General features: G+C 39.9%; 1 protein-coding gene and 1 long non-coding RNA gene across 2 annotated transcripts; one reads left to right on the plus strand and one right to left on the minus strand.

Annotated features, from left to right (window-relative positions):
* Positions 1–3,340: 3,340 nt before the first annotated feature.
* Positions 3,341–98,132, minus strand: GPRIN3 (GPRIN family member 3). Its single transcript, XM_072117702.1, has 2 exons — positions 97,837–98,132; positions 3,341–9,568 (listed from the first exon to the last, which is right to left on the minus strand). Exon 2 carries the CDS (start codon positions 9,470–9,472, stop codon positions 7,259–7,261), a length of 2,214 nt encoding a protein of 737 aa, XP_071973803.1. The 5' UTR covers positions 9,473–9,568; positions 97,837–98,132; the 3' UTR covers positions 3,341–7,258.
* On the plus strand, positions 12,117–50,780 carry LOC140070797 (uncharacterized). Its single transcript, XR_011848987.1, has 2 exons — positions 12,117–12,226; positions 50,567–50,780. It is a non-coding gene; the product is annotated as an uncharacterized lncRNA (long non-coding RNA).
* Positions 98,133–127,057: the final 28,925 nt, after the last annotated feature.

The raw sequence follows: 127,057 nt of genomic DNA on the forward strand, positions 1-127,057 counted from the left end.
TACAGAGAGACCCTGGAAAGAAGCTACAATGAGAGTATGAATTTGCCCTCTTTCTTTCAACTGTATTGGTGGCAAACCCATGCTACCCTGGGTTTGCATCTAACCCAATATAATCCCTTAATGGACGGGGCTGATACACCAGGGGGTGTATATATGTATTACAGGCAACATTTACTTTATTGAAAAAAATGTGGGGATAGCACCCAGGTTGTGCCCTGTGGCCTCCAACATCCTTAATCCGGTCCAGACTGGACACCCAGCAGTGTTGTTTCTCTGCCATCTCTACTAATATGATTTCTTTATCGCCCCGACAGAACAGTTATACAGAATCCTTTTCTAACTCCGGCATCAACTCTTCCCAAATCAAGAATCTGTTGGAATTACCAATTGAGGAAGAGTCTCTAATAAGTGATGACAAGTAATAAGTGATGGCAACACCAAAATTGTCTTTTAATGTAAAATATAGTAACTATACATGGATACAATACCAATTCTCAATAATTAGACTGTAGAACTGTCCCGAATGCTCCAAAGCAACCAGGGCTCAACCAGCATTACTTTCCTGTGCTTTGCAGGGTCTGTACCCCCGAATTTGACTTCTATCAGATGTAATATAGTAGCTGTTCATCTGTCTAATACTACAGCTATTCAAATTCTACTAATTATGTACAATATATCTGTTTTTTGTTTAACCAAGCTTTTATATATTTTTGTTAGAGATATTTGTTGGTAATATGATAAAACCTTAATGGAGGTGGGAGGATATGGTTGAAAGCAGGTTCTCCTTCTGAACAGGGTATTCGTTTGAAACAGTGCAATTCAAGAAGCATTGTCCACAAAAGACTACTGATAACTTGCTTTCTGCTATGAATATATACTGTATTTGGTTAAAGAGAATCTGACATTCCCACCCAGAATAAATACTTCATTAACCTGTATCCCTAAATTGTTCCTTTCCATAGCTGCAATGTAAAAAAATCAGGTTGTAAACTTATTTGCAATGCACCTGAGTCCAATGACACTAAGTGAGTCCAATGAAGCCCTGCATATTCAGTGTTTATTGCATGGCTCTGCCTCCCTGTTCCTGAATGACAGTACTATTCTGCTGTATGGAATGTTGAGAGAGAGCTCTGTTACATCATTGGGCACTTAGATGCCATCACCCTGGCCACATGACTTTAAGGTTCTCTTACATTTGCAACATCTAACCCATGTATGTATCTGACCACATGAAATCACAGCCTGCTTCTATGGATTTCTACTTCTCCCCATCCTCCATGGACTTCTACACCCATCCTTCACTGAGACATGATGTGCTGAATACTTAGAAGAGGCATGGGACATGAAAGTATTAGATGGCAGGGGCTGGCCAAGAATTGCACGCCTCCTCTGATGCCAGTTAATATAACATAAAATTGATTTATGGGGATGCAAGGGAAACAATTTTTAGCTAAAAGAAGCATGTATGTTATTTAATAGGGCTTTATGGAAACGTGTGTCTCTAACTTTATTTGTGACAGGTTCCCTTTACTATTACTTCTGCTGGGGTTTGAACTATGAACTATGAATGTTTGAAATTTAAACCTTTTGGAAAATGGGTTTCTTTGAAATGTTTAGACACCCCTGACACAGTCTGAGTGCACGCCTTTTTAGATATGCTCACCAATGCATTGCTTCAGCTTGAGAGATGTTTACTTAGTGATACACATGACCGGCTTTTTAATCACATGACTTGTGAACACCAACCTTCATCCACTCCTCCATTGTGAGCATTAGACTATTTAAAGTAGTGAGGAGTCTTTGCTTGCTAGGTATGAGTAACTAAATCTTATTTCTCCTATTGCTCCCTTTTTTGTCTTTTTTTTTTGTCCATGTCTTCCATTTAAGTGTATTTTTAACAGTTTTTTTCTATGTACATGAAGTGTTGGATTCTATACCAAGTTTTTGTCATACAAATGTATTGGTCTATTATATTAGGAAAAACTTGTGTTACATAATTGCCGAATCTGTTTTTGTTTTTCTTAAGTGTTGTTCCATTTGTTTGAAAAGATGAGCTTAGTGTGATAATTGGACAAAAGTAGCACACATTTTCTTTCCACAAACAATCAGACATATTTATACCTAGACCTGTAGACTATGACAAGGGGGTTTAAAAATATATACCTAGTCTGTACAGATGGACCTGATAGTGCAGTTCACTAACAATCCCGTGGTATCCAGGGACTAGCAGAACATGCATGACATTTCTAGATGTAGCAAGAAATAGGGGTCTATCACTCTTGGGTTGGTGTTTGTAATTGGTGCGGGGTAACTTTTTGTAATATTTGGTATCAACTTCCTTCATTTGTATTATTCTTGGGAATCTGGACAAACTACTGATAAGTTCCCTTTTAGAATTGTATGAATGTTAATTGCTAAACTTCCATTTAAAGGAAAACTAACAGTTATTTAGACTGGTATGAAGCTTTCAAGCTGCTGGGTAAGTTCCAGTGTGACTACAGTAATATTAAGTTGAAAGGTAAAAAATTTGATTTTAACTTAAAATAAAGCACAAGGGCTTCCGGATACCCTAGTGACTTCTCCTCCGCCTCTCACCCTCCCTCTGCAGCAGCATAGAGCTAATACTTTCTTCAACTGTGATATTTCCCAGAGACAGAGGTAGGGGGAAAGCCATAGGATCAGGGGAGCCTTTTAACTTTACGCAGTGCTCCTAATAAACTTACTACTGTATTCACATAAATGGGAGCTACCCATCAGCATGAACACTTCATACCAGTCAAAAAGACCGGTAGATTTCCTTATACAAGAGGCAAAATCAGAGCTTTTGATGAGAAACATAGCTATTCTGTAGCTGTTCATCCCTGTGCTCTTCTTACATACTTTAGTTAAAATAGTACATGTTTCGCTCCTAGAACAGGCAGAGAAGACAGCAAAAGACAACTGTAATAGTCACACAAAACATGTAAAATATGTGCAACATTACTTACGTGATATAGGATTGGCGGCACAGTGGAAAAAGGGTTCAACCCCGTGGGTGCAAAGCTACAGCAGGTCCGATCCTAGACCGCTATGTACAGCATGCAACAAAGGAAGTAGCAGCACTCCGTTCCAGTTCAAGGAAATTTATTCACCAAGTGAGGGTATAGCGACGTTTCAGCTAAATCATTGTAGCCATTTTTCAGCACTGCTTGAAAATGGCTACAATGAGTTAGCTGAAACGTCGCTATACCCTCACTTGGTGAATAAATTTCCTTGAACTGGAACGGAGTGCTGCTACTTCCTTTGTTGCATGCAACATTACTTACGATGTTCAAACAAATTTCACATATGAATGATTCAATTCATGGTTTAAATTATGTTTATTACAGAGCTGTGACACAAGTGCATTTACTTATTTCAGATAAATTTTCATATATGTAACATACTACTATAATAAAAATCAAAATTGTTTATAACATTTCCAATATATTTTAGTTTATGTTGATGGTTTAGCTCTGAAAAGTGTGCCAGAAAATATTTCTTCATTCAAATAGAAAATGTCTTTTTTCCTTTGTACACATAAGAGGACATTCTTCATTTTTTGCTAACATCTGTATTTATAACATTACAATACATACAAGTTATATGGATTTCAATGTAACTGATGACAACTATTCAAATAGCTTTATGTAACATGTTTACATTGACATCAACATTAACCAACCTTATATTTCTATATCACATATTAGAAACACTGAATGTGGCCTAAATAGATGGGACAAAAATGGAATCAAATTCTATTATTACACCTTTGAAACATTTGCAAAAAAGAGTGAAATTTTTTTTGGGGGGGCTACAGTTATTGAAATACTCTAATTACACAAACTCACAGATTGTTTCAAACACAAACCTCTTCAGTGTTAGCATACATTAACTCTATTACAATGAAATCAATCATTTTACATTTCATCATGTAAGGGAAATGCACATTTTGTGAAATATGTTGCAAATTAAGTCAATGCATGTATATTTACATTGAATAGTTTTTATATTGCTTTTAAAGGAAGCATAGTTAAAATAGGAACACAAAAACTGCATGTATTCAGAAAATAAATATACTCTCTATTCTATTTTATTTACTTCTGGGCAATATGCACAATTGTACCCAGCATGCATTTGGGTCACACAGCACCGCAGTGTTAAGCATGGCCTAGGATTAGCATGGATTGATAATTTGTTCATTCTGATTAATCCTTCTATACTCCTGAAGAGAAAATCCTTTAAAACTGTAGTTCTGCGTGTGCTGGATTCAGAAGGTTTTAAAACTAAAGAGAGAGGGAGAGAGATCATCTAGATGATGTGTGATATTGCTGAATAGTAGCATAATATTTTATATGTACATTGTATTTGCTTTTATACTTTAGTAACTTGTTTGATTAGAGTTCAGTTATCATAATAAAATGAATCTTACAGATTTCCTCCGTGATTACCTCAAGGGTTTCTCTTATACTCTCATTCATCATAAATATAATAAAGAGGTCTTTGAAGTTTAATTTAAAAAGGTACTTAAAAGGAAATTTCAGATAAATAAAAGGGAATGTGTTGCCAAAATTATAAAAATAGAAATATTGTACGTGTAAATTACTGGTTATTTTTAGCATTATCTTTTCTTATTTTGTGAAATATTAAAAATGATAGCATGTAATTATAACTAAAGAAACTATACATCCTCTTTGAATTTTACAGTTGTACTAATCAGGCTATTAAAAGAAAACATATGTAGGGGGGCATGGTGTGGCCCGTGCTGGCCCATTCTTTCAGCAGGTTATACAATTGTACCTGGCTGCGTGACCATCCACTTTATATACGAGACCTGTGGGGCAGGGTTAAGATCTAATGCTTGCGCACATCATTCCAGTGCCCTTCTGGTCCTTAGACAATCTTAAAATTAGGTAAATACAATTTAATATAAACAACACATAAGATAAATGATGCTGCGTCGTTATCCATCAAGTGTTAAAAATTAAATAAATTGAATTACTGTTTCCATTAGGAAAAAATAGGTTAAGTATCTGCCAGGTTCTGCTAATCAAGAGTCATTGCCATAAATTGATCTTCAGCCAGTTTGACCATCTCTACAAAAGCAGAAAATTTGGCAGTTTGTTGGTTTGGAGCATTCAAACACAGAGCCAAGGTTGAAATAAACGATCATTGATTTTATATAGGAAGTTATTACTGTTCATCAATAATGGAAGGATTTATGGAAAACATATTCAAAGGCATTTGATAATCTCACTCAAAGTGGATGCCCAAGCAAATCTACCCCAAGGTCAGGTATTGCTCAAAAATTGCAAAAATTCCATAGGTCCCAGTGTGTGAAATATTCATGACAAAACAATTAAAAAAGGCTGTAAGAGATTCCAGGAGAAAACCTATTCTTTTTAAACAGAATGATGCAGTACAGTTTATATTTGCACAGTTGTATTCCCAATGACCCGCAATAATTTTGGAATTATGTCATTTGGACAGTTAAGAACAAAATAGAAATGTTTTGCCACAATTTTCAGTGCCACATTTTATACAAACAAACCCCTCAAACCCACAGTCAAATAATGTGATAGAGAATTGATGATTTGAGTACCTTGAAGTTATTAAAAGTTATATGTGAGACCATATGGGGCACATTTACTAAGAGCTTTGTGCATGTTTCTCTGCAGGTTCTTTTAAGTGTAAACTGCCTGCACAAGTATTTTAGAAATGTCTGTACCACAAATGTGTTGCACGCTGCTGCACTAAATACCATGCAACAAATTAGGGGGCGTTCCGGAGCTTTGTCAGACTGTGCGCCAGATTTACCATGCAAAGTCTGTCACATGCCCTATGATAAAGGTGCAACCCAAAAAAATTTGGTGAACTCAGTCAGGCCAGTGCAGGGAAGCAACAGATTTATGATTTCTGGTGCAAGTTCTTAATGAATCTGTTGTACCGAGAATTATACAGGCAGAGCACTTTTTGTGCAGTTTCCCACATTCTTAGTAAATGTGCCCCTGTATGTATGTGTTGGAGAACTTTCACAAGGAACAAACTGTTTTCACATACAAAATGGCTGGCAGTTTCATTATGTCCCTAGCCATCCTGTGGTAATGCTCCAAAGGTTTCTTTTGCATCTTTCTAACACCTGTTCTACAGGTCATGTTTGTTCAATGTGGGATGGAATATATATGGAATTATAAGCAATGTCAAAATTATTTAATAATAATATTGCTTAAACCACTTATTCATTATGGGTAACTTTATTGGTTAAATTTAAAGTATGATTATTGTGCTGAATCATCTTAATGATTGTAAAGTATGTTTTGTGACCCAATTCAAGTGTTGTTCCATGACAGTCTTCCATCAGATAATCTGTTTGTTTTAAACAATTTCACAATAATAGCGGGCCATAAAAATGCAGGCATAGTTACTTTGTCATTGGATGTCAGTTTTATGTATTGTTACCTTTATTTAATGTCAATAATACAGAATCATTCACATCCTATTACTATACTAACCATAGAAAGTCTGCTACCTATGTCTGAAAGAAGCACAAAAAATAGCCAGTAACTGGATTCCAAAGACATAAAACAGAATTAATTGTTCTCCCTCCCTATCGGTTATTTATAATATCATCTACTACTTTAAAAAGAGGGACCATGTTAAAGTGTGATGATACAAGCATTCAGCTGGTTATTCTATGTTTTTCTTTTTTATGTTGGGCTGTCTGAAGTACAAAGACCCTGTTTCTGGATAAAAAAATGTGCTATCTTATACTGTAGGTGAAAACGTTATACCAGTATAGTGCAGACATCTGTGTTGATTTATATTGCTATAATATCCTCAATACATCTACCATCACTCACTCTTTAAAAAAAACTTCACAGACGAAAAAGGCCGAAGTGAAAAGGCTTTTCTGGCACTGCATTTAACGGCACACATATTGACAATTCTGGAGCACAGCCTACATCTGCTTGCCTACTGAGATGAAAATACAAATTCAACAAATACAAAACTGTTATCAAATGTTGGTTGTGGAAAGACAACTTGTGAATTTATCCATTAACATCCATGAAAATGACACAAAAAATAAAATGGTATTGCATTACAAAATAGAGTGATGTGGTAATCACCCTAAACCCTGTACAGTAAACAAATAAAAAGTTCCCATAACATTCTTAAGTGCAAAGAAACATATTTGTCTACTAGCTAATGTGGCAATAGATTTTAAAAATGATACAGGAAGTTACTCTAAGACAGTGGAAGGAGGGGGGCGACCGCAGCAGTTTGGTCGTCGAAAATTTTTAAGTATTGACTGGAATACCCTGTGCTGTCTTCTTTTGTGCTTTTTCCCTGAAGAATCCGAACAAATCGATTTACGGTTTTGCTTCAGTTGAGCCCTAATCATTTTTTCATGTTCTCTGATTTGCCTTTGCAAGTGGTTCTGTATAGCAATCCCTAAGGCCTCTGGGTCCATGGAAGCTCCGTAGACTTCCCATGTCATGCCCTGTTCATCCCATACCACATCTTTCACACTTTTTGCTGGTTGCTTTGCCTGACTTTTAGCCTCTGCACTTGAACTTGGACTTGACTTTTTTCCATGTGACTTGGGAGGATCAGAGGTAGGTAAGGTGACCAGAATTGGTTCCTTTTTCTCTTCCCTAGCTTTTCTTAGTCGAGGTGTGAGCTGTGCTGCACTCTGATTTAAGTCTGTTGCTGGTCTGGTTTGAAGACTTAGACTGCTTGACCGTTTGGCATGTTCTCCTTCATCTTGATCCTTTCTAATCAACACTTCCAGTATTTCCTCAACCTGACCTCCTGTAGCACCAATGCTGCTGTTGACTTCAACTTCAACTTGAAGTGGAGTTGGTCTGTCTTCCTTCTTTGGCTTTTTTATATCTGTTGTGATGATAGTTTGGGTGGAACCCTGTTCATTAGTAATTTTAAAGTGAAAAGGTTTCCGATCAGAGCTACCTTCCCCCGGGATGCTAAGACTATCTGTCTGTTCATTGTCTTGACGAATATTATGCAATTGAATATTTTCTATCCCACTCAAATGATGGAGCCTAGCTTTGCTGCCCTGTTCATGAGCTGCCCTGAACTGAGGCTGCTCATTAAACTTGTCCTTTGTTATCTGACATGCTTTGGGTTGATTAGTATTTTCTATGTTGATTTGGTAAACAGGTTTTACATTCATTAATATTGGAGAGGCATTAGCCATTTGCTTCGGTGGCATGGGGTGGTTTTCTCTAAGACACAATCCTTGACCATCTAACTCACTTCTATATAAAACCTGTGAATTTCTTGCTAGCTCAGGTCTTTGAAAGGGAGAACGTATCATATCAGGAGGACTTTTTGTGTGCAGCTGGAGAGGCTGAGGACCCATTGCATCAGGAGGCTGAAAACATACTTTTGGAGCTAAGTGGTTTTGAGACAGCTGTGAATGCAAAGCAAAATTTGCACGGTCAATCTGAGGATTTCCTGGGTTGCCCTGATAGATTATACATACTTGTTCCTGTCTTTCTTTAAGTACGGGAGAGCTGGATTTAAGAAATGCAGCTAATATACTTGGACTGGTGGACACAGATTTATTTTCAACATTTGCTACAGCTTGCACTTCAGCATCTTGCTTAGCCCAGCTCTCGAGCTGTGATGTCATGGTACCCATTTCCCTAAACTTACCAACTAACTGCAGTTCTAGAGCCTCATGATCCCCATTTGTATTCACAGTTTCCTCAGTCCGGCTAAACTGTGAACATTGCACGACTGTAGGTTCATTATTGACATCTTCCATCTTTAATTCATCTTGTATTGGAACTGTGTTCAGACCTATTTCTGCCTGTGTATTATCTGTTAATGTTTCCTGGCTAAGAGATGGAATGTGCCCATTTCTCTCATTATCTAATACTTTGCTGTCCACATTTTTAAAAATTTCAGGTATTTGTGTGCTTGTTCTACTGCTCCCTTCTTGGTTCTCAGTTTCTGTTTGTACCACAGTTAGGGCTTTTGGCAAGTGACTCTCCTCTGTTGCTGGTAAAGTCTCGGTTGGCAAAGTTAAGTGTGAAACAACAGATGATACAACAGTTGGCTGTGACTCCATTGCAATGTCAGAAGTGGCAGCATGTTGACTAGTTTCAATAATGGCTTGAGTCTCTTTGCCTGTTGAATCTAAGGGAAGCAAGGTGTCTGATAATGTACAAGTCCTGATCAATGACAATTCTTTTTTATTTTCTTCTTCATGTTCACATATATTTTCATTACTAGGGCTATCTGTCGATGGTTTACAGTTAAGATCTAAAGAGCATACGCCCGTTATTTGAGCAACATTCCCATTGTTGCTTGATGTAGCACGTTTAAGCTGAAGATTATCCTCCTGGGATATACTCTTAGCAGGACACTCCTCCTCTGTTGATGTAGGTGAAGCCTTGTCAGATCCCGAAGGATCTGTTACAGTCCCCATGGAATTTGATTATGTTGGATGGAATTTTTAGGTGGAACAACAAATTCTATAAGGCAACAATTTAGCAGATCAAAGATGGGGTCTTCTGTTTCAAACCTGTGTGAGGAAAAAAAAAAGAATTAAAAAATGTATAATATAAAATTAAATACACATAAAAACTGTTAAAATTATTAGTGGAACTAGCATTTCCCATCAAGTTATATATCACAGTCACTATAATTCTGTTCTCCCATCCAATCTAACATCTGACATTGACTAAGACAAGAAGCACATTAGGAGGTACAGTTGCCAGGACAACCTTAATAAGACAACCTAATAAGGTAGATCCAGTGGCTGGTTCCTTTAATGTATTATAGCTCCATGCTTTTTTTAATAATACAGTTAATGGTCCAGAACTTTATAAAACTATAATCTAATCTATATGCAAATTTAGTTTAAAGGCTACTGGGGCCTGTAGTAGCTGCACTGTGGAGTGGGAGCTAAGGCTACTCCACTCCACAGTGGCCTCTTTCGATCCCTTCTACTAAGAAGTCATCAGCGTGTAGCTCGTCATAGCTGCACACACTTATCTGCAAAGCCGAAGTTCTGTGCTTGCTCAGTTGCTTTGGATTTGGAGCCAAGGTCGCACAGCTGTCAGTGTGCATGCTCTGCATAGATAATCTGTGAAGCTGGAGCTACTGCACATGCGCCGAATTTTGGCTTTGCAGAGGAATGTGCATAGCTACAACGAGCTTCACTCTGAAGACTTCTTAGTAAGAGGGATCGAAAGAGGCTACTGTTTCGTAGAGTAGCTCCCCTTCACTACTAACAATCTTATTTAACCCCTTCCCGACATTTGATGTAATAGTACTGCATGGCGGGAAGTGCATTCCCGCATTTTGCAGTACTATTATGTCATGTTTCTGGAACCTGAACGGAGCCAGTACTAGAAGCAGCGGGTGACAGCTGTATGTTACAGATGGCAATATATGGGGATTTTCCACCTCATTCATTATTGTGTGCAAATCGTACAAGGGGCCCTCTCCATATACCCGCACCTGACATACTATAACGGCACAAGTAAGGAAGGGGTTAATAAATATATTATTTAATCCTATTGTCTTAATTTAAATTAAAAAAACCACAGAAATTGAGTCAGTATGACACTTATGAAACAATATGTGACACCTAAATGACGACAAAAAAACGTTTAACAAGACTGTAGGTACAATATAAAATCCTGCACAAAGAATATAGAAGAAATGCAATATTTTTTAGTAAAAATCAGTGATCATGTTGTACAGAACTATAATTTTTTTTTTATATACAAATATTAATGGAAGTTATTTTGCATGACAAGATATGATACGAGACTAAATAATTTCAGGTTTCATGGCTTTTGAGGGCATTAGCCTAAAACTTTGTGACCCCCCCCTCATGTCTTTTCAAGGCATTTTACATGTAAGTTTTTCATATTGATTATATACAAATACAAAAAAAATCCTCAGGACGCAGATAGAGTTGATTGCAATGGTGGAAAAGAGAACTGTCTACTTCCAGTTTCACCATGCAGCCTATGCTGCTATATTAAGCAGCTCCGGGGATTACTTGGTGCAAGAGTAGTGTCATTATCCTGCGCCTCTACACCAAGCTGCTGAAGACAGAGTAAAGGAAGAAGCCTGTACTTCTGTTGTTTTATATTATACAGAGTAGGGTCATTATTATCAAGACTGTGTCAGAGTGTGGAGCAGTAATAAGAGTGGGGGCTTTAATAAGACTTGGGCAGAGTGGGTGCAGTATTACATTTTTGGCAGACTGGGGGCATTATTATTAAGACTGGGATCAAGTGGGGACATTTTTAAGACTGGGAGGTTTATTAAGACTGGGAGCATTATAAAGACTAGGGCTGAGTAAGGGCAGTTTAAAGTTTGGGGCAAAGGGGGAGCTTTACTAATACTGGGGCAGAATGGAGGCATTATTAAAAGGCTTGTGGGAATGTAAAAAATATATTGGCCAATATTTGACGCCATATGGCCCCCCCCCAAAAAAATGAATACCTATTAACCCCTTTTGTGTTCATATGATGCATTTTTGCCAAGTTGCATTGAGTTTTTTTGAGTAGCAATGTGTGTTTTGCATTATCAAGACAAGACACCCACTGCTACTTAAAAAACACATTAGTTTCAAAATGCAATGCAAACACGTCATGTTAACACAACCTTTGTGTAAGGAGCTGAAAGAGAAAGGTCATTATTAAGCGTGGTGATCACAAGAAATGGATTTAGAGATCACAAAGTATGCAGGTACCATTATAAAGTGTGGTGACCAAAATGAGGGGCATTATTAGATGTCAGTGCCACAACAAGTGGTATATTATTAAGTGTTTGGATCACATCAGAATAGTATACTGTGTGGGGCTAGAAAAGGGGGCTAATACATAGTGTAAGGATCACAAAAAAGGGTATGTTACAGTGTGAAGGCCAGAATAAGAGTTATTTTACTGCACATTACACAAAAGTGAAATATTTGTGTGGTACTAGTATTTTCAGGGGAGGCTTTCCATATAGCAATGTAACAGTATTGGGAGGGCACAGTATTAGGGGTAGCAGAAGGACAATTGGAAAGTGAAGAACATAAGATATCTGTGTGATAAACTCCACAGGACGATGGATGGCTGGAAGAGGAGACAAGCTGGTCTTGACCTAATGGAGAAGATGAGGGATGTGAACAACTACAATCCAAAGAACCATCACCTGCCATCACTGGATGTTATAGGTATTTCTTGTGTAGCTGTATATGATAAGTATTGTTTATTGCGCAATCATATGTGTATGGGGTATATATAGGGGTCTGGCCGCTACTTAGAATTTGGTACATGTGCAATGGGCTCATGCTCCAGATCTTTTATGATCCTGGTAATGATTTAGGATGAAGTAATGTGATTTTCTTTTTTAATGCATCAATATAAAATCCATAAAGGTTTGGCTACATGTTTCAGGATCATTCCTTTAATCATAGCATAATTTTAATGTAAGGTATTAGCATTTTGTATTGATTACACTTTTACAAACATTTTAACCTGTTACTTAAGAAATAAATGGCTGTCCAGAATTCGATGAGCACTGTTTTTTTCACACAGGCTTGATAAGTTGGTCAACCCTTTTAAAGTGTGTAATAAATATTGACCCTTTTAAAATAATGTTTAAAAAAGCACATTTTTTAAAAGTATTTTTTTCCTCAAATGTCACCATTTATTAATAAAAGTACTATATCCTGCAATTTCAACTTTAAAGACTATGTTTACCAATAGGCTTCTACTAATTCTATTGGAATTTTCTTTGCAACAGTTTAATTTACATCACAAACAAGGAATTACAACACAAGTTAACATCATCATAATTACTTCCACTACTGACAATAGAGAAAGATTATCTAGTCAAAGATTATCTACCACCACCTTGTAGTCAAGAAAACTCTACCAAAGACCTCAATGCTTTGGCTCCATACTATTGCTATCTATGCTCATTAGTCTGCTGTAAGTATATAACTAAATGCTTTTAGAAGAGAAAAGGATAAGATCGGACAAGATTACAGCTACCATGTTAAAAAATGGATAGAAAAAAATACTAAAAATACTTTAGAATATATAAACAGAAATGCTATAGGATCTAACAGTTTACTGGCAAAAACTAAAATCACTAAACACACACACATATACACACACACACACACACACACACACACACATTGCATTTGTAATAACCCATACAATAAAAGGTTATATAATTAAAATATTTCAGAACTCTGGAGTTGCCAGCCAGTGCTATGTAGGTCACCAAATAAGTGAAGAGATGACTTCTGATGCCAGCTGGTTATAACATATTTGGCAATACAATGGCTTAAAGGGAAGCTGTCAACAGCGACTCCCCACCACAAACCACACACAGTGTATTTAGGAGGTCTTTATACATGTTTCACTGATGGCTCTATCCATGAGATTAGAGTCACCATCCTTTTACTTTTATAGATTCCTTCTGACACTGCTAATCTGGCCATCATCAGGACTGAGAGAGTTGGAAAAGATGTTGGCTCTCTGCGAGTTGGTTTGAAGTCACGAAAACCAAGTCTAAACCAAGATTACAATGTGGTATAAAATTGTAAAGCTGCACAGTAGTCAATAGGAACAAGCAAGAGTCCCTAGATGCCGCCACAGTAACCGCTTGGTTCAGCTGTCCATCAAATAGTGTGCACTAATACGTAGATTGTAAAGGTGCTCCTGTCAGGGAATAGCGTGCAGTAATACCTACACCATAAAGGCGCTTCCCCAACAGGTTGGGTACAAAATCAAATGTGCACTGCATAATGCTATTAGTCTTAAGGTGCACCTCACAACTGACAAAATCAAATGTGCACTGCGTAATGCTATTAGTCTTAAGGTGCACCTCACAACTGACACGGGAACAAGTAAGCACAGGCATAGACATTACATCTCATTACAACTGCCAACTGGTTTAATGTAGTGGTGGCTGGTCCCAAGGCTGCTCCTTGCCTCCAGTTAGCTCTTCCTCTTACTCCCCTTCATCTTCTCCTGCTCCATATGCAGTCAGCGCAGCACCCACACCACCACTTTTAGCAAAGCCATGGGGAAATGGCAGCAGGCCATGCTAAAACCACCAGGGAGCTGTGGACTGTGGATTCAGGAGCAGAAAGCTGAGGTGGTGTGCAACATTGTCCGGAACCTTGTAGCATCATTGGGCTAAAGCAGGTTAATGCACGTCCCATGAATTGTGCATATGTTGAACTTAGTGGTGCAAAGGTTCCTGGCCAACTACAAAGAACTGCCAGAACAGCTGCTTCAGATGTGTGGCGTCTGTTCATATTTTCTATGTGCACACCCTATGTGTGCCAATCTGCACTGCAATGGAACTTTGAACTGACAACTGCCTCATATTTCATTTACCAACTTGGTGGAATTCCACTTTACATTTTCTGGAAAGGCTATGTAAGCACCTGCAAGCAAATGTGGAATTCCAGCTTCAAAACATTAGACAAAGTAGTAACCAGCAGCACTTCACCACCAATGACTGGGCCTCCAAGAGGGACATTTTTTCTGTGCTGCAATACTTCAATAGGCCACCAATATAGTCAGAACTGATGTCAGCTTTACCATTCCCATCTTTTGCCTAATTGAAAAAGCTCTTCAGGCCATGACAGAGAATGTAATGGTGGCAGACAAGGCAGAAGTGGAGAAACAGGTGCTTGGCCAGTTCACAAGACTGCAGGGTGAGTTTCTGGAGCAGTGGTCTGCTAATGCAAGGAATAGTTTGAGAGGAAGAGTTGGGTGACACCCAGAGCAGCTCATTACGGGAGAATGGTTGGGGAGATGCAGAGGAGGAGATATCACCCACCAAGGACAGCTTGTCTTTGTCTCTGGACAGCCTGGCTCACATGAGCCACTATATGCTCCAGTGTCTGCGCATGGACACCAAATTTGTCTGAATACTAATTTGTGTTAGGCTAAAATGAGGGAGTGCAAGCACCACTGGCAGAATTCATATACAACATTGATTGTTTAGTGGCAACATAAGGAGGATGAGGAAGATGCCTATGCAGCATAAACAATTTGGGAGGGACAGTGAGCATGGACATGTGGAATGCCATGTTAACTTCTACTCACCCTCCACCAACATTGGATGGGCCACATAGTACCAGGAGGCAGAATGTAACTCACATGGTGGTTGATTATCTTCCCACATGTCATCTGGTACTGAAGGATGGATCCTCCATGTTAAATTTCTGGGTGGTAAAATAGGACACATGAGCTTGCCCTCTATGCCTTGCAGGTGCTGTCCTGTCTTGCGGCCAGTGTGCTTTCAGAATGTGTGTTCAGCACCATTGGTGGTGTCATCACCAACGAGAGAATCCACCTCTCTGCAACCAACATGGAAATCCTACCTTAAGATGAACCAGGCATGGATCCTACACAATTTGATGTTGCCAGTGTTCCACACAGTTAACTTTAACTATAATTTTTTTCATTTGACATTTTTGGAAAATCAACTTTTTTATTTTACTTATTCCTAGAACTTCTGACAATCCGCACCACCACCATTTAAAATGCAATGAGAGCATTTGTTTTTTCCATTTCCACTTAAATCCTTTATGTAAATAACACCCAAAGCACTTTTAACCCTAGTAAAAGGTAGGGTTTGGGGTTTTGCCATGTTATTCCCACCATTTTTCAGCTTTCTAGCAGTTAATACTTCCAATTTACAGTTTTTTTTGGGTGTTAATATCCGGGTCCCTATTGACTTCAATGGGGTTTTTGTGCAAGTCAAAGTTCAGCCCAAAGTCTGGGTTCCAAAATTTGGACAAACCAGTGAAACCCGAATTTCGACGAACCCACTCTGTTAACGAGTGAAAAATGTACAAGGTCTAAGATTAGTTTGAACAGCAGAACTTTGAGAGAAAACAGCCCATGCACCCATTTCAGAAGCACCAACCTCTACAACAAGGGGTTTATTGGGGTTTTACAAGGGTTGAAGCAGAGGAAAAGCAGTCTTTTAGAATTTTTATACCCTGTACAGAAAAAAGCATTATGAAACTGCAAGATTATTGTGCACATATTGTAAAAATTTATGGGAACCCCATTCTTTCTACCTCCAAGGAAACAAGAATTTATAAGTTGTAAGTTTCAGTTTTTTTTCTCTCTTTTATTTTGTAACAGTTTTGCTGTATTGCGTATCATTTTATTTTGTATCTTTTCATCTGATTCCCTTTTTGTTTTAAAGTTTTGTACTTTAATGTTGGTCCCTGTATGCCCTTCGAATCCATAAACTTGCAAAATGTGGTTAGCTTTGTGACTAGAGAGCTGAGCATGCATATCTAGTAGAAGGATAAAATGACTGCTTCAGAGACAAAAGCAGATGTAAATTTGGGCATATAATGGCAGTGGCAGGGTATATTGCATATAGTGTGAGCACTGGTGTTTATGCTCAATATGTGACCTGAATGAAAGGCAAGTGTAAATAAATTAACCCCATGCAGTCTCACCTAAGTCATGTGATTGGACAATCTGTACATAACAGTATGGAGTAGTCACCCAAGCAACTGCCATGACTTCATAATAACCACTTTAAATTAAACGTTAGTCTTAAATTTGCACAATTATGTAATAAGAGTCAAATTATTTGTCAATTGCTTACCTTGTAGGATCATACCCTCTGCTAAATCCAATGTAAAAATCTATCTTTAATAAATTCCAGTGGGTAGTATCTGACGGCAAGCTTTTTTTTACCAGTTAAAAGCAGACGTGAAATATTTAAGCATCTTACATTCTCAAGCACACTATCCTCACAGCAGCTGCCACATGGATGAAACCAGTGGCAGAGAAGGGCTGCGATCCTACATGTGTGTATATGAATACATGTGCTCAAAATATATTTACATATATGTACTGTACTCACATATATAGGTCTATCTATATTTCTATGCGTAAAACTATACAGTAGGTATGGTGTAAAAGGATTTGAAATATACATATATTTACGGTACTTATATACAGTATGTACAGATTTACATTTATCATCCTATAGTTATAATTAGATTACAAATGAAAAAAGCTTAATATTTCTTTTCTAAATTTTATCTACACATATAATAACAGGTTGCTAAGAAAATATAGATATATTAGAGTGTGTGTGTATTTTGCACCATCTGCGAGTACTGTGCAATGTTTGTTTAAGGATAAATTATCATAAGGTAGAAAAGAAGGGGTTTACATTACAATAGACTTCCAGATGGTCATTACATGGAATTAGGGATGCTTCTGATTAGGAATTTAGCCAATACTTGATTCAAATCATCAACATTATTAAAGCTTAACTTGTCTTTTGAGGTACCTCTTATTATTTTCTTTTCACTCAGTAGAAATGCCACTATAACATGACAACTAGAAAAACAAATCCTCATCTATAAAACCTATCCCTGGCAGAATTTTACTAAGTATTTATACCAATATAATTAGAACTACTACATACTGTTTACATGATAGATTTTGCCAACAAATTGGAGGCCACTTTGTCTTCTTCATATCAGAGGAAAAAGAAATGGCATGCTTTTTATTCATGGCAGAATCCAGACAGAAGCCACTAGCCACTTGGAATACAGTACAGGTTGGTGAAACGCTCTTTAATTAAGCACAATAGCAGAGTTTGAACTAGTATTTGATCTGACATGTGAAGAATACTCCGCGAAGGCCTTGCTTAAAATTGTTTAAATAAAGTTTACTTAAAGGGAATATTTCACCACATTTTCACAAATACAGCTAGTGACAGGTTCCCATAGAGCCATATTAATTAACTGACATCCTTCTTTTAGTTAAAAAAGTTTTCCCTTACATCCTCATAAATCAACTTTATTTTATATCCCCAAGGATATAGAGGGGGAGATTTATTATACACCGGAGCTTTTACGGTGGCATATTATATCTCCGGTGATGTCAGCAAAAGCCTTTTATGTATTTGTCCGCCGGGCTGCAAAGTGTATATTTTTACACCAGGTCCACTTTTGGGGTGGAGATGGCGCAAAGGAAGCAAAAATGGCAATTGCTTGTGGTTTGCTGCTAATTGTACATTTTGGAGCTTCTACGCCAGTTTTCTGGCAGCCCAAATAAATGTCTCTCATAGTATATATGTGTTTTGTGTTTCTATGTATCTCAATGCAGTTCATTGATGATATTATATTGTAAGGTCCCTTCTATCTGCTCTTCATTTTAACAAGGCTCAGGCTCCCCCTTCCAGCATGAAACTGCAGAAAAAATAGCGTGGCAGTCGGCGTCTGTTTCTTTACTCTTAATAATGGAAGTTTAATATATACATTTAAGTCAATGGGGAACAAAAGAATAAGGGAAGAACTTGTGTTTTTTAGTTTTCATTACACCTAGATGTGAACTGGGTCTTATACTGAAAAAAAAATAACAAATCCTGTTATTGTTTTTACTTTCTATATAACAAAAAAGTCCTAAAGTTTTCAAATTAGCTCAAAATGACCATAAAAACTTTTCTAATGTGTGACATTTTGATTTATAATCTGTATAATCTACGGCGAACAGGTGACTATAGTGATTTTGTTTATAGTGCTGAGAGGGATTTTCAAAAATTTTATTGGGCAATATTCATTTTTATTTTTAAATATTTAAATATATTTTGTGTGTGTTTTTTTACAATATATATGTCCCTCATAAGGTCATAATATCCCTGGAGGATATTACCAGGGTTTTTTTCCCCTGTAATTGGAGCATCTATAAGAGCCCCAGTTACAGGGAGAAACAACAGGGCCCACAGGGGCTGATGTCTTATCAGAGCTCTGATTGACCCCTGCAGAGACCCCTCGAGACCTGCGCCCACTAACATCTTTGTAAATGGGTGGACGGGTGGATGTTACCTTAGGTCAGTGGGTGGACAGGGATGAGTAAATTGATGGTTAACAGTGCAAAATTACAGTACAATTCACCACTCAAATTGTGCACCATAAAACAACTTGTGCCAAAAATAATAATTTTTAATAATTATTATTAAAGTAAATATATGTAGTCTACTGCACATACATATACACAGAACTAGACAGGTCATGCATGTGCAGCACACCCCAGGAAGCTCCTCTAGGACAGGGGGACCTGGGGAAATGCCCACCTTGCCTGCCCCCAACCATGGCTCTGACTACCAGATACAACAATTGAACTCCACCCAAGATTGGTCCCATGATGCTTTGTACCTTTACAACAGAAGTTGTCCTACAATCTGGGCTACCTATTCAGGATAGGTAGCAACTGGCCTTACTGTATATTAATTAAACATGTAGCAAAATTGCTGGAAGTTAGCCACCGTGGAATCGGCAGCAACTAAGCCACAGAAGAATCCCTGTTGGCTATCCTGCAACAATTTATACTAATCTCATCCACACACTGCATGAAGCAACCAAGAGTGTAAAATGATTTACATTGATAGGTTAGCATCCACAGCATATTAATTTTCAAAGTGGATAATGATCCAGAAATGTGTTTCTTTTTACAGAATGCATTGTGAACTGTAGTATTTAAAGATCTCTAAGTAGGCAGAAGCGATTGTCTTAGACAGACATCCAGCCTAGATTTTACAAAAGCACCCATTTGGTAATCTGGGAAGGTGTCTACAAACGAATACTTATCCATTCCTGTCCAGTCTAAGTCCGTTTTTATAAATAAGATACATTACTAGGTGAATTCATCAGCATGTTGTCTGGTTTCTTGTTCTACTTTTTGAAACTTTTTTCAAGAGGTAGAAAAAGAAAAGATCAAAGCAGCACAGCAATAGGTGACAGCAAATTTATAGATCCTGTTATCAGGGTCATAATAGTAAATCTAATAAAGAAGCAGCACTCCAGTAGTTTCAACATAAAGGATGGATCTTTTCTTCCATAATGACATTTCAGTGGAAAAATATTCTTGAAATGCTTGAAATAGGTACATTCAGTCACTGAAATTCCTCTATGATATAGAAGATCCACCCTTTATTTTTGAACTACTGGAGTGCTGCCTCTTCATTGGTTTTAGAGATAGATAGTAACATATGCACTATAAAGTTAAGTGGGGTAGTAGGGCTGTATGGCACACTGATGGTATATGCTTCAGCTCGAAAAGCAGTGTCATTTCAGATATTTCTGAATTCTAGTATTCCCATGCAATTGTCTTACAAAACAGATCAAGGATCTTTCTTCATGGTATCTTTATAGAAAGGTCAAACAAAGATTTCTGGGTAATTGCCATCTGTTGCCTTCTAAGAAGTATGTGAAACAAAACATCCAAATCTACTTTATCTTAGTCACTCGTTATTATACAAAGGCTAACACAGTCACACAGTAAAGTGATGCTTTCTCAGTGCTTCCATTAGTTAAAGATGTATAATAATATATATTAAGACCAGAGAATTTTATACTGTACATAAATGTGTAAATATTTTGTTCTGCCTTATTACAATATAAAGTCATAAAGTGAATAATAAAGTTCATATGGCTATAAATTACCATCTATCACACTAAAGAGACTAGCTCCACAGAAAGTCCTCATGCCTAATCCAATGTCAGGCAAAGTGTTAAAAATCCATTTGATATTGAACGGGTTGTCTCTGCTTGTTAGAAAGTATAGAAAGTATTCTACTATTGGAACAACCAGAGATAAACTGTAATCTATGTTGAAGCCTGAAATCATGGGCCATATTTATCATATGCTGGGCTTTGAATTTTTTATTTAAAAAATATTTAGAAAATGATGCCCCTAGGGAGTTTGAACCCTTGCAGTTTTGCAGTATATTGTGAAGGATATACTGCTTTGCAGTATATCCCTCGGAGTTTTGCAGTACACTCCCTCTTAAATGGTGTAATTAATTATTCTGATACGCACGCTGTATACTTAAAAGGGCTGGTTGTATACTAAGAGGGCTGGCTGGCCATATACTACTGGGGCTGGCTATATACTACTGGGGGATGGCTCTATACTACTGAGGGCTGGCTTTATAATGGGAGGCTGTGACCAATGCATTTCCCACTCTCGGCTTATACTCGAGTCAATAGGTTTTCCCAGTATTTGGTTGTAAAATTAGGGGTCACGGCTTATACTAGGGTCAGCTTATACTCAAGTATATACAGTACATGGTCTAACATCAAAGCCAAAACATCTACACATTGGTAATTAAAGGTGCTGAATCACTAAATAATTTTTATTTTTGTCTTGGAATAATTAGCAGTTTTAGTGTTTGTGTAACAATAATGGCATTTAAGCTTTCAATGCCAGAATTAGTGTTACAATAAACAGACGTCTAGCGGTTTTGTTGAGCCAATTAATATTGTTATTGCTTTTTAACTACTGAGTAAAATAATCTAGAATCTTTCTATGAAATTGGCAAAAAAGATGAGGGTACAGCCATACTGTATTGTTTAGAAGGACAGAGGACTGTCTCTATATATGTACACAGCCTGGAGAGAGTTAGAGTGTGTGTTGATACACTTTCCTGTATCGGTGTAGGCAGCGGGGTTCGTTGACCTATCAGCTTGATGCTGACTCTTTCGAATAGAAGAAGCAATCACCTCCGACAAGTAAAAAGAGGGTTAGTTTATTTGTATTAAATTACCGCATGTACTTGAGTATAAGGCGACCCGAGTATAAGCCAGGACCCCTAATTTTACCACCAAAAACTTGGAAAACCTATTGACTTGAGTATAAGCCAAGGGTGGGAAATGCGTTGGTGACAGCCCCCCCAGTATATAGCCAGCAAGCCCCCAGTAGTATATTGCCAGCCAGCTCCCAGTAGTATATAGCCAGCCTGCCCCATGTAGTATACAGCCAGCTAGCCCCATGTAGTATACAGCCAACCCAGCCTACCCCCTGAAGTACACAGCCAGCCGAGTCTGCCCCCTGTAGTATACAGCCAGACCAGCCTGCCCCCTGATGTATACAGCCAGCCTAGCCTTCTCCATGTAGTATACAGCCAACCCAGCCTGCCCCCTGTAGTATACAGCCAACCCAGCCTGCCCCCTGTAGTATACAACCAGCCCAGCCAGCCCCCTTCAGTATACAGCCAGCCCACCCAGTACTTAAAAAAAATAAACTTATATATTCACCCTCCGGTGGCCCCAATGCTTAGCACAGCTTCCGATATCCGATGCGCTCCTCTTCTGTCTTCCCCGCGGCTCCTCTTGTTTCTTCAGTCTTTTGTACAGCAGGCACTGACGTGGCCATGTTATCCCCTGGACGGCGCATACTATGACGTCATCAGCGGCCGCATTATAGTATGCGCTGGCCAGGAAGATAACATGGCCGCGTCCCTGCCTGCTGTACAGAAGACGGAAGACAGAAGAGGAGCCACACCGACATCGAGGAGCTGCGCTGAGCATCGGGCCGCCGGAGGGTGAGTATATAAGTTTATTATTTTTATTGACTCATGTATAAGCCGAGGTGAGGTTTTTCAGCACATTTTTTGTGCTGAAAAACTCGGCTTATACACGAGTATATATGGTACATTAATTAGAGTTCTTTCAGGTGGTTATTGAACATATTGTACAGATGATAATGTTATTAATGAAAATTGAATATATTCTCTTCTGTTTTTGTGTATTGTGAACCAAACATACCATCAGAATGCTATAGCTACACTGATGCAGAAACATATCTTGTTTAACCCTTGATCCGAGTGGTTTTGCTCAAAATACATTTATAAAATTCAGGACCTTGGGAAAGGTGGGTTTCATGCAGGCTGCCATTCATAAACAAATTACATGGGGCTTAGTCCAGACAGGACTAATCAACCTGAGCTGGATGACTCATACACAGCAGCTGGGGTATGGTGCAGCAATTGATTACTACTGCCTGTCAGGGACAACACAGTGATTACAGTCTCTGAAGCAGTGCATAATTAAGGTAAGAAGAGAAGCGCCAAGCCAGCCAAAATTTTATAATTGTTTTTTCAGAAAAACTGCTCATTCCAGGGATTAAACAAAATATGTTTCTGCATCAGTGTAGCTACAGCATTCTCAAGGTATGTTTGGTTCGTAATTCATAAAAGCAAATTGTAGATTTCCTTTAAGATTAGTTTTGTGACATTGAGTTTTCTTGCATTCATTTATTAATAGCATTATGGGTTTTTATATCAGAAGTTCATATTCCCGGAATACCCCTTTAAAACATAACTTCTGGACTTGAACCTGCAGACCCTGCTGTGCCAGGCTGAAGCTCTAATAACTGAGGTATGCAGCTTTCTGAATAGAAGTGCTGATCCTTGACCTAGTTCTTGATCTTCCAGTTTCCAGTTTCTGTTACCATGGTTTTGCTCCACCCTTTCCATTATTGAACCTCCTATTTAAATGCAGCCATGCTTATCCTTCCTTGCAAGATTATTTTGCTCCCAGTTTGTAATCTATCTTGTCTCCTAGTCTGCTGTGATTGACATTTTCTGTGCCATGACCATTGGCTTCCTCCTGACTTACCATATTTTTCAGACTATACGACGCTTTTTACTATAGGACGCACCGCAGATTTAGGCTTCCAAAAAAAGGAAAAATATATTTTACACCAATTAAAATATCCCTGTTGGTCGCACTAAAGCAAAGAACACACAGATATACACTCACCGGCCACTTTATTAGGTACACCATGCTAGTAAAGCATTGGACCCCCTTTTGCCTTCAGAACTGCCACAATTCTTCGTGGCATAGATTCAACAAGGTGCTGGAAGCATTCCTCAGAGATTTTGGTCCATATTGACATGAAGGCATCACACAGTTGCCGCAGATTTGTCGGCTGCACATCCATGATGCGAATCTCCCGTTCCACCACATCCCAAAGATGCTCTATTGGATTGAGATCTGGTGACTGTGGAGGCCATTTGAGTACAGTGAACTCATTGTCATGTTCAAGCAACCAGTCTGAGATGATTCCAGCTTTATGACATGGCGCATTATCCTGCTGAAAGTAGCCATCAGATGTTGGGTACATTGTGGTCATAAAGGGATGGAAATGGTCAGCAACAATACTCAGGTAGGCTGTGGCGTTGCAACGATGCTCAATTGGTACCAAGGGGCCAATTGTTGTTGACGCCAAATTCTGACCCTACCATCCGAATGTTGCAGCAGAAATCGAGACTCATCAGACCAGACAACGTTTTTTTCCAATCTTCTACTGTCCAATTTCGATGAGCTTGTGCAAATTGTAGCCTCAGTTTCCTGTTCTTAGCTGAAAGGAGTGGCACCCGGTGTGGTCTTCTGCTGCTGTAGCCCATCTGCCTCAAAGTTCGACGTACTGTGCGTTCACAGATGCTCTTCTGCCTACCTTGGTTGTAACGGGTGGCGATTTGAGTCACTGTTGCCTTTCTATCAGCTCGAAGCAGTCTGTCCATTCTCCTCTGACCTCTGGCATCAACAAGGCATTTCCGCCCACAGAACTGCCGCTCACTGGATGTTTTTTCTTTTTCGGACCATTCTCTGTAAACCCTAGAGATGGTTGTGTGTGAAAATCCCAGTAGATCAGCAGTTTCTGAAATACTCAGACCAGCCCTTCTGGCACCAACAACCATGCCACGTTCAAAGGCACTCAAATCACCTTTCTTCCCCATACTGATGCTCGGTTTGAACTGCAAGAGATTGTCTTGACCATGTCTACATGCCTAAATGCACTGAGTTGCCGCCATGTGATTGGCTGATTAGAAATTAAGTGTTAACGAGCAGTTGGACATGTGTACATAAGTGGCCGGTGAGTGTACATTTGCACACACAGCTCAGCTATACACACAGAACCACACACACAGCTCAGCTACACACACAGAACCACACACACACACCTCAGCTACACACACAGAACCACACACACAGCTTAGCTACACACACAGAACCACACACACACACACAGCTCAGCTACACACACAGAACCACACACACAGCTCAGCTACACACACAGAACCACACACACAGCTCAGCTACACACACAGAACCACACACACACCTCAGCTACACACACAGAACCACACACACAGCTTAGCTACACACACAGAACCACACACACAGCTTAGCTACACACACAGAACCACACACACACACAGCTTAGCTACACACACAGAACCACACACACACACAGCTCAGCTACACACACAGAACCACACACACAGCCAGCTACACACACAGAGCCACACACACACACATCAGCTACACACACAGAACCGCACACATACACCTCAGCTTCACACACAGAACCACAAATACCTCAGCTACACACATACACCTCAGCTATACACACAGAACCACACACACAGAACCACACACACACACTTCCCCCATTCCCCTTGTTCTTACCCTGTCCCAGCTCAGCATGTCAGTATCAGACCAGTGGTGATGTAAGAAGCATGTGATCAGTCACATGATTCTGACATCACCGCAGGTCCTGTACCTGTAGGAAGAGAGCAGTAGGGAGGCTCTCCTCTCTGGGAGATTGGGTGCAGCTCTATATCAGGGCATCACCCGATCTCCCTTACAGCGGTCAGGAGGGTCTGGCAGTGCCGTCACTCCTAACCTTCGGTCTATAAGACGCAGGTTTTAGCAAGGTTTCTTCTTGCTAAAAAGTGCGTCTTATAGTCCAAAAAATACGGTAGATACCTGCTTGCCTTTCAAAACTAATCTTTTGTGCTACAACTAGCGGCTTCCTCCTGAGTATGATTCCTGCCTGTTCCTCTGTACTTCTAAGTCCCTCCTGTGTGCTGACCTTTGACTTCACCGACCACGATTCCTGCCTGCAATTACCCAAGTAATTTGCTACACTTACACTCCAAAACCAGACCCAGATCGTTACACATAAAAAGCTTAAAGTGGTATACTCGGGAATATTAAGGTCTGATGCAAAAACCTATGGAATACACAAATAAGTTTTCCAGGATGATATATTGAAAACATTGCCTCTTTTAGTTACCTTGTAAGGCATCCCCCTTACCATCAAGCATGCATTTAGAGAAGCCTTATAAAATGATGCAGAATATCTATTCCAAAAGGAACATAATCCAAGTTGTTTATCAGTTGGGAATATGTTCATTTTAATAAGGAGAGCACATAAAGCTGGCACCAGTAAATAATGCTTGAATATTTAATATTTGTCTGCAGAGACTTTTATCAAAACTATTTAATGAATACAACGCATATTAAAAGTAACATAACAATATGAAATGTGGTATGTGTAATAATTCATTAAAAAGTGGATGTACCTATTCCTATATATCAAAGCCGAATGGATAATATAAAGTAAAAATTTATAGGTAATATTTCTATATCTCCAACAAATGAAGTAACCTTTATACGCATGTATTAAACTTACAACAACAATGCTTAAAAATATGTATTTAAAGTGTAGTCTTTAGAGTTTTTTATGTCTTACACCAGGACGAGTTTCAGACTTTTTGACTTTTTAATAATAATAAATAATACTCTATACAGCTATTTATTCATTAACCTCCCAATGTTCTTAAATATCTTTTTTTGAGAGGTAATTTATTTCCCCTTATATATATATATATCATAAAAAAACAGCAGCACAGCAGTTGATGGTCTGGGTGCTATCCCAAGGAGTAATCTAAAATCATCTGAAGTACAGCAGTCCCATTTTTTTTTTGCATACCGTATTTTTCGGACAATACTTTGATTTTCTCAGAAATCAAAGGTGCACCTTATAGTCCAGTGCGCCTTATATATAAACCGTACTTACAGACATCAGCTGCCTTGAACTTTGCACAGGTCTGCCACCTGCTGGTCATTCATCCTTATAATCAGGTGCACCTTATAATCCGGTGCGCCTTATATATGAACCTAGACCTTTTAGCAGGCATTTATTCATGGTGCGCCTTATACTCCGGTGCGCCTTATAGTCCGAAAAATACTGTAATCATTACATTCAGAATAAATACATAAAATCTTTATCCGTTATTTATGCAAACTATCGGCAGCGTGGAGTAGCTTCTCTGTGGAGCAGGAGCCAAGGTTACTCCATGTCTCTGTAGCCTGTGTCGATTCCACCCACCAGCTGTGTGCTCACATGCGCAGTAGCTCTGGCTTTTGAGCCGAGACCGTGCCTCTAAGCTTAACAAATATACATTCATCAAGCATAATCAAATAAAAAGCACTAGATTTATTCATATTCCTAAAAGGTGAGGTTCATATTTAACCACTTCTTTAACCACGTCTTTGCATCTTTGTATATTGCAGCAAAGGCTTACCGGTAGCACCGATCGCGGGTGTTTTCACAGCGATGGCTGCCGGCAAAGCTGCCGGCAGCCTCAAAAAGATAGCGGCGCATCCGGTTAAAAGGTGAGGTTTTTATCCAATGTATTCATGCACAGAACAGCCAGGGATGGAACTAAAACAATATAGTATGGTGTGGCCCTACACAGTTAGTAGAGCTTGACTCTAAAGGTTGGTGTTGGTTCCCCAACATTCTCATATCAATGAAGTATCTTATGAATGGTGTCGTGTCTCCTACTATCAGTGCTGTTCTAAAAGCAGGTAAGGGTTAAGTTCTGCAGTGCTGGTGGTTTCCTATCTCTCAGCAAGGCTAGTTTAACTGGCATAAATAGTCTCTAGATTATAAGAGAATTGACAATTAACCAGTTAAGGACCGGGCCCTTTTCTGTTTTTTCATGTCCATTTTTCACTCCCCACCTTCAAAAATCTATGACTTTTTTATTTTTACACGTAAGGAGCTGTGTGACGGCTTGTTTTCTGTGTAACAAATTGCACTTCATAGTGATGGTATTAAATATTCCATGCCATGTACTCGGAAGCGGGAAAAAAATTCCAAATGCAGTGAAAATGGTGAAAAAACGCATTTGCGCCATTTTCTTGTGGGCTTGGATATTACGTCTTTCACTGAGCGCCCCAAATGACATGTCTACTTTATTCTTTGGGTCGGTACGATTAAGGGGATGCCAAATTTGTATAGGTTTTATAATGTTTTCATACATTTACAAAAATTAAAACCTCCTGTACAAAAATTATTTTTTTGATTTTGCCAACTTCTGGCGCTAATAGCTTTTTTATACTTTTGTGTACGTAGCTGTGGGTGGTGTCATTTTTTGCTAAATTTGATAATATTTTCAATTATATCATTTTTAGGACTGTACGACCTTTTGATCACTTTTTATAGATTTTTTTATATTTTTCAAAATGGCAAAAAAGTGCCATTTTCGACTTTGGCCGCTATTTTCTGTTACGGGGTTAAACGCATTGAAAAACCGTTATCATATTTTGATAGATCGGGCATTTTCGGACGCGTCGATACCAAATGTGTTTATGATTTTTACTGTTTATTTATATTTATGTCAGTTCTAGGGAAAGGGGGGTGATTTGAAATTTTAGGTTTTTTTATTATAATTTTTTTTTTTTAACTTTTTTTTATTTTTATTTTTACTATTTTTCAGACTCCCTAGGGTACTTTAACCCTAGGTTTTCTGATCGATCCTATCATATACTGCCATACTACAGTATGGCAGTATATGGGGTTAAAACGAAATAGCCTCGGGTCTTCGGAAGACCCGAGGCTACAATGGAGATGGATCGGCGGCGATCCCAGGTAAGATGGCGGCGCCCATGCGCCGTTATCTTTTTGAGGCTGCCGGCAGCTTTGCCGGCAGCCATCGCTGTGAAAACACCCGCGATCGGTGCTAGGTAGGCCTTTGCTGCAATATGCAGCAAAGACTTACCGGCTATGGAGAGGGCTCAGCCCGTGAGCCCTCTCCATGCAGCGCGACCCGACCGCCGCCGTGAATACACGGCGGGCGGTCGCGAACCGGTTAATTAGTTTTTTTTCTTGGATGGGTGAACACTACTTGACCTGACAACTGTTCGTTGAGTAGGTAGAGACAGTTTGAAAATTATGGCTAACTGTCCCTTCCCCCTCCAGTCGTGATAAAATAAGGAAACAGGATAACAGACATACAAGTAATATATTATTATACAATTATGCACTTGTTTATAAGTAACCACAGAAAATGTTTGAGATTGTACAAGAGCTCTTACTATTTAATTTACTGATAATCTCAAATGATATTCATTTTGAAGCATTTGACCATTGACTGTGAAGTTGTTTCTCAAGGGGAAAAAGGTAAGAAAATAAACAACTTTGTCCGTGGAAAGGATGTGTTCCTAAGAACACTCTTCAAAAAGATTAGATAAAGTTTTCCAAGGCACAGGGTTACCAGGGGACATTTAAAACACACTATAACTCTAAAACTTTTTATTGACATTGGATTTTAATGAAAATCTACCATCAAAATCAAGCATGAAAAACACTTACTCATAGATCCAGGCACTATGATTGTGTTAATCTTCCTATATGTGATATCCATACACTCCCTCCTCAATGTTTACAATAATGCTAATGCCTGGAGGCATTACCAGATCCCTTCAGTGCTGCAGATTCACTGGCTGTTACAATGAGCAGAACATGTCTCTCTCTCTCTTCCATCTACTTGCGGATTCAAGCAGCAGCAGAAGGTGCCGACCTGCTCTGCTTATTGAAACCACCTGTGAAACTACGGTGCTTATGCAATAAAACTGGTGTGTAGTGCTCAGGCCTCATTGAAGGACTGCAAAGGCACAGGGAGCATAAGAGATGGGTCCGTTGTGCCTCATTGGACTCATCTATAGGTAAGTATAAAGGTTTTATGTATAGTGGCCACAGAGGGACTTGGTAAAGGTCGATTTGGGACACTAAACCAAAAGTCCATAAGGACCTTTGGGTGGTTTAGTGTCCCAAATTGCCATGACAGGTCCTCTTTAACCCTTTAACGCTGAAACCACTTTTCACCTTCCGGACACGCCCCATTTTTTCAAATCTGCCATGTGTCACTTTAATTAGTTATAACTTCTCAAAGCTTTTACATATCCAAGTGATTTTGAAATTGTTTTCTCTTTACACTTCATGTTAGTTAAAAAATGTTGGTGGTATGTGTTGTGTTTTTTAATGAGAAAATCATATACCATATATACTCGAGTATAAGCCTAGTTTTTCAGCACAAAAAAATGTGCTGAAAACCAAAACTCGGCTTATACTCGAGTAATAAAATATAGGTTTTACTAGGTTTTTGTGGTAAAATTAGTGGCCTCGGCTTATACTTGGGTCGGCTTATACTCGAGTATATACGGTATTTGGTGAAAATTTTGATTTTTGAAATTCAAAATGTTCTACTTTTTCAACACATAGTCATAACAGCAAAAAAGCTTTATAACTAACATTTACTGAATGTCTACTTTATGTGGATATGGTTTTTTATGCATCCTCTCATTTTTGTAGTAGGTTATGGGGCTTTGAATGTTAGGTGCAATATTTCACATTTTCATAAAAAACGCAAAATCCTGCTATTGAGAGACCTACTCAGGTTTCAAGTACCTTTGAGAGGCCTAAATAAATGTAAAACCCAATTAATTACCCCAATATAGAAACTACACCCCTCAACGAATGTAAAACAACTTTTATGAAGTCTGTCAACCATTTAATTGTTTTACAGGGGTTAAAAAAAAAAAATCGGATGCAATTTGGAAATTACATTTTTTTGGGCTAAATGAATGTGTTTTTCATAAAATTTACACAATCTAAGAGGATAAAATAACAAAACGCTCCACAAAGTTTGATCCCCTATCTTTCCCGAGTATAACAATCCCCCATATGTGGTGGTCACCTGCTGTATGGACACACGCCAGGGCATCGAAGGGAAGCTGCGCCATTCAGAACAGATTATGCATTGTCACTTTTTATTGGCTATATTTTTTTGGCAATTTGGACATACAGTATAAGGGCTTTTTATTTTGCAACATGAGATGTACTTAACAAATACTTCATTTTAGTGGGTCTGTAGCTTATTGATGAGATTTTATTAACTCTTGAATGTACCGAGGAAAAGAAAATCGTCAATTTTGGCTTCCTTTCTTTTTGCATCTTTTGGGGGTTGTACACCGTACACGAAAAATACTATATTATCTTTATTCTATAGATCACTACGATTCCGGTGATATCCAATTTATATAGTTTTTATATATTTTTACAATTTTACTGGAAAAAAACTAATATAAAGAAAATCTCATTTGTTTTCATATCGCCATCTTTTCGGAGATTTAACTTTTGGTTGACAGAGCTTGTTTAGGGCTTATTTTTTACGTCTTCAGTTGTCCTTTCCAGTGGTAACATTTTGGCGCACATAACTTTTTTTTGATGACTTTTTGACACATTTTTGTGTAGGCATTTCATGAAAAATTTAAATTTTTGGCTAGTTTTTGGGTTTTGTTTTTACGGTGTTCAGAAGCCGGTGCCAGAAGCCTGACGTATAAGTACTGCAAAATGTGGGAACGCACCTCCCGCCATGCAGTACTATTACGTCAAATATCGGGAAGGGGTTAAGGGAAATCTAACATCAAAATAAATCATGGATATACCAGGGACACTTATAGATCCAGGCACCATGACTGTGGTAATCTTCTTATATTGGTTATCCATGGCTTCCTTCCTTCTAAAATAAACTTTTAAAATTATGCCAATGAACCGGAAGGCTCTCATAAGTGTTTCCAGAGTTCTTCAGTGCTGCAGTTTCACAGGCTCTTACAATGAGGTGCACATGTCTCCCCCTCCCTCGGCCTGTGTAAGCTAGCATCACTCAGAAGTGCAGGGCATGGGGAGACCTGCTCTGCTCATTGTCGAAAGTGAAGACAACCCTGAGGGCCTCTGGAAACACCGCAAGAGCCCCTGATGCTTAATAGCCCTAACAGCATAATTTTAAATGTTGATTTTAGAATGAAGGAAGCCATGGATTACAAATATAAGAAAATTACCACAGTCATGATGCCTGGATATGTGAGTAAGTGTATCATGATGGATTTTGATAGTAGATTTTCTTTAAATACAACTCTACAACCCAGGGGTTCCCCTTGCAAGAATGCTTATAGTTCTGTATGAACTACTATAACCATAGTAATTGACATTCCTTTCCTCAGCCAATGTGCAAAACATGAAGACAAGGCAGTACAAACTCACAAGGCAAAAACCAAAAGGACTAATGCATTACAAAATCACAAGGCAAATGGATAAACTACATACAAGCATTTATTTATATAGCGCCATCATATTCTGTAGCACTTTACAAATCTTAGGGGACATATACAAATAAAATAATACATTACAGAATACAAACAGTCATATGGACCAATAGAAGTGAGGGCCCTGTTTGCAAGAGCTTAATAACAGGATACACAGCAAGCTTACTAAGTACTAATACTCTAGCTAACAAAGAACCTAGGGAAGGCAGACCTCGTATGTGATGTCAGTCCAGATCCAGGAGGTGATTGAGAAAGAACTCTAAAACCAGACAGAACAGCAAGGGAGGGAAGTTTGTGAAGAGAGACATTGTCAGTAACAGCAAATTAACTATTTAAAAAAGGGCAGAGCTGCAGGAGACAAACAATTAGTCTTTCCCTAATTATAAATAAGCATTTTTTTACATCACAGCCTACCTTGATAGCTACTCCCAGCAGGGATATATGACATGTAACAAGACACAACTTTACACAAGGTGCATTCTGATATAAGACAATGAATGTTGTTCACCCATCCCATTTTCAAATTATATATATTACATGTTACCAGGGGTTGGTGGCTGTATGCGGATGTATTACTGGGGGGTTGGTGGCTGTATGCGGATGTCTTACTGGGGGGTTGGTGGCTGTATGCGGATGTCTTACTGGGGTGTTGGTGGCTGTATGCGGATGTATTACTGGGGTGTTGGTGGCTGTATGCGGATGTATTACTGGGGTGTTGGTGGCTGTATGCGGATGTATTACTGGGGTGTTGGTGGCTGTATGCGGATGTATTATTGGTGGGAGGTCGACTGTATGCGGATGTATTACTGGGGGGTTGGTGGCTGAATGAGGATGTATTAATGGGGGGTTGGCGGCTGTATGCAGATGTATTACTGGGGGGTTGGTGGCTGTATGCAGATGTATTACTGGGGGGTTGGTGGCTGTATGCGGATGTCTTACTGGGGTGTTGGTGGCTGTATGCGGATGTATTACTGGGGTGTTGGTGGCTGTATGCGGATGTATTATTGGTGGGAGGTCGACTGTATGCGGATGTATTACTGGGGGGTTGGTGGCTGAATGAGGATGTATTAATGGGGGGTTGGCGGCTGTATGCAGATGTATTACTGGGAGGTTGGCGGCTGTATGCAGATGTATTACTGGGGGGTTGGCGGCTGTATGCGGATGTATTACTAGGGGGTTGGCGGCTGTATGCGGATGTATTACTGGGGGGTTGGCAGCTGTATGCGGATGTATTACTGGAGGGTTGGCGGCTGTATGCGGATGTATTACTGGGGGGTTGGCGGCTGTATGCGGATGTATTAATGGGGGGTTGGCAGCTGTATGCAGATGCAGTACTGGTCGGAAATTAGATAGTGAGCAGGAGGATATGTATGTATGCTACATTCAGTGGGGTCCTCCACAAGATTTTGTGCCCAGGGGCCCCCACCAACCTTAATCTGGCCCTGGCTCTGTGAGTGAAAGCTATTGGCAGTAAGTGCAGCCGTGACAACTTAAGGCAGTGGCAGCATACAGTGCATGCTGACTGGACTATTCTGCCCCCAACACTGGTTGGCTGAGCTTCCTGCTAGCCAAGCCCTAGCCAATCAGTGTTGGGTCAAAGAAACAACACTCCCCCTGACCACCAAGTGTTCTGTATAGAGCTGAATACAACTTTATTACTTTACTGTTACTTTATTAAATATTATAGCACACTATTTGGGGAAAAAAAACATTTTTTCATATTTTTCCTCCTCTAAAACCTAGGTGCGTCTTATGGTCCAGTGCGTCTTATAGTCTGAAAAATACGGAAAAATACGAAAAATACGGAAAAATACTAAGAAAATCCATTTGTGAAACCTTATTGAAACCATGCCCTCAGAGGCTACTTAATTTCACACGTTTACGTTTATTAACTAATGTCTAAATCTCTACTTTATAATATATTCTCTTTTTTAAATAATTAATATAATTAATAATTTATATAAAAATGCTTATTTCCTATTTTTCTTTCCCTTGTTGCCCTGAAGTGCACAATGTCTAAACCCAGGTCTTAACTTAAAGATAGATAAGCAGATGAGGCTACGGTTTAGCTCTCTTCACACCTAGATAATAGCCAATAATAGCCTGTGGGGCTGCATTCACGTTGCATTTTGAATTTCAATGCAAACACATTGGACAAAATGCATCCCCAAATGCATATGAGTTTTGACCAAAATGCATGTTGGAAAAAAAGTAGTAGGCAGCTACAATCAGCTTACAAAGGTTGTTTCAAGGTTAGAAGGGAGTGACTTCCTGTTTATTGTTTTATTCTTAATACAGAATAATTATTCTAGCTACATCTGTTTAAAACCAAGTGTCCAGTTATTAGAATAGAAAGAATGTTCAGTCTAATGACTTATAACAAAGAAAATACACAGAGACAATGGCTTAGGGTAAAGTCAGAAGACATTAAAAATGACAGTTGCTGTAGGTCAGACATATAAAAACACAGTGTAAACCACTTTAGTAAGTGTTGAAAGTCCGAGTTTAGTCATTGCAGTTAACATCCAAAAAATAAACCTTGCTGAAGCTAAATTAGAATTTTGCTAAATGCTTAGTCTCTCCAGTCATCATGCAGAAGAATTAATTCCACAAACTGGCATGTATCAGTGGAATATAAATGCATGGAAAATAGGTCACACATTGGCACAGCTCTAAGTAGGTTAGATATTGTATTATTCACTGTTTAAAATAATCTAGTAGTATGTTTCCCAAATCATAGCAATGTGGATTAAATCTGTCATGAGTTTGTTACATATTAAAAAGATATTACTTCTTAGGAAATCTCAAGAATTAATAGGAGACTGAAATATATACCTTTATAAAGTATGTAATGAAAAAATAAAAAAAATATTTAAGTTATTACAGTTATTGATCATAAAAGGGTTGACGACTTTACTTAGTGTTTTTGTGTGGGTGGAGCATAATTTAGGTAATTCTAACTGATTATAGAGGATTATACAGTAATACTTGTAAAGACAATGCAGAAATATTAGCATTTACTGCATCATCCAGCATGATCTTGAAGGTTCTGCGTTTGTATAGTATTCAGCTCCAGAAAAAATATAAATCATAATCAATCATACCTTGATTGTAAATGTGGAGCAGTAAGTGCATAGTGTTCAGTAATTTGTGGATAATAAAACCACTCTCATAGTGAACAGGATACAGTAATATATGGATCATAAAAGTGCTTCTCTTATTGAATAGTGTGCACTAATATGTGGATTATAAGTTCTGGATAGAGTCAATACTATGCAGTAATATGTGGCTCATAAAAGCGCTCTTCTCAGTGAATAGAGCACAGTAATAAGTGGGTCATAAAGTGCTCTTCAAAGTGAATAGCATGCAATAGTATAAAGATCATAAAAGTGCTCTTCTCAGTGAAAAGCACTAAGTAATACATGGGTCACAGAAGTGCTTTTTATAGTGAATGGCCTTTACTAATATGTGGATGATAAAAGTGATGTTCAGAATTAATATTGTGCAGTAATATGTGGATCATAAAAGTGTTCTTCTCAGTAAATAGCAGGCTGTAATACATGGATCATAAAAGTGCTCCTCTCAGTGAACAGCATGTAGTAATAAATGGGTCATAAAAGTGCTCTTCATAGTGAATAGCGTGCAGTAATACCTTGAACATAAATGTGCTCTCACAGTTAAGTTTGGTACAGCAGGTCTTTTAAAATGAGGAAAGCAGGAATTAAGGGACAGGACATGCCTGTGGTGGTGCTGCTAGTGGTTATGAAGCTGGTGCTGCAGGGATAGGATGTATTCTATCCCAATAGGCCACACTAAGTTGAAGCACTTGTCAATTACATGGCAGACAGTGCATCAACTTTCATGGGATTATCTTGGTCATGCTCATTCTCAGTGGGCAGTGCAGAACCCTCCATCTCACCCCCTTGAAAGTAAAAAACCTGTTTGAAAGTAGGAACGCAGTCATTCATGCTTCCTGATTCTCTTAGCTGGGATTTCATGGTCCATACACCTGCCCTTGCTCCAGTAGCATAGATTCTAAAGAACTTTTATTGGAGGATAAGGATATAGACAGTGGATCGTTCAAAGAGACCTATGATGATAATGAAACACAACTGCTAATGGCTGTGGCTTTCTGCAATGTGCAGACTAAGAAGAAGGGCAGTGGTAAGGACTCGGTTGTAGAAAAAATGAGTTGTGATGATCAGGTCCAAGACCCTACATGTGTGGATGGCAGTGGTACTTCAGAGGAAAGGTAGTGGCCAGGAAGCCACTGGCAGTCATCCCATATCCACATCATTGACTGCTACCGCCCGTGCTCAAGGTCCCAGAAAACAAAGGGCATCCCATATGGTGTCTGCAACTTGTCATTTGCATGCTATGCTACCGGTCCATAAAGCGTGGCCAAAGCAATCTGAGCACCTCATGTATGACCATGGCACCTGCCAAACAAATAACATTATAATAATAATGAGAGTCTGGAAACAGTTGGCCAGCCTGTTCCTTCCAAGTCACAAGGCCACCTGCCTCCCCCGCAAACTAGCACTACCACCAGAAGCACCACTGTCACCAAACATGTCCACACCAACTAATCAGTTTTCAATCCCACAAATAATGGAGAGAAAGTCGAATTTGGCCCATAACACACTCTGGTCTTTAATAGGAGCATTTCTAAATTGCTGCTCCTATTTAGATTGGTGAATGGCTTTGGCTCACATTCTGCTCCCACCCAGGATTGCCGGACTTCATTCAATGTCCTCAGTTGCCTTCTCCTCTTCTCCTATTCTGCTTCCACCTTGAGACACTCAAGGGTGACACTGGAGCATGGCTGGGAAGATGCAGAGGAAGAGGCAGAGACACCTCAAAATCGAGGACAGCTGGTCCTTGCCTCTGGGCATCCTGGCCCACATGATCAGCTATATGCTCCTGGGCATCCGAGTTGTGCCAAATAGTGTTTTGCAACCCTGTTGGATCCATGCTTGATGCGAGTACAAGCACACTTTGGTGTAAGCACTACTGGCAAAGTTCCTATTCGACATTGACAGCGTACTGGCAGCATAAGCAGGAGCAGGAGGAGAGAGTCACCAAAGGAGAAGGAAGACTACCATGACCACAAAGAGTAATGTCATGTAGGCTTCTGCTCAACCTCCATTACCATCAGTTGGGGTACATAATACCAGGAGGCCGATTATCTGTCCACACATCTCCTGGTAGTGAAGGATGGGTTCTAACTTTTCCGTTTCTAGGTGAAAAAATTCTACACAGGTGGCCAGAACTTGCCCTCTACGTTTTTCCGGTGCTATCCTGTCCTGCAGCTAGTGTGCTGTCAGAATGGGCGTTCAGTGCCGTCAGTGGTGTAATCAACAACAAGTGGATCTGCCTCTCTACAGCCAATGCGGACATCCTAACATTCATTAAAGGGTTATTCCTACGAAGACTTGAGATAACAAAATAACACATTCTCTAAAAAAATGTTATTAACAAAAATACAGCATTTGAGAGATGGTTAAAATTATATCAGTCCTGATGTACACAATTTCATTTGCCCCATGGCCCGACCCTGAATCTTCTGACTTTAGGGTCGGGTAGACATATTGTCCTCCTGTCTGACTCTGCACTGAGCTGCTCTCTGCAATGCCCCCACCCTTGCATCCCAAGATGAGCTAACAGAGACTGCCGGCAAGCCACACATTGTGAGGAGAGTAAATTAATCTACAAGCTACAGGAAGATAAGGGGAGGGGGAGGCAAATAGAAGAGCTATGCTATGGCTGTGATAGCAGAGCTAAGAATGTCATGTGTAATATGCATCTCATGGATCTAATCATCTCTCATCTCTGACCTGTTTCATCTCTCTTTCTATATGTCAGATACTAGTGGATGTTCAGAGGCTAATTGAAAGTGTATTTAAACCTAGACCCTGATAATTTAACTACATTGTCAGCACAAAGCATCTCATAGCACTAGAGGAATCATGAAGTGTCTCCTTAGAAAGTCCCAACCCACACTGTGCCCACACTGCCCAACACTGCAAAGAAAGGGGTTAAAAATAATCTTGAAATTTAAGAATTTAATAATAAAGAGGAAACCCCTTTAAGATTAACAAAGCCCACAACAACTTGGTTTTGCCAGTGCCTGAATAAGACATTCCAAATTCCCGGAACATCAACTTAAAATGCAGCGGTCGCGCCTGTCCACAAAGCGAATAGCCACGTCTCTGCCAGCTGTTACAGTAGACCGAAGTGGATCCGCATTAGTATTTTGGGGTTGACAGAGACAATTAAGGTCTTACTTTTTGCGTGATGAGTTTTCAGTGGTACTATTTTGGCACAGATTACTATTTTTACTATTTACAGTGAATGGAGTTTTTTTCTTTTTTTTTACAGCTTTCACTGAGCGGGTCCAATAATGTTTCTGATTTATTGTACAGGTTATTATGCATGCGGTGATATAAATATGTAAGCTGACACCCGCAGCTTTTGTTACCAGTTCCGTCTGGAAGCTGGTGTCAGAAGAGGACATAATAGTATGGCACCGCAGAGAGAATAACTGGGTCTGAACATCTGAACAGCCAGAGCATCTTTAACCGTGAGAATAAGCATTTGTGGTTTTCCCATTGATTAATTTTAATATTTTTATTAATAACCTTGTAGTGGGTGTACACAGTCAAGTTTCAATATTTGCAGATGATACTAAGCTGTGTAAAGTAATAAATACTGAGGTCGATAGTTTAGCATTACAGAGGGATTTGTGGAAGCTTGAGAAGTGGGCAGAGAAATGGTTGATGAGGTTTAATGTAGATAAATGTAAAGTTATGCACTTGGGCCCGGGAAACAAAAAGTATAATTATGTTCTAAACGGTCAATTACTTAGTAAAACTAGAGCTGAAAAGGACTTGGGGGTATTGGTGGATGGTAAACTTAATTTTAGTGACCAGAGCCAGGAGGCTGCTGCTAGTACAAATAAAATTATGGGATGTATCAAGAGAGGAATAGATTCTCATGATAAAGACATAGTTTTGCCCTTATACAAATCCCTGGTCAGACCACACATGGAATATTGTGTACAGTTTTGGGCAGCAGTGTATAAAAAGGATATAGTAGAGCTGGAACGGGTGCAGAGGAGAGCAACCAGGATTATTAGGGGAATGGGGGGATTAGAATACACTGACAGATTACAAAATGTGGGAATTATGCAGTTTAGAAAAAAGACGAGGGGAGACCTCATTACAATGTACAAATACCTAAACGGACAGTACAAGGATCTCTCCAGTACAAGATCTTTTTATACCTAGGTCTGTGACCAGGACAAGGGGGCATCCTCTACACCTAGAGGAGAGGTGATTCTACCATCACCATAGACAAAGGTTCTTTACTGTACGAGCAGTGAGACTATTGAACTCTCTGCCACAGGAGGTTGTTATGGCGGACTCTATGTACATGTTCAAGAGAGGCCTGGATACCTTTCTGGAGAGAAAAAATATCACGGGTTATGGGGATAAAACATTTATTTAATTCTTAAAGGTTGGACTTGATGGACTTGCGTCTTTTTCCAGCCTTATATACTATGATACTATGAATTTACCTCAGAGAGAAAAATCAGGTCTTAACACACAGAGTGCCTTTAACTGCAATGAGAGTAAGGGTATGTGGTTTTTCCATTGCTTCTTTAATCTTCTATGTAAATAACTGAGTCTGAACACCCAGAGCGGGTAACTCTTGTGCCATGGTTTTTGATAATATATTTTTTATGATTTAGGTTTTTATTTAATATGTTATTATTTCAAGTGCATTCCCTAGCCCATTGGGGGAAGGGCAACTGCCCTGTTATTCCAGACTTTTTTTTAGCCCTCTAGCCCTTTCTATGCCCATCTACAAACATTTTTGTGCGTTAAAATCCGGGTCCTCATTGCAGTGGTGTTTATGTTCAAGTCAAAGTTTGGGCCTAAGTTCAAACCCAAATTAGCACTATGCTCATCTCTATCCAAAGCTTTTTTGAGATATTAGACATCACTAGAGCTATAGTAACATCAGAATTTCATATATTTTGATGAAGTGGAAAATAACAGTCCAAATGAAAAAAGAACATGGATACATTACAAAGCTTTAAAAAAACAACAACAATAACTACATAAAAAGGTTATCAAGGACATATAGTTGCTTCCAGGACACAGCAATATTAACATCAATATCAACAGTCATGGAAATATTTGATGCAAGGCTGTCATGAATTTCCAAAGGTTTATGTGAGCTATAGGATTATATATAATAAGTATAGAATTGTTTGCAGTACAGATAACCTCCTAAATCAAGAGAAAAAAACTCCTAAACCTCCTAAATCAAGAGAAAAAAAAAACATAAAAATGTGTATCTGTAGTCAAGTGTATAAAACACCTGTGCATTATTTCTTAGTTCAAGCGGTATCAAAGTGAATGGGTATGTTTTGGATAGTTTTGCACTGAAGAAGGGGATGACAAAAGGCTGTCTCCTGTTCCATTTCTTGTTTGCTATAGCAATAGTGCCATTGGCTGGTCTTCTTATTATCTTATCCAAACATTATTGGGTTCCCATGCAATGACAGAGAGGAATGTGTTTCTCTCTACGCTGATGACCTTTTAATCTACCTATGGGACATGGCTGGATCCATGCGGGAAGTCATAAATATTATTTGGGCTTTGCTGGCCAGCTGAATTGTTCCTTAATTTTCTAACATTCATACATGTCCTGGAGGCTGGGTATTGGGGGGGGTCCACTGAGCTGCAAACCAACACTGATACTCATGGAATAATTGTGTAAAGCTAAAGGAATACTACCCATCCCAGGTACATCACTTATAGCCATATTTGGCGCAATCCAGCTCTGCCAGAAACATCTGTTTCTCTATGGAAAGCCAAAAGCATTGTCACTCTGGATAGTTTATGTTCTCAAGGGGAATGTACATGTTTTGAACAATTACATCAGCGTCCACATGGTTTTATCAGTACTTGCAGATTCACCATGCTTATAATGCACAAACAAGTTCTACTTCTACTAAAATTGGCTCCTGGGGTGCTTTGAATAGAATACTTACTTTCTCTGGTACATGTGGTTTGATTTTCTTCTTATACAAAATATTGCTTGGTGACTCGGTGAAGGATATACCCCTAAAAGTCATGCTAAGTGGAAACTTGTTATCAGTCGGGTGATAGACGAGCAATGGTCATAGATGTTGGTGTTGATACCAATCCTTTCCCCCATGTGGGGCAGATGGTTGATACTCCTGGATTGCACAGAAAGGCATTTTGTAACACTTAAATCCGGAGTACAAATGATCTATAGAAAGGTAAAAAACTGCCTTACTGATTAGGAGGCTTCTCTAGGAAGCTGGCTCATGGGGTAGGAAGGGTGGTGGGTTCCTTTCAACTGTTTCTTTGTTATTTATACTGTACCCATGTACAGTATATGCTTTAAGTGGCCTGTCAAGTTCTGATATTAATAGCCACAATGTGCATGACTATTTCGTATTTTGTTTTCACAAAAACTTTGTTTAATAACAATTATCGTATTTCAAAAAAATTAACCATGCATGATTGACATATCTATAGAATCTCATGATAATGTCTTGATATTCCCTTGCATATGACCATGACAGGTATGTCAACTCAATCCACATAACTATATATCAATTAGCTTTTATTTGTTTATTTAGATCAGCAATTGACTTCTTACCATGGTGAACAAACAAAAAGGCGTGTCAACTACCTTTATACAGGATCATGTAAAACATAATATCTTTATTACTTTTATTAAAACTTGGCCCAATGTTACGATGGTGAACCCTCATCCACAGGTCCAATAACTACTGCTAGCCCTCTATCCTAAAACAACAGCTGCTTGTTTACAATTTCTTCTTGCTTTGACCAGCTGATGTATGGCACACCATGTGCAAACATTTCATTCCGTGGACACACACAATAAGGGCATTATTTCGTCATGTAGTAAATATTATTTTGTTTTTTTTTTAAATGTCAGATTATAGTTTTGCAGCCCAGATTACCTTTTTGTGGGTTATCATTTTGGAACAAATAATTACATTTTGTCACATAATGGTTTATTTTTACTTCAGTTCTGTTGTTACTCATGCTGTAGTGTTCACACATGGCAGACCATACTAAAAATAATACATTTTTCCCCATAAATGAATAGATAAATAAATACTAGCGGTGCATATATCTCTGCACAGGTATAGTGCAACACACTAGCATTCATAATTATGCAAGTTAAAATAAAAACTTTAAGGGATATTTCCACAAAGACAAGTCTCTTAAATCTACTCAGGATAACAAAATAACACATTCTCTAATTCAATTAACAAAAAATAACGCATTTCACAGATATAATTCCAACCCGTCTCTATCAGTCCTGGTGTACATAATTTCAATTTCTTCTGCCTTAGGGTCTGGGAAGCCATCTTGCTTTTCTGTCAGACGGTGCATGCGCTGAGATAGTCTCTGGTCTCTGACACTACCCCCTACCCCCTGCATTCCAGGACAGAGCTTACGAGCAGACACTCGCTTACTGTCGGCAAACACCTCACATCATGAGGAGAGAAAAGCTGCAAGCTACAGGCAGATATGTTTTTTATCCGGGGGAGGGGGAGGGAGGCACATCAGATCTCATAGTGTGAGAACAGATATGTAGAAGGTCTGACAGAGTGTAATATGCATCTCACGGATCTCATCATCTATCATCTGTCTCATATCTCTCTTTCTATGTGTGAGATAGTAGTACAATGTTCAGAAGGTAAATTAAAGTGTATATAAACCTTGTACCCTGATAATCTAACCACACCGTCAGCTCACAGAACTAGATGGTTCATAATGTGCCTGCTTAGAGAGTCCCTGCACACACCCTGGAATCTTACACTAACCAGTGATAGAAGATTAAACACCAATAAAACTGAGTAACATTGTAAAGTAAGGGGTAAAAAATTATCTTTATTGTGTTAACATCACTAGGGGATTGAGATTTGAGAATTTTGTTTGTTAGAGTCACAGACTTATCACTGGTAGCTCTGAGCACATGAGCAATTCACTGCACAAACGATGATCAGTACAGGCGGTCCCCTACTTAAGAACATCCGACCTACAGATAACTCCTAGTTACAAACGCACCCCTGGTAATTGATAATTTACTGTACTTTTGCCTTAGGCTACAATAAAAAGCTATAACAGTTATCAAAGGTGTCTACAATTAAGCTTACAACCACCCAACATTTTAAAATCCAATTGTCACAGAAACCAAAAAAATTTTGGCTGGGGCCACAATTATTAAATATACAGTTAAGACTTATATACAAATTCAACTTAAGAACAAACCTACAGAACCTATATTGTACGAAACACGGGAACTGCATGTACTTCATTGCACGTAAACCATTTGCCTCTGCAACCAGCTTTACCACAAGGCCTATTTTTTAAAGTCAGGCATGTGTTTATTTAGGTGTCAAACTTTGGAGCACTTTAACATATCATAATGCTTTTTATATATTTTTTTACTACATGTCCCATTTTCAAAATTGCATGAAGAAGTTTATAGACATAGGAGCCTTCTTGCAATTTTGGTTCAAAGCGTAAAATTTTATAAAATATGCATAGAAAAAAATGCTTCCCAAACAAAAAATAATTAGGTTCAAACCTCCCAGATGTAATAGATAAACAAAATTACACATATTAATAGGCTCATTTCCAAAATAGAATAAGGACATAAAGGAGGTAAAGTGGGATAAAAATGAGTGACAGGTTGTCTTTAACACCTCCCACAACCATGACCTTAGGGAACATCATGGTGAGCTTGTGTTTTGCCCATCATGATGTTCCCTAAACATTATGGAGATCGCATGGGCTTAGAAGCAGAGAACTTGCGATCTGTGCAGGAGGTCGGCTGTATGTGACAGCCAAGCCCCTGCACTAAAAGCCGGGGTTGTGATAGTCGCAATCCTGGCAGTTTAACCCTTTAGAAGCCATAGTACCAAACGGATCACCAACCTCTTCACCTGGCGAGCAACCCCTTCCTAGTGCTCCGAGTATGGGGGTGCCAATCGTCTCCACAACAAACTTGGGGTCCAATGAAGGACCCCAGGGCTGCCTTACTCTACTGCCTGCTGGGTATGACCTAGGAGTGCAGGTGTCGGCCTATGCAATTGCATAGGATGCCGGGTATAATACACTGCCATACGTCAGCATGGTGGTCAATCGGTTGCCATGACAGCCTTGGGTCTTCCAAAGATCCGAGGTTGTCTGGTTTAAACCTATTCATTACATTGTGCAATTTGCAAGGTGTAATGAATGAGAAGGAAAATCCCCATTTACTGCCAAACTGTAGTGGTAGGATCAGACAACCTATGGTTAAAGTACCCTTCTGGGGTATCGCCACATCTCAAAATGTTTGATATATTAAAATACTATAAATGTTTTTCACAGTGTTCTACCTGGTAACGGAAAATAGCGCCCAAAATCAAAAATGGCACTTTGTTGCCATTCTGAAAAATATAAGAAATTCAATTAAAAGTGATCAAAAGGCTGTCCAGTCCTCAAAATAAATGCATTAAAAAGTAATCAAAAGTTGCAAAAAATAACACCACCCACAGCTCTGTACTCCCAAGTATGAAAAAGTTATTGGTGCCAGAAAATGACAAAATAAATGTTTTTAAATGTATGGAAATTATTATAAAACCTATACAAATTTGGTATCCCTGTGATCAAACCAACCGAAAGAATAAAGTAGACATGTCATTTGGGGCACACAGTGAAAGCCGTAAAATCCAAGCCCACAAGAAAACGACGCAAATTTGTTTTTCACCAATTTTACTGCATTTGGAATTTTTTTCCCGTTTCCATGAAGTGCAATTTGTTATGCAGAAAAAAGCCATCCCACAGCTCTGTTCATGGAAAAATAAAAAAATTATAGATTTTTGAAGGTGGGGAGTGAAAAATGGAAATACAAAAACAAAAAAGGGCCTGGTCGTTAAGAGGTTAAATTTTAAGACTATTTTTTTCCCCATCCTTTTATTTCAATTTTAATTCTTGTAAGATGCCTAAAGGGTTAACAAGTTTAACAAAGACTGTTTTGAATAGTTTGAGAGGTGTAATTTTAAAAATGGTATGATTTGTGGGGAGTTTTTAATAAATAGAAAACCCTTATGAAGATGAATTGTCCTCTAAAAAAAATAGAATCTGAATTTAATTATATATTTTTTTTAAATCGCTGTTTCTTTTTGTGAGCTTCCTAACGTCCTAATAATTTGTTTATAATAAACTCGGTAATATAAAGTATTCCAAAGTTATAACTGCATATTGTGACACATGCAGATTTGAAATATTGTGCTGTGTCCCAAAGGTAAAAAAGAGCGGTGTCCTTAAAGGGGTATTCTCATCTGGGCATTCACATTCAGTTTGATAAATCTGCCATATATAAACATTTCTTCAATTAGATGTTATTAAAAAAAAATGTTCCTCTGTGAAGATAATTTCTCATAAATGTAGTCATTTTGTCCCTTAGAAACGAGATAGCTTCCTCGGATACGGCCACCTCTGCTGGAGTGATTGCACAAAGAAACAAAAAGATTTTGTATATGAAATGTCCAGGAGTTACTGCATGTCCCTCAGCCGTCCTGTGGTGATGATTGCTGAATCCTGGTGGCCCGGCAGGACTCTATAGCCCAAGTCTTGCCACCGTTGCCAGAGTATGACGTGGTCGTAACCGAGGAAGCCATCTCGTTTCTAAGGGACAGAATGACTACATTTATGAGAAGTTATCTCCACACAGAAACATTTTTTTTAATAACATCCAATTGAAGAAATGTTTATATATGGCAGATTAGTGAAACTGAATGTAAGTGCCCAGACGAGAATACCCCTTTAAGGGGCTTAATAACATTTTCCCAGCTAGGCGTTTCTGTAAATTTTGGGTCACATATTTGCTAGCAAAGTGAATTTTTATACATCCTACCATGTATAAAAAAATAACATGAATATCTCTGGATCCCTGGCACCTATAAGCACATTTTAGATTCCTATGAAAGAGAAGATTCCAGGGATACAAAGTTATAGCTTCTAGAATGGAGAATGGATCTTTAGGAACTGAGGGAGGGCAATTAGTGAGCAGTGAAATCATTCAGATACACGGCAAAAAGCATTTTTTTTAAATCAACCTGCTAAGGATGGAAACCTAAAACTCAGCACATCAATCAGCTTCATTTTGAATGACCTACAATGTAAAACACAAGGATACACCATAAGGAGAAATATTCTTCAACATAGCCAATTCTTTTTCAGGATTGTGGGGGAAGAGACCATTATACCTTCTCATCTGCAATACAACTTACACTTATTAAAGGAAACCTACCACTTGTAGTGGCAGGTTTCCGATGGAAATACCGGGCACCAGCTCAGGGTGAGCTGGTGCCGGAGCTTATTTTAGTTAGTGTTTTAAACCGCGGTATCGCGGTTTAAAACACTTTTTAAACTTTATAGCCGGCGCAGGCAGGTACGCGCTCGGCGCTTACCGTGCGCGCGGCTACATAGGAAGTGAATGAGAGCCGCGTGCACGGTAAGCGCCGAGCGCGTACCTCCCTGCGCCGGCTATAACGTTTAAAAAGTGTTTTAAACCGCGATACCGCGGTTTAAAACACTAACTAAAATAAGCTCCGGCACCAGCTCACCCTGAGCTGGTGCCCGGTATTTCCATCGGAAACCTGCCACTACAAGTGGTAGGTTTCCTTTAAAGACCTAAGTAAAGATAAATAGCACTAATAATAAACACACCATTTGTGTTCTGTTAACATAAACATGTACCTTTAAACCATTCTTCTCTCATTCACGCACAATACATTTTTGTTTTGCATTTACAAAGTTACATAAATTCTTCCCTTTTTAATAGTACTAAAAAAAAGCTCAGTTTAGGTTTGACAGATGATATTTAGCATTAACTGTTGTATAAGATGATAAATCCTGAACCAAGCTTTAAACCTCTTGCAAGGCTTAACATTGCATTATAGATTTAATATTTTGTATATGTGGCATATTTACCTAATCTTTCAATTAATTTATGTCCATAAACAAATAGTTAACATGGACAGTATGACTTCTACAGTTGAAACATTTAAAACCTCAGCAGAATCCATTTTGCTTGAACGAGAGTAGAAAAATAGAGTTAATAGATATTTTGTCATTGATGTGTCATTGGGACCAAAAGCCATTTGGTCATTATATGTCTTTATTAATACCACATAGGCCTTTGGTTCAAGAAAAAGACATCATAAACTAGGTGAATGCATGATTCCACCACACAATGAGGATTATTTTGGGGGGTTAAACGATGGACCCGATTTGAGTGGTCAGGGATTTAGCTTTCTATAACTGACCATTTCCCAGTGTGGCCCTTTAGTCTAGCTTTTACACCTTTATTTGGCCTGAAAATGTATGTGTTCATGGAACTGTTCCATCCAATAAGTGGTCACAGCGGTCACCATATGTACAGTAAATTACAGTACACTACAGTAACTTATTGCTGAATGCCATTGCTCTATCTACCTAGGTCATTGGTACTATCTAATTAGGTCACCTAGCCACTGAACTGGAAAACCCCTTTAAATTGTATTAATTCTTCAAAAAAAAGAACCATGGCTAAAGCGTATATGTCTTTATAACAAAAATGATTGTTTTACTTCCTCAGGTACATGACTAAATATGATAAATTGTGCATAGGCTTAAAGGGAACCTGTCACCACATTTGCACATATACAGCCAGTGATGGGTTCCTATAGAGCCCTATTAACTAATCGACACTCTTCTTTTAGCTAAAAAATGTTTTGCTTACATCTACATAAATCATCTTTTATCTTTATATTACCTGGCATCAGAAGGGGTGTGTCCTGCTCGGCCGACCCCTCTCATCTACTCTTCCCCATGCCTTATACCTCCTTACTATTCAGCAGTTCATGTCAAGTGACCAGGATGACATCATCTCAGGTCCTTAAGCCTCTTAAAAATAGCAAACTGTACCCGTACTATAATGTATGTGACCACATGAAGTCACAGCAGCCTCTATGGACTTCTACTCTCCTGCATCCTCCATGGAGGCTGCTGTGATTTCATGTGATCACATACATTGTGTACAATTTGCTATTGTTAAAGGCTAAAGGACCTGCAATGATGTCCCTCTGGTCACCTGTTGTGAATGCAACACAAGGCACCAGGTAAAAAAAAATTTACACACTATTTCCTAAATGTTGTCGGTACTTGAATATTAGCAGACAGTCCCGAAGCACAATTAGGCAGGGCAGTAATTTGAAGAGACACAGAGCTGTCAGTCAAAATAATGAGGTGTGGTTCACTACCTGGTAGAGGAGAAGAGTCATAGCCAGCAGATATGAGTCAGGAAAGCTAATTTGCATATCAGGACAATGGCTGTAATTAAGGTACAGTAGCTCACTGGTAACTATTTTAAGGTGATATGGGGAGGAATTGTAACTCTTTATCAGCAAGCATTGTTGGTAAGGGTAGTACCATTCTGGTAACAGGTCTTAAATTAGACTAAATTAGAGAAGAGTAACTAAAAATGCTATATATAAATGCTATATATGAATGTTCATATAACTGAACTGTTGTGCTACTGAGCTAATAATAACATCAGCCTGGCCTTAATTTCACATATTTTAGGAAAAACTTATAGCTATCCTAAATGACAGACATGATATACTTGGGGAATTTGGTCTACGTGGTGAGACTACTCACTCTTTCTTTCTCTTGATCTCTTGTATCTCTCACTTTTTATTCTTTCTTTGTTTGTTGTAAGAGTTTTTTGGTTTCTGATCAGGCAAGGCTTGCCTTAAAGAAAATCTACCATCGAAATCAAGCGTGATAGTATGGCTCTGAAGGGTTAACAGAGCCCCTCTGTGCAGTAGCTTTACGGTCTACAGACCACATTGGGGCTCATTTACTAAGGTCCACGGATTTTTGTCAGGTTTCCCAATGATTTCCGTTTTGCGCCGCATTTAACAGGGGAGTTTGGCACACGTGATTGGATTTTGGCGCATTGCTGCTGGCTTTTACGCAGCACAAATCAGGGGGGGGGACGGGCCATCGGACAACCCGACTGATTCGAAATAAGCGCAGGATTTAACATTTTGAATTGTGTCGCAAGACACGCATTTACAAGCATCGGGAAGAAGAAAGTGAACTTCGACGGGGAAGCGACGGATGCAGGAACTCAGGCGCACGAGCTACGTGAATCACGCCGGACTTCATCTTTGTCGGACTGTCTGTATCGGGGATTGTGACAGGACAAGGTGAGTAAATTTGCCCCATTGTCTCTCCTGACCTGTTACCTCTGCACTTCCCCCTCCCACTGCCTGCTGTTATCTCACACAGTGGTAGGGAAGAAGTGCTCTTTTCACCGTGTAAGTTACAGAATGATGGGTTCTTCTGGCTCATATGCAGAATTTTAAAAGGAAGGAGTCCATGGATAACAAATATAGATCCAGTCACAGTGCCTGGATCTATGAGTAAGTGCCCCTAGTTTATAATGCTTGATTTCGATGGTAGATTTCCTTGATTCCTGACCCTTCCTTTAAACTGATGTTCACATTCACATACATTTTATTTTCTTGTTATTTTCTCATTGTTTTCAGCACCCTTTTGTTATGTGTTTCTTATTTCAACAAAAGAACATTACAGTACTGGTAAAAAAAAAATATACAATACAATTCACAGAACACAGATTGTTACCTGCCTGCAGAGCATTCCAAACTTTCATTATTAAGAGCACAGAAATTAGCTTTGCCACAGAGAAAGAAAATCACATTTAGGATGAAAGAACTTAATATATGTTCTGACTAAAAAAGCATTCTCTGATTGTGATCTGAAAGGGATTCTCCAGGATTAAAGTTTTTTTTTTATTAAATATATGGCTGAAAGCCTTGTATAAGAAACTGTGGGTCTTTTAGAGGCCGAAATTGACTTGACATGTTCCCTTTAACACCTTAAGAGAATAGCATAAAATGGTCTTTAGGACCCAGCACTTTTCTTGTTTTTCTATGCTTCACTTCCAACAGAAATAGCATTTTTATTTTTTATCAGGCATATTTTTCCAATGGGTTAATTTACAGATAAAAATAGAATACAGGCGTTCCCTTACTTTAGGTCACCTGGGTTGCAGACGGACCTCTCTGCCCACTGTGACCTTTGGTGAAGCTCTCTGAATGCTTCACCAAAAGCATGCGCAGAACACGCGCATGAAAAACGCAAGTGTGAAAGGGGCCTAACTCTACAAGCTGCAGATAAGATAAGATCGTAATCCAATGGGGGGAGGCTCAAATGTAGCAGAGCTGACAGTGTTTGTTATAGCTCAGATGTAGCAGGCTGAAGTGTCATTGTGTGTTATATGCTCATGGATCTCATCTCTGATCTGTCTAATCTTTCTTTTTCTGTGTTTCAGATACTAGAAGAATGTTTAGAAGCCAAATAAATGTGTAGGTAGTCTCAGCACAATGTCATCACACAGAATCTCACAGCACTAGAGGGATCATAAAGTGTCTCCTTAAAGAGTCCACAACCACACTCTGGAATTTTAAAAGGACCATCACTAAGTTATAGGAGTTAAAACAGCAATAAAACTAAGTAAAATTGTAAATAAAGGGGTTAAAAATGTATGAAGGTAAAAATCTTTATTGTGTGAACATGACTAGTGGATTCAAATTTGAGAATTTTCTTTAATGGGCAAACCCCTTTAACTAAAATGTTCAAATATTATTTCACGGAATACACTGCTACAGTGAAAACTCTTCATGTACAATAATCAAGTGCATTTAGGCATGTAGACATGGTCAAGACAATCTCCTGCAGTTCAAACCGAGCATCAGTATGGGGAAGATTTGAGTGCCTTTGAACGTGGCATGGTTGTTGGTGCCAGAAGGGCCGGTCTGAGTATTTCAGAAACTGCTGATCTACTGGGATTTTCACGCACAACCATCTCTAGGGTTTACAGAATAGAATAGAATGCTTTATTGTCCCCATAGGGGAAATTGACTTTGTCACAACGACAACAGCAACACCTCCATTCATGATCACATATAGATAATAACAGTTATTTTAAAAGAATCAGTAAAAAGTATAAAAAAGAAGAAAAACACCATGGTTACGGATATTAATTACTTGCCCATGTTAACTAATGCAATTGCCCTAGGTATAAAGGAGTTTTTAAAACGATTCGTTCTACATTTCATATGCAGAAACCGATCACTAAATGTACTACGTTGACTCATCAGTGTGTTATGTAATGGGTTTTTCTCATTACATACAATGGACTTAAATTTGGAGAGCATACGTGCACACAAGACTGACTCCCAATCCTCTGTCTTAGTGCCAACAATTGAGTTCACCTTCCTAACCAATTTCTTAAATTTGTTTAAGTCAGTCGTGCGAGCATTATTTCCCCAACATACCACCGCATAAAATAGAACACTTGCAATTACAGACTGGTAAAAGGACATCAACATCCTACGATCCACATCAAAAGACCTAAGAGATCTTAAAAAGTACAGTCTCCCGGATGCCTTTTTATACAATTTCTCTGAATTTATATGCCACAATAACTTATCATCCAGATAGACGCCCAGATACTTGTAGTTGGTGACGCATTCTACTGCGACACCCCTAATCTTCGTAGGCTCACCATCAGTATCACGTTCTTTTCGGAAACTGATTAACATTTCCTTGGTCTTAGATAGATTCAATTCCAAGCCATTTGTGTCACACCACTCCGAGAACACGTCAATGGTCGACCAATATTCAGACAGATCTCCCTTTTATGCACCCTATTATTGCAGTGTCATCCGAATACTTCTGCAAGAAACACTCACTTCTATTTTTTTGAAAGTCTGCAGTGTAGATGGTGAATAGAAACGGGGCAAGAACAGTCCCCTGTGGGGCTCCAATGTTACTCACAACCACATCCGACACCGTGTTTCCAATTTTCACCTTCTGCGGTCTTAATATCAGATAATTAAGGATCCACTGAATTAGGCCAGAACCAACCCCCAGAGAGTGGTCCGAAAAAGAAAAAACATCCAGTGAGCGGTAGTTCTGTGGGCGGAAATGCCTTGTTGATGCCAGAGGTCAGAGGAGAATGGGCAGACTGGTTCGAGCTGATAGAAAGGCAACAGTGACTCAAATTGCCACCCGTTACAACCAAGGTAGGCAGAAGAGCATCTCTGAACGCACAGTACATCGAACTTTGAGGCAGATGGGCTACAGCAGCAGAAGACCACACCGGGTGCCACTCCTTTCAGCTAAGAACCGGAAACTGAGGCTACAATTTGCACCCCGACGCGCGTTTCCCACACTAGGCTTCATCAGGAGGTAATGTGATGTGCTCTCTCTGCATATTTATACTCTGCACAGGAGGTGACGCTCACATAACCCACCCCCCATATTTATATAGACAGGAAAGTATAGCGGGGGGAATTTTGTGTATTCTGCATAGCCCTAATTCCATCTAGGGCTGTTCCTTGTTACTTCCCCTAATTTTCTCCACTATTTGTGATGATTCATGACTTGATTATTGAGATTATCATTGTACTGTATTATAATAAAGTATGGACAATTTTTATGGTAATTAGACCTTTTGTGGTTTATATATCAATTATTCTCATAGCAGTTTAACTCCGCAGTGACCCGGCCTGAAAAGGCTCTAGCATTTTTAGCAGATTTTCGTAAGTGCCAGTTTAAGGGCTATAACTTTATTTTTTGCATGCTACCTTAAATTTTTGCTGTGTTTTTTTCGGAACGCATACAGCTAGTTAAAAAGATAATAAAAGTTTAAACATAATCCTTTTTTTTTTAACTTTCAAATTAACTCAAAATGAACATTATTAACCACTTCCCGCCGCAGCCCTTTTTCGTTTTTGCGTTTTCATTTTTCAATCCCCACATTCAAAAATCTGTAACTTTTTTATTTTTCCATGTACAGAGCTGTGTGATGGCTTATTTTCTGCGTAACAAATTACACTTCAAAATGGTGGTATTTAATATTCCATGTCGTGTACTGGGAAGCGGGAAAAAAATTCCAAATGCAGTGAAATTGGTAAAAAAACGCATTTGTGCCGTATTCTTGTGGGGTTTGATTTTACGGATTTCACTGTGCACCCCAAATGACATGTCTACTTTATTCTTTGGGTTGGTACAATTACAGGGATACCAAATTTGTATAGGTTTTATAATGTTTTCATATATTTAAAAAAATTAAAACCTCTGTACAAATTTTTTTTGGGGGATTTTGCCATCTTCTGGCGCTAATAACTTTTTCATACTTTGGTATATGGAGCTGTGGGTGGTGCCATTTTTTGCGGATTTTGATGACATTTACATTATCATTTTTAGGACTGTACGACCTTTTGATCACTTTTTATAGAATTTTAAATTTTTTTTTTTAATGGCAAAAAAGTGCGACTTTCGACGCGATTTTCCGTTACAGGGTTAAACGCAGTGAAAAACTGTTTTCATATTTTGATAGATCGGGCATTTTTGGACGCGGCAATACCTAATGTGCTTATGATTTTTACTGTTTATTTATATTTATATCAGTTCTAGGGAAAGGGGGGTGATTTGAATTTTTAGGTTTTTTTATTAGAATTTTTTTTTTAACTTATTTTTATTTTTACTATTTTTCAGACTCCCCATGGCAGTATATGGGGATTTTACTACTCATACATTACAATTTGCTGATAGCAACCTGAAGTAGCTTCGGATCTTCGTGAGACCCGAAGCTACCACGGCGACGGATCGCCGCTCCCCGATGACGTCACGATCGCCTCCATCTTTTTGAAGCCGCCGGCGATCAGCAGTAAAAGACCAGCGATCGGTGCCGGCAGGTGTTACCGGTAAGCCTTTGCTGCAATATGCAGCAAAGACTTACCGGCTATGGAGAGGGCTCGGCCCGTGAGCCCTCTCCATGTACCGTGACCCGACATGTGACGTACTTCACATGTCGGGAAGGGGTTAATGAATTCCCTATTTTGTTTTGGTCATTTGGATATAAAATATGTATAGTCTCAGGCAAATGGGGCAACTATGGCAATGCTTTTTGTAGTGTAGCGGGGGAATTTTTAATTATTATATGGGAAAATGTCATTGTAATTTTATGAATTTTTATCAATATTTTGTGTGTGTGTGTTTTTACTTTATATGTCCCCCATGAGGTCATAAAAGACCCCTGGGGGACATTTTCACTTTTTTTTATATTGTAATTTATTTTTTTTCTTTTACAAGTTTTCCCCTGTAACTGAGGCATCAGTAAGAACCGCAGCCACAGGGGAAATTATCACCTGTCACTGGGGAGTCTGATCAGAGCTGTACTGGGTCTATTTAACCCCTTTAGACCCGGCGGTCATGTGACTGCCGAGTCTATGGAGCCGGCGCCATTCCGGCTCTGCTCCTCTGTGCACTGTGGTTAAAATCCAGCTACTGCAGCTACAGAAGAACTTGTAATGTAGATAACACTGACACAAGTACTTCTAAAACTGGTAATGTAAGATAACACTGATGCAAATAGTACTAAGACCAGTACTGTAAGGTAACACTGAAGGAAAAATGTTCTATGACTGTTAGTTTAATACACTGTATGATGCTGAAAATGGCACTAAAACTGCTCCTTTTTGGGATTGCAGTATGATTCTGGAAATGCAAATAGTACTAACACTGCTTCATTAAGATATATCTGTATGTTGCTTGAACTGCAAAGAGAAGTACCACCAGTATTGCTTTATGATGCTGAAAAAGAAAAAGAAAGAGAAAAAAGGAGATACAGAGAAATTTTTTAAAGACGGTGAATGAAAGGTAAATAGAGTGCATCGCTGCAGCACCTTTTGACTATTTTACAGTCAAAGTGTGCTTTATGTGGAGGGCTGTGGCCACCTTGGTCTATTACGCGTGCGTAATATATATACTTTGTGAATGTATCTCGAGAGACGCTCATGTCTATTTGCATAGGTTTTACCTACCTACCATCCATTGCATATCTTAGTACATAACTAAGTATATTTTCTGGTAGTCCTCACATGTAATCGCATTTTCTTAATATCTCATATTCATATAAATAAGCCGGTTACACTTTTCCATTATTTGTAACGTTATGATTTTGAGCACACTTCCATTGTAATCTACCTTTATATGTTTTCTACTTTGTGACTGTGGACACTTAATAGTGTATTCTTGCTGGTAGCAGCCCAGATATTTTGCTTACCTGATGAATATCTGGATCTCTTACATCATATTGGTTGCTGCTTGATGCATAGACTCTTATTATCTACATAGTAATATTATGAATTAAATGTATATTTTTCAAAATATCTATTAATATCTATTTTGTGCTATTGTGCTTCACTTCTTCACTATTTTTTGTACTTAGGAATGGTGCATCTGACGTCGCTTTTGATGCACATACTTCACCACAAAGAGGTTATTAGTCTCCATGTAGCACTTTATAATAGTCTTCAATTTATGTTACTGTCTAATTTTCTACTGACGTGTTTACAAGTGACTACCAACTCTTAAATTACACAGAGTGAGAACTGACATCATGTTACAATTGTATCGCCGGCATTCAGAGTAACCTTAACCAATAACATCGCGTTATGAGCGATGTTTGGCTGATGAACTTTGGCGCATGCGCAGTACACAGCAAGTCCTCTGAACGTGCTCATCCTGAGGCAATCCACCGGAAACTAACCGGGCGCCGTACTTAGCTGCACAGGTAAGATGGATGTCGCGGGTGGGTGAGTCACGCCCCCAACATATGCACATAAAAGCGCCATTGAAACTCCTAGTTTTCACTTCCCCTGATGAAGTCACGCGTGGGGTGGACACGCATGTTCCCTGGTTGCCTGGGTGCCTTGCTCCCCCTCTCACAGCCACGCCGATTTTAGGTTCCCTATATAGGATGGTTATTGGGGTTATTATTCCTTGGCTGTGTTAAGTATACACTGAATTGATTCTCACTTACTATACTGATTTGAGTATCATTGTTTGTATCTTCTTGATACTGTATTGTTCAGATTAGAGATGTTCCATCTTTGTCTCTAATGCTGTGTTTACTTGTGAGCAGACACCCTTCAGATTAGTGCAATCAGGGATAGATGTTGGTGAGCACATTTCACTCACCACACTGAGTTTCTAGTGTAGCTTGCTACACTTTTAAAATGTTTTTACATTTCATGTCTGGTCTTTGTTGTTTTGTATGAATAAAGTAATTTTGATACTCATTTTTGGGTTGTTATGGCACATCTTTTCTTGTGTATTAATCTGTTTGGTCAGTGCCCATATACCCACTGTTGATATATAGCTGTGCGGGACCCACAACTTTTTCGTATTAAAAGGAAAGTTATTTCCGATTTCCACCTGTCCCTCATCACAGCAGTCGTTGCTCTCTACCTAACTGCTATAAAAAGGGCATTTTTCCTGTTTTAATAAGTCCCTAGCTGTCAGACTGACCCTATCAAGAGCAGCCTCTCCCTAGCTCTGTGTCCTATCTGAAAGGGTGCCTGGACATGTAACCCTGCCTCAGGTTACATGTCCAGGCACCATGTTCCACATAGTTTGAGCATGGCTATGGTTGCTAAGGGGCTGCTAAAAACTTTTCCCAGCAGCACTACAGTTTCCCTAGAAATATATGTCTTTTTAAGTGAGACAAACTATTTAAGAAAACTGACTGGCTTTACCATAAGGAGATTTGCTTGGATTGCCCGAGTGTGCTTGTATTTTTGTAAAAGTGAAAGAAGGATTCTAAGAAAAATGGCAGCACACGCTGGCATTTAAACGGTAACGACATGCATTTAAAAAAAAAACATGTGACATGTCTGTGCTACAGATTGCTCAGCTCTTGGCCCCCACCTTTGTGCTCCTGTACAGCTCCTACCTCTCCCACTGATGTTAGCTCACCAGGTTATGAGCTCTGTGGAGGAGCAGGAGGGAGGAGCTGTACAGGAGCACAAAGGTGGGAGCCAAGAGCTGAGCAGTCTGCAGCACAAACAAGTCACGTGTTGTTTTGTGAAATGCATCCAAACCAAACTCCAATCCTGGGACTACACAAAAGTTTCTGCCAGGTAAGTTATAACACACAATTATATTGTAATGCAAATGCTTAGAGAAAGCAGAAAGGCTTACTTGCAATGGAGATGCAATGGGCTTCTTTAACCTGTCTTTATTGAAAATGAGTTCCCTGGTGAAAGGGTCCCTTTAACACACCCAACCAGTGCTGGCACCAATTGCGGGTGTGAACCCTTTACATTCCGCTAGCAAAGCTTGTATATATCATAGTTGCAAAGGTTGCACATATCATGGTTACAAAACCACCATATATAGCATTACTTTAATATGGCAGTATATGGTAAGATCAGACATCCTAAGTTAAAAAAAAAGTTAAAAATGAAGAAATGGCAAAATTAAGAATTTTTTTTTTTAGTACAAAACTTTTTCATTTTTTTGGAACCTAATGAAACATATTACAAATTTGCTTTCCATGTAATTTCACCGACCCAAAGAATAAAGGAGAATTGTCGTTTGGAGTGCTCAGTGAAAGCTGCAAAATCAGGGCCCACAATAAAATGGTGCAAAAGCATTTTTCTGTTAAGTTCACAGCATTTGGAATTTTCTTTCCACTACCCAGCCGCCAATAGGAAGTACAATTTGTTACATATAAAACAATCCTTTATAAAGCTTTGTAAACAGGAAATTTACAAAGTTATGGATTTTTAAAAGAGGGTAGTGAAAATTGGAAACACAAAAACAAAAAATGGTATTGGCGGGAAAGGGTTAAGGAAGATTCTATCCTTAAATTTGTTGGCCTTAATGTTACCAAATAAGTAGAACTGAGTAATAAATTTAAAAAGTACATATAAAATAGAGCACTCATTTCTCACATTGGCTCTGTCCCCCCACCCCCCATAGATGTGCATTACTGTTTGTACTACTGGGACAGCTGAGTATTGTTGCGAATGATCTTTCTAAATTTAATAGTTTTGCTGAAAGTATGTGAACTCTCAAGGGGATGCAGTGGCCTACATTTAGGCAAATCATTTATATCTTGTAAAATATGGCATCATACTATTCCATTCCATTATTCATTGGGTAGTGAGTTCGATCCTCTGAGTAATTTTTATCTGAGCCATTACTTCCTAATGTGAAGAGGGACTGTATAGATGTGGGTTATCAGCAGGGGCTTTTCACCTAGCTTGTTTCACTGCTGCAATGAAGAACATAATCACTGCATCTAGGTCAGGAGAGTGAAACATGGCTATGTCATACTATCTTATGATCCTTCCTCCTATCTGCTGTATTTGATATATAGCTTGAAATTTTCCTAGAATCCATCAGGATTGACGGGATTAAAGAGAATAGACATTTGGAACATGTGTGTGTTTTAAGCTTCAGAAAAATGCTAGCCAGATGGCCTTTCATGTGCAGTGTCAGAAAACAGCATGATACTGTAACAGTCATCACAATAGGTGAAAAAATACTGAAAAAAAGGATTCTTTTACTCTTTACTATTGAAAATAATTATCTATAAAATGTAATCTTTGTAAAGATTGAAATACAATCTAACATGGAATGGAAAGCTAATGGAGAATAAAGTGACATGAAAGCATTTTAACTTCAAATACAGACTTCCATCTCCTTTCCTTGGGAAAAGCAAAAAACGTAGACATTGCTTCTTTGAGCCCTTGCAGTCTATTGCCTTTTCCATTTTTGATTTTTGTTCCCTTTCTTCCAAAAGCCAGGAGCAATGATTGGATCCAAGATGGTGGCAGCAATCAGTTACAATATGGTGGATCCAAGTTTTGCTATACAACCGCCATATGAGTGCCATGGCATCACGTTCCACAGGATATTGGATAACAACCTGAGCTAGGGTCCCATTCTCAATAATTCAATGAGGCTACAGGTTAAGGTAGCCTCCTGTCGCTCCATTCAATAATATGGGAGCATTGAAATTGCTGAATATAGGCACTTTCATGGAAAATATTGGATGTAAATGCTGGAGATAGCCAAGTCCTGTGCATGGCAATTTCCGATGCTAGCATTAAATAGTATGAATGGAATGGCAGGAAACATGCTCATTTAATGAGTGAGTAGTGAGTCTCAAGATTTGTGGGGATGTTCTTCTGATAAGTGGTCCCAGCAAGCAGACCCTTTCCGATGAGATTGTTATCCCCATTCTGTGGATAAATAACAGTAATACTTGGTTTAACAGCATCAACTCAGCACAGTCACTAGATGTGTGTGTGGCCCTCTGAGTGCTCAAACCTCTGAAATGAAGATATTACTTTACATTTGTTGTTGATTATTCAAGATGGTCTACTTGCTTCATAGCAAACATGAAGTTCCAGAGAAACTAACTAGTGAAAGTGTCTTTGGTGTAAAGCAAAATATACAATATGCTGACAACAGCATATTACAGTGGGCGATCCAGGTCCCTAAAGACCGTCCCATGGTATATTTACTGCAGAGGTTTTAGGTGGCTGCAAAGTGATTGGAGAGTTCCCGAAGATTTTTTCTGACCTTTGACTGACAAAGTAAAAATGAAAACTAAAATTACATAAAATCTGAATAAATGAAATAAAAACTATTTTTAAAAACCTACCCTAAAATTCTAGAGGATAAACTAGATAACCTAAAGTAGACATGTGGTACTGTAAAAAGACATTTTTTCAGCAATTATGCATAAAATTTGAAAAGAACTATGAACCATAACATGAAATAATTCATGCATTACTCCTCAAATATAATAATACATAATTAAACTAAATTGACAAGTGCCACAAAAATCGAGTATGTGCCATGTTAAAAATATGTGCCAATAATTGTCTCGAAGAAGCACCTCAGCCTTGTTAAAATAGGAATAGGTGGTTTTTCAGAGCATCATACCAAACAAAGCTGGAAAATAGGAAGCTGTAGGAAAATAGGACCAAACCCATTTTGCGCAAGTGGAGGAAAGGTGTAACATATAGGTTTGATGCAGATTTGTCCACAACATATTGGGGAGAAACAATAATTACAGTTTTTTAGCTACAGATGACTACTTATAAGTAATGGAACAAGAGACCTGAATGAATGTACAAAAGAATATTTGGAAGTAAAGCTTTTGTACTTGTAAGAAGCTCATGAATAGGAAAGAATCCTAGTAAACTGCAGTGAAAACCAAAATGGAAACAGTATCCTTTACCCAGAGACCAATGACATAACAATGACAGTGCTGTATGGATAGATGAGAGCTGTGCATTAGAACCCATTCACATAGACCTACGTCCCCGTAGATGGCTATGGCGCCTGGTGGCGTTACAGTGACCATACACGTGTGGCACGATATCGTACCATGCTCTATCTTTTCCTGTGTTTAGTACTGGGTGCCGTGCTCACCCCTCCTCCTCCCCGGCATGCTGCAGTGTTCTCATTTGGGCTAAAACCGGACAAGCACACATCAGTGTAAAAGTAGCCGTATTAAAATTTGAATTCATCCTGAGTAAGAACAGCAGTCTCAACTATTTATTCTGAAAACCAAGGAAGATGACACTGTAGTGTGAAGTGGGGTTAGGCTCTGAAGCCACTAAGGAAGAAAATATTATAATACTAGCTTGCTTTTCAGTCCGGAAATCCACAAGAACAGAGGTATCCCGGATAAACAATTGTATGACATGATGAGCTTTACATGAGGCATACATCGGCGTCGGGGAGAGGAGGAGTGGATGAGCGATGCTCACCCCCGTCCATCTTCATAGTGATATATGGCCGCATTGCCGTGTTAAGGGAGAAAGATAGGAAAGTCCTATCTTTCTCCCCGCTACGGAACCGTACGGTGACGAATGTGTGCTGCTCCGCACCACTCCCGCACACTGCCGTGAGCCCACTGCAGTGTATGAGGGACATATATACGTCAGTCGTATATACGTCCTCCATACGTTCATGTGAATATAGCCTAAAATGGAATCTACCAGTGGTTTTGACAAGACTGAGCTTAGACAATAGGGTTGATGTATGAATTTAGACAAGTGCAAAGTAGAACTAGAACAGTCTTCTGCTGCGCTAGATTAATCATTGTGTCTGATGCCGGATGATTAATCTGGTGGCGAATCAACCTCCTAATAGTTGGTCTAGTTTGCAGCACCGCAGGTAAATTAATGATTTGGTTGAGCCACCTCAACAAATCATGATTTATAAAAAATAACCAAACAGCAGTGAAAAGAGCAATGCCAGGGCCAAGCACAGTGATGTAACGATGGAATGTTAAATAATTGACTTTTTTTTACTGAGAAACCGGAAAAATGATAGCTGATGCTATGACAAAACCATTGAAAAGACATTTTTTTAAATTTTAAGAACATGATGGGACTAGTAGCTTAAGTAGTTGTTAGTGTAATATATGCTAGTACAGTATAGTTTGTGTAAAATAATGGGTTAATAGAACTGCTAATTCCCTGACATTTAATAATCAGATTTTATTAACTCTTTCTTGGTGGTGGTTACAAAAACCATTAATTCTTGTTAATGGTTTTTAGCACTTTTTTTCGCTGGACCTTCACAGAACCATAAAAATAATGGGGCAGATTTACTTACCCGGTCCATTCGCGATCCAGCGGCTCGTTCTCTGCAGTGGATTCGGGTCCGGCCGGGATTCATGAAGGCAGTTCCTCCGTCGTCCACCAGGTGGCGCTGCTGCGCTGAAGAGCATCGGAACGCACTCAAGTTCACCGGCCTATTCCTAGTGAAGGTAAGTGCAAGCTCCGCGACACTTTTTGTGTTTTAAATGCGGCGTTATTTCCGAATCCGTCGGGTTTTCGTTCGGCCACACCCCCGATTTCCGTCGCGTGCATGCCAGCGCCGATGCGCCACAATCCGATCGCATGCGCCAAAATCCCGGGGCAATTCAGGGGAAATCGGCGCAAATCGGAAATATTCGGGTAACACGTCGGGAAAACGCGTATCGGGCCCTTAGTAAATGACCCCCAATGTGTTATCTTAATTCTATGGGTCATCACGATTACAGTGATACACAATTTGTATGGCTTTTTTATGGTTAACTTGTTTTGCAGAATATAAAACAAATTCTGTGAGAAATTAGCTTGTTTTTGCATCGCCATGTAACAATAGGCAGAACATTTATATTTTTTTGTTTACAGAGCTGTTTTAGAGCTTATTATTTGCGGGACAAGCTGTACTTTTGGTATCATGTTGGGGTAAATTTTACTTTTTGATCACTTTTTATGCGCTTTTTATGAGGTCAGATGTTATGGACTTGTGATGTAGTGTCTTTTTGGTGATTTTCACTTTTTTTTATGTTTTATTTGATTATTGCATGGGATGGGACTTCAGGGGACTTTTATTCTTTTTTAATAATTAATTGTACTTTTTTTTCAAACTTTTTTTTTCTGTGATCATTTGATCAACTGTTTATTGTAATATCCTGCAATACTAATGTACTGCAGCATATTACTTAAACAAGCGGCATTGTTATGTCATTGGTCTCTAAGCTTCTGAGCCCGTGTGATCGCCATAGTGTGATTCTACATCAAGGTGTGGGAACGACCCGCATCCTATGACGTAGAATCACGTCAAGGTGCAGGGAGGGGTTAATCCTAGGTTGTCTGATCCTACCATATACTGCCACACTACAATTTGTACTACACGTTGTAATGAATGGGTTAAATCCAGACAGCCGTGTTACCTGTCATGCTAGCACCAATCGTGGGTGTTACCGGTAAGTGTGTGCTGCAATATGCAGCAAAAACTTACTGGCTATGGAGAGGGCTCAGCCCATGACTGTACCCGACGTGATCTGTACAATTACGGCGTAAGGGGTTAAAAGTACAATGGATATATTAGGATGGGGGCACAGTAAGCATATATACAGCTTCAGATTCTGTATGCATACATGCAAGTATTTACAACATAGTATGGTGGTTATAAATAGGGGTTTAGAATCAAAAGGAGAACCATTATGAGGCACAACAAGACCATATAGAAGAATTCAAATGGACCTTCTGACAGCATCAAGGAGAATAGAAATAGCATTAGGGCAAAACATCCGTGATGGTGCTCAACTTACAGGGCTAGAGTACAAATGTACGAAAAATAGAAGAAAGTGGTGGCACTCACCAAATCAGATGAATAAAAAAAATATCTTTATTATTCCATGTGGCAGTGCGGGGAGGATGCCAAACACAGCAGGCAACGGGCTGTATCGCGCACCTGTCTGCTTTCTTAAGCCTAAATAGGGGTTAGAACTTCTTAGCATCACCCTTTGACAAGTCTTTGACCTAAACATGTGTCGAGCCGGTGCTGGGCAGCGTGCCTCTGCGTTAGCAATACAGGCGGTCCCCTACTTAAGAACACTCGACTTACATACAACCCCTAGTTACAAACGGACCTCTGGGTATTGATAATTTATTGTGCTTTAGTCCTGGGCTACAATAATCAGCTGTAACAGTTATCACAGGTGTCTGTAATGAAGCTTTATTGTTAATCCTGGTTCTTATGACAACCAAACATTTTTAAAATCCAATTGTCACAGAGACCAAAAAAGTTCTGGCTGGGATTACAATGATAAAATATACAGTTCCGACTTACATACAAATTCAACTTAAGAACAAACCTACAGACCCTATCTTGTATGTAACCCGGGGACTGCCTGTACTGTGGTAACTAATATCTTATCTTGTAGCCCTGGTTTGATTTATTGCACATTCACTTTATTGCTTGATTTCTGTATTGGGTATCATTTATTTGTACCTCTGATATACATCTGTAAAATGATGTTCTTTAGCTTCCCAGCACCATTTATCGTGTACTCCATCTCAGTTTTTTATGAATTCACTATGCATGTATGTTTTTAATTAATTCTAATAAAATTTGTGGTTTGTGGCTTGTATTTCTCTCTTGTGCTCTGATTTGGTAAATTCATCTCTAGTTGAGAGACCACTTGATTTTAAATATATAGAGCAGCTTAGCGCTATGAGGTGCAGTGTATAATGTGTATTAAATTTACTATTTATTGGTTCTATCATTTGATATATTTAGCTGATTAAAGTTCAATATGGTCAATTTCTGTTATCGTTGTTGCTGTTGTGTTTTCGGATGAAGTACCATGACCCTGTTTCCATGAAACATTTTTGACCCAAAATCTATTTTTGTAAGGCCTACTGCAGATGCAATAAGTACAATATCGGGCTGCACACAGAAGGCCCGTGGTCGTATGTCATGCGCAGCCTGAGTGTCACTTATTTGTGGTTGGTTCATTCACAAATTACAGTAAAGACTGCCCAAGACGGAAACCCAACAAAATGTATGGCTTGGGCAGTAGGTTAACTAGGACTATGTTAACTAAGCCCATGTATTTGAGCCCATTGAAATACAAGGTGCTAAAAAAAACCTCTTAATATGGATTCCAGAAACAGATGTGACTACACTCCAACACTTATATTGAATGTACTTCATTACACCATAATAAGAATATTAACACTCCAAAACCATGATACATCAAAATTTTGAATTTGTTTCATAGCAGCTGTGATTAGTTTCAGAGTATTTAAAGCTTGTGGATTTACAGATGGCGTTCCAGGTTCCTCAAGCACTTTCTCCACCTGATGCAGGAAACCCTGGAAAGAAGACAGGAATGGTATTTACTGCTTTTGTCTTCTGTTTCTCACACAGAGTGATCGGGAAAATAGAGGCAATGGCAGATACACTGTATCTATGCATTCCAGTGATCACATGACTGAACACATGGTCACTGGGCTGTTGATGCAAAGAGTCTGTCTAAACCAGCACAACCCAAATAACGACAATCGTTACTGTAACTGAAGTTGCAATGGTAAAAAAATGTAAAAATAAAGTTTCCAAAGTCTTGAAGGCAGAAATTACCCTAGCTCTAACGGTTTAAAGTTTAAATAAAGAATTGATGAAGAAGTAGAATGAAATCTTGTCAAATTGGCTTACAAGTAGTGATGTCAGCATTTTGCACCTGACATATTTCCCACTTACCAGACCTGACCATAGTTATTCAGAGGTGCAATTTGCTCAGATGCATACCAACAAAGTAAGTACTAGACCCTCCAATAGTAGTCCCTTTTCTTTAGTTTCTTTATTCGAATCTAACTACCATATATACTCGAGTATAAGGCTAGTTTTTCAGCACAAAAAAAATGCTGAAACCCCAAACTCTGCTTATACTCGAGTAAAAAATATAGGTTTTACCAGGTTTTTGTGATAAAATTAGGGGTCTCGGCTTATACTCGAGTATGGTACTGATCAATCAAGGTGAACGTTGTCTAGTATAACAACATGCTTCAGCACATCTTCTGTGCTAATATACACTCAAATGGATTAAGATACCTGATGAATAATAAATTTGTACCACCATTGTTTTGTTCACACAAATGCTGCAGATTCAGGCCTCGATCACACGGCCGTATGGGGGACGTATATATATGTGGACGTATATACGTCCCCCATAGGCCGTCAATTGGAGCGCAGCATATATTCCTATGGAGAGGGGGGGGGAGGTGAGCAGCTCTCACCTCCTCCTCTCCCCGGTACGGCGGGCACACACGTATCTGAATGTAGCCTCAGTGGGAGAGTCAGTGTATTGGTACATGGAGAAAAAAGGAGATGCTGCTTTTTTACACTCTGTCTGAAGCAGCATGGATAACATGACACAGCAGAACAGTATTGATGTCAATTTATGCAAATCTGTTTCATCCCATTACTACTTCCTGGAAGTAAACCGACATTATGTATGTGTGTGTGTATATATATAAAATATACATAGTGTGTGGTTGGGACTTATCAAGGCCAGGAAATGCGACCCTTCCCTTCTTATGCAACTTCCCCACCTAGTGGATGGGGAGAGGTTTGGAGTGAGCTGTTCCGCACATTAACTATAGCCAAATCGACTTGTAGCAGAGCATCAACCTATTCAAAAAGCTATTCTACGTGACCATTTTCTTCTCATGGATAATTGAGTGCTCCTAGAAATAGCACTGCCTTTCTGGGTGAATTAACTTGGACTTTGTTAATTAAATGGAGTAATAAGTATGTGTTTTAATTAATGTGCCTAGGCTAACTCACAAAAGGAGAGCTAGAGTCAAGAGACAATGAATATTCACTAGATTTAATTGCTAATGTTAACTTATCTGCCTCTATAAAATGAAATCTCCTTTTCCTTGTCACAGATAATACAGTTTATGTGTATTTTTGTTGCAGCCATACTATTATACAAACCCTTTTATTCAGTGAACCATCTGTGTATGTTTGATCTGTAACAGTAGTAGTGCAGAGATATGACAGATCAGACACCCCTGTGGTTCAAAAATATAAAACGATAAATAAAAAAAGTTTTTTTTTTTTCACATCAATATCATAAAAGTAAATAAACAAACATGCTGGTATCACTGCATCCCAGAATTTAGTTGTCTTTTTCTCTCCTACTCTGTACTGTATATATACAGTATATATATATATATATATATATATATATATATATATATATACTACACTGTATATATTTATTAGCTGTACCCCTCAGCATTGCTCTTGTCTCTGTTCTGTCTGTCTCTCTCAGCCTATCTCTGTCTATCTCTATGCCTGCCTGTCTCTCTGTGTCTATCTGTCTCTTTGTCTGTCTCTCTTTGTCTCTATCCATATTACCTCATACATAAGCTGTCTTATACTCATTGCCTTCAGTAACCAATCAAAGTTTAGAGCTTCTATTAATGGTGGTTAATAAGTGTATTTTGGAAAGCACAGGGTGAAAGTTTTGTCTTAAAACCTAGTCTATGAAGTTCCCTGCGGCACAGGGAGAAGCTGTGCAAAATTTGGTGATTGTAAATGTGACGGTGCAGATTCCATTAGTGGACATATACACAAACATGAATGCAAACACTTCTTCCCAACAAAGAACTCCATAACGAAAAATAGTGTCCAAATGACTGAATCAGCACTTTTACGCCATTTCACCACATATAACAATTTGAAGAAAAAGTGATCAAAAGGTTGTACAGTCCCCAATACATAAGCTTGTCCTGCACAAATTACAACTTACACAGGTCAATACTCTGAAGTATAGTAAAATTTTCAGTTGCTTCATAATATGGTGGTATGACAAATTTATGTTTTTCTCTGGATAGGTTTTATTTTTTTATTAAAACATAATAAAGACTTTATAAATGTGATATCTACATGAGCATACTGACCGAAAGAATAAAAAGGTGTACTACATATGGATTTTTTTCCCAGCTTTCCAGTACATAGCATGGAATATTAAATACTGACACTAGCGAGTCCAATTTGTACTGCAGATAATAATCCCTCATAAACCTCTCAAAATTAAAAAAAAAATTGAAAAGTAAAAAATGAAAAAAGGCTTAGGTCATTAAGGAGCTAAAATCACATCAGACTTGTGGCTCTGTGAGATATAAAACCAGAGATACAAACAGTTAAAGACATAGTCTTTCTCTGGTAATGTAGCATTTAAAAGATTATATTCTCATTTTAACCTCTTAGCGTCGCGCACCGTAATAGTACGGCATGAGTCGAGTGCGGGTACATGGAGAGGGCTCAAGGCCTGAGCTCTTTCCATTGCTGGTAAGTCTTTGCTGCATATTGCATATTGCAGCCAAGGGTGTTATCCCCGAAATTGCTTTGCCGGCGGCTTCAAAAAGATGGTGGTGGCCTTGCTTGGTGACGATTGTCGCTCCCCATGACGTCATCGGGGAGTGGAAATAGGTTGTCATGACAGCCTTGGGTCTTCTCGAAGACCGGCGGCTGTCTCGTTTTAACCCATTCATTACAATGTGCAATTTGCACCTTTTAATGAATGCGGTGTGAGATCGTCATATAGTGCCATACTGTAGTATGGCAATATATGGTAGGATCGATCAGACAACCTAGGGTACCTAAAGTACCCTACGGAATGTGAAAAATAGTAAAAATTAAAAAAAAAGTTTAAAAAAAATTATAATAAAAAAAAACATAAAAATTCAAATAACTGATATAAAAATAAATAAACAGACAAATCATAAACACATTAGGTATTGTTGCGTCCGAAAATGCCCGATCAAAATACAATAACAGTTTTTTTTACTGTATTTAATTCTTTAACAGAAAATAGCGTCCAAAGTCAAAAATGCCACTTTTTGCCATTTTGAAAAATATTAAAATTTCAATAAAAAGGGTATATATTTTAGAGGCAATCTTTTCATAGCTAAGCAGGTGAATTTTAGCATAGAATAGGAAATTCTAGTAAGGACATTTCATATCCTACATGCTGGCTACCCCAAGATTGCCATCTGCAAAGTTGTTAGCCTTGCATTATATCTTGGCAATTAGGCTGATGTCAGGAGGCATGTAGCAGGATGGTTTACTAGGACAATGTATTTGGATATTAATATTCTACTTACTTTATAAGTGGGCCAACATGTGCCGCGGTAATGTTATATAGTGATTGATAGGCCTGTGTATATGATGGACCCTTAGAGAGGCAGGGTATTTCATGTTATACCTGTTTAGTTTTGTGTATTTTTTCTTTTTGGATGTGGTTTGGTTTGTATTTATGCTCTGTTTGTTGAGTACCATTAGTAGTATGGTTTGTTAAAATGAGTTGTTGTAAAAGAAATCTGGTAGTGACTGGCATTCTAATTTCACATCAAACTTTTTCATGGCTTTTCTTTTTTTATATACTCCTTTTTCTAACCTTATTACATCATTAAGGCGTTCTTTCAGCTCTTTGATAGTGGGAGGGATTGGCTGTATCCACTTGGCTGCTATTAGCTTCCGGGCATACGAGATATACCTATAATGTCAGTCGTAATAGTCATATCGTCTTCCAATAGCCCCAGCAAGCATACTCGTGGGGATGTTGCCAGACGTATTGAGTATACCTTAAAAATAAGATCCAACACCTGCTGCCAATATTCTCCCAACTTGGAACATTCCCAATACATATGCCTAAGGTGTGCATCCGGCATGTTACACTTCGGACAGTTAGAATCTGGTCTGGCCACAATCTTTGCTAGCAAGACTGGCGTTTTATAAGCTCTGTGTAATAACAGCAAATGTGAGAATCGCTTGCTTTCACTAAGGGAGAGCACTGGTGTTAGGGAAAGGATAGAATCCCATTGATCATCGGAGATTGGTCCAATGTCTCCCTCCCATTTACACCTACTCGGGAATGCAACACCCTTAAGAAATTTGTCCTGCAATGCTCCATAAAAAGGGAAATTAGCCCTTTAGAAGAACCCGGGAAGCAATAGTGTCTCTAATACTCCTAACATCTGTATTTCCATGTTTAGACTCTGTTTTTGGGAGTCGTATGCGTGCCGTAACTGTAGATATCTAAAAAAAGGCAGTGTGTGGTATTTGATAAGTCTCACTAAGAGCATCAAAGCTTCTTAGCTCCCCATCATTTTGAATCTCTTTCAATGTCATTATGCCCTTATTAGACCAGAACTGTGCCCTCCATCTTCAAGAATTCCCCGAACATAGTGTTGTGCCAAATGGGTGTATGGCCTACTAATCCTAGCATATTCTTCCCCCTATTCCACACTTTGTATTGTAGAGCCAATGTGGGGTATAATGGTCTCATTCTTTCCTCTTTTCCTGCCTCGAGAACATGTATGGTTATGTCCCATGGTGAGTCATTTGCAATCATCTTTCCACCTATGCCAAGTCCTTCCCTTGTGCCCCAACCTCGAAAATGCTGTAGCTGTGATGCAATAAAATAGACCCATGGGTTTGGCACTGCTAGACCCCCTGCCTCCTTGCTTCTCTGAAGGGATTCCAGTCTAATTCTGGGGTGGCATTTTTTCCGAATCAGTCCCCTAAATATGGAATCAATCCTATAAAAATACTTTCTGGGAATCCACACCGGCGAATTATGGATGACGTAGATAAGTTTTGGCATCAGAACCATTTTAATAAGATTACATCGTCCTACCTCAGATAATGGTAGCTTACACCAGGTATTTACTTTGACCCGTAAGCGATCCAGTAACGGAAGTAGGTTTTTCTGTATATATTCCTGGAGTCTAGTAGACACCACCACCCCTAGATATTTAAATTCTCTAACTATTTTAAGGGAGAATGTATCTAGATGCTTTTCCGGGTTGAGCCCATCTACCCGGGAGCAGTACTGATTTATCCCAGTTTATTTTGAGACCAGAATATCTCCCATATTCTGTGATAAGTTGAATCACTGGTTCCAAGGAGTTGTATACATCCCCCAAGAATAACAGGAGGTCATCCGCGTATAGAGCAACGCGTTCCTCAATGTTATTACATTTAAAGCCTACTATATTAGGGGCTTCTCTAATCTGACAAGCTAGAGGCTCAATGGCCAGCGCGAAAAGGAGAGGGGATAGAGGGCAGCCTTACCTTGTTCCCTGCTCCAATACAAAACTATCTGATAACTTTCCATTTGCCCTGACACGTGCTCTACGCTCCACATACAAAAGTCGGACCAGTGCAATAAACTTGGGTCCAAAGCCCATTCTATGCAGCACTGTCCATAGGAATTCCCATTTAATTAGCAGACATGCCCACATTTCACTAGGACATGGTAATCCTAGATATTTTAGCACTGTGTGCTATACACAGGGAGAGAGGTGTTAAACTACTGGAGACAACAAGTGGAAGTGGCTAGTGCCATGGCAATAAAAATTAAAGTCCTTTCCTTCCAGTGTGATGTAAGTGTGCAATTCATAGAAAGTAAAGTAGTTCACAGAATAGGCATAGCACTGTATCTGACTGCCTGTCAACCTTACATGACGCTTAAAACAAATATTCTCTCGGTAATACGTCAGGGTATGATTAATATATGAAAAGAAGCACTTGTTCTGCGTTCAAAGTCCAAAGAAAACCTTCCATAGATACAGAAATATGAGAACACAAAGGCAGGATATATAATCAGTAACAAGAAGTAATGGGACAAAGTGCTGTTAATTTAGAATAAAATTGGGATTCAGGAAAAGCATAAATAATGTAAAGATGTTCTATATTAGAAAAATAGAAAATTGGATGTCTATTTTCACTGCCTCATACAGAATTAGCATGATTACAGTTTTCAGATCATTTTGGTGATGACTTGCATAAAAAAACTATTCTGGGAATTTTTTCATTTTTTATGTTTGCAGCATTCACCATGCATAAATCTTATGCCACTTTTATTTTTCAGGTTGTTAAAAGTACAAAAAATATCAATATTTTTAGTAATTTTTCTTTTCCTTTTCCGTTACAAGAAATACTTTTCTTCTTTAATTCTGTTCAAATGTATATGCAAGAATAATAATATGCATTTCAAACAATGCATAACAGTGTACATGTTGCCCCATCAAAGTGGGACAATCATACATCTTACAAAGTTGTCAGAAAAAGAAAGCTACTCAAGAGCTCTGACATTATTGTTCCAAGGTCCATTATCGATCCAAGATTGCTTACATTCAAAACCAGATTACACAAGTGGACATGAAAATACAATGGGGAAGGAAAAAGGAGGGGAAATGGTATGCAAGAATTGTTACTGGCTGACCATAAAAATGGTTTATTTCAGAAAATAACTTTAAAGGTTGAAGATCTGTTGCTTAAAAGGGAACCTGTCACTATGAATTTGCAGTGTCCTCTAAAAAATTGCCTTTCATAGAGCAAAGCATAGGACCCAACCAGTTTGATATACAATACATATTTGTGGAAAAAAAATCCACATAATTTGATACCTTTTCATTAAAATCTCTTCTCTTTCTATGCTCTGGAGTCCTACGGGTAGGTATAAACACTGATAGGCAGCCTGTATGGATTCACAATATATATTGATGTACTGTATATACTTGTGTATAAGCCTAGTTGTTCAGCACAAAAAATGTGCTGAAAAACCTCATCGGCTTATACACGAATCAATAAAAAAAAAAACTTAATTCTCACCTGCTGGCGCCCGGATCCTTAGCGCGGCTCCCGGCGGCTCCTCTTCTCTCTTCTCTATTTCTTCTCTAGCCAGCAGAGTCGTGTCCATGCGATCTGCTGACCGGCATACACTATGATGCGGCGACATGTCGCCGCTGATGACATCAGCAGATTGCATGGACGAGACTCTGTCGGCTATTATAGCAAAGAGAAGAAAGAAGAGGAGCTGCGCCGAGGATCGGGACCCACACTGAGGATCGGGATCGTGCCAAGCATCGGGGATGAGTGAGTATCGCCGGAGGGTGAGTATTAAGTTTATTTCTTTATGTGTGTTGGGCATACAGGGGGCTGGCTGTATGCTACAGGGGGCTGGCTGCATACTACAGGGGGCTGCCTGGCTGCATTCTACAGGGGGCTGCATTCTACAGGGGGCTGCCTGGCTGCATACTGCAGGGGGCTGCCTGGCTGCATACTGCAGGGGGCTGCCTGGCTGCATACTACAGGGGGCTGCCTGGCTGCATACTACAGGGGGCTGCCTGGCTGCATACTACAGGGGGCTGCCTGGCTGAAAACTGCAGGGGGCTGCCTGGCTGCATACTGCAGGGGGCTGCCTGGCTGCATACTGCAGGGGGCTGCCTGGCTGCATACTGCAGGGGGCTGCCTGGCTGCATACTGCAGGGGGCTGCCTGGCTGCATACTGCAGGGGGCTGCCTGGCTGCATACTGCAGGGGGCTGCCAGGCTGCATACTGCAGGGGGCTGCCAGGCTGCATACTGCAGGGGGCTGCCAGGCTGCATACTGCAGGGGGCTGCCTGGCTGCATACTGCAGGGGGCTGCCTGGCTGCATACTGCAGGGGGCTGCCTGGCTGCATACTGCAGGGGGCTGCCTGGCTGCATACTGCAGGGGGCTGCCTGGCTGCATACTGCAGGGGGCTGCCTGGCTGCATACTACAGGGGGCTGCCTGGCTGCATACTACAGGGGGCTGCCTGGCTGCATACTACAGGGGGCTGCCTGGCTGCATACTACAGGGGGCTGCCTGGCTGCATACTACAGGGGGCTGCCTGGCTGCATACTACAGGGGGCTGCCTGGCTGCATACTACAGGGGGCTGCCTGGCTGCATACTGCAGGGGGCTGCCTGGCTGCATACTGCAGGGGGCTGCCTGGCTGCATACTACAGGGGGCTGCCTGGCTGCATACTACAGGGGGCTGCCTGGCTGCATACTACAGGGGGCTGCCTGGCTGCATACTACAGGGGGCTGCCAGGCTGCATACTACAGGGGGCTGACAGGCTGCATACTACAGGGGGCTGACAGGCTGCATACTACAGGGGGCTGACAGGCTGCATACTACAGGGGGCTGACAGGCTGCATACTACAGGGGGCTAACAGGCTGCATACTACAGGGGGCTAACAGGCTGCATACTACAGGGGGCTAACAGGCTGCATACTACAGGGAGCTAACAGGCTGCATACTACAGGGGGCTAACAGGCTGCATACTACAGGGGGCTAACAGGCTGCATACTACAGGGGGCTAACAGGCTGCATACTACAGGGGGCTAACAGGCTGCATACTACAGGGGGCTAACAGGCTGCATACTACAGGGGGCTAACAGGCTGCATACTACAGGGGGCTAACAGGCGGCATACTACAGGGGGCTAACAAGCTGCATACTACAGGGGGCTGACAGGCTGCATACTACAGGGGGCTGACAGGTTGTATACTACAGGTGGCTGACAGGTTGTATACTACAGGGAACTGGCAGGCTGTATACTACAGGGGGCTGGCAGGCTGAATACTACAGGGGGCTGGCAGGCTGAATACTACAGGGGGCTGGCAGGCTGAATACTACAGGGGGCTGGCAGGCTGTATACTACAGGGGGCTGGCAGGCTGTATACTACAGGGGGCTGGCAGGCTGTATACAACATGGGGCTGGCTGGCTGTATACTACATGGGGCTGGCTGGCTCTATACTACATGGGGCTGGCTGGCTCTATACTACATGGGGCTGGCAGGCTGTATACAACATGGGGCTGACTGGTTGTATACTACATGGGGCTGGCTGGCTGTACACTACTCCCTTGGCTTATACCCAATTCAATAGGTTTACCCAGTTTGTGCTTATACTCGAGTATATATGGTAACTTGATCTCAAGTGCTTCTAAGTAATTTTATACAGTGTTTTTTTGAGGTCCCCATGTCTTATCAACTGACCTGTTTTTGTTCCTAGTGTCTTGTCAATTTTAAACATAAACAATAGTTAATTAAAAATAAATAAGCCACTGTCAATTTCATCTTCTAAGGAGAATGGTAGGGGGTCCAACTGACCAGCTGTTTTTATATGATGTTTGTAGATGAGACTGAAATGTATTGATTGGTTTTCCGTTTAAAAGGGGGGCATATATGGCTCCTCACCACTCAGCACTTCATATTAAAGAAAGGGTACCACATTAAAACATGTTTTTGGTGTTGCTCTTGTCGTGTTCTCAGTCCAGATAAATAATGTAAAACATGGCAAACACCAGCTTGTAATCTTCAAATTTTTCTTTGTTTTAATTCAAATGCTTTACAGCAAAATGTCTCCACCATATACTGAAGATCTGTATAAAGTATAGACTAAGTGCAGGCATGGTGGGGCACTATACTGTAGAGACTTTTTGTTATAAAGCTTTGAATTAAAACAAAGAAAATATTAAAGATTACCAACTGGTGTGTGCCATGTGTTTTAATTCTTCATTCAACACTTCATGTTATGGGATTAAGGTGATGTCATCTAAGGTCCTTTACCCTGTAACATTTACAAAGTCTAACCCATGTATGTATCTGATCATATAAAATCACAGCATGCCTCCGTGGACTTCTAATCCTCTCCTTGCCGCCATGCAGGTATGATATGATTTCATGTGATCAAATACATGCATGATGTAGATGTTGCAAATGCTACTGGGTAAAGAACCTTAGATGAGATCACCCTGGTCAAGTGCTAAATCATGTAACAGAACTATTTCTAAAAGTTCCAGCAAGGTACTGTGTGAAATATTTGACACAGCATGTTCTACCTACCCCTAATAATAAGTAAACAGAGCTATATATGTCTGCAGTTGAATACTGGCAAATAGTCCCTAAGTACTAGTTCCATAAAGCAGCATGTCTTAGCAGTGAGACCTGTAAGTAAGGAAAACGGAGGCATGGCAATGTAAATAAAATTTAATATGCAGGACTCCATTAAAGGAAATCAACCACTTATTATGCATGTGTGAGATAAGCTAACTTACTCTTTGGTGTGTTCTTACACATGACAGTGGTACCTTTATTTTTACAGGAAACAAGCTCTTTTCTGCAGAAAAGAATTTTAAAATAGGGCTCAGGTGCTTCACTGTTTTCATAGGACAGAGCGCTGAAGATCACTGCTAGGGAGCTTGGTGCTCTGTTGTTTGCATAATTATGTACACCTTCTGTGTACATAAGCATCTGCTCCTCCCTCCGCTTCCTGAGAGCGGATTGTGTCATTCAGCTGTTAGCAAATTCATTAGCAAAATCATGCAGCTGTAGCAGTAGCACTGACGCTCAGTACTCTGTGGTATGCAAAGCAGTGGAGCGCCCAAGAGCGATTTTAAAACTCTCTTTTCACAGTTTCCAGTATTCTAGTAAAACGAAAAGTACCACTGCTATCTGGAAGAACACACCAAAAAGTAAGTGAGCTTAGAACACACATATATAATATAAGGGGTTAATTTCCTTTATAGCGTAACTGTAAAGTGATTTTACCAAATTATTATATGTGATTCCCCCTTTGAAAACAAACAGAATGATGCCTACTTTGTGATGCTCACGGTTTTCTTTCCAAAGTAATGGCATTTTGTGTTATGAAAGTGTCTGACAAAAATCTTTCTAACTAGAGGTGAAGTGGCGGAGACTAATATCTGTCAGTTTATGCCCTCAGGCTGAGGCCAGCTAGCTTGTCCACAGATCCCATGATGCCTTGTGTTCTCTCTCAAAGTAAGTTGGCATAAATCCATTTAGTTTTCCACAAGTAAATCCACTGAACACTGCGCAGTGCAAATACAGGATGTCGATGACAAGGTGGAGCAAGGGCTGCAGCATAAGGAGAGGAGAGAAACAGAGAAATTTCTGTAGAATCACAGACTGGGATGAAGGGACTGATAAGGAACAGGGGAGATCTTGTACCTCACTATTTTTTGTAGGAGACATCTGTATTCATTGTCTTGGACACATCCAGCCCTGCTACACACTGTCACATGACCTCCTCCTCTGTGAGTAGGGAGCAGCAGCTCCTCCCCTCTCATGAAACCGAATGAGAAACAAAGTATAAACAAAGTAAAGATTCCTAGGGCTTATCAGCACAGGGAGAGGAAGCAGCCATTGCAGCACTGTGGTAATTTAAGTGGAATAGCAAATAAACTACTGAATATAGGCAACAAAGATAATAGGCAAAGTTGTTTTACATCCCAAGAGCTATTGATTTGTGTGGAAAAAACCCTTTACAGTTACTCTTTAATATCATTGGAAAGGAACCATTTAGGTATGATGGAAATGCTTTTTAATCATAGTTCTTTATGAAAAACTTATTTGGGGTTGGTTATTGTAAATGGCAGATTCCCTTTTAACCTTTAGCTAGCTTAACATAATTTTTATAATATTACTACCTAGTTGGACATACAATTACTGTACTCCTTTTCCATAACTAAACTACAACAGCATAACTTATGTCTGTAAACATACCCAGATAAGCTTGATAACAGGTATGGGACTAACACAACAGTCAATATATTGAGTCAGTAAAAACTAGCTCGTAAGTCTCTGTTAATGATTAACTGAATGTTTTTACAACACTTTGTAACTATTTATCCTAAAATCAGGAGCAGAGCAATAGCAGTCCTGACATTGTTGCCATCAGTGCCCACGAAGCAGTTTACATAATACAGTATGAGTGTTTAAATATAAAAATAATCATATATATATATATATATATATATATATAAATATATATATATATATATATACACATACATATATATATACACACACACAAAAAGTAATGTTCAAGTCCGCACAGCTCTGTGGAACCCCTAAGGAGGGGGGGTGCAAGGGCCGCCAAGGTTCTGGCTTGGTCCTTACGCAGATACAAATTGGAAAAAGCGAGCAGAACTTCAAAGGTTGAATTCAAAAGTTGGCGATCTTTATTGGGGCAAGTGGCAACGTTTCGGTGTTGGACACCTTTTTCAAGCTTGGACACCCCATTTTCAAAATTGCACCCCTCAAACTATTAAAAATACTTTTTACAAAGTCTTTTTACCTTTTTGAGAGCTTCAAAGTAGCTTAAACAAAATGGAGGTGGAATTCATGATTTTGTCAGTAATATGTTCATTTAGCCCTAAATTTACATGTTTACAAAAGATATAAGGAGAAAATCCATCTTAAAATGTGCTAAGCAATTTCCCCCGATTATGCACCCCATATGTGGATTTTACAAGTTGTATGGATGCACAGTTAGGGGCAGAAGGGAATGTGGCCCACGTAGCAGCCAGTTGTACCCCACATGGTTGTATTTTTCTAGCTTGTGCCAACAGCTGGTCCTTAACGTGATAGAATGTAAATCTGGCTAGAGTGTCTCTAGGGATCGTGTCAGGCAGGATGTCAGGTTTAGGCACTCTATGAGCGCGGTCAATGCTGAGTTCGTAGTCAGCTAGCTCAGGGATGAGAGCTTTAGTTAGTTGTTGGACGTATGGCTTGAGTTGAGAGGCGAGAACCGATTCCGGGATGCCTCTGATCTTAATATTATTACGTCTGTCTCTGTCCTCATTGTTGATGAGCTTTGCTTGTATTGCTGAAACAGAGTCCTCTAAGGCATTATGGGCATCCACTAGCTCATTGTGTGAGTTTGTAAAAGATGCTAATTTATCTTCAGTATGCGACACTCTTTCTCCTATCTCCACAATAGAAATCTGCATAGGTTTGATAAGAGCAGATAGATCCTTATGTAAGGAGGAGCGGAGAGCTATTAACATGGACATAAGAGTGTGCTCAGATGCTGCTTTGTCTGTAGCTTGGAAAGTGGCAAAAAAATCTGATGAATTTGTAATATCAGAGTCCACCTGGTATTGTGGGGATTGATCCTGCTTCTTCGCCCGCTGCTTACCAGGGCTGTCCGTTGGTGAGCGAGGGTCTCCTGATGACCCCTGCCGAGGAGAGGCTGAAGCTGATGAATTGTCCTCCAGCTGCAGGAGCAATGGCGGCATGCTGTATTCCTCTTCTACTTGCGCTGGAGAGGGTATTGCAGATGCACCGCGGGAGCCCGTCCCTGAGCTCCAACTCTCCAGTACTTAAAATGCGGCAGGTGAGTGAGAATCTGCCGGAGGGGGCAAGCAGGCTTTGCGTTGTGGCAGGGCGTTCTGCTGCGTGCCACTGCCTGATGAGGTGCAGGCCGCGGCGCCATCTTGGTTCCTCGTGGCGCCGCATGATTGTTCCGGGGGAAAGTAGTGCCCGATCTGCATCCCTCCCGGGTCTTTCACTCCCCGTTTTCTCCCGGTAGTGGAGGGGAGTGAGCTGGGCATTTTGCTGGGCATTGTGCCCTCTGGTCGATGGGTGAGTCGCTGTTTGAGCAGTGGTGGAGCAGGAGCGCTCACCTCACGCGGCCATCTTGCTCAGCGGCCAAGCCACGCCCCCCGGTTGTATTTTTCAACAGGACAATGACCCCAAACACACCTCCAGGCTGTGTAAGGGCTATTTGACCAAGAGAGTGATGAGGTGCTACGCCAGGTTATCTGGCCTCCACAGTCAGCAGACCTGAACCCAATCAAGATGGTTTAGGTGAGCTGGACTTCATAGTGGAGGCAAAAGGACCAACAAGTGCTCAGCTCTGGGGACTCATTCAAGACTGTTGGAAGACCATTTCAGGTGACTACCTCTTGAAGCTCATCAAGAGAATGCCAAGAGTGTGCAAAGCAGTTATCGAAGCAAAAAGTGGCTACTTTGAAAAATCTAGAATATAAGACATATTTTCAGTTGTTTCACACTTTTTGTTAAGTATATAATTCCACATGTGTTAATTCATAGTTTTTATGCCTTCAACGTGAATCTACAATTTTTATTTTCATTAAAATACAGAAAATTCTTTAAATGAGGGGTGTCCAAACTTTTGGTCTGTACTGTATATATATACAGGCGGTCCCCTACTTAAGGACACCCGACTTACAGACAACCCATAGTTACAGACGGACCCCTCTGCCCACTGTGACCTCTGGTGAAGCTCTCTGGATGCTTTACTATAGTCCCAGACTGCAATGATCAGCTGTAAGATGCCTGTAATGAAGCTTTATTGATAATTCTTGGTCCAATTACACCAAAAATTTTGAAACTCCAATTGTCACTGGGGCAAAAGAAAAAAAATTGTCTAGAACTTCCATTATAAAATATACAGTTTCGACTTACATACAAATTCAACTTAAGAACAAACCTCCAGACCCTATCTTGTATGTAACCCGGGGACTGCCTGTACATTACTTTTTAGATATTTTTTTTCTAACTCTAGCAAAGTTTTTCCCTAAAACAGACAATTTAATAGGAGCATGTTAGAAATATTCAATAAAGAGAAAACATATTTTTCTTGCAATAAAGCAAATTAGACATGAAAATTATGCTGATGTAAATAGAGCCTAAATTAATCAAGCTTGATAACAGGAACCTCATAAAATAGCAACAGATGCTATTGCCTGATGGAAACAATACAAACTAAATTTTAAGCAATAAATTGTTTTCCCACAAGTGATAGCATCTGCATTTTATATTTCAAATCATCCTTCATCAAGGTCACACGACCGCGCAGATGTTCATTCTCTATATGACATACTGACATGGCATCATCAAGTTGAGCATGCTATACCATATCTATCTTTGATCGAAAATCAGGCAGCTATAATGCATTCACAGTTTAAAACAATACTATGGTAACAAAGCCTATACACACTAAACTGACCTTAGATGACCAGAGAATATAATGATTTGAAATTGGTTTATTGAAATGCAGGTAAAGGCAGTTACATATAAGAAATAAAATGCAAACACTACATGTGCTAAGAGTTTGCATGTTCTTTTCAGTGCAAAGTCAAACAGAAAACTGGCGCAAACACTTTAATAAATGTAAGTCAATGTGTAATCTATTCAGGTTTCCACATAGGAAACCTCGCACCTACGTGATGAGCCGCACACCCTGGCACCGGCCCAATTCACCCCATTGAAAAGTGCAAAGAAGTTTGCGAGGCTCATGGAGCTGCTGAGCAGCAAACTGCAGAGACGCCAGGGTGTACGCCTCACTGCGCAAGCGCAAAGTTTCCTGTGCATTCACCCGATGTAACGAAAGGAGGGATGAGAACATGGAGGAAGTGGGAGGGGAATTAATTGAATAATTACCAGCAGGGGTGAGCAAGGAAGCGTTTTTATTTGAAAAGAGGCATCACCCAGGACATGGACAGGACTTGTTGGCAGGGAGCCAGGTAATCTTATTCTGGGGATATTACACAAACGACAGGGAGCACAGATGCCATTCTAACCATTATGTAATGTACTCTGCATTGCCTATTGGGACCTGTCACCAGAGCAATTCAGCCTTCTGGTGACAGGTTCCCTTTAAGGAAAGGCACACACCTGTATATATAAGACTTCACAGCAGTACATGTAAGAGGACATGAGAATGATGAGGTCTAAGAACTTTCCAAGGAGCTCAGAGACAGAATTGTGTCAAGGCACAAATCTAGCCAAGTTTACAAAAGAATTTCTGCAATACTCAAGTTTCCTATGAGCACAGTGGCTTCCATAATCCTTAAATGAAAAAAGCTTAGGACAACCACAACTCTTCCTAGACCTGGCCGCCCAAATGAACTAAGAAATCATGGGAGAAGAGCCATGATGAGAGAGGTAAAGAAGAACCCCAAGATCTCTGTGGCATAACTCCAGACATTGCTCATCTCCTGCAAAATACAATCCCAACAGTGAAACATGGTGCTGACAGCATCATGCTATTGAGGGTGTTTTTCAGCTGCAGGGACATGACACCATGTTGCAATTAAAGGAAAGATGAATGTGGACAAGTATAAAGATATCCTGAAAAACTCTTCCAGAGTGCCCTGGAACTCAGACTGGGCCAAAGGTTCATCTTCCAACAAGACAATGACCCTAAGCACATAACTAAAACAACAAAGCAAATTAACCACCCCTTCAGACAATACCATAGCTTCTTGGCGTATAATTGTCGCAATTATTTGCACAAACATTGTTTTTGCTGGGTTTTTAGCAAGAAAAAAAACACAACTCTAAAGTCACGCAATGGCGGAAAAAATACACCACAGAGTGTGCAACACCAGATTTATCAACTGAGAATTTTCAAAAGAACGCAAATTTAATCGCAAAACTACACCACATAGGAGGTGGTGTGTGTGGGTCCATTGCTACTACAGGGGGAAGATTTATCTCAAACTTGCACAATTTTAACGTTTTTGCTCAATTTCAATGTTTTTGCTCAATTTTGAAGCTTTTGCTTAATTTTATGTTTGAGGTATCTGTGCAAAAAAAAAAAAAAAAAAAAAAAAAAAATCGCAAAAAGGCATATATGATGTGATATATGATTTAACAGAAAAACAGAAGCTTAAATCATCTGTGAACAAATCTGAATATTAAATCAATGAGTTACTAACCTGTAATACCCTAGGAGCTATCTATATGTTAGAATACCCCTGCAAAAAAATAATACATTGGTTGCAGCTCATTTTTATTTAGTACATCAATGTAATCCCTCATTGGTCAAATTCAGTGCCATTCACACAGTACAGAAATACTGAAGAGGGGTGGGTTACATAGCCAAAATGTCCCGTGTCAAGTCTAAAATGATTATGAATTTGCAGAAGTCTTAATGGAGAGTCTGAAATCTTTGGATTTTTGGAATAATTTTAAAAACTTGAACATTTTGGAAAAATCTTATTGCGACCAGGTTTTCCTATAAGCTCAATTAGTCGCTTATGGATGGTTTACCTAGTGCTGCCACCACTACCTGTTTGGGTCAGACTGTATAAACAGTACCCAAACTGGACTGCATGCACCCCAGGTACCCTTTTCCTATGTTTACCAATATTTTAAATTTGTACATTCACATGTTTCTTTCATATGCTAATTTTGGTTCCAGCTGATTCATTCATTCATTTCTTTCTCATTTTTTATGAAAAATAATACTTGTCCATTAATTTAAATGTAGTAGTCTTATTCCTTAGTTTATAATATTTTGGTCCTTATGTAATCATCCCTGGAGCACAATAGTTGTTTTAAACGGTTATTCTAACACACTTACTCCTCCTCAATTGTGTTCTTAGCCATTGAGTTATTAAGTTTAATATGATTATTATTCATATCATATGGTCTTTCAATTTGCTGTTCTTCAAATACAAGGTTTTTTATCTCTTAGATATATATTTTAGAACTATATAACACACCAAATATTTTGCCATTCATTTAAGACATTTTGCCGACTGTAGACTTTAAGGATTCATATGACGCCTTGGAGTTAGGCTAGATAATTTGGAGAAAATACAGGCCGGTTTTTCCAATATACCACAACCCCTATCAGCTTCTGAGGAAAAAGTAAAGAAGGCTTTAGAGTGCATCTAGAATACTATATGCACTGACCCTAGCATGGGAACACTTATTTGTTGAAATTGGTCAATTGCAATATTGGTGGACAAGCTCACAAGATTTCATATATCGAGTGGAATTTGACAAGAGAGCTACTCTGTCTGTAATTCACAGCATGATTTTGTATGCTATTATACATAGCACTGCCAACTACGAACCATCATGCATGCATAAAAATCCTATTTAAAGTATGAGCATCTACTCTGCTGGCACTACAAGCATGAACAGTTGCACATTTGGGTTGATAAGTTGCTACTAATGATCGAGTTCCACAAGGAAAGTATTGGACTTCAGAAGTACAACAAATTGTGATAACATTTACAGTATTGAAAACCTATGATTTCTAATTTTATCTTGTGGGTACAGGATTACAGTGAGAGAAATTAGGGCCAATATATCCCTTTTCCTATTTGGAATATTCCTGGCCTGTCATTATAGTGTCATTGTACAGGCAATACAAGTTAAATTTGTATGTAAGTCGGAACGATATACTTTATAATTGTAACCTCAGGCAAATTTTTTTGGTCTCTGTGACAATTGGATTTTAAAAATGTTGGATTGTCATCAGAACCAGGACTAACACTACAGTCATGGCCAAAAGTTTTGAGAATGATACAAATGTCAATTTTTACAAAGTCTACTGCATCAGATTTTATAATGGCAATTTGCATATACTCCAGAATGTTATAAAGAGTGATCAGCTTAACAGCAATTAATTGCAAAGTCAATATTTGTATAGAAACACATTGCAACTTCATTGCAGGCCAGCCTTAAAAGGAGTAGCTAACATTGTTTCAGTGATTGCTCCATTAACACAGGTGTGGGTGTTGATGAGGACAGTGCTAGAGATCAATCTGTCATGATTATGTAAGAATCACACCACTGGACACTTTAAAAGGAGGCTGGTGCTTGGCATCATTGCTTCTCTTCTGTTAACCATGGTTATCTCTAAAGAAACACATACAGTCATCATTGCACTACACAAAACTGGCCTAACAGGGAAGAGTATCACAGCTAGAAAGATTGCACCTCAGTCAACAATCTATCGCATCATCAAGGAATTCAAGGAGAGAGGTTCCATTGTTGCCAAAAAGGCTACATGGCACCCAAGAAGGACCAGCAAGCGCCAAGACCATCTCTTAAAGGTGTTTCAGCTTCGGGATCGGGTTACCAGCAGTGCAGAGCTTGCTTAGGAATGGCAGCAGGCAGGTATGAGTGCATATGCATGCACTGTGAGGTGGAGACTCTTGGAGCAAGGCCTCGTGTCAAGGAGGGCAGCAAAGAAGCCACTTCTCTCCAGAAAAAACATCAGGGATAGACTGATATTCTGCAAAAGGTACAGGGAGTGGACTGCTGAGGACTGGGGTAAAGTCATTTTCTCTGATGAATCCCCTTTCCGATTGTTTGGATCATCTGGAAAACCGCTTGTTGGGAGAAGACAGGGTGAGCGATACCACCAGTTTTGTCTCATGCCAACTGTAAAGCATCCTGCAACCATTTATTTGTGGAGTTGCTTCTCAGCTAAGGGAATTGGCTCTTTCACAGTCTTGCCTAAAAACACATCCATGAATAAAGAATGGTACCAGAATGTCCTCCAAGAGCAACTTCTCCCAACTGACCAAGAGCAGTTTGGTGATCAACAATGCCTTTTCTAGCATGATGGAGCACCTTGCCACAAAGCAAAAGTGATAACTAAATGGCTCAGGGAACAAAACATAGAGATTTTGGGTCCATGGCCTGGAAACTCCCCAGATCTTAATCCCATTGAGAACTTGTGGTCAATCATCAAGAGACGGGTGGACAAACAAAAACCAACAAATTGTGACAAAATGCAAGCACTGATTATGCAAAACAGAATGGACTGCTGATTGAGAGCTGCCAGGGAGAATTGCAGAGGTCCTGAAGAAGAAGGGTCAACAATGCAAATATTAACTTGCTGCATTAACTAATTCTAACTGTCAATAAAAGCTTTTTTTACTCATAATATGATTGCACTTGTATTTCTGTATGTGATAAAAACATCTGTCAAACACACATAAAAACCAGAGGGCAACAGATCATGTGAAGATATAATATTTGTGTCATTCTCAAAACTTATGGCAATGACTCTACTTTGATGCGGCTGCTGCTGATGTCATAGTATGCGCCGGCCTGAAGATAACATGGCCACATCTGTTATCGAAGACAGAAGAGGAGCCACGGGGAAGACAGAAGATGAGCCGCGGGGAAGACAGAAGAGGAGCTACAGGGAAGGCAGAAGAGGAGCCGCAGGGAAGGCAGAAGAGGAGCCGCAGGGAAGACAGAAGACAAAGAAGACTTTTTCTCCATAACCTTAGCCTCTACAGGCTTAAACAGCTGTTACAACAGGATCCCGGATATCGCATTCTACCAGGATCCCGTGGTGATCTTTCAGGCTCAGCTTCTGAGCCTGCGCAATCACCATGACGTAACTGTACATCAATGTGCAGGAACTACCTGCATCCTAAGATGCTTTAAAGACTTTTAAAGCAGTTAAATTAAATTTAATTCACCTGGGTTCAAAATGCTCACTGCACTGTACAGTTTCCAAATTGAGGTCACTCTCAGAGTATTTCACTGTACTGGCAAGTCAGAGGTTCTGCAAAAGTGGCATGGCATCAAGAAAGCTATCTGTAATCAACAGGCCTAATAAGGTTTTTCCATTCTGTGTCCTGCTGTCTGCACAATGAATGATTTACATGCACATATATGACATTGAGTGGGTTATCCTGGTTAGACGATTGTCATGTGTGGGTAGAGTACTGCAAGGCTGAGAAAATAGGAAGTGTAATTTGGCTTTGAGTGCAGAATTTTCTCAAACTGATTTTGGACCATGTCACATCTGCAAAACCCCTAAGACTCTGTCCTCCCAGAGAATGACCTGATTTTGTATACTTAACCCCTCAAGGATTTTACTGAGGGGTAAAAGGAGAATTTTAATCTCCAGATGTTGCAATAATTTAATATCAAGATAAAGAGATTATGCAGACTGTGCGGAGCACATTGAGTAACAAAACTTACCCTATTTGACTTCTAGGATGATGGGAGAGATGAAGGAAATTGTAGATCAGCACTGACCACAGGATCTGAGGGGTTAAACAATCCCGATCTGTTCTCATTATGATCTGGACTGTTAAACCAAGAGCGTGGCTAATTAAGGCTTGGCTATTTATAGCCTGCGCCCGCTTAGGTACAGGTTATAGCACAACTCTGGGCAACTCGACGCCAATATATCAGGAGGCCTATATATGGTGGTACGGTCCCTTATGAAGCTGCTGGTATTGCAGGGAAGCACTGTATGTGTGATACCAACTGCTTATGCAGCGCTTCCATGCAACCGCCTTGATAACAGCAGAGGGAGGAGCTAACTAAGGACGCGGTCACACAATACTACCGGCTTGTTCTTCTTCATGCGCACAGAAGCGGTTTACAAGCAGTTGGTATCAAGCTATTGCGTCCTTCATGATTTGGATCTTCTTAATGCGCATGGAAGCGTAATATAAGCCAATGGTAGCGAGTCAGCCAAAAAGTAGAGATTGCGGTGATTTCAGGTAACTAAGGATGGGAAGCAGCTCCATATCCGGAGCCGACAGCGCACAGTGCCCCATCTGAGAAGCTGGTGGCACTGCGCAAGAACAAAACTCCAGCTTCTCAGACGAGTGCTTAAGAGGGATGGATCGAAAGAGGATTGGAAGACTAGTGAAATTGTGTTTTTTACTAATTCTGATTTTGTATTCCTGGGTTTACATGGGCAAACAAATCTATTTCTATCAACACCAGCTCATATCTTAGCTTCTAGAATCCTTATGAATATACCTATGGAATTGAAATATTGGGGTCAACTGTAAGCACATTTCAGGATTTTCAGCTTTGGGGAAGGAAAACACATCATGAATTATCCATCACAAATATACTAATATAAAAGCAGCATTGTAAAGCTCAATGGCCATGAAATACAAACCTCTGCCAGATGATCCTCTAAGGTTTGCCTTTCATTTGACTGATGTTTTATTTTTTTGTGCCTTTGTTTAACTTTCATGTAATAAATTATTTAGTCTTTCTATCTCTCTCTCTCTCTTACTTTCTCACAGTGTACACTCTGTATTGATACTATAAATATATGTATACAAAGAATTTTACACTTTATTAAATGAAACACACAAAATCCAGAGCATCTTCTCCTAAAACAATTTTAGGTTATGGAAGCTGTTCCTGTAAGTCTTGTTTTAATACTGATTTAACCATAAGGAAAAGGTTTGGATATGATTGACACAGATCATTTGTCAGTTTCTAACCCCCCCCCCCCCCCCCAAGCTCCTATAAAGGAAGATTTTTCTCTGAAATCACCAGCCTGGGTGCCAAACGTTTATTTCTCAGATGTTAAATTCCTTTCTAGAGTGAGCTGAAGCTACTAATTGAAATCATACAGGCTTCCAGCAGCTTTTAGCCACTCTGCTGTCAATACCTTATGGTTCCCACTGAACCATATAGATTTCAAGCAACAACCAAAACCTCACAGGATTTTTCTACTGTGTTAATACAAGAACCAGACCTTGATTCTTTTATCTACAGGTTAAAGTAGAATTCAGTCATCTATAAAAAAAAACGCATCTCGAATTGCAATATAAATGACAAATCACAAATGACAGATTGCTAACAAATTACTGTAAACCTGGTATTTAATGCAAATCTACCACATGGATGCAGTGCTAAATCAAGCACACTTACATACTGGCATGTGCCTCCTTAAATGGGATCCGTTATTTATTTTTTTTTTTTTTGCTTCTAATAGCTTCGTTTTTATGAAAAGTGCCTTTTAAAATAATGCAAATAAGCCTCAGGGGCTCCTATGTGTTTCAGAGAACTAGTTGTGGTGGGTGTGGAGGCATGCAGAAATACTGAATGGAGTCATGAATAAATAGCAGTCAACAGAAGGGGCTTCTATGATGTAGCCAGGAGCCACTGAGGCTTACTTAAAGGGAACCTGTCACCAGAGGGCACAGTTTCACTGGTGACAGGCTGCAATAGCCATTGCTTAGTACATTACATAACTGTTAGTTTCAGATCTCTGCTCTTCTCCGTTCTTGAAATATCCCCTGATAAAGCTTACCTGCTCATGTCTCTTTCCAAATCTAACATTTGTTGGTTAATTAGCATAACGCTAGTAAATATTTTATTCCTAACTGCGCGTGTGCACCCTCTCCGCACCTTCCAGCTTGCCAGAGCTCAGGTACGCAAACTCACTACATATTTAACTGCTCTTATGTGCACTTCTCTCCCATCCATCCAGCAGGCAGAATGTCTTATAGACAGAGATCGACTGCCTAAACCGAAATCGGTCCGAGAAAACCTCCCTATAGACGTTATTGCTAGTCTCCATTATTAGCATGTGGAGGAGGCTTTGATGTTTCATTCTAGAAAGTCTAACAATTTACAAGATCAATATGCCATTGCCATTTATGCAGACCTGTCCTAAGCAATGCTGCCAGCAAGGAAAAAGTTCACCCCCACCATGTCTTTCAGAAGCAACAAAATTCCATTTTAATGGGGCTTTACGAATAAGCTTTTAATCCATAGAGATGGAGTTACACATTTGTTTCTGAGGCCTGAAGATGGAGCACCAATGGTTAAATTGTAGGGCTTAAAGATCGAGGATGCATCCAAAAGGAAAAAAAACTCCAGCACATAGATTGGAATCTGTATAAAATAGGAGCTTTATTTCATCCACATAAAAATCCAGACATCACAATCCTAGACACAGCAAAAAAATGACGTGTTTCGTCCATGGCCAAGTCCGGTAGAACGAAACGCGTCGTTTTTTTGCTGTGTCCATGATCGTGATGTCTGCATTTTTATGTGGATGAAATAAAGCTACTATTTTATACGGATTCCCATCGATGTGCTGGAGTTTTTTTCCTTGTGTATGCAGTTGAACCGATGGACTTCAGATTACTTCTCAGTGCACTGGGAAACCAAGAGCTTTGTGGGTGAGCTGGACTCTATGTTTTTTGTTGAAGAGGGAGGATGCTTCACTAAATGCACACACAGGTGTCCACCTGTGATCTGGAAGGACTGACAAGTAGCTTAACTGGTTGCTCCGTAGCCTAAATATTGCTACCAAGATGGACCAAGGAGACTTTCAGGTTAACTTTGATTCCCCAGGATTTGTGCATGTTATTACACTCTTGCAATGATGTTTTTATGTACCACTACCTTTTTCTGCTGTTTTTCTTCATGGTGGAGGAAGAAGGAGCCAAATATCTCAGCCTTCACTACACTGGTTCTTCTTATAACTATGGTTTCTTATAAATATGGTTGTTCTTTGCCACAGGCTAGCTTGTCACCAAATCCATATCATGGAGATATATATATATATATATATATCCATACCATCCTTTAGTATCAACATTACCCTAATGTACATATGACTAATGCCTCAGAAAAAAAGGTGGGGTGCTATTCTAATAGCCTTTAGAGATTGTGTGGGTGTTCAGGTATAGAATATTTTGTGTGATGAGATGGGGAGATATCTTGCTCTGGTATGTACAATAAATTATATTCCATTCATACTAGTTAACTATTATACCCCTAACAAGGTGTAATCTGTTTTCTAAACAAAGTCGTTAAAAAAGATAGGAAAATTCAGAAGGGAATCTTTGCTAGTGTTCGGCGACTTTAGCAAACCCTTCCTTAGACACGACAAGCAGAAGCAGGATATCTTCACCATCACCATCGTCTTGGGAATTCACATTTTATTCACATACACACAAATATTTTACTAGAATAGTTTTATGATTAGCTGACAAATAGTCTCTAATCCACGTAGAAGATGCTAGCATAGAGACAACATCATGATCAGACCACTCTCCCATTTTTACCACCTTGTCATTATCCTATAACCTCCTGTCGGAAAGGTTCTGGAGAAACACTCCATTCATTTATTGTCTTACCACTAACAAGGAAATAATTTCAGTATTTCACTATTTTCCGCTACGGCATTAAACGCTAAATTTTGATAGATCAGACATTTTCGGATGTGGCGATACCTAACATGTTTATGATTTGTACTGTTTATTTATATTTATAAGAGTTCTAGGGAAAGGGGGGTGATTTGAATTTTTAGTTTTTTAATATAATTTCAAATATATATATATATATATATTTTAAAATATTTTTCAGATACCCTATGGTACTTTAACCATAGGTTGTCTGATTGATCCTACCATATACTGCCATAGGGTAGTATGGCAGTATATGGGGATTTATATGACCAACTTGTATGGAGAGGGCTTAGTATACGCGTTTTCAACATTATCCAAGTTTGGCTTCCAGGGTCCAATTAAGAAGGCCATCCAGGCTCTTTACGTAGCGTTCTTGGTGAGAGTTATGGCTAACACAGTAATGTCAGATCCTTTTAGAATCACCAACGGGACCCACTAGTGTCCATTCTCCCCACTTTTTGTGATGGTGATGGGCCCCTGGCTGAAATGGTGCATATTGACCCAGACGTTAGGGGGTTATGACAAGACAGGGGCCAACAACGTGATCCTAGCATTCACATCAGTTGGGACTTCATTGAGAGCAACACAAGCAACATTGAAAGAATTTGGCAGTGTCCTACTACAAGGTGAATGAAAGTAAATCTTCGATCCTAGGCATACATATCCTGTCTCATCTGAGGAGTTAATGGGACAATTTCCATTCCAATGGGTGAGGGAATTTATTCCGTACCTGGGTATACAACTCTGCAGCCCTATTAACAAATTAGCAAGAGTAAATTTCACAATGCTTACTCCAGATCTTCAGAGGAATTTGTATCAAAACAGGAGCTGTCATGGTTGGGGCATAAGCTATTCTATAAAATGTTAATTCTACCTGAGATCCTCTACCTCTTTCACATACTAGTGATACCTATCCCTACAGCTTTTATAATCAAGCAGCAAAGGCAGAATTTAGCGTTCATTTAGAACCATCACAAACTTAGAGTGGTTGCATCTACCCTGTAGTTAGGGATTGGGGGAACCTAGGCGTTCCAAATTTGCATAATTACCATAGAGCCATAATCGCCCAATTTCTTAGAGTGGTGCGGATGGTTATGTGTATGTGCAAGCTGCACAAACTAAACAAGACATCAGTAAGGCCCGACTTCTGTTGTCAAATTTGCTTTCACAGTCAGGAGCAAAATCAAAGTTTGACACTGGTCTCTGCACCATTGTCCAAAAGAACACAGATGTTGCAATAAGCCCATTGGTGAAATGGCTGGAGGAAATAGGGAGCCAAATTTCTGTTAGAGATTGGTATTTCTATTAGTCGAACGCCAACTTCTAACGCCAACAAGTTAGAAGTACACTATAAAATTAGCACCAGATGGTACCTTATTCCTTCAATAATAGTAAGAATTTATCCTGACTCCTTTGATAAATGTTGGAGAAATTGTTCCCAAAGTAGATCTTTATTACACATCTTTTGGAGCAGTCCGAACATCTCCCAATTCCAAAATGAGGTCTTCCACATTTGTTCTCAAATAATCTTTACAGAGTTACTGTAGCTTTGAGTCTTGTAGGTGGGTATACACACAATTCCAACAAAATACAGAAAACTGATAGGTCACATATTTATGACTTATAAACTTCTGATAGCTAGAAAATGGAAGTGCCCCCCCCCCCCACTTTGGGGCTACTAAAAAACATTTGTGCTGAAAATTGCGCTTTTGAGCGATTGATTCCTTTGCGTAAAAATATTCTCTCCTCCTTACATATGTGGAATGCATGGATCATCCTAAACCCAACCCTTTCCCAGATGGTAAAAGTATTATCTGCATAATACCCAAGTACAATGAAGAAGTTCTTTATACATATATATTGTCCTCTAACATGCGTTCATGTCAGCTCAGTCCATGCTAACAACACTGCATAGCAGGCCTGTGTACATTCTTTCTTATGATTTATTTTCTATGTTTGATACTCTTCACAACAGTTATTGATCGGGTTAAGAAGTACTTAACTCTATGTCACCTTTTTCCTACCTATGTTAGCTTGTTCCACTAATTTATGTGTTTCACCACTGTGGGCCGTGATATAGCAATGTGACTAATTATGTAATACTTGACTTATGTTATGAAAATTTTTAATTCAAAAACTTAATACATGAAAAAAGGAGTAAAAAGAAAGAATGGTTCCTGTTTCAGGAGGCACATGCCAGCATGTAAACGTGCTTGGTTTAGAACACTGCATCCATGAGGTAGATTAGGTAGATACTTTTACAATGTCTGGTGGTCACTTTGCATTAGAAACAAAATTACACATATGTGTAATGCTGTTTTGTGCTCTTCCACTGTTAAATAACTAACAGAGAACAGAAAAAAACATGAGATGACTGTCAATCCTCCTCGGTCTGGGGCACCATGCTCCATGATACTGTGCATGAAGTGTCGCACAAATCATATATACATTGGGGAAGGATAAAAACTTCAGGGCAGGATGAATTCTAACAGACACACCATAAGTGAGGGGATGGACACTGTGGGAAAACACTTTTCTGGACCAGGCCACAGCAAGAAGGATTTAAAGGTCCTAATACTGAAAGGTGACTTTAAGGACAACAGAGAAAGGAAAACCTGGGAGTTCAAGCTGATGATGACCTTCCAGTCACAGTCACTCCATATTGCACCTGGGTTTATGGCTAATTACATGGACTCACTTCAATCCCCACAAGAGACTAACTCCAGACCCCTGCCATCCTAGCCCCCCCCCCTGCCCATCACCCTTCTCAGTGTAACATAACCTCCACTTTTATTGCCCCAGCTTATCTTAATTGAGTCTCACCAGACGAGAACAGGCATGGAGCCCCAGACCGAGGAGGATTTTCAGTCATCTCATGTTTTTTTCTGTTCTCTGTTAGTTTTTTAACAGTGGAAGAGCACAAAACAACACATGTACTAGTTATCTTGTTGTAACATCCCTCAAATGTTGTGTTTTTCTCTCAGTGCTTCATTTGTATGCATGCCTGAAGAAGGGGCCTGTGTGCCCTGAAAGCTTGCACCAAATATAATTTTTCTAGTTAGCCAATGAAGGTATCATTCCTTAAGCACTTTTGTAGTTTTTACACAAAAGTATTCACATCAGATTTTTTATTTCTCCTGGCTAACACAGTACGTCAACAATTTTCTCTACATACTCGTCTCGTGAGGTATGGATGATTCAGGAATTCTGACCTAGACCTGGGATCACTGTCTCAAACACACTACCCCGTCGTGGATTAAAATCCTACAGGGCACTCAGGTTCCCACGGCTCATGATTTTCTGAAAAGGTGAATTGACAACAGCACAGCACTGAGGGGAGGAGTCAGTTGAACATGTACCAAAAGAAAACATAGGTTGTGGTTGGGTATTTCAATATGATAATGACTCGAAACACACAGCCACAACATATGGTTCCATAAGAATTTTTTAAGTCTTTCAGTTGTCTAGACAGTCTCTAAACCTCCACCAAATTGAAAATCTTTCGAGGAAGCTGAAACTTAATGTTGCCCAGCAACATCCCCCAAAAACCTGAAAGATCTGGAGAAGACCTGCATGGAGCAGTGGGCCAAAATCCCTACTGAAAGTGTGTTCTAACTTAGTCAAGAACTACAGGAAATGTCTGACTTCTGTATTTGCAAACAAAGGTTTCTGTACCAAATATTAAAGGATATGTACCACCTGGATGAAGGATTGTAAACCGAACACATTGGTATATTGGAGTGTCCCCACTTTGACAGGATCTGCTCTTCTTTTAGCTTCTTATGCTTTAGTTTTTGAGAAAAAAAAGGCTTTAAAATTAGGCAAGTATGCCTGAGGGTCTCCAGGCTCAATTAACATCTATGGAGCCTGAAGCCCCTCAGCCTCATTTGCATAAGTGTAAAAGCCTTTTTCTGTAAAAACAAGGGCATGAGAAATTTAAAGAAGAGCACATCCTGCAAAAGGGGGAACATGCCAATATATCAGTGTGCTTGTTTTACAATCCTTCATCCTGGTGTTAGAAGTCCTTTAAATTCTGTTTTTCTTTTGTGTCAAATACTTATTTAATGCAATAAGATGCAAATTAATTATTTATATGTATTGGTTTTATACTTATGACAAAAATTACAGACTTCTCCTTCTTTGTAGGTGCAAAAATTAGCAAAATCTACAGGTTTTCAAAAACTTTTTTTCTCCTCTGTATATTATGAGAAATACAATACATGACAGAAAAACAGACCTCTGCATAGTCTAGAAGAAGGAATATTTAAATCTAATGTAAAATCAAAAGTGCTTGATGTTATCCTGCATTGGTGCTATCTTTCCTATCAATAAATACACACTAAAAAAATTGCTACTAGATATTTACTAGAGCACACCTACAAATAACATACTAGAGAACAAAGAACTGGGGAACAAATACAATTTAAAATGTTATCCCTACCAAGGAATGCTAGGTATCTTATTTACTCAGCGCTATCCCCGCCAGGCAGGTCAAGCTGTAGTTATGTGGCTCCAGCTATGTGGCTGCCTTTTTGTGCCAGTGTCCAATAATCAAAGTATTTTGCAGAGAAAAAAGTTGTGCAGGGAAATTTTTTATTGTTCAGCAAAATTACCATGGAAATTTTCCCTCTCCAATAGTATCTCTCATGTTTCATATGCATCCCTTCTGTTATTTTCATTGTTCTACTCCTATAGCAGAACAACAATTTTAAATAAGCAGGGGCAGTGTGAACGTAACCTAAGCATCTGACTTGTGCACAGTGTAGATGTACAACAATTGAGGTATTAAAGTGTACAGCAAACATGACTAGCACGTATATTTATGTGAGCAATGTGCTGTAAATATAAAAATAGAGTACTCTGGGTACCATATTTCTAATTTTACTAATTATATCTAGTGACATTTGATGGCTTTTATTTATGCTGCATGAAGGACGATCCGTAGGTCTGAAATACACTTTCAATTAATTTTATATCAATTGTTTTAATTTTCCTCTGATTTAGGTCTGGACTACTGTTCTATAAAATAACTTGTTTGAATATTATTCCCGGTACAAACAGTTTCCATACATTGGAAGAGATTCATTAATGTGTCTCAGACTCCGACAGTGCAGAGCTTGACGCTACTAGTCTTTTGCTGCACCAGATTTATTATTGTGATAATGAATCCGAACGGTCAAGTTCTACTTTTAGACCTGCTTTTAACTGGTCTAATCGGTGTGCTACATTTTAGTGCAACCTCCTTGATTTTTTGGCGCACAGGCTAATTTCCATACAATCACACACCCCTTTCTCTGAAAGCACCCCCTGTTTCTGAGGCTTTCACTTTCTCAGATGAGTCATGAAACTGTCTAAAATCCTTCATAAATGTGTCAGAAGGCATTTTAGACCCTTTTTGCACAAAACGTCACTTTCGGGTGCATGAATTCCACCCATTTTGTAGTAAATGCAACAGTGCTTATGTGATTGTAACAGGTAGGTAATGGCCGAGCTTACTGTATACATCAATACACGTATCCCAACTAGTAAGTAACTCAACACACTTATCTTCTCCATAGTCCTGCAGGGATCTGCAATACTTTGACTGGTATGGAACCAATTATCTTCATGCTTAGGGATAGTCGAATCATAGGGGTGTCAATCAGACACACATCAAGGTTGTCTTAGAAATAAATATAAGGACTGATTTCTTAGTCACTCACAGGAAAGTGATTTCAAGCAATTCAGGTGCTTGATATACATTACACACCTGGAAGAGCTTATTTGTGATAAAGCACTACAATTAAAAATACATTACAGGGCTTCCACCTACAATGTGCAAGTCATCTTGTGGTAGACGAACCTTTAGGGCACTCCAGGTAACAGGTCCCAGGTATATCTTTCACCGAAGGGACATTATATTTCCTTTTTGCTGGCTTTTTACCGGGCTATGTCATTCTCTTTTTTTGCACATTGATTATGTCGGCAGATACATGTGAAATCTCTTTCTCCCTGTCACTTTTTAGCGTTTCAAATAATACATATGTATATAAATATAATTTAATTTCAGACATAAAAACTAGCAGCTATCATTTACTACTCCAATACCTGCCTACCTCCTGTAGGTGGAAGACTGGGAATGACAACTGAGGGAATGCTGAAACCTATTATTGGCCTATGCCATGAGAACAGTGGGGATGTGACATCCTGCAACTATATCAGTAGATAGCATCACTAAGCATGCTACACACCGGATGGAGCCAGAAGGGGAGACATCTCTGTCCAATGCATAATGGCTGTTCGGCTCCCATTCACCTTGCTCCACATTAGACAGCTGTCTGCTTCCGACTCTGTCCAGTGCAAAGCAGCACAAAGTAATGCTGCCATCAGCTGATCTATAGATATAGAAACGCCAGGACTGGAAAATTCCTTTAATTCTCTACTATTTGTAGATGTATTGTTTGTTGATCTGTTTATAAAAATGTAAATACATAATCAAAATAATATTTATCATTATAATGATAACTGTCTAGCATCTTTGATAACAAGTGATGCTGCCTTTGAAGATACAGTCCACTTCCAGTGCAGTTGATATTGCTGTCACTATGTCTGCAACATCACAATAATGTTGTGATTTCATCTGTATATTGCAAAGAGAGGAAGAGTAGACAAATACAACAAATAGTAAATAAACACAATTTATGTAATTGGGTGATTGCTATAGGGTAGCAAGCCTAATAGAGTTTTAAAGCTTTTAACTACTCAACACTTTTACTTTACTGTTGTATTTATGCAATATAATATAATATATTACCATTTGGAACAACACATAAGTAGTGGATTTGTACAGAGCTAAAAGTAACTGACAATTACAGTGAATTGTCACCTCTTTGAGGATCCATGTTCCCTGAGAAGACCACCACTCTAGAAGATCATTTTTTTAATGCAATTTTTGGTGGTTGTCTCAAAAAGGTTTTCCATTACACTCTGTAGATCAAATTCTATATATTGTATCTGTCCACAGTATCTATCACTATTATCTATGTATCTGTGTGGCTCTACTCACAAATTTAAGCCTTCAGTTGTCCAGTTGCAGACTTAATTGATTGTATATCAGTTTATAAGCATAACAAATATCTATCTCATGTGCATAATAACATAGTAGAAAAAAGTCCAGCATAATACTATGTGGCACTTATATCAATAAGAACCTATCACAGCTATTTCTATAAATAGCTGTGATACATAGTGACAAATATATGGCAGTTCGAGGAAGTTGTGCATCAAAAAGACTGTACAAGGTGAAAAAGACAGAAAGAAGTGCACCCTGGGAGTGCATCTGACGCACAACATATTGATAATCAGTAACCTAGCAACACTAACACGTTCATATATGTTCCCTTATGTATTCATATAAATTTTATATTGTATTAGAGGATCTCTGTGAAAAGCAATCCTTCACACTTTATAGGCTGCAGTCAATGAATGCAGAGGATCCTACAGCATCCCACGCTAAACAGATGACAGTTGTATATTCTATCAGTCAATTGTGTCCATAGGGAATTGACCATGCCTGATCAGCATGGGAATATAGACACATTTCTTCCACATGTGTGCCCTAGTTAGTAAGGGCTTAGCCTGTATGTTGTGCAGCACAGATGTTCCATGCAGTCAGATTCTGATTCCAGCATCCATGGACCCTCTATCACTGGCCATTAGCATTCACAGGCACATCCACACTGCAGTCAGACAAAACTGGGCACAACAGCAATGCATTAGCTCTCTCAAGTTGTACATTCCTGGCTTTGCTGCCACTTTCTATTATTAATGGCAGCACTAGCAATAGATGACACAAGGAATGCAACTACATAGTGATGCATCCAGCAAAGGTCATCATCATCCTCCTCTTTATCTCTGCCATGTAATTACACACACTAATATGTGATGCTGCATAATCCCCTGAGTCTTGTCTGGAGAGATCACAACTAGCAATCCCTGGGGAGGTAACAGGCATATCTGCAGCACACAGCTACTAATACAATGCTGGGAACAAAGGCAGCGAGTGCATCTCTTACCTTCACTGCTGCACGGAGAAGAGCCAGCATTGACCTTGCAGGGCAATTCATCATCTGCTGCTACTGTAAATGATAATCCAATAGTAAAGGAAGGGTCACCGGTGGGATCCTGGATGTCACCGGGGGGGCAGCCAGCCACAGGCAATGACAGGAATGGCCACCGCTTGCTCTGTGAGTGTGTTGTGCTTTTCCCAGCGTCTCCCCTCGTCCAGGAGGACGCGCACAGCAGCAGCAGCAGCAGCTCCACAGGGAAGCGGCTCCGGCTGTCACTGCTGCCCCGCCCCCGGTGATGCTGCAGGAGGAGGAGGCTACTACTAGCACCAGGCGAGGTAGGACCTGCACCTGTGACGTCACCATCACACTATTATCAGCATTATTTACATCATTAGTTGCTATAATGCTACTGGGTGCTGCACTGTCCTCTGCTCCAGCACTCATACTGGACTCATGGAGTGAGAGGTGTTACTTATCAGGCTAACACAGGTCTAGGTATAACACAGCTTTTTTTTTGGCTGAATTGATCAAACACATTAGGTGTTATTTATTAAAGGTTTTTTTTATTTTTTTTCCCAGAATTATGACCCACTTTCACTTTTTGCTGACCTCAGCTTTTTTTTGTTGTTGAAAAAGGGTGAGGGGTGTAGCTTATGGCTCTTGCACATGACTATGTGCAGCCCATGTAAATGTGCCATGTGGTGGCATGATCCCACAGGCTGCACACAGAGAAGTGGACGGGAGTCCCTGCATAATATAGAAATATAGTACTAGGATGTTTCCTCTGCTGGCCAAACAGCCGTGCCAGAACTGTAATGGATTATACAGTTCCTACCTGGCGTAGAAATAAGCACAGTCAGCGACTTTTCATGTGTGAGCAGTCACTGCCCAAAGCAGGGACATGAATGCCCAATGCGGGTCCACTCCCCCACCGGCCGCACACTCTTCTCCTCACACCCCTGGAGGTGGCGTAAAGGAGAAAATAATTGTAAGTGCTAGCGATACACTAGCATTTGCGATTATTTCAAAGCTTCCATGTCACTTTTGAGTCCTTTTGAATACCCTCCAAAGAGTGTCCTGGTACAGAGTACAGTATTGAATAACATATACTGGGAACTATATACATTATATAACAGTGCTTCTATGCTCGGTCAAGGCAGGTGGTAATGGAGAAAAACCGAGCAATCAACAACTACAGGGGCAGTCAAAGTATTCTACCAAATCCTATTGCTCAGAATCTAGAGGACCCCAAATGCCTTAATAAATTTCCTATAAAGAACCTCCACTAGAGCAAAATACTGAGATTTCCAATAAATCATAACAAAGTTATTGGAACAATTAAATCTTTATTATTACAACAAATTGCATAAAACTATTCACCAGATACATCTGATTAAAAAAACCTATTAAAAGAGACACATAAAAACAAAACACAAAAAACAAACATAAAAAAATTGACAGTGTGGATATAACTGGAGAGGAAAGTCACTGTTATGTATACTCCAATGCACGCTGGTTTATGTAAAAAATACTGGGTTCCACACTAATATTACCAATAGGATAGTGAATACCACCAATCATACATGATAAATATCATATTGTTAGCACATTCAATGTCTTCTCAACCATGAGACAGAACGCCACGACCAAATCAAGATATTACCCACCAGACGCCATATTCCAGCAGCCAGTTCCATACTCTCCGACATACCAACGTACTTTTTGCATCCTGCTTCATCAGGGGGTGTAATGGTAATGGAGATAAGAAAAAGAAAAGAACAAAAATATTCTATAGTAACCAACATATAATGTCGGGTATAGTGCACCATGTGTGTCATGGACACTTTATAAATACCTGTGCAAGCAGTTTGCACTAAAAAGAACGTGAAAAGTCAGACGAAAAACTGCTACGGCTTTAATAAATGTGAGCCTCTGAGTTTAACATTTTTTTTTTTTGGTAACTAATATTACAGCACTAGCAGTATAGAAAATACCCCATTGCCTAACAACTGCTCAGCATTATTAGAATTCCCTTAGTAGAGTCTGAGCCTTTGGGTCTAGTAAGACCCAAGTATCTCACTGGACCAGTGCTTATAATAAAATGAATTTATGTGTGAATGCCATCTTAATGGACGATTGCAGTTGTATTGTTTATTAGTATAGATTGATCACACATAAAAGAGCATAATCAAACTTTGTGTTATTGTAAACCCGCACTTAAAACATGTCATGTAAAAGCTGAAGATATCTTTGTGTTCCTGCTTTCCTGTTACTTTCATGGTGTACAGTCTGGAATTTTTGTCTGGAATTACAATTATAAAATATACAGTTTCGACTTACATACAAATTCAACTTGAGAACAAACCTATGGTACCTATCTTGTACGTAACTCAGGGACTGCCCGCACTCTACTCCTGGCTGTTTCTGTTCTTCCCCTCCCCTTTCTCAGTGGTAGTAACAGCAGCAAGGAGGAGAAGGTTTTACAGATCAGAGAGGGAAGAGAAAGAAAAGCATCCTTGTTGACTGAAGATCATAAAGTCTGAACTAGATTACAGTGTATACAGAGAAGGCACATACACATGATATTATGCAAAGAATAAGGAAAAGTGTAAACTAACCAGGTAACTAAACAAGAATTAGTACAAATGACATGCTACCTTCCATATACATACCAAAAATATATTTTTCTCATAATTACACCTTTGTCTCAGTTATTAAAACTATTGAAAGGAGAATAGGCAAACATATTTGAGATTTACAGAGACATATAGGATGTCAAGATACCAATACCTTAGCACAGGACTGGGACACACACACAGGGCTGATCACTGAACACAGGAAGTGATGTAATTTCTTGGGACCCAGACTGGGTAATAGAGATGACGACGTGGTTGTAGTGTCCTGAACATTCTGCCACGTGAATGGGAATGGGAGCGAGGAGGAGTCTGCAGGCAGCGTGGGTACATGAATTTTTTTTTTGGTTGCTGTGCTGCACATATAATGGTGGGATGATGGAATACCTATCTAGAGGGGGCATGTTTTGGGACTACCTATCTTCTGGGGGGTGGGGCATGCATTGGACTACCTATCTACAGGAGATATGCACTGGGACTACCTATCTTCTGGGTGGGGGCATGCACTGGACCACCTATCTACAGGGGACATCTACTGGGACTACCTATCTTCTGGGGGGTGGGGCATGCACTGGACTACCTATCTACAGGAGATATGCACTGGGACTACCTATCTTCTGGGTGGGGGCATGCACTGGACCACCTATCTACAAGGAAAATGTACTGGGTCTACCTATCTTCTGAGTGGGGGCATGCACTGGACTACCTATCTGCAGGGAGCAAGTACTGGGACTACTTATCTTCTGGGGGGCATACACTGGATTACATATTTACAAGGGACATATACTGGGACTACCTATCTTCTGGGGAGGGGGCATACACTGGACTACCTATCTACAGGAGATATGCACTGGGACTACCTATCTTCTGGGTGGGGGCATTCACTGGACCACCTATCTACAAGGAAAATGTACTGGATCTACCTATCTTCTGAGTGGGGGGCATGCACTGGACTACCTATCTGCAGGGAGCAAGTACTGGGACTACTTATCTTCTGGGGGGCATACACTGGATTACATATCTACAAGGGACATATACTGGGACTACCTATCTTCTGGGGAGGGGGCATGCACTGGACTACCTATTTACAGGGGACATGTACCGGAATACCTATCTTCTGGGAGGAGGCATACACTGGACTACCTATCTGCAAGGGAAATATACTGGGACTACCTATCTTCTGGGTGGGGGGGGGGGCATGTACTGGACTATCTATCTACAGGGAGCATGCGCTGGGACTACCTATCTTCTGGGGGGGGGCAGGCGCTGGATTACCTACAGTATTTACAGGGAACATGGACTGAATTACCTATCTTCTAGGTGGGGGCATGCACTGGACTACCTATCTACAGGGGACATGTATTGGGACTACCTATCTTCTGGGGGGTGGGGCATGCACTGGACTACCTATCTACAGGAGATATGCACTGGGACTACCTATCTTCTGGGAGGGGGCATACACTGGACTACCTATCTACAAGGGAAATGTACTGGGTCCACATATCTTCTGAGTGGGGTGCATGCACTGGACTACCTATCTGCAGGGAGCAAGTACTGGGACTACTTATCTTCTGGGGTGCATACACTGGATTACATATCTACAAGGGACATATGCTGGGACTACCTATCTTCTGGGGAGGGGGCATGCACTGGACTACCTATTTACAGGGGACATGTACCGGACTACCTATCTTCTGGGAGGGGGCATACACTGGACCACCTATCTGCAAGGGAAATATACTGGGACTACCTATCTTCTGGTTGGGGGGGGGGGCATGCACTGGACTATCTATCTACAGGGAGCATGTACTGGGACTACCTTTTTTTCTGTGGGGCATGCACTGGATTACCTATCTACAAAGGACATGTGCTGGGACTACCTATCTCTTGGGGGGGGGCATGCGCTGGACTACCTACAGTATTTACAGGGAACATGGACTGGATTACCTATCTTCTAGGTGGGGCATGCACTGGACTACCTATCTACAGGGGACATATACTGGGACTACCTATCTTCTGAGGGGGGCAAACACTGCACTACCTATCTACAGGGGACATGTACTGGGACTACCTATTTTTCTGTGGGGCATGCACTGGATTACCTATCTACAAGGGACATGTGCTGGGACTACCTATCTCTTGGGGGGGGGGCAGGCGCTGGATTACCTACAGTATTTACAGGGAACATGGACTGAATTACCTATCTTCTAGGTGGGTGCATGCACTGGACTACCTATCTACAGGGGACATGTATTGGGACTACCTATCTTCTGGGGGGTGGGGCATGCACTGGACTACCTATCTACAGGAGATATGCACTGGGACTACCTATCTTCTGGGAGGGGGCATACACTGGACTACCTATCTACAAGGGAAATGTACTGGGTCTACATATCTTCTGAGTGGGGTGCATGCACTGGACTACCTATCTGCAGGGAGCAAGTACTGGGACTACTTATCTTCTGGGGGGCATACACTGGATTACATATCTACAAGGGACATATACTGGGACTACCTATCTTCTGGGGAGGGGGCATGCACTGGACTACCTATTTACAGGGGACATGTACCGGACTACCTATCTTCTGGGAGGGGGCATACACTGGACCACCTATCTGCAAGGGAAATATACTGGGACTACCTATCTTCTGGTTGGGGGGGGGCATGCACTGGACTATCTATCTACAGGGAGCATGTACTGGGACTACCTTTTTTTCTGTGGGGCATGCACTGGATTACCTATCTACAAAGGACATGTGCTGGGACTACCTATCTCTTGGGGGGGGGGCATGCGCTTGATTACCTACAGTATTTACAGGGAACATGGACTGGATTACCTATCTTCTAGGTGGGGGCATGCACTGGACTACCTATCTACAGGGGACATGTACTGGGACTACCTATCTTCTGAGGGGGGCAAACACTGCACTACCTATCTACAGGGGACATGTACTGGGACTACCGATGTTTCTGGGGGGGGGCATGCACTGGACTACCTAGCTACAGAGGACATGAACCAGGAATACCTATCTTCTGGAAGGGGGAGAGCGCTGGACTACCTATGTACAGGGATCATGTACCGGAACTACCTATCTTCTGGTGGGGGGAGCACTAGACTACCTATCTATTGGGGCAGGTGCTGAGCTATCTAAATACTGGGGGCATGTTATGGACTATGTACACTCACCGGCCACTTTATTTGGTACACCTGTCCAACTGCTCGTTAACACTTAATTTCTAATCAGCCAATCACCTGGCGGCAACTCAGTGCATTTAGGCATGTAGACATGGTCAAGACAAACTCCTGCAGTTCAAACCAAGCATCAGTATGGGGAAGAAAGGTGATATGAGTGCCTTTGAACGTGGCATGGTTGTTGGTGCCAGAAGGGCTGGTCTGAGTATTTCAGAAATTGCTGATCTACTGGGATTTTCACACACAACCATCTCTAGGGTTTACAGGGAATGGTCCGAAAAAGAAAAAACATCCAGTGAGCGGCAGTTCTGTGGGTAGAAATGCCTTGTTGATGCCAGAGGTCAGAGGAGAATGGGCAGACTGGTTGGAGCTGATAGAAACAGTGACTCAAATCGCCACCCGTTACAACCAAGGTAGGCAGAAGAGCATCTCTGAACGCACAGTACGTCGAACTTTGAGGCAGATGGGCTACAGCAGCAGAAGACCACACCGAGTGCCACTCCTTTCAGCTAAGAACAGGAAACTGAGGCTACAATTTGCACAAGCTCATTGAAATTGGACAGTAGAAGATTGGAAAAACGTTGCCTGGTCTGATGAGTCTCGATTTCTGCTGCGACATTCGGATGGTAGGGTCAGAATTTGGCGTCAACAACATGAAAGCATGGATCCATCCTGCCTTGTATCTACAGTTCAGGCTGGTGGTGGTGGTGTCATGTTGTGGGGAATATTTTCTTGGCACTCTTTGGGCCCCTTGGTACCAATTGAGCATCGTTGCAACGCCACAGCCTACCTGAGTATTGTTGCTGACCATGTCCATCCCTTTATGACCACAATGTACCCAACATCTGATGGCTACTTTCAGCAGGATAATGCACCATGTCATAAAGCTGGAATCATCTCAGACTGGTTTCTTGAACATGACAATGAGTTCACTGTACTCAAATGGCCTCCACAGTCACCAGATCTCAATCCAATAGAGCATCTTTGGGATGTGGTGGAACGGGAGATTCGCATCATGGATGTGCAGCCGACAAATCTGCGGCAACTGTGTGATGCCATCATGTCAATATGGACCAAAATCTCTGAGGAATGCTTCCAGCACCTTGTTGAATCTATGCCAAGAAGAATTGAGGCAGTTCTGAAGGCAAAAGGGGGTCCTACCCGTTACTAGCATGGTGTACCTAATAAAGTGGCCGGTGAGTGTATATACTGGGTGTATCTTATGTACTATGTATATACTGGGGGCATGTGCTTCCCTTACTACCTATATAATTAGGGCATGTGCTGGGCTACCTATACTGTACACTGGGGCATGTGCTATGTAAATTTATAATGATTTGTTGGTGTTCAATATGAATTAACTAGGGAACACAAGACGATTGCATATATTAAAATATATATATTTATAAATATATATATATATTTTTTAGGAACAGATTGTGGAGATATATTTACTGCTGGTAAACCTTATTGTAGATGATGACATAGCAGTTGGCATCTTATATTTCATTCTTATGCTTTTTTTTATTGAGGGGGGATTTCATTTTCCCCCTTAGGATCAGCCCTTATTCAGCCGCATTTTTACTACAATTTTACAGGAGGGGGTGGGAATTTTGCTTGTCTGCCACGGCACCAAAATGCCTTGTTCTGGCCCTGCCTTACCACTCTTCTGATTCTCATTGTGATGTCAAATTACATCAAATGCAATATATCAGCATGTAGTGCTCATGCTGCTGGAATAGAAGCAGAACTACTAAATATCTATCTACAGGTCTCAAATTCCACCATATAATATAGATGAAAAAGTCAACCTTGCACATGCAAAATGGAGGGGGATTAACAATGCTGCATTGTTATTTATTTACTTTTCAATGTTACTAACTATCTTCCTAGTGGAAATACTAACTATCTTCCTAGTGGATACCTTTCTACTCTGCTTGATAACATGTATAACTGCCACTAACACGGTAACTTGAAGCAACTGTCCATAATTAATATTTTCTTATGGCAGTGATACATCAATGACACAGTGCTAAACTGGTCCAATCATAGTGCTTACCTACTGAGGCATGGATGCAACAAGACCGCAGAAGTTGTCCTGCAGTATTTGGCACCAACACATTAGCATATGTCGGTAGGGTGTTAAAGGGATGTTCCCATGATTCTTAAATATACTCAGGTTAACAAAATAACGCATTCTTTAATTCACTGTTATTAGCACAAATATAGCATTTCATAGATATAATTCCAACCTGTCTCACTCAGCCCTGGTGTTTGGTGTTGGTTGTCCCTGGATACAAGCGTAAATCTTCTGACTATGGTCAGATTCTTCACATGAACAGCTTCTTCTGTCTGCATTCTGCAGTGTTCTCTGCCTCCTGCCCCTCCCCCTACATTAAAAGACCAGCTTAAACACACTAACAAGCAACAGTGTGCTGAAACTTACTCTACAAGCTACAGACAAGATAAGCAGAGCTGAATGTGTGTTTTATTGATTAGTTGAGAGAGAGTAGAGCTTACTGTGTGTTTATTGATTAGTTGAGGAAGTAGAGCTTACTGAGTGTTTTATTGATTAGTTGAGGTAGTAGAGCTCAGTGTGTCATTGTGTTTTATATCGTTCTCATGACTCTGATCTCTCTTTTTCTATGTGTCAAATACTAGTAGAATGTTCAGAAGCTAAATAAAAGTGTAGATAAACCCTATCCCTCATAATGTAAGCACATTTTCAGCACACAGCATTTCATAGCACTGAGGAATGAAGTGCCTGCACAGAGAGTCCCACTCTGGAATTTTACACTGACCATGACTGAGTTATAGGAGCTAAAGCAGCAATAAAACAGTAAAATTGTAAAGGGGTTAAAAATTATCTTTATTGTGTTAACATCACTATGGTATTAAAATTTGATGGGCAAACCCCTTTTTTTCAGTGCAACCCATAGAAGCTTGATTGAGAACCAATCACTACCGCATCAGTCATTGATTGGCTTAGTCGTCATGTACACAAAGAATGTGACATCACAACTCCCAGGATTCCTGGGGAAATAGAATACCAACACTGGAGCCAGTAGGCCTCAGGAGAGGTATGCAGATGTTTTTTTATGGTAAAGTTGTTCCCTAGTTGTTGTTTTTTTTATAATTTAATGTTTGTAAGCAGATTACCGTAATCAGATAATCATGTTACCATCTAGTAATCAAAAATGTATTTAGTCAAGCTGCAAAAACTTAATAACTGATGTGTGAAGTGAACAACATAGAGCCTCCTTACCTGTATAATTGCATGGCTATTAGGTAGCATGGACAGGTGACATTCTGGTCACATGCGGTTGCCGTACTGTGTGGTCATCTCCTAAAAGTCCATTTTCAGTATCAAGCGGTAATAGTAATACATGCCAGGGATACAACTCTCATTTGCGTTTCAAAAGACAAAGCGTTTCATGTTCAGAGGTAAGTCATATGTTTACAAATGAGCAGCCTTTATTATTGCCCAATCAATTAGCGATACCTCATTTATTTGATTTACATCATGCTGTTAAAACACCCAAAATATATTTAATAAACTAATACATCATAGATAGTTTTAAAGGAAATCTACCATTTGCTTTTATGCATTATAAACCAAACATACCTTGAGAACACTGATGCAGAAACATATCTTGTTTAATCCCTGAACTGAGTGGTTTTGCTGAAAAAACATTTATAAAATTATGATAATGAGGCTCTGATGCTCCTGTGGCTGCACAGGCGCTCTCCTCCCTCTGATTATGCACTGTTTAAGCCTTGCCCTGCCCAGTGTAAGCCAAAAATACATCAAGTGTAGCTGCAGCATTCTCAAGGTATGTTTGGTTCACAATCCATAAAACAAATGGTAAAAATCCTATAAAAAGATCATTTGAAGCAGGACTTTTTTGTTTGGTCTTGGTAAAGCCAAGTTGCACATTGGGGCAGATTTACTTACCCGGTCTTGTAGCGATCCCGTGGTGCGTTGTCCAACGAGGGTTTGGGTCTGCCGCGATTCACTAAGGTCATGCGCCCGAGGTTCTGCATCCGTCGCTTCTGCGCCGAGGTCTGCCGGAGTTCACCTGCTTCTTCCCGGTGCATGCAAGTGACACAATTCTAAATGTTAAATCCTTTGCGTTGTCCGAATCCCTCTGGTTGTCCGATGGCCACGCCCCCCAATTTCTGTAGCGTGCAAGCCGGCGACGATGCACCAGAATCTGATCGCATGCGCCAAAATCCTGGAGCAATTCGGAGCAAAACCGAAATCATTGGGTAACCCGACGAAAATGCGTCCAACGGACCCTTAGTAAATGAACCCCATTTTGTCCTGGTACCCTCTCTAACCCTGCTTTATAGATTTCTTGTGTAAATAAGATATTTCCAGTAAGGGTATTCATGTTTAGATCAGACCTCCTAGGGTACAAACACCCTACAGGAACTAAAATAATGTGTAACCCCTTAATGACCAAGCTCATTTGTGCCATGATGACCAAGGCCTAGTTTTCACAACCAACATGTGTCACTTTATCTGGTAATAACTTTATAACTTACCCAAGTGTTTTTCAGTTTGCTTTATCGTGACATTTGGTCCTTCAAGTTAGTGGAAATTTTTTGTTTAGCGTTTATTTTAAAACAAAAGTGAATTTGGTAAATATTTTGAAAAAATTAGCTATTTTCAAAATTCTAAATGTTCAGTTTTTCAGTGTCCTTTTTTTATTATAACACTAGGAAGATCACAAATCGTACAACATTCTCTCAAATTTTCAAGAACATTTTAGAATCAATTAGTTCAAAGGACATCTACCGCCAGGATCAAAGATTATAAACCAAGCCCACTGACATACTGTTGTATGCCCCCTCAAGTGCCAAAAGGCAAATATAGCCCTTATGTTTCTACTGTTAGTCCTATTTAGTTGTCCTAGTTGTTCATTGTGTCAGGGATGACATGAATGCCGGGGATAACATAATATTGTCACAGTACATACATGTGGCACAGTCCATGCATGGATTACATAGGACTGATCCAAATGGAAGGCATGGAATAAAGGTTGCTTAGACTATCTTTGGCGAGTTTCACTTTTTCTCCTGATGCATTTTCAAAGTACCGATTTTTTATTTGATCCAGTGTACTTCACTGATATAAATACGTGTGAGTGAACATATAAATACAAACATATTAATACTAAGATATTAAAAAACAACAACGGGTACCCCTCTCTTGGTGGGGAAATGGACAAAAACACAATAAAATATGTTATTAAAAATTGTTGAATCTTTATTAATACAGAAAAACACACAAAAATACCAGTGTGGTTACTACTGGTGATGTATACAAATAATATTATGTACAATAAAAACACAGTGGTTTGGCACAGATGAAAAACGGATGAACCTGGACAGGGGAGAGAGGTTATAGTGTACTAGAGCGGGTGAATAGGGAGCTGGGCAATGCAGTGTATTGGGTATGTGATAGCTCCATGTAGTACATGTGTAAAGTATATGCAGAGAGACTCTCCTATATAAAGGAGGATGATAGTGTCTTTAAGGGCTATCTGGAGAAGTATGCCAGCTCTTACCAGTAAAGGATGTTGCAAAGCACCGCTGCCAGGTTAGGACCGCGTCCCCGACGCGCGTTTCGGCTCTAGGGGAGCCTTCGGGAGCCTTCGTCCACCCCCCAGACGAAGGCTCCCCTAGAGCCAAAACGCGCGTCGGGGACGCGGTCCTAACCTGGCAGCGGTGCTTTGCAACATCCTTTACTGGTAAGAGCTGGCATACTTCTCCAGATAGCCCTTAAAGACACTATCATCCTCCTTTATATAGGAGAGTCTCTCTGCATATACTTTACACTTTACTTTATACTTTAGATCTTTTATGTTACCTTTCTGTTTATTGTCTTTGTTTGTTGCATAGAGACACATGAACAGTTGGATCCATAATCTTTTGCATATGTCACACTGCAGAATTTATTATATCCCATTGATCAATGGATCTTATCTTCTTCCCCTTTTTAATTCCTGATTTTGCACATTTACATCAACATATTTACACAGATGTTCCTCTATTTTACATATCAATGTATATTGCACACATTTCAGCATAGCAGTAATTGTACTTATGGTTGCTGCATCAGGAAAACTGTCCAAGATATTAAGGGAGTTTTTTTTGTCTGCATGTTCTATCTTGTTATAATGTAATAAATGATTAAAATAGGAAAGTCTTGTAATATTGAGGGGAAAAACATTTTGTGGAAGACTTTTGGGTTGTGAGTGAATATTCAAGCTTCTGCTATACTCATCCTGAACCATGGCAGAAGACCACTTGTGATAAAAAGAAACTGATGCAACTGATGCATCCTTAGTAAAAGAAAAAAGAAGAAGAAAATCATTATTTAATGGAAAAACTATTGAAAACTTAATAAAAAACGAGAGTATGGAAATCAACAGAAGTGAGGTTTTGTGGGAGCAAATAATTAATGGTGGGGGGTCGACCAAAAGCAGGCTCATACTTCCCACTGAGATGCTGCTAAGTACTTGCTCTTTACTTTAAATATTGTATTGTAGTGTTCCTGCTTTGTATTTTCACTAAAAATAAGAAATGTGCAGTGTACAGTGCTAAAACAGCAGTAAAACGGAGTAAAATTGTAAGTAAGTGTAAATTAAGGGATTAAAAAGGATCATTGGGGATTGAAATTTATTAATTTTCTTTAATGGGCAAACCCCTTTAAGTGTGGATGCCTCTGTCATTTTTCTATTAAATGTACACATTTTTTATTTTTTTTCAACATGTGGACGAATTGCTATTTTCTACTTATGCTTGATCAATTCCAAAATAACAAGTTTACTTTAGTTTTCTGGGAATCTAATTGTATTTCATGTAATATATACTTTAAGTTTTATATATCCTATAATTATATTTAGCAGTCCTATTTCTCAACTCATTAAATCCATGCAGGAGCTTGCTTAACAGAGTAGTTAATAATTTATTGTTATAGATGAACAAAAATGAATAATAGCCTTGATTAAACTTTTGTCTTAAACTGAGCATTGACTGACATTTTTATTGCTAATGTATTTCACCACAAGCTGTCTGTATCACAATGCCCTCAGTAAGGCAAAGGTTTATTGTAAAGGGAATGAAAAACAGATAATATTACATATTTAGCAATATTTCATACTACGTTTAGTGAATCAAATAGCAATTGGACCATCTTCTACCTTGTCTATAACAACTTCATAACAGGGTGTATGCTAAAATATGGCTAAAACCCTTAATAAATTTAGAAAAAGACCATAATGCTTTGCATTATTTGTAAAGGGAAAAATCTATACAAAAATCTATTAAAGGGCACCTACCACCCCGATTCTACCTATAAAGGTAGAAGGGGTGGTAGGTGGATGGATGGGACATCTATATGCTAATTTTTTTATGCGACTACTGGGGCGTGGAGTAGCCGGACATGAGGCTACTAGTCGTGGCTTCTCCACACCCCAGTAGCCGCGTTACTCCGCCTACCAGATAATCTTCGGCACGCAGCTCCTGGTAGCTGCGCGACCTCGTCCGGGTCCCCTATGCTCTGCGCATGCGCAGAACGCAGGCCTTCGGCTGCGCGGCCGCTCTGGGGCCGGAACTGTTGCGCCTAAATTCTGGCACACTGTTTTGCCAGAATTATCACAAGCTACAACCATCTGTCATAAGTATATTTTCTGCCTCTTATTAATCACTTTATTTTAAAACAGTTTAGGCGCAATTTTGGCGCAGTTTAGGCGCAATGTTAGATTCAGGCACTTACATGTGATCCTCCTACAAGCTCCTCTCTACTTCTCCGACAGCCCAGAATGAAGATAACACTCACAGCAGCACCCAGGTGTGTGACACCCTGCACCCTGGAGGGGATCCCCCAGTGCTGGTCTCCTGCTGCACCCCTGTAATTCTGCACAGTATCTCCCTCAGAAACACTGGTGTCTGAGGGGGATTCTGTACAGAATTACATGGGGGACACTTGTATGTCGTATCTGCAACATTCTGCAAACTTCTGCAAACTTGTGCAAAGTTCTTAGCTCTCTTGCTCTGAGCTCAGGAGTTTGCAGAATGTTTTGTAAATAGAAGGTGATGAATTGTAAACAGAGTCTGCAGCTCCTGTCTGCAGAGTATCTAATGTATCTATTATCTCTTCTAGTGTCTGGCTGAGCTTTGCTGCTAGAAATGAGCTGTTCTGTAAGGGGCTCAGTGCTTTCTTCTCAGATAACGCCACCTTCGGGCTGGAGTGTTTTTGCGCCCGTTTTTGCACCTAAATTAAAACGTGATGAATATCATTAGGCGCAGCAAAACATCTGGATTGGTAAGATAGATGAGGGAAAGCTGGTTATTTTTGCTGCGCGGCTAGTTTGGCGTTTAATCGCAAAAATGGCGCAAAAACGGTGCGCCTGAATGAAAAGGCGCAAAAACAACAGAAAAAACGAGTGATACATGTGGCCCAATGTATGATAAATGTTCTTCAACGTTAAAGGAAATCTACCACTTGAAGTGGCAGGTATAAGAGGGAACTACCGAGCACCAACTCAGGGTGAGCTGGTGCCGGAGCTTATTTTTGTTAGTGTTTTAAACTGCAGTATCGCGGTTTAAAACACTTTTTAAACTTTATGGCCGAAGCTGCTTCGGCGCAGGGAGGTACGCGCTCGGCGCACCATGCGCGCGACCGGGCTACATAGGAAGTGAATGAGAGCCGCGGGCAGCTTCGGCCATACAGTTTAAAAAGTGTTTTAAACCGCGATACTGCGGTTTAAAACACTAACAAAAATAAGCTCCGGCACCAGCTCACCCTGAGTTCCCTCTTATACCTGCCACTTCAAGTGGCAGGTTTCCTTTAAGAAAGCATCTCCTTCAGCCAGACACCATAAAGTAATAAAAACATAATTAGACAAATAAACATTTAGATTTTTTTTCTGTAAAAACTGCAATACTCTATCAAGCTTGTATTTTTTTGTTATTTTTGGTAAGTTGTTTTATTTAACATCCCATCATCCCTACTGTAATAAAATATTTAAGCAAGTGTGGCTTTTAAGGGGTTGTCTTAAAATAATAAAATAATCAATTTCTACAATTGAGTTAGCCTGGCTTGTTTTCTCAAAATGACAATTCCTTTCATCCATCCTGGTGATCACCAGGTTATTACAATTTTGCAGAATTGCAGTCAGCTATGTGAACATCCCTCCTGCACACTCTACAAATAGAAATAACCATTAACAAACAATAATACAGCATTTCATAGATATGATTCCAACCTGTCTCTATCAGTCCTGATGTACACAATTTTGGTTGCTGCTGGATCCAACTCTAAATCAGAAATCTAAGGTGGGGCATGGCAGATAGTTCTCCCATCTGACATTGCACTAAGCTCCTCTCTACAGTGGCTCCCACCCTTGCATTCCAAGATGAGCTCACACACACAGACTTTCTACTGGCAAGCATCATGACGGGAAGAAATCTAAAAGCTACAGACAAATAAGGTCTTTATCCAGGGGCGTTACTGCACCTCATGCAGGTAAGACAGGTTTTTTTTTATATAGTATGGGGGAGGAGGCACATTCAGGGTATTTAAGTGTAGAGGACATAAATTGCTGTGAGGGACATCAATTACTGGTGGGGCTTTATGAGGCATTTATTTACTGGGGAACATTACTAGGAAGGGGCTCTGGAGGACATCAATTACTTGGTTGGTTGTGTAGGGCATTAACTGCTGTAGGGGACATCCCTTGGTGCGGGCTGTGGGGATGCTTCTATTTTTCAACAGAGGTACTGCACCCTAGTGGTAGAGGTGCTCATTGTATGGTTTTCACTTCCTTTGCATAGTAGATACAAGAACAAGGTAAACATTGAAACTTCTTTTTTCTCATTTATTGGATTTCAAACATTACCCTTTCACCATAATCCGTAACAAATTTTAATGAATTAGAGGTACAACAGATTAAAATTGCAAAATTTCGGTCAAGTATGATCTGTGTCTGAAAAGAGAAGGAGAACTACTAAATAATATGGATATACATTATACAAAACTTGTACATATATGCAAGGTAATTCAATAAAAGATAAATGTGGGCCAATGTAGCTGTTTGTGCTAGAAATACTGGAGTGGGGATAGGGATCAGAAAAAAAGAGTATAGTATGAGCAGGATATTGATGAGATGAAATGAGGTGAAATAAAAACTCATAGAGAGAATGGAGAAATTACTTGAAGTGAACAAAGGGCAGTAAAAGGGTGCTAGAAGGTCACCAAAAACACACCTGTATAAATCGGCATGGAGGCAATGTTGGTTATGCAGAGAAAGAGGTGGAGCCTGCAGTGTGTATTTACATGTAAGAGGAGAAAGGACATCATTTAGGTGTGTGTTAAGGCTTCTCCCCACATGAATCCCAGAAGGTTGGGTAACCATTGTGATAAGAACACTCTTTGTCTGGAGAACACCCTTTGTCATCCCGCCATCTTACGGAACCCGGGAGTTAGGGTCTCCATGGAGATGCAACACTATTGTGTGAAGCTGAGGCACATGTGTAAGGGAGATGAACAGGAGAGGTGGTGGATATATGTAAATAAGAAACTGTGGGAGGAGATATATTAGGGAACATTAGTAAAGCAATGTGGAGCTGACAGTGCTAAAATAAAAAAAATGGAGGGGTAGATGGAGGAAAGATATGCAAGTTAAAAAATTGATGTAAATCAATGGGAAATAAGGGATGATTTGTAAAAAGGTACAGAAAGACCAGAGTTAGTTAAGAAAGACCCGAGTGGGGGGGGGGGGGCTAATAATGCATTAATTGTGTACATGTTCGATCATAAGCACAAATGGGGATATTTATTAGGGGCTCTGGGCCTCGTCAGTTGCTAGCACTTACAATTATTTTTCCCAATCCCCCACCTTCAAGTCAGTGGGGCGTGAAGGGGGAGGGGCATCTGTGCCAGATATAAACGCTCAGCAGGACCCTTCCAGATACATCAAGAGGTCGAAGGCTCTTGATGAATCGGGCTGCACAATAGGACCGGCAGGGCTATCATTCATATACTGTATATATATATATATATATATATATATATATATAATAGCCCCCATTATCTACATGCATGTTAGTGAGAGTCCTGCATTGAGCACCACCCTCCATTAGATTGTGATTACTTGAATAGAAGCACTCTCACCCAGGACCAGCACCTAAAAGAACCCATGTGTCAGTACCTGTCCAGCAATCCACGCAACCAAAACCAGGCTTGGCCCTACCTGTCCCTGCGGGTTAAGGCCCTGCCTAAAGCAGATAAACCACCCTGATAAGGGCGAACCCACTATCAGGAACCTATCTGACAGTCCCTAGGTGACCCTACAAGATGACAGGAAAACCTACTTCGTCTGGCAGCTGCTGGATGGTGGAGCGGACAGGTAGCTGGAATACAGGTATAGACCAGTGATCACACTGGTGCACAGAAACCAACACAAGACTGAACAGGTAACCTGAATACAGGAATAGACCAGTGATCACACTGGTGCACAGAATACAAACACAGGACTGAGACAGGGACAAACAACAGATATATACAGGTCTTCAGGCAGATAATTACAGGTCAGATCCAGATACAGGTACAGGCGGGATATACACAGGTCAGGTCAAGATCAAACGGGTTATATACAGGTCAGGTCAAGATCAAACGGGTAATATACAGATCAGGTACAGATACACAAACAGAGACAGGTAAAACTGAACTAGAAACACAGGGAAGACAAGACTCAAAATAACCAGCCAGGTATGATGGGAATGGGCAGTTATTTAAGGTCGATCCCAGACACGCCCCCAGTACACTGGGGAACTGTCCTTCAGGCTAGTAACCCTTGCTGGGCAGGACTAAAATGCAAGGAGCAGGGTGTGGCTCAGTTAATCCAAACACAAGAATTAAGCCACAGTTCACACACAAATAAACGTCATCTATTCTGCCAACTGCGGATAGTGCAACGTTTTGGCACGGACGTTACACCATGTCTTCAAATTGCAAGTCAATTTATTGAAATTCTGACGCTCACAATTGATATCATGTCTGGTTAACAGGTTAAGCCAGTTATGTTAATTAGTACTGAATCTGTACTTCTAATTCATTAAAGTTTTTACGGATTATGGTAAAGGGTAATGTTTGAAATCCAAAGCATCCATTAAATGAGAAAACATAACTTTTGGTGTGTGCCTTGTTCTTGTAACTCTTTGTAGGGGACATCCATTGCTGGGGGGACTGTTGGGGACATAATTCGGTGGGGGACATCACTTTGTGGGCAGCGTCAGTTGTAGTAGGGGACATATATATGCGTGGATTTTATTTTGGGGGCAAAATCAGCACAGCATATTGTGTAATGTCACAACTGCAGGCATTATAAAGTGTGGGGCCCACATTTCGGGGCATCTTACAGTGTAGTATCTAGAATGAGGGAGCTCTTACAACATGGTATTCTAGGGAGCATTTAGCATTTTCATTAGGACTATGTATATAGTATTATTACAGTATTTAATTGAAAGTGTTAGGGATAGCAGCAGCAGAACACTGCTAGGGGAAAAGGATGTAGCAATAATAATTGTTTGGTACTGAACAGACACATGGCTGGAATAGGAGACATGGTGATGCTGTACCTATTAGAGGAGATAGAGAACCACTATAATATGAGCACACATCACTTGCAGTCAGCGGATGGAATAGGTAGGGATTCTGAGGCTGTGTATGGTACAATTTTTGGTGCAAGCATATGTGATAAGGGGTAAGGAGTAGACATTTCTGCGAGTTCAGTGCATATGCACTGGGTCTCCTGCCCCAGATCTTTTATGACCCTAGCAACACCCCTGTTATGAATATGTCCTGTGAAATGCCATTTTACAAATTTCTAGGATTGTAAAACCCTTGAAGTTCATACCAAAATGGGGCAGTTCCATTTTCTTGGAAAGTGTCCAGGGAATAAACATCTGCAGAATGCAGGCCGCCAGAGTAAGCTTACAGACATAAAGGCAGAAAGAATTGTTGAAAGTAAAAGATATCAAGATAGTATACTGATTTATTGAAGAAGATTTTTAAAGTTTTTAAATTTAAGGATCCAATCACATGGCCATTATCATGCTACCAGATCACGGCTCCCATAGACTTCTATGGCTTTTGCTGACAGTGCGGTAACATAGAGTCAGCTGCTCATCTGCCTATGGAGGGAGGAGGGGTGAAGAGCGCTCACCCCTCCCACTTCCACCTCCCGACCCTGTGCTCGGATTCGGTTCGGGCAAGCACATGGCCATGGGAATGTACCCTAAATTATATATATAAATTGTAAGATAGTGTTTTACAATGGGCTTGCATTAAAAATAATTGACTGATGTCTAACACTGGTTATTTTATACTGTATTATTTGTCAAGAAAAGCGGTGTGTAAAGTTCAGAATTATCCCTAAAGAGAAAAAGACCTGACAGATTTCATGCTTTTGCAGTACAGCCAAGAGAAGATTACTTACTTACATAGCAATTTTGCTGGATTTCAGATTCTTAATTCAGCAGTCTGGTTCTCAGTCTAGCAGTAAAGACCCGGAGCAGACATAAAACAAGTCAAGTGTATACAATTAGCTTTCCCATCTCTGTGCAGCCATGATATACGCATTACAAATCTCATCTGCATTTGTATTTAAAAAATATCTTTTATAGACGTTTTCCTATAATACATGCTCTTTACACATTACAGAGAAAGTTAATTATTGTGCCTTTTCTAAGTATGATGAAGCTGTTAAACGTCCACATCTATAAAGCTCTGACCACCCCAAAATCTAATGATTTATGCATGTTTAAATATGTTTGATATGGGTTGTGCTGGGCAGCTAAAATATATTCAGAACTTGTATGCTGTATGTTGTACTAAGGATGAAAGCATGTATATTAAATACAGAAAAACTGTAAGGAGGGCGGAGAACTGGAGAAGACTGGAGAGGCTTTAGGATTGCTGGAAGGTAAGTATTTCTTTTTTTTAAACTGTTTTGATATGGCCATGCTGTTTAGTGGTTGTTGGAGCTATTGGGGACTCTAAAACATAATTATGGTATGGGGATAAATAAGGGGACTTTGTATTTAATATTGTTTGCAGGAAACTGGGGGGCTACTGAAATCACCCTGGCTACTGGGCCCATCACTATGATTACTTGCTACTGAGGGGATCACTGTGACTATTGGCTACTGGGGACATCACTGTGGCCACCGGGGGCATTTCTGTGACTAGTGGGGGCATCACTGTGACAGATAGTTACTGGATGCATCACTGTGACTGCTGGCTACCTGGGGAATTCCTGTGACTACTGGGGGCATCATTGTGACTACTGGCTACTAGGGGTATCACTGTGACCTCTGGCTACTGGAGGCATTCCTGTGAGTTTATGATTATAGACTAAGCCTGATCTATCCTTCAACACCAAAAAAAGTCCAATCAACTCCAGTGCTGTTCATAGTGATTTACTTCCCTCAACACTGTAATCAGCACTTACAATCATTGTGATCAAAGCCAGTAAGATTGTTAACAGCACTAGAAAGCACTAGAAGAAAGTTATTCAAGTCTTTGTGGTAATTTACATTAAACATTCAAGACTTAGTGAGATTGAATTACCAAACGTAAGTATTTCATTGTAAGCAAATTCTGTACCCTAAAGCTTAACTTCAAAAAGTGTTCTAAACACACAGGGTACGACCTTATAAAATCTAAAGAGATATAGGGCTAGTATTCAGCAAATATTGTCATATCTAGTAGTGTCATGTATGACAGACCACAATATGTTTTTCTAGGCTGATTGTGTCTGACTCCCACTATGGAGAGTAATGGTGAGTGGGTAAATGTTGTATTCTGCTGTTTTGCTACCCAAGTTGTGCCTGTGTAAATCAACAAGTCACAGCCTAGATTCTTTAGTGGTTGAGAAATCTGTTACCTCTAACAACTGTGGTAAATAAGGATGCAGCCACAACTGCAGTTCACATCTGCATATAGTACAAGGAAATATTACTTATGTTAGAAGGCAGCGTGGACAGGTCTTTAACTAAACACATGGTTAAGATAGCCACCCAACATGTTTTACCATAGGACTGGCTTCATCATAGGTCCAGGCTATTTGTGATGACAGTGTGGCTTGAGTGCAGCTTTAAAGTTTCTTAACCTGTTCACACGCTTGACCAATTCTCAGTTTCCATTTGGGAGTGTAAGAAATGGGAAGTAGGTAATTGGGCAGAATTCTATAATTAATGGTGAAGACATCTAATCAATTTTCAAGAGTGGAAGATGAAAGTTGCTACCAGTAGTTACCTATGCCATTCCAAAGTTACTGAAATACAGTGGCAGCAGGTTGTCCAGATGGTGACCTAAACGGCCATAACAAGAGAAGTTGGTTGTACCAAGTCAAAATAAAGGTTTTATGTTAAAATGCTTTGGGTGTTTTGTAAAACACTGTTATGCTGCACACTTATGTGGTGTACCCTTATAAAAAAATCCTTAAAAATCTGATTCATGTTACATTATTTCTGAAAACATCAAGTACTCATACATTGTTCTCTAATTTTGATATCCATGTCATATTGCCATGTCAGGAGTGAAAAAGTGTGAGCCAGAGTTTCCCACAAACTCTCCCTGTCTACTTGCCACCTGTGATCTAGCACAAGACTTGGCAACTAGGTGTTAGTGTCCATACTGGTCAGTGCACGCTATAGAAAGAGAGATAAAAGACAGATAACAAGGCAAAGTCTAACAAACCAAGGTCAAAACCCAGATGGAGCTGAGGTATAAAATTAGAAGAGTAGCCGAGTGACCACACACCCTGCCATCTGTTACTCCAATTGGCGCCTCAGACACACCACCAAGGTACTTTTTGCATTGCACATTCTAGTGCGCTAGAAATGTGTTTAACCATATAATAAGTTATGTTTTTGGTATCCAGATATGGGAAATAACAATTACATTATGTAATTCAACATATTACAGTAAGACACAAATGGTTTTATGACAGAAACTGATAGAACTACATGGCTGCACTTTAATAAGTTGGAACGCTAAATAACATAGTGCATAGTAGTGTCAAATAAAAGAATGTAACATGCAAGACTAAAAAGAATGTAGAAAAGCAGCCACCTTATCGGTGATAACTGTCGAGATAAAAAGTACATAATCCATATCAACAGTAAAATACATTACACAGAGTATTGCAGAGTACAATGAAAATCAAGCTTTAAATAAAATCTTTTTTCAAGTCAGAATGAAGTGTAAAAATGACAGTTTTCTATTATGATGTTATTGCCTTGCAAGATTTATGATTTTCCAAAGCGCTCCTCACTTAAAACACTTCAGTATTTAGAGAAGGCATTGATGATTAACCTTCATGGCTGGGATGCTAGCGTGCATACATAACTATCTGTCAGAGACATGCAGCAGAATGAAGACATCAATGCACTATACACATAAAGTGTGTCCGCATGAGTTACAAGGACATACTGTAATCAGACAGTGAAATAATGTTAACAGAGTGTGATTAGATTTGATAGAGAAATGGCATTCAGATTTATCAAAGGGAATTAGATCTTCTTATTTTCATTTTTGGTGTTAGGCTTTGGTCTATTTTAAATATTTAAAAAACCTCCTTAAATGGTAACCGTCATTGGAATTAATATTTCTAATTGTTAACGGTGGATTGTTTTGACCATTTTTCTACATACACTGCTCAAAAAGTGAAGGGAACACTTAAACAAGACTATGTAACTCCATGTCGATGATACTTCTGTAAAATCAACATGTGTGGTTGTGACTCAACACTCCTACATATTGGGCCACATACATTTCTCCTGCTAATGTGCACATAGAACAGGCAACAGGTACAATTCATAAGGCAATTGGCAAGACTACACATGTAAAGGAGTGGTTGTGTAGGTGTTGACCACTCACCATTTCTCTGTTCTCATTGTTTTTAGCATTTCGCCATTGTTCTTATCCCACGAGTCAGCAGTGTTTACAACCCACAGAAGTTACTCGAGTAGTGCAGCTCATCCAGGACGACACATCAATGTGAGCTCTGGCAAGAATGTTAGCTATGTCACAGTGTCCAGAGCATGGAGTAGAAACCAGGAGACAGGTCAGTACAACAGTAGACATGAAGAGGGCCATAGGATGGCAACAACCCAGCAGCAGGACCTCTACTTTCGCTTTTGGTAGATCTAATGTACCTGGGCTACCTACATACTGGGGGCATGTGTGGTGACTACCCATATACTTGGGGGCATGTGTGGGGACTACATATATACTGGGCAATTGTTTTGTGCATGTGATGGGCTACCTATATACTAGGGGCATTTTCTGGGCTACCTATATACTTGGGAACATGTGCTTGGACTACATATTTACTGGAGAGCATGTGTGGGGGCTATCTATGTACTGTGGGTAATCTATGGAGACTACTTACTAGGGGCATGTGCTGGGCTACTTATATACTGGGGGCCATGTGTGGAGACTAACTATGGGGGCATTTTCTGGGCTATCTATAAACTAGGGGCATGTACTGGCCTGGTCATTGTGAGGAGCACATAGCTGTTATTTAGGGGACATTATATTGATTGTGATTTTTTGATGGAGTGTGATGTTCTCCAGAGGTAACAGACACCAGGGTAGCACATTCTGCAGCAATAATTCAACAGCACAAATAGATGCAAGTAAATGGTAGGTGCGCACTAGTCAAAGCCAGGCAACAGGTCCTTCAAATGTAAGAAAAATAAAAAAATAGCAACACTCCAAGTATGTAAAGTGGTGAAGTGGATTTATTCCATGTTAGCAGCAACGTTTAGTGTCAAGCCTTTCTCAAGCTAAGTTACAGTGATCACACACACAAATACCAAAATGGAAGACAACCGACTGATTCAGACTCAAATGATTCGGACCCAATTGATTTAAAATTCAAATTGTGTCACAAGACATGCACTTACATGCACCGGGAAGAAGAAGGTGAACTCCGACAGACCTCAGTGTTGAAGCGACACATGGAGGATATCAGGCACACAATCTTAGTGAATTGTGCCGGACTTCATTCTCCTCGGACAATGCACCTCAGGGATCGCGGCAGGATCAGGTAAGTAAATGTGCCCCATTAAGTTTAATGGATAACCATCATTCTGAACAAAAAAAAAACCCAAAACCATAATTCATCTCCAAGTGTCCCTGGGAATCCTTCCTCAAATTATTTTGCCTCTCAGTTCCCATTTATTACCTTTTTTGGCCGATAGCAACCATATTTTACAGCACTGAAAATAACTACAATTAGCAAGATGGAGGGCCTGATACTGCCTCCTGTGATATCAATGACCAAGGAGACCATAGCCTGTGGATGTTAGACATGCCCACACAGGGGAATGTGGAGCTCATAGCTAAGGCTTCTGTCACACTGTGCGTTCTTGGTTCATTTTTAAACGCAATGAAAATGCATGCCTTTGTGTGTTTACCATGTGTTGGCTGGTTAGAATCCATTTCACAGCTGCTTACACCTCCCGAAATGAAGCAAAACAGGTTCAAAGCAGCCAAACGCATGGTAAACATACAAAAACAAAAGCGTTTTCAGTGCATTCAAAAACCCACCCAAAACGGTCCAAGAATGCATTGTGTGACAGCACCCTAAGGCTTAAGTCACACGTTGCTTTTTTTTACGTTTAACGCATGCATTTTCAAACAACTGAAGAGAATTGCCTAATTACATTGTAGTCAACATTGCGTTTATGATGTGAACGCATGCGTTTGTTAACAAATTGTTAACTTATATGTTAACAAAGCATTAAAACATACGTTTAGTAAGCGCAAAGTTTACAACAATGTAATTAGGCAAATCTCCTCTTCAGCTGTTTAAAAAAGCATGTGTTAAAAGCAAACAAAACGCAACGTGTGACCGAAACCTTAGAGGCGGAATAATATACATAAATGAAAATGTGAAGGTTTCAGCATTATAACTTTTTGCAACACCGATAAGTAATAGAGGGCACGGACACAATGTACCCCTTCTAGATTAAAGAGATTGTTTCCAAAATCAAATAACACCACAAAAAAGGAAACAAACACCAAAATTAAGAAAGTATAAAATAACACATTATAAGAACAACTAAAACCAATCCCTTTAACCCCAGCCATTTTGTAGCTTATGGCTCAGCCCCATTTTTTTTATTCTGACTTGCGTCAATTTATATGGTTATAACTTTTGAACACTGTTACTTATCAAAGTGATTCTGAGAATGTTTTTCCCCACATGTTGAACTTCATTTTAGTGATACATTTTGGCTGATAAGTTTTGCGTTTATTTACAAAAAAAAGGAAAAAATTACGAATCTTTAGAAAAATTTGCCATACAATTTATTCTACAGTTTCTCCCGAGTACATAGACCCCCCACATGTGACCGTTTCTTGTTTTATGGGTTCACAGCAAGGCGCAGAAGGGAAGGAGCGCCTTGCAGCTGCCAGGATTTTAGTTTCCTCATTGGCCCCTTTTGTAGGCTATAAAATTTTAGCTTTTGCGTTATTGGGGCCATGTGATAACAATTTTTGGGGGGATGAGATCCTTTTTCCAGTGTTACCATTTTGGGTTGGTATCACCTATTGTTGAAAATTTAGGAACTTTTTTTGAGGGCAGGAGTAGAAAAGCATAAATTCTCTACTTTATGTTTTACTTTTTTTTTATTGTTCACCGTATGGCCTAATAATCATGTTATCTTTATTCTATGGGTTGATGCGATTACGGAGATACCATACATGAATATTTTTTCTTATGTTTTACTAAATTTGTCAAATAAACCCCTAATGTAGGAAAAATCTAGCATTTTTGCATTGCCGTCTTCCAAGTGGCATAACATCTTTACTTTTTTGGCTACGGAGCCGTTTGATGGCTTGTTTTTTGCGGAATATGTTTTACTTTGCACCAGTACCATTATGGAGTACATTTGTTTTTTGATCACTTTTTATAGCATTTTTTGTGGGATTGTGGGATTAAAAATCATAATTTTTGGAGGGTTTATAGCAGTTTTTTTTTACGGCGTTCATCATGCGGGTTCAATAATTATTTACTTTTATTCTACGGGTTTTTACGGATGCGGTGATACTATATGTGGAGTTTGTGTTATGATTTAGACTTTTTTTTGCAGTATATGTCTCTTTATATGTTATGGGGCTTATGGGCATTTTTAATGATGACGTCAGAGAAGCCATCCTTCAGGCAGTTCTTACAGGCAACTCTGGGGTAATGATCGGCGCCCCCTGTAAATGGCGCTGGTGGGGGCCATCGTGGGGAAAAGACCCTCCAAAGGCAATTTAAGTGCCTCGGTCGCAATGACCGCAGCATTTAACGGGTTAAACACCTGCGATCGGAGCACACTCCGACCACGGGTGTTACACTGGGGTGTCGGCTATCAGTCACAGCCGGCACCGCATTTTTCCCGATGCGTCCGATATATCATACGCTGAGCGCTAACTCACTGCGCTCAGCGTCCAATATATCGGACGCAGAGCGGGAGGGGGTTGAAAGACAACATACACAGAAAAAGTCCCTGAATGGTCAAATAACTAAACATACATAATAAATAGATCATAGTAACCTGTATTGTTGACAGAACAAGTCAAGGTATTTGCTTACAAACAAGGATTACAGTGGTACATTAGCTGTAGCACCTGGTGCTGCTCTGGATAGTGCATACCTGCTCTTATCTATAACAAAATAGATTGGGTTAACAAACAATGGGGCACATTTATCACTTTTGTGCGCCTAAGTGTAGTAGTTGCGCCTAAATTCTGGCGTACTGTTTTGCCAGAATTATCACAAGCTACAACCATCTGTGATAAGTATATTTTCTGCCTCTTATTAAAGGAAACCTACCACTTGTAGTGGCAGGTTTCCGATGGCAATATCGGGCACCAGCTCAGGGTGAGCTGGTGCCGGAGCTTATTTTAGTTAGTGTTTTAAACCGCGGTATCGCGGTTTAAAACACTTTGTAAACGTTGTAGCCGGCGCAGGCAGGTACGCGCTCGGCGCTTACCGTGCACGCGGCTCTCATTCACTTCCTATGTAGCCGCGTGCACGGTAAGCGCCGAGCGCGTACCTGCCTGTGCCGGCTACAACGTTTAAAAAGTGTTTTAAACCGCGATACCGCGGTTTAAAACACTAACTAAAATAAGCTCCGGCACCAGCTCACCCTGAGCTGGTGCCCGATATTGCCATCGGAAACCTGCCACTACAAGTGGTAGGTTTCCTTTAATCACTTTACTTTAACACAGTTTAGGCGCAATGTTAGATTCGGGCACTTACATGTCATCCTGCTACAAGCTCCTCTCTGCTTCTCCCACACATCCTCCTGGAGGGGATCCCCCAGTGCTCCTGCTGCACCCCTGTAATTCTGCACAGTATCCCTCTCAGACACTGTGCAGAATTACATGGGGGACACTTGTTTGTAGTATCTGCAAACTTTTGCAAGCTTCTGCAAACTTGTGCAAACTTCTCTTGCTCTTGCTGTGAGCTCAGCGTTTTTCAGAATGTTTTGTAAATAGAAGTTGATGAACTGTAAATAGTCTGCAGCTCCTGTCTGCAGAGTATCTCATGTATCATATGTTCCAGTGTCTGGCTGAGCTTTGCTGCTAGAAATGAGCGATTTTGCAAAGGGCTCAGTGCTTTCTTCTCAGATAACGCCACCTTCGGGCTGGAGTGTTTTTGCGCCTGTTTTTGCGCCTAAATGAAAACGTTGCAAGTGATGAACATCATTAGGCGCAGCAAAACATCTGGATTGGTAAGATAGATGAGGGAAAGCTGCTTATTTTTGCTGCACGGCTAGTTTGGCGTTTAATCGCAAAAATGGCGCAAAAACGGTGCGCCTGAATGAAAAGGCGCAAAAACAGAAAAAACGAGTGATAAATGTGGCCCAATATTTAGTATCTATCTGTCCATCTCAATATCTATCCATCCATCTCTATTTGTCTCTCTATGTATCTCTGTCTCTCTATGTCTTTTAAATTTTGATTCAAGTCACAAGAAGCGACTGTGCAAAATTTGGTGATTGTTTTTTTTAACATATTTTTATTGAAATTTTCATCATATCAAAAACATCAGATTTATGACAGTTATGTATCAACTACTCATGCATCTGAGCTATAGTCAAAAATAGCCATCTCTACACCTTTCACAGATTACCACTTTTCGTATCTTATTCCAACCCTCTAATATTTGTGTAGTATCATCAGATACACCCATATCTTTTCCCCATGCTTTAAGTGGGTTTATATCTACTTGTTTAGTCGTAAACTCACTAGTGTGAGAGTGAAAAAAGGATATCGGAGGGGAGTGTAGGAGTTGCTCCTATGGCCATGTCAATAAAATACTTTTCCCTTTCTTTTGTACAGTCTTTTAAAAAAAAAACCTTTATCTGACAGAAGGCAAGGTAATGACTTTGGCTAAGTTAATAATTTGAAAACATATCAGAGAAAGTTTATAATCTACAGTAAGTTCATCATGATGGAAGAGAGGACTTACTTTAGATATCTCCTTTTTCCACCATTCGATAAATGCTTTGTACTCATTTCCCTAGGGGAATTCAAGGTGATTCCAGAGTGGCATATGTTTACTTGCCAAAAAAGGTAAACCCATCAAGCGTCTGGTGGCTTTCCAGGCCACTATTGTGTCTATAAGGCCCCTTCCATACTTGCGTTGCAGATCACGTCAGAGTTTGATCAGGGTGTGTTCAGGGTTCAGTCAGTGAAAAACGCACATTTCATCAGAGTGCAATCAGTTTTCAGTCAGTTTGTTCAGTGTTTCAGTTTTTCACGTGCGTTTTCAATGCAATTTCAATGCAATTTCAATGCGTTTTTCACGCGCAGAAAATGTGTGTGCAATGGACTCAGGACTGAGCTCTATCTTTTATATGGCAATTGATGCATGAAAAATGCATTGCATTTGCATTGCACTTGCAGGTGTCTCAGAGTGCAATGCGTTTTTGATGCATCTCCATAGACTTGTATGGTGCGGTTTTCACACGTGTGACTTGCAAAAGTAGAGCTTGCTGAGATCTAAACGCGTGTTAAAAAAACGTGCATGTGTGCGTGAAAAAAATGCAAGTCTGAAAAAGCCCATTGATTACAATGGGTCAGAGTGCAATGCAAGTTCTGCACGTCAAAAGCACGCTCAGAAAACGTGCATGAAAAACGCAAGTGTGGCCCTCTAAGTGGCAGACTTTTTTTCACCTAACGCGGAATGCAAGCAAGGTGCATGTGCAAAAGCGCTTTCAGAGAAAAAGGGCCTAACATATTTTTCTCAAGGGATGTGTTAGAATAGCAGTGAGCATCACCTAACCAGTCTATCATATGTCTTAATAGGCAGGCTAT

This window comes from Engystomops pustulosus, chromosome 1 (genome assembly GCF_040894005.1).
Source record: "Engystomops pustulosus chromosome 1, aEngPut4.maternal, whole genome shotgun sequence".
Taxonomy (NCBI): Eukaryota; Metazoa; Chordata; class Amphibia; order Anura; family Leptodactylidae; genus Engystomops; species Engystomops pustulosus.

Bases quoted from the DNA above. Each gene is read 5' to 3' on its own strand.
- GPRIN3 (XM_072117702.1), bottom strand. From the start codon at position 9,472: ATGGGGACTGTAACAGATCCTTCGGGATCTGACAAGGCTTCACCTACA.